The sequence below is a fragment of the Melospiza melodia genome, chromosome 20 (assembly GCF_035770615.1).
Source record: "Melospiza melodia melodia isolate bMelMel2 chromosome 20, bMelMel2.pri, whole genome shotgun sequence".
NCBI lineage: Eukaryota > Metazoa > Chordata > Aves > Passeriformes > Passerellidae > Melospiza > Melospiza melodia.
In genome coordinates, this window is record NC_086213.1 from 3,886,976 (window position 1) to 4,008,465 (window position 121,490).

At 43.6% G+C, this 121,490-nt stretch overlaps 2 protein-coding genes across 7 annotated transcripts; both read right to left on the reverse strand.

The window, feature by feature from the left end:
* Nucleotides 1–19,853: 19,853 nt before the first annotated feature.
* On the reverse strand, nt 19,854–47,507 carry ADORA2A (adenosine A2a receptor). 5 transcript variants are annotated; one of them, XM_063172820.1, is made up of 4 exons: nt 47,226–47,507; nt 39,626–39,744; nt 32,647–33,518; nt 19,854–25,468 (listed from the first exon to the last, which is right to left on the reverse strand). In XM_063172820.1, the coding sequence occupies exons 3-4, from the start codon at nt 32,994–32,996 to the stop codon at nt 24,508–24,510; spliced, it is 1,311 nt and encodes a 436-aa protein (XP_063028890.1). In that variant the 5' UTR covers nt 32,997–33,518; nt 39,626–39,744; nt 47,226–47,507; the 3' UTR covers nt 19,854–24,507. The 5 variants fall into 5 exon arrangements, with proteins under 5 accessions (XP_063028890.1, XP_063028892.1, XP_063028893.1 ...); XM_063172822.1 differs by lacking the exon at nt 47,226–47,507 and adding an exon at nt 46,986–47,058; XM_063172823.1 differs by lacking the exon at nt 47,226–47,507 and adding an exon at nt 42,587–42,698.
* A 7,098-nt stretch (nt 47,508–54,605) lies between these two features.
* On the reverse strand, nt 54,606–120,084 carry SPECC1L (sperm antigen with calponin homology and coiled-coil domains 1 like). Of its 2 annotated transcripts, XM_063173370.1 has the most exons (16): nt 120,009–120,084; nt 105,634–105,823; nt 100,213–100,375; nt 97,839–99,472; nt 96,138–96,345; nt 90,433–90,506; nt 89,171–89,346; nt 87,515–87,681; nt 85,831–85,922; nt 80,695–80,785; nt 78,434–78,517; nt 77,104–77,260; nt 73,558–73,660; nt 63,934–64,050; nt 63,343–63,402; nt 54,606–61,634 (listed from the first exon to the last, which is right to left on the reverse strand). In XM_063173370.1, the coding sequence occupies exons 2-16, from the start codon at nt 105,784–105,786 to the stop codon at nt 61,545–61,547; spliced, it is 3,369 nt and encodes a 1,122-aa protein (XP_063029440.1). In that variant the 5' UTR covers nt 105,787–105,823; nt 120,009–120,084; the 3' UTR covers nt 54,606–61,544. The 2 variants fall into 2 exon arrangements, with proteins under 2 accessions (XP_063029440.1, XP_063029441.1); XM_063173371.1 differs by lacking the exon at nt 120,009–120,084 and having other exon boundaries at nt 100,213–100,347; nt 105,634–105,767.
* Between the last annotated feature and the right edge of the window lie 1,406 nt (nt 120,085–121,490).

The following is a 121,490-nucleotide window of genomic DNA, read 5'->3' on the forward strand; positions in this document are numbered from 1 at the left end:
GAAAGCAGATTTTCCGACTGAAGCACTGGCCATGCCTTCTGCTTCAAAACACACACAAGTTCACAACATAGCAACCAGATTTCTCATTCGAGTGGAACACGAAGTCCAGGGATGGCTTCACTTCTCTAAATATATCCCACTGAGTTTAAGCACTGCTTTATGGATCTGCTGGAGGATGTAACAACTTTCAGCACTTAGCATTTGCAGTTGTTAGGTATTTTGAGTTAAATATTAAGCCTTTTAGACTAAATAAAAAAAAAAAAAAGAATGTCAGGGAGAGAGTGTCTAATATTTAACTTTAGGCAGAAAGTGTCCAGAGGTAGTATGGTTTCATCAAGGCGTTTGGAGACATGTGATTCTTTCTCTCTAATTCACCCTTTTTAACCAAAAAAACTTTCAGTGAAATTACTTTTCGTTCCCAAACATGTTTCTGAATGACAATAATAAGCAGTGACTGATACGTACATTAGATTTTTCATCTGATTATCCTAATTTTCTTTAAAAGGCAATTTTAAAGGTACCTGTCTGTAACATTTTGTTCTGTCCATGGCTGGCAAATCTTTAAACATTGCAGGGAGGGAGATCAATGACAAAGTCAGCTGACAATGTAGGGGTGAAATGAGGAGGCCAAGTAAGTTCATTTCCGTATCAGCATAGCCAGGATGTCAACAGATAAAGCATTTCTGGAGGATTCATAGAAACAAACAGAAGGGCCTGGGTTTCTCTGGGAACTGTTCAAGTTCTTTTCTGCCTGGACTGGAAATTAAAGGGAAAAACAGCAGGTCTATTTTGTATCCAGCTCCTGAAGAAGGTCACATAACTGAACTTTTCTCTTTAAGTTCTATTCTTAGTGTGAACTTTCACTGACTTCTCTATTGGTGCCTTGTTTATTTGTAATTTAGTAAATTGTACTACATGTAGGAAATGGACTTCATGGCAATAAAACTGAAGCCCCTGAAAAGAATACTTAGGAACAGTGGAGACCTGAAAAAACAGAACATTTCCTGTGCACCGTATCAACCATCCTGCAACAACGTGGTGAGGTCCAGACTGCATGGATAGGAAATGACAAGCCTAGAATTACTAATAATGATGAAAGGAGACCAGGCTATTCCATAGGGACTGTGTGTATATAAAGGTATAACTCCAGCCAACACAATAAACCTTCAAAGCATGCAATGTTAATGTTGAGCAGGAAGGTAACCTAATAAAGGAAGATGCCTTCCATATCCCAGACAAAGCATATTAGAGGGCTTGGATTTAAGTCTGAATGTTCTACCTCAGTCATTGCAATTATCTGTTAAGTAGGATGCTCGAATCCAGATCCCAGTGCTGATTCTGACTTCTTCAAACCTCTGTATTTAAACTTCTTCTCAGTTCTGCGTTACCTGGACCAAGTAATTGTTTTGGGAAACAGCTGAAGCTTTTGGTATGAACCCAAACTGTAATAACTGATTTAGAGGAAAATAAGTATTTTATGGAACAAAAGCACTTCAAAACGAGGGGAAATTCCTGCAAAGCAGTTCTGAAGTGCACATGCTTTTCATCTCCATTGCCCTCAGGCAGGGTGGTCCATAAAGTCGAGAAGTCAAGACCACACAGTGCAGTCCGTACAGAAAGAGTTTTCATGTGTTTCTGTGCTGAAACCCTGCATTGCACAGACACCATCACAGAGCTAAACCTGGGCTATGGTAGTGCTAGTCCACAACTCTGTGCTGCAACTGTTCCCAAGAGTTCCTGTAAAAGCCCACAATAGCACCCTGGCATTAGTCAGAAGCACCCTGGAGAATTCATTTAAGAGCCAAATATCTGGAGTTCAGGCTAAAATTGGGAAAGACCCAAGAAAAGATTTAAACAAACAAACAAAGTCTTTCTGCTGTAGCCCAAGATAGGAGGAAAGGCTGAACAGCATCACAAACCAGTGCTCATAGGGAGGGTTAGAGACAGAATTTCTGTCTGTCCTTCCTGAGGCAGTAGCAGTATATGTGCTCCCTCTTAAACACCCAGCTTCTTACAAACCCTGCTACTATCATCATGTGAATCACATTTCTGACACTTTCTTTGTATGTCAATCCTTGAAATTGGTCACACAGAGTTCCCCAGAGCAGCTAAATCAATTAATAACTCATGTCCCTGATCCAGTACCTGCCTCAGATACCCCCAGTATCGTGCTGCTGGTCACCGACCCCTATCAAGGGATTTGGGTGGACAAAGATGTGTCCTGCAAGGGCACATGAAGTTGGTGCTCTGGCTAAGCTTGCTTTTCTAATGCTGCAATACCCTTTAAAATTATCTTCTGCAATGTCCTCTTCCAGTGGCCACAAAATAAAGTACTGAATTCCACTGCAATCAGGTCTTTACATTGCTTCACCTCCAATACAAATTCCCTTGCTTCATGTGGAAATATAACACAATTATCTCGAAACACACCTGATTCAAAACATTTCAAGTTTAAGAGACAGGCAGTGAAGGGGAATTAGCATAATAGAAGTGTAGGAGAGGAGAAGTTCTAAAATATAGAGGGAAGATAAAACACAAGCTTCAGGCTCCTTAATACTCAGCTAAAAGAAGGGAGTTGGTAACCTTCCTGTCTCTCTGCTTTGGTTTAAGGGTGCCGTGGTGAAGGAAAACCAAAATTCTCCATTTTAAAGTCACTCCTTTGTACCATGACCTCTTGCTAATAACACTTAACTCTGGTGGGGCTTTTGGGGTTTGGGTTTTTACAGACAAAGCTCTCTTCCTAATTCTACTTAAATCCTTACAAGCACTGTTACCAGTTTTAGAAATGGGTCTGTATGTGAACTTAAGCCAAAGTGAATTTGAGGATTTTGATATGGATGGAGAATTCCAGCCTACATTTAGATTACCTGTCTTAACTGTGAACTCTGCAACAGCCATAGGTACAATCACCTAGAGAGCAGCAGAGCCAAATTACAAACCTCATCCAGTTGGCTTTGTGTCCTCTGCTTTGGCTTCCTGCTGTTCTGAAGGCTGGGTGAGGGGAAGTGGCTGAAAACTGAGGAAGTTTATTGTTGACAATACATTTTGTCTGCTCTCAGGCATGCCTGGGACCAAAGCAGTCCCCAGGCAGCCCCAAATCCGGGCAGTGAAATCTAAGTTTTTAGCACTCTCCCCTCCCTCCCACAGGAAAAGCCCAGCTCACAGTCTTCAGAGTTAATATCTCTTTGGAAGATCCCTTCTGTTGTTGTCTTTCTAGCTAGAAACATTTTCCTTGATTGCTTTGACTGAATCACACCTGAAAATGTATCCTTAAAGCAGAGGAGATTTGCAAATTGGCTACTTTACCAATTAAAAACTTCATCTTCCCCTGGAACATGGCTGTCTCCCTGGTGCACAGGAAGTGCATTAAAGAAGTAATAAAGACTCATAAAACACATTTAGTGATCTAACATTTAAGAGCAGAGTTCTTGTTCATTACTGTAACTTTCTGCTAAATTACCACCAACACGATTGCTCACGGGCTCAAAAGGTCAGTGTTATTTTTGCTGTCCACATCATGGAGTCTGGGAAACAACTGTGTGTAAATTGCTGATAAACTGGAACAAAGACAGAAGAGCAAAACACTGAACATATAAGAATGCAAGTAAACCAGCAGGAAAGGAGGGGAGGGGAAGAATCTCACGGACAGTTTATTAAAAGAACAAAAGAATAAAATCTGGCGCATTTGTTTTCCACGGGTTCAGGAAGCTCGGTTTTAAGCACCTACTATAAATAGTGTTTTAATCCTTCATCAAAGTGAGTAGTAGTCTATACCAAAATGAATGAATTCTAGGTATAATCTGGGAAGAGGAAGATGTCCCTCCCCTCACAGGAGGAGAAAGATCTTTTGTTTCAATCTTTGCAGAAATTAGGAATTTCAAAATATAAGAGCTGGAGAGATGAGGAAGGGTCTGGAAGGTGACATTTCTATACTGCCCAATTCCTGTCAAGAATATTGTTAGATAATGGAATTAGCAAACATCTAATTTGGAACTGAGTGATCTGATTTTGAGAAAGATGGGCTTGAATTTAGCACAGGCCTAACTTCAGAATCCTCAAGGAGTTCCCCTCTGAGTGGAAGCTCTGTGTGAATTGTATGAACTTTGGAAAAGCTTTTGATAGAGAGATTATACGGAAAGGAATGGCAGTTTGTTTGAAATTCTGAAAAGGACAATTTTCAGTCATTTAACCTTGCATAAAGGATCTGATTGTAATGCAATCCCAAACAGCTACCTCAGAGCTACCCAAGTTAAAACCAAAAGCAGATTAAGGGAGCCTTACATTGCCCTTAGAGCAAAAAAGTAATTGAAAAATTATTTAATGCAAAAAAACTGCAAATTGTTCTGGGTGAGCCTGTTAGATGGCCCCAAGACCCATTATCTTCAAGGTGAGAGCTTTGGTTAATAGCTTGGCCAGTGGCAAAGTGTTATTAAATGATTCCATGCACTGCCCTGGCTCTCAATTGTACAGTTTGGGGTTTGGTGCTATTCAAAGCAACTCAACAAGGACCTTGAAGAGGTTTGTTTTCAGAGCTTGCCCACTGAGCTGGACACCAAATGGGTAACTTTTAGGATAGGCACTGAATATTTTTCAGGCAGGTCAAAACCTGCACACAGAAGTCAATAGAGTGCTGCTCTATTGACTACTATTAATCTTTAGTTTCACACTTGACAGCACAAAAGGAACAGCAACATCCACTACCAGTCAACACCTTGCTTTTCTGGGAAAATCTCATGCTGAGACTGAGGAAATTGCAGTAAGGGTCTGTCTCATAGAGGATGAGACCCTTCCCACCACTAGAATTATTAGGGAAAACGTGTTAGATCTCTCATACAGAGAGATCTTTATGCTCTTCATAAAAGGCCCTCCAGTGCAGGTTGCACAGGCTGGCCCAAAGACAGAACATTCTCCATATTAAATACTTCCTCATTAGTCTCTCACCAAAGCCATTGAACTCACAGCTCCCACTGACCAGAAGGAACTAGACCTGCAGAATGATTTCAGTGGCAGGAAAGGCAAGAAAAACGGGAGCATCTGTGGGATCCATCTGCTGCACCCTGATGTGGGAGCACATTTTGTGCTAAGGAGTGGCAAAGGGGCTGCAACCCTTCAACTGAATTTACCCAATGAGCTGATCCATACCCTGACACCCAGACACATTCTCTCAGGATTTCAGGGGTTTTATACACAGGGACTGACACTGACACCCAGCCTGGACCTTCTGCTTGAGAACAACCTGATCTGCTGTAGGATTTATTTCTGAGTAACATACTTTATTCCACAGTGAGAATACCTATGATATTACTGAGAATACAGGGCACAAACCAGAAGTAATATCTCATTTGGACTGCATATTTCACTGCAACCCAAATCAGTTGTTCAGTGTAAACAAGCCCTTTTTTCAGAGAAGCGGGAGGACAACAAAACTTGCCATCTTTTAAGGACAACTCATGGAAGAGATGTTGGGAGGCCTCAGTGGCATATTTGTGTAGTGAAGGCCAATAACTCTGGCTCACAGGAACATGTGAAATTGGGCAGACAGCTGCAGCTGCACTTGGCAAACCAACAGCAGGAACATAAGCTTGACACTCTAAATGATGGTTATTGAACTGGTGTCTTCATGAACAGCCTAGATGCTGGCAAAAGGGCATGACAAAGACAAAACAGAAGTTTAATTAACTTAACAGGAAAGGAAAAATCTCCTAGATAAAAGGAAAAGAGCCATTTCTGAGCCAAGTGTTTAAAGGGTTCTCAGACCTTCCCAGGCCAAAGAGTGTCTGTGTGTAATGCTGACTTCCTTCCAGTTCTGTCTGTGCCAGAAATAACTCCTCAATGGACTATATCTTATTAGTGTACCTTTTATCAAAGCCATTCCTGCACAGGAAAGTTATACTTGCTGCTGACGTGCTGCTGGCACATGAGGAAGGAGGAAGGTGCATTTAGGAAGAGTGTAACACATTCTGCTGTCCTTCCTGAGCCCACACAAATGTCTGTGGACTTGTAATGGCACAAACCAAAAACTTCCAAATGAGAGACACCAAGGGAAGAGGACTTCTGCAAGGATTGATTTGCCTCTGTGAGATTTTGGGTATTTTCAGCATCTTTTAAATGCTTGTTAGCAGTTTATGTCACTGACAGTGTCATTGGTAACACATTCCCAGGTGTTGTCATTATAGTGCAAGAGCTCTATTATCATTACATTGCAAGGGTTCCATATTGCTAGAGTTTCATACCTCCTTGATGTTTCTTGTAGGCAGCTCCTCTAGGCACTGACTCTTCCTCATCCTCACAGCAACCAACTGACTCCAGTTCCCCTCAACCAACCAATCCACTCCTTTATAACACTCTTCTGTTGGCTACAGCTGTGGCCTGTTAACATCAGGCCTGCTCCTAATCCTTAATGATTGGCTCAGCTGTAACGCTTTAGGGGGTGAGATTATTTTCTACACTCCCTTTATTTACTTATGTTCTATCCCCCTACGCCCAGGCACAGCAGAGGGAGCCCAGAGTGCTGGGGGTGATGTCTCTGGGGGTGATGTCTCTGGGGGTCATGTCTCTGGGGGTCACACAGCAGCTGCAGCGTGGGGCTGGGCTGTGCACACAGAGCAGGCTCACATCTGCCTCAAGACACAACACATCACTTGACACGAGCGACACGCAGGTCACTGGAATTTAAACTGGTTGGACAGAGATAAGGAGACAGGATGTGCTAGAAACACAAAGGCAGTAGAAAGAGAGAAGGGAAGAGATTGTAGATGACCTACTGGTGGAGATAATTTCCCTGCTGAGCAATAGTTACCATACCAACAATTTCTGAGCAAATTTCCAACAGTAACTGTAGGAAGATTCTTTGTTTGGCTTTGGGGATTTTTCTGTTTACCAGCTAGAGTCCACATGAGACCTTTGGTCCAACCTCACAGTGCAGAGTTCTGTGGGTCCTGAGGAGATGTCAGCGCTAAATTTATAGCCCAGATATCATTAAGGATGGAATGTAGTCCTTTCCAGGAACGACTGAGACACTCTTCCCACAGCCAGAGAGAGGGGCTTTTATCTCTTTCCTTCTACACACAGGCACCCTCCTGCCCCCCCACTGTGCTGCATGCATATAGCCATTTCCTGAAACATTTCAAATTTGTTTTCCTTAGGTTATTTGTGTCTACAGCCACCAGATGGTCTGTGTCAAAGCTGATATGTTCAACATATTATTCCATTATCCTATTAGGTTGAACATGTCCTTCCTCCCATGAGAGCTGTTAAGATATCACCCTTACAGAAAAGAGGCAGCTTTAGTCCCACTGTCACCTCCTTTCTCCTTGTAACATAGAATCCTCAGTGATCCTATAGCACATAGCTAACATTTTAGACCATCTTGACTTTCAAGAAATAATATCTGGCCATTTAATATCCAGCTCCCTCAATGAACAAGCTGCACACATGTCTCCAGTGTGATAAAAAAAGCTCTGAAGACTTGAAAAAGACAGTAATAATGCTTTCTTATTTTCAAATAAAAATTTCCTATATTGTTTTATAGGACTCTATAATTTGAAATGATCCTCCATCAAGATACCAGTTATATTTCCAAAACTACTCTCTTGATCTTAAAAAGCCTTGGAAAACATCTGCAATTCAGGTCAATGACATTTAAACTGAGGAAATGGTCACCTTTGGTTTTCCTCTGTGGGCTCCTCATGCCCCTGGGAATGGGAGAGCAGAAATTCCTGGCTGGTTTCCACGACCCCAAGGACTGAACTTTGCTTGAGGAGCCTTCCCAACCTCTGCAGCATCTACAACTAAGACAGCTTCTGTCAACAAAGATTATTCAAAAGATGCTGTTTCAAGTTGGTAGGGGCAGAAGGCAATGGGAGAAGAGAGAGAGAGGCAGAGAAAGGCTCACTGGTGGGGATGGAGGCAGCCAGCACACAAAGGAACGAGCGTATGTCAAAGATACACTGGGGCTCCTGTGGGAATTCTTAATCACTAACAACAGCATGAGCACCAGCTCTTGCTTTTCTCCAAGATGCAAGTCTGGGTGAGAAATACCCTGAACAAAGGACCCTTCTTTTTACATACCAAAAATAAATGGTTTTGGAAAAAATGCATACCCCCCCTTTATTTGCATGCCTGGAGATTTTTGCTATCTGTTCACTCACCCTTTACATCCTCTGTTCCATGATGGGAAGCAGTCACAAGCGTGTCACTCACAAATACATTGACACAGTTCAGTTCCTCCTGGCCTGGCGTAATGACAGTCACCAGCATCAGCTCAGTTCCAGGAACTGAACAAAATTAGATATTTTTAAAAGCCTCCATCAAAGCTGTGCCCTGGGAAGCCCCTCCAGCACAGCCTCCTCCTGTGTTAACCAGAAGGAGCAGTGAAGAACACGTATCTGCCTATCTGCACATCCACACTCCCCACCCTGACTGCACAGATCATCAGCAGGAACTTCAGGCAGAGGTGAAGATGTGTGAGTAGGGTCCATACAGCTCCTTCAAGAGGCACCAGAATTCCTAATTGTCCCAGGAGGAGACAGTGGTCACCTCAATTACTGCTGCATCCCCTTCAGCTATAGAGTTTTTATGATCTTGTAACACACAGGTTGTATGTTCTCCCCAGAGAGGTGAGCAGGTGAAAATTAACCAACATGCACCTAAAACACAGAATGGTAATTAATAAATTGATATTAGGGCAAAATGGTGGAGGTTGTTATCAGTAGATCCTATGGAAATGGGCTGATGTGGCACCATTTAGGTGATGGCAGAAAGCTCTGAGATGTTTTGGCTGAGGAGCCATCCCTGTGAGCAGCAGTTCCCAACAGAGGGGAGCAGCAGTGGAACTGTTACTGAGGGATGGGACAACTGGGGAATGCCAGAGAGTCTTACATGTGCTGTAACTCAGATCATATCTGGTATCTCTTCTAATCCACAGGGGTACCACTTCTCATGCTCTTTCTTGCTGGATTGCTTTTGTCACCATAAATCCAGATGTTCAGGCTCTGGGAGGGAAGAGGCAATCACACTGAAGGGCTGCTCAGCATTGCAAAACAACATCCAGTTAGGCTGTGATCCTGAGGGATTGCAACACTTCAGAGATTCACTTGGACCTTGCATTCAGCGTACAAAAAAATGATACACTGACTATCACATCTGCTGGTCTGTGCTTCTCTGGTCACCTTTCTTGCCTAATTTCATGTAAGCTATTACAGGTCTTCTAAGCTTCCTTCTAGAATTGTGTAATTTTCCACTGCAAGCAAGATCTCTTCAGAAACCAAACCACTGGGAAGCTCTGTATGTACAAAGCTGCAGTTTTCAGTGGAAGCCTTCCCCAAGGATAGAAGCATCTGAGTGGAAAGATTCCTCACTTCCTACAGGTACAAACAATCACGCTCTAGTCATGTTGAATCACCAGATCTTGAATTACCAGTCCTAGAGGAATGCTTACTTACAAAGCAACGATTTAGCAGAATAATAGAATATAAAGGTGAGAGGAGTAGCTGCATACAAATACTTTCTGTCTCACCACAGTTTCAAAATGTGCCCAGCCCCTGGAGCCACAGATTACTGGACAGAGGCTGGGAGCAGCAGTAAGAGCTGCCTGCAAATGATATTCCTAAAGATTGTGCAATTTAAGCCAGCTATTATGAAGATGGATGGATGCAGCATGCTCACATATTGCTGCCTGCTCCACACAATGGCTGAAAATGGGCAGGGGGAGGGAAGGCATAGTGCAATTTACAAATAACTAATGTGCCTGTGGCCTTTCTTCACCTTTCCATCTCCTTATGCATTAGACAAAATATTCATATCCCAGGCAACAACCCTTCCCAGTCCTGACCTCTGCATCCACCTCTTTCTTCCTGCCTCTCATTTGCCAGTGATTCAGCTTCCCTCATCCACATACTTGGCCTATAAGTATGTTCTCACTTACTTTCATAAACTCAAACAAAACTCCTAAAATTACTACAGTTTTGTCTTTCAGCTGCCTGCTTACAATTCAAAGCTTCCATATGGTCTGGATGAGCTCAGATATATGATCAGATTGCTGCTTGTTTCTCTTATTCCTTTGTCTTATTTTTGTTTCTCATTTTTTATGCTATATTTTATTTTAGCTTGTTTAATGTGTACAGCTGCTAACAAAGCAAGGGCCAAACTTAACAACAACAAGAAAGATACTTAAGGTAATTTCCTTTTTTAAATGTGGAAAACCATGTAATGCCCAGCCTCTCAGGATGATTTACCTTGCTTAACAATGAGCCCTTTGGGTTTATTGAACCTCCACATCTTGTGCGTGCAGGGACATGTTTGCAGTTTAACCAAGGTGAAGAAAAATAGCACTTTTATTAGTTGCCAGGCCAGTGAGCAATCACAGCCAGAAAACCTTGTTGCTTCTGACCACAGTTGCTCATCCTTCAGAGCACCTGAACTAAATGAAATACCATAACAAAGGATCAATTATGTTACAGTTGAGAAACACAGGAATGTCTTCCTGAGCACAATTCCAGAATGTGGTCTGCAAACAGAGTCCTGAGGGGACAAAAAACCCCAGAAAACAAGCAAACAAAGGGGGAGACCCTCCAAAAGCAAAAAGAGGCCTCATAAACATGAAGTGGGAAGCCACACAAGTCCAAGGCAAAAGGAAGGGCTGCCCCCCAACTTGCTGCTGCTGTCTGGCAAGGCACTGCCCAGTTCAAACAGCCAGAATGTTTTCTATCGTCACCCAAACAAATAATGACCAGGGTTAATAAGCTTAATAATCACAACAGAGTAATTTAGAGGCACTTTTGCTCTTAAATTGCTTAATTGCTTTTAAAAATCCTTTGTGGTTGCCCCATTCCCCCTTGACTTCTTGGCACCTCCCTAAGGGCCTTAGCATTGATGCTGAGTCAAGTCATGTGTCCTGGTCTGAGCCTCCATCATTTCTCTCCTTTAAGAGTAAAGAAACCTGCCTGAAATAAACCCTCAGAGAAGCCCATGGCAGAAGCTGCTTTACAGACCTGAGATTTGTACTGCAAATTGTGTCACAGTTGTGAGAGCCACAATGGACAGAGTATCACCATACAATTTCAGAAGGCTTCAACGCATACAGAGCAACACCACATCACTTCAGAAGGCTGCAGGTATGTGCCCATCTGGGTCTTTATCCCAGCCTTTTCTGCCCCTCATTATTCATGCACTGCCCCTGCGTGCCCTCTGTTCCCTGTGGTGGTTGCTCAGTGCACTGGGCACTCCATGGCTCGTTGCTGTCAGTGCTGTTCACCTGCTGCTCACAGCAGTGCCCATTGGGGATGAGGCTCAGCCACAACCCCATTCCTGATTACCACAAACTGTGCGCCTACAAATTGAATTTTGGGTTTTATTTCCTCTTCTCTGACACAGAATGGCACATCACAGGTGTCACCTCCTCAGGAAAGACCACTTGCATGAGTGTCCCTCAGTCCATCCTCAGCTGAATACAAAACTGATACATCCATCCCTTCTCATTGGGGTATTACACTCAGTCCAAAGCTGAATTCACAGTCACACACAGGCTGTGAGTCCAGACCTGAATTCACAGTCACACGCAGGCTGTGAGTCACGCTGGGCCTTGCACATAAACAGCAATAAATGTATTTGATGGGTTCTTTACAGAGCCATCTGCAGACCAAACAGCTTCCAGTGTCATCTCCAGCCCGGCAAATCATTCAATCTGAGCAGGGAGCAGCTTGGCCAGGAACCTGGAGGAGCACAGACAGCAGAGGGAGCACTCACTGCTCCGGTCCCCAGCTCGAGCATCCTGTCCGAGCCCAACAATGCAAAACAAAAGTAAAAATGACCCCCGGTGGCCACCTGGGAAAATGGAGGTGCCGATATACTCATGCTGCACTTGTGGTTCGAATGCTGCTGAATTATTAGACCAAGTTATTGCCCAAATCAGGTGCTTAAGGAGGGCGGTGTTTTAGAGGATGTTTCCCCTGCTGTGCTGCACCAAGCACACAGTGATCACAGCACACATTTAGTTCTGATTCTGGTTTGTATCTAGGGTTTCACTGCACATGTGGAGACGGAAATGTGCTCTGGACTGGACTGCTGGAGCCCCCAGGTTTAATCCCACCTTTCCTGCAGTGCTCCTGGAATTTCCTGTGAAGCTCCATCCCACAGATCCCAGCCTCTGGCTGTCCAAAGTGGAGGCAGCACTGAGCTCCCCTGTGAAGTGTGGAGACCTCTCATGGCTGTCACTAGAGATGAAACATCTTGTGAGCTGAATCCCATCACTTTAGGGGCTGAAAGCATTCCTGTAAGTAGCAAACATGAAGCAGCTAAAAAAAGAAACAGTCAGGGGCTAAATGTCAGATTTACACCATTGAAATGCAGGGCAGGTGCTTCCTGGTTCTGTTTACTGGCATGTTACTGGTGGGTTCTTGTCAGCAGTTCTGTCAGTCCAGGCTTTCTAGATGTGTGAGGAAAAACCCCAGTCCTGGGCTCCAGAAATCACCTTGCCCCCACCATGTGCTTCCCAAGGTATAGAAACAGCAATTGCCTCTAATTGACAAATCAGACTTATTCAGACAAGCCCTTCTGCCCCCAGCAAGCAAAAGGAAATGCTGTAAATAAGTGGAAAGGCTCAATGCTGCCACTATTTCCTGACTCCCAGCACCAAATGAGAGCACAGGGGTCTGTGATCCAGGAGAATATTCCTGATGAGAAAAATCTCTGCAGCCTTTTGGAAATTTCTTATCAAAAGGGCCCCGTTTGTACACCCACCTCAGCCTCTGACCTGGTTTCTCCCAGTGATGTTATTCTTTGCTCCCTCTTCCCTTCTTGCTGCTATTTGGCACACACAAATATCAGGGAATCAGTATATCAGTACATCCTTGGATGCCTGTGTGGAGAGGAATGGCCAGCCTCAGGGCCTCTGCCTCACACACCATAGCATACAGCTTCTCAGGAAGCAGGAGAGCATGAGGCAGAGGAGAAGAAACCAGCAAAGGAACAAAAGCTAAAAATAAAAAAAGTGCAGAACAGATTCACAAGATTAAATGAAAAAGAAAAAAGTGAGGAGGAGAGGAAGAGTGCAACCACCTTCAAAACAAACAGCACAGGTAGAAGTTGGGGAGCATAAAGAGAGACAACACATTTGAATTCATTGGAACAATAAATTTTTTGCTATTCATCCCATGATCTCTGCCAGCCATGCAGACTCAGCTTTAATTACTTACCTCAGGAATATTCATTACAGGAAGATGCCCCTATGTGCATCAAATTAGTGCCTCTAAAAAGCCCCTTCAGGAAACATCTACATGCCCCTTATTCAGTTAGTAGGGAGGGATGGAGTGGGGGTGCCCAGCTGAGAAAGGAATTTTATGCAAACATAGGACTGATGGACTGACAGGGACATGTTCTGCCTGTACTGAATATTGGTGCAGCCTCTCAATTGCTTTAGTGCACAAGAACCATCATATTTTAGAGTTGAAAAATTCCAATCTTCAATGGAAAGTACTGGGATGAACATCTGGGCCTGGAGGTGCCCACCGGGCACATCCCCTTTTAATCTACATAAGAGACCAAGGTTGATGAGCATCAGATGCCTTTGGAAGGTGTTTAAACCTCAGAGTTTGGATATGAACTTATGGCATTGAAACAGGCAGCCAAGTCACTTGGAGCAACAACAAAGACAATCCCAGTCCAAAATGTTCCCCCTGGGACTGGGGAAAGGTGAGATTTCCATGGGAAATACACAAAGGCCTCGGATGCTGCAAAAATCTACCAGCCAGCTATCGAAACAGCCCCTGACACTGGTGCAAGTCTTCAGCACATTTCCTAAAGTGCTGAACAGAGATCTCAGAGGACATAGCCGCAGACTAATACCTCTTTCAGGGACATGGTGTCTCACAGAAATGCCCCATTCTCCTGCTTTTGTTGCCCCAGGGAAATGGGATGTAACATGCTGCCAACAGCTGCGAGCAAACAAGATTGTCCACATGGCAGCTGTAAGGCAATGGGACTGAGAAGAGATAAATTTCTGTCTCTGACAATAGCTAATGGGCTCCAGGCAGACTGGCAGCTGCAAAGCACCCAGTTCCCTGCTCTGGTTCTGCTGACCAGGCACCTCTGGGGCTGTACTTTGTGCTGGTGAAGAAAAGAGGCAGAACAAGTCTGCTCCCGTCTATTTTTATACTGCAGATCCATCTGCTTCTCTCCACAGCTGGCAAGGCCTGGAGCTCAGTTTAGATCCTCCCAACAAAAGGCTCTTTATGAGGCATGGGAATCCCCCAGCACTATCAACACCATTTGGATTGGATTGCCCAGGCCTGGGCTATTTTGGGCACCACAGGTGGTTTCTCCATCTCGCTGAGCACAGGGATGGAGGCAGCAGATGCCTCACCACAATACTGCTCTGCCATTCCACCAGGGATACACTGAGCAGTGAGAAGGCTCTGATAAGCCCACTGGATCTGGGGGGATGGGACACAAAGGGAAGAGTTCAGGGAATGGGTTTCACAGGTGAGACAGAGCAGAATTTCCATCAACACCGAGACTGAGAACTGCTTTTGAGACAGAAAAACAGAGCAGAGCTGATCAGTCTCTGCCTTGGAGCAAAGCCCTAACTCACCCCACATCTAGACCCGAGATCTTCATTCCACCGACCCCATACCCTAGAGAGCAACCCCTGCTCTGTCTGGGCAAAGCAGAAAACTCCTTTTCTCTGCTCTCCCCTCGTCCAGGCAGTAACCCCTTCCTTTGTGCTGAGGTTCAACATCTGCTTGCTCCTGCTGGAGAGAGCTCCAAGCTCTGGGTTTCCCCTCAGCACACAAGCATCACAAAGCTCTCCCAGCCTCTCCTTTCTCTGTTATCTTATTGCATGGATGATATTTCCTGTGTTTATTTTTCTTGTCTGCTTAGCTGGCCTGGAGGGTCTCACCTGCTGGAAAACTGCCATTACTTCTCTATCTGCAACACTGGCCAAGGGTTAGCAAAAAAAAAGGGTTTTAGGTCACTTGTAGTTTTCTTGGGATGCCTGAGTACCAGCAGAGGCCAAAGGCCACAAATGCTGAGGGGGAGCAGGTTCCTGTGTCCTTACCTGGAAGTTGACATCAGCAGATGAATCTCTTTAGGAGGAAGAGCAGGGACACATTTCACAGTGCTGGGATTCATCTGGCACAGAGAACACAGCCACCTGGAAAACACTGAATTCACGGTTCTGTCCTCAAGGAGCTCCCTTTGGAGACCATGGACGTGTCTGTGCAGCAGACAGAGCACAGCTCTTCCAAGCCCTGACTGACACTCAGGCTTCAGTGCTCAGTGTCAGCCACATGTCACTGACACCCCGGCCCCAGGACGCAGCCTCGTGCTTTGGACGGGAAGAAGGCATCAAACCCTCCCAGGGAGGACTGCATGTCCCACACAGTGTTTCCAAATCAAATGCTGATGGAAAGGTCCTCCTGCAAGGGAATCAGACTTCTGTTAGCATAGAGAGCATGTCTCCTCCAGCCACACATGGAAAATCTACAGGAACACAGATGCTGCAGACCTTGAAAGTGCAGGTAGCTCTGAACCATGGTAGCCCCTGCATCTTGGATAAACTCCTTGTGCATTAGGTGTGGTGTGTGGCAGGAAAGGAGGGATTATCTGCAAACACAGAATTTGGGATGAGAGAGAAATTTCTTGGGGAGCAAATGCTCAGAGAAAGCAAGCTGGAAGTGTTTCTGATCAAAAGACTTGATTCCTATGCATTGGCTCAATCCATAAGGAAAGGGGATCTTGGGTTTAATTTTGTGTAGATGAATGCTATCTGGGTTAGTTCAGCAGACTGGAAGGCCTCAGTGCAAGTTAGGGATATTATTGTGTATTTCCTCTGGAAGGAAACCAAAATGCTGTTTCTCATGACTTCAGAAAGGACACAGCTGTAGAACAAGCGGCTGAGTCTCAGCTTTACTCGTGGCACTGAGTTACTGATGGTGGGAGAAAAGACTATTTCTGTTTTTCCAATGCAACCTTTAGCATTTTGATCCTTCTGGAATTAGAGGAGGATCTTGAGGAGGGTCTGAGATTTTTTTTTTTTTTTGTCTCCACCCTATTCTGTTAGTGCTTTTGGCATGGATATAAAGAAAGGCAGGAAACACTTGGAATACTGGACTGCTCCCAAATGGCAGGCACCTCAGAACCGAGGCAGTCAGCTGTCCTTTAAGGTGCTGGGTGCCACATAGCCCTGCACCCCTGTGCTGGGGCTGAGTGCTCTCCTCTTGAGGCTCTGCCTTTCAATCAGCCACAATCCTTGTGAATTAACTGCAGCTGTCCCCCAGTAGCCTCTCTGGGACTGGGAATGCAAACATTAGCCCTCTTCTCCCCAAAGTCTTTTGTATCTGCAGAATAACTTCACAATTGGATGTGTCACCAGCACAGAACAGCTTCAAGTCAGCAGCACAATGTTCAGTTGCCAGCAAGGAGCCTTGTGTATCTCAGGGCTGGATCAGGAAACCTGTGATTGCTCACAATCACATTAACAGAGAAGACAGGATGTCAGGGAGTCACTCAGCAAGTCTCAGAGCTACCATTGCTGTCACCTGTGAAACCAGTCAGATTCTCTGCATGATGGAATGGTTTAATATCACAGGATCCAGTGTGTGTGGCAGGGCTGCTCAAGACATTAACACAAGAAGCAATATTGTTCAATGTTGACTTAACTGCCTGGCAGGTTATTCAGTGATGTGGAAGGATGGGAGCCTGTCTGGGCCCAGGACTCACAGCCCTGCAAGCAGCATTTCTGATTGGCAGGACTGTGTTTTCTAGAGCTCAGTGGGAAAAGCTGTATGAGCACGGAGTGAAAACGGCCTTCACCCAGCCCAGCTGGGCCCTGCACACCTGTCCACAGGAGGCTTCAGCATCCGCCCCTGCTCAGCCCTTCAGCACCTCCAAAATAGGAACTTGGCAAACGGAGCCAACGGAGTGCATTGCTAAGCAGAACGTTCTGCCGAGTCCCAGCACCAGGACTGCGTGTTATAGGGCACTTGCCAATTCCTGAGTCAACTTTATTTATTATACACAAGAAAGGTCATGACGAATCTCAAAAGATAAAATCTGTGTCTGTCAAGTCACCTTCCTTATTTTCATTGGCCCAGACCCTGACGTTCCACACCAACAATAACAGGACATGGGTTCAGGAGGCACCGTGAGTGCAGCTTACCCTGAGATGGCCCAGCCTTGTTTTGCATTCTTCATAGAACTGATCCAGGCTGCTCCATTCTCTTTATTAGGAGGTGGGTTTTTTCCTGGATGCAATCACCACACTGCCCAAGAGCCCTGCATCCATGGAAATCCCAAAGAACAGGCACAAGCTTTCACAGCCCAGATGATGCCAAAAACCCAAATGATGCAGCTGTGAGTTCTCCAGCAACATGAAGTACCCAAGATATGCTTAAGTCCCAATTAGAAGAAATATCTTGGACCAATATCAGCCCAAAAAACATCCCCATGATCTCATCAACAGCTGAGGCAGCAAGATACCCCCCACACATAGATTTCTTCTTTGTCATCATGAGCTGTTACCTCGGAGAGACAAAAGATGGGAGCTGCCTCAGGTTCTGGGTAAATCCTTGGCTAAACCCATTCAATTGCAGCTCCACTGCTGTCAGTGTCCAAGCTAGCAGGTTTAAAGGCTTCCCTGGGATCTGTAGAAGTTGCAGTCACCTCTCTGGATTGCAGAACACTCCCAGAAACCACAGTCTTTGCTTTGGAGTTCAGGGTAACAGTCTTGGACCACACATTATGGGTCTGCACTCCACATAACCTCATCTTTGTACAGCTCACTCTGAACTTGCAGATGGAAACTTCTTTTCCCACTCCTTGCCTTTCACCTGCTGAGAAATCACCACGCTGCTCTCAGATCCAAACTTGGTTTACTTTACCTTCTTTGATGTGTTGCAAGGACTCTAATTCTTGAAATGAAATTCTGATTTTCTGAGATCTAGACAGCACCTTCCTGACACTGCAGGATCTTAGCAGTGACTGCTGCAGTCCCAAAGCAGAGAAATTACTGCATCTGACAGCCAAAACTCCTCCAACAACTCCACCCACTGGGTCATTTCTGAGGAAACATCTCCAATATCCAGAGATGCCCCTCTCTGTTGTCTGAATAGCACTGAAGAGGAGATTGGGAAGTCATGGAGGAGCACAGGTCCACTTCCTATTCAGGGAGACTCCAACCTGATGTGAGTCCCATCATCTCACCCGAGGTGCTCATTTGTGGGATCAGAGGAGTGGATTCCTCTCAGGGTCACTCAGAGCAGGCAAAAGTCTGTCTCCTTCCCACGAATGAACACACAGAGAATCTATTTTCTCCGTAGTCACAGTCAAATGTAAGACTGGAGGAATCTTTCCTGTGAAAGTAAATTGTGAGGTCCACAGGGCCTCAGAGGAGGTGCTCAGAGCTTTTTAACTACCTAAAACTTCTTGAAACACATGCAGACACTTGTGTGCATTATGCTTAGCAGCAAAGCCTTCCAGTTTGGGGGCAAAAGTGACAAGGAACATTCTGCTACTTTAAATACTGTGAAAAGCTCTTTAGAGCCAAAATCATTATTTCCCATTTGTAGAAAAACCTACTAATCCTCCACAGTCCCATCCTACTTCATCACTCAGAAATGTCAGCAGTTCCCCAGTGCTGCAGCCAGCTCATGTCTGCATCAAAAGCCCTGCAGAGTCTGATTGCCCAGGGGGACTGAGCCAAGGTGTGGATCCCTGAGCAGAGATTTCTGATCGGGCCAATTGTGCTGTTGAGCTGGGAGCTCTCTCTGTTCTTCCAAGTTCTCTTTCTTAGGCACAGCATTGTTCCCTGAGCTCCTGCAGGCGCCCATTGTTCTGAAGGCCTTTGATGCTGCGGAGCAAAACGCTCAGTGTTTGTGAAAGGAGGGAAAATCAAAAACTGCTCCGTTCCACACTTGGTTGAACAGCTCAGGCTGCAGAACACCAGGGCTGCAGAGCACCAGGGTGCCACAAACTGGGGCCTCCTATGAGGAGACCTTGAGCAAAGTGACCCAGAAGAGGGAATGACCAGTGGTTGATGGATATCTGGTGAACTTTCAGTTCAGAATCTCCCAATTCCAAGTGCTCCTGGACTGAACAGACTTCTAACCTCCTTAGACACACATTTAGTAGCTGCCAGGTGGAAAAAGCTGGAAATTACTTCTGCTTCAGCATTGCTCAGATTTGACAGGAGAAACACCACAGCAGCATCTCGATTTCCTGCCTCCACTTCCAGACTAATTTGGCTGGCAAGAACTGGGCAGAAGCCTGAAAGGGTGATGGTGTGAGGTGCACCAGCAGGGTGGGATGGCCCAGTCACAGCTGGCAAAGCTGTTGCATGGTGCAGGTATGGACACTCAGGTCCTGCTGTGGAACACCCCCTTCCTGCCAGGGCAGTGGTTTGGGTGAAAACAGCTCTATTTGTGTTCCATACACAGCTGTGAGGGATCTCTACTGCCACGATGGGAGAAGTCTCCCAGTCCATTTGAGTCTGTCACTTTAGTCCATGCTAATCTCTGCTGTGAAAGCATCACCAGGGAGAGAGCTCTCCAGAAGGATCAATCAATGGAGAAAGGTAACAACATAATTAAAAAATACTTGCACACAAGATCCAGCCAGCCGGATCTTCCTGGGACAAAGGCACTCACACTCTCTTTTACAAATATATTTTATTATTTTAATGCTTATTAAGAAATGTAACCAAGACAGACTCCGCAGCACCGGCGGCTCCTCACTGCCCAGCAGTCTGATGACTTCACAGATAAGAAAACTTCACAGATTCAAAAAAACCTTTGGTCAATGCACTTTAAATACATTTGCATGCACAGATTCTCCCACCCCCTTCCCACCCCCCCAATGGTAACTGACAAAGGGAAAACAACACCTATATCATAAAACATTTAAATTAAAAGAGTAATTGTTTCATACTGACAGCATGTGCAGCGGGGTGTTCATAGTGTCTTGGTTTGCAGACCACAGAGAACCTCTCCACAGGACAGGGCAGGAACTCCAGCTCCTGAGACAGTGAGGGGAGGGATGGATGTTCTCAGATCAACAGGTTCCAGTCTTGATTTCAACACATCCTTGTGTGAACAGCCCCAGCAGGCAAGCCAGGGGGGGAGTAATACACAGCACTGCCTGATAGATTCTCATCTATCAGGGTTAGTCACCTCTCATGCAAATGAGGAACTGTGATTTTTGCTACTCTTTATGTGTTTTGCCATAAAGACAGCCAGAAGCTGAGGGCTGGAAAGAAAAAAAAAAAACCGCTGAAATGACTCAGTGCAATTTGATGCCCAAAACAACTTGGGAGAGAAGTGATTTTTAGGCAGCTGAACTTAGCAAACACCACCAGAGAGTATTGCATGCAGGTTTAATGCATTGTGGCACCACTGCAGCCTGTTTGTCCTTCCACAGAATTGGCTGGAAGGGTTTGGTTTAGGTAGGGCCCATGCTCATGAAGCAGAAGGGCATTTGTTATACCTGGAGGTGCTCGTGAAATGGGACAATGTATCTGAAAAGAACATAACCCATAACAACCATCCCTGTCAATACAGACCCCACAAAGTCAACCCTGTGCACGCCCCAGGAAGGGCTGATCCTTGCAGTGACCCAGGAGAGCTCAGGATAAGGCTGTACATCCCTTCCAGAGTCCTTCCTCAGCAAGTCCCACCTTGGTCTCAAGCCAGCATCACCTCTGCACCCCTCAGCACCTCCCAGCACATTCCTGCTCCCCTGAAAGCCTCCCAAACACCTGCTCTGCAAATGCTCCTTCACTACCAGGAATTCCTGTGCATCCTGACCCTCCAGTCTCCCACACCTTAGAGACTTCTCTATTTCCACCAGCATCCCTTGAGGCATCATCAAAAAATGACCAAAGGCTCAGACTATTCTATGTCACTCCAAGTCCACCTGCACCAACTGGGACCAGTGAGAAACTCTTTGTGTCCCACCATGCCACATTGCTTCTTGGTTCAAAAGCTGCAGCTCAAACTTGCACAGAGCTTTGAAATATCACTGATCCAAAGGGACTCTGCAGGATACAGCTGTGAGTGCATTTATTTGCACACACAAAAAGCAGTGCCCTGTTGAGGAGAGAGCACCAAGAACTCTTGGTAAAATTACTCCTGGCGACTGATCAAACGTTGCTTTCTCCAAAACTCTTATAAAGCAAATAAACTCTGGAGCCTAAGAGTCTTCAGGGAATGGTGAAATTCATGGAATGCCCTCACACCAAATGAGGCACCACATCTCTCTATGCATCTTCAGACTTTTTTAGCAAGAAGTTCTGATTCAATTAAATTACTCTCTGCTGACTCCAGCTCCTACTCTACTGCACCTGGGATTCCCAGGAAGGTCTTCTCCAGCCTCTCCTGAGATCACCTCATTCTTCCCTTTGTCTTGGCACCATCTTTGTTTATCCAGAACAGCTGCATCAGCTAAACATTCTCCAGCTGGAAGAAAAATGGAGATTTGAGTGGTCCTAGGAAGTTTGGAAAGCAGGTACTTCTCTCAGGAGTGGAGAGCTGCCAGAGAAGGAAAGAGCACACTTCATTGGTGGGACCTATTCTTTTTTTTTTTTTTTTTAATGGAAAGCAAACCAAAAAGCAGGAAGCCCTGAAATTATGATCCCTAGGAAACAAGAAATATGAAGGCTAAAATTCTGTTCAAAAGGCTCCTGCTCTCCCCAACAACTGCTTCAGAAACATCCTCTGAGGGTCCATCTCAGCCATGTGCTTGCCAGAAGGCCCAGCCTGTGGTGCAGCTGCCATCCCTTCCTTCCTGTGGCTGCAGAGAACTCCACAAAGCACCCTGTCCATTCCCTGCCCTTCCCTTCACACACCCTTTTCACTTCAAGTTTGATCACTGATATTGAAAGGGACTGGACACTCTTGGGGGCAGCTCAAGCAGCACCACAAAAGTTCAGTTCAAGACATGTGGAAAGTCACTAAGCTCAGGTGGTGATCTAGTTGGGCAGGAAAGTTTCCCAGAGCAATCTGGAAAGCAAAGCAATCCTAAGCTTGTCCATCAACATAGATCAGCTTGATTCTTGGGGAAACCAAGCAAGAAACAGCCACAAGTAGGTGTGGAGATGCTCAGGAAATATAGAAAGCAACCAATCCACACCAACTGTGCAAACCATCCCTTTGCCAATGGCAGCTAGAGCTCAGCAGGCAACACTTCTGCACTGGTGTGTGCTCCAGCACATGAGCAATGCTGGTATTTTCCCACACTTCCTCCCCTGCTCTGGCTCTTTGTGGACCTAATTGTTATTGACGTGAGTGCCGGATGTAATCTTGTGTTATTCTTAGAAACATTTCAGCTCCAGCTGAGGCCTGAAGAGAACAGCCCCCCATTTTCCTGAGTTCTCTGCTGCTGTTACAGGAGGTCAGAGAAGGCAGCACACAAATAACCCACAGAAATATTCCATGCAGGAGGATCAGGAGTGACGAGATCCCGAGTCCCCCTTCGCAGGAGCTGCCTGTGACATCAGGGACAGGGAATGGCTCAGAGCTCCTTCAGGGATAATCCTCTCCTCTGACATCAGACCACGGGCAAGAGCCCTGCCAAGAAAGCAGCAGTTCAATTAAACCACCAAGTCCATTGTTTTACAACTGGCCTGTCTTTCTGCTAAGGACTGTGGTGGCAGCCACATCATTTTATCCATCTCACAGCAAGCTTTGTGCTAGCCCACAGCAGCTACATGCTCAAACACATTCAGCATCACAAACTTCTCCCCACATGCATGTAGGGAAACTGGCAAAAAGAAAATTCTCCTCAAAATAAAACTGATTTTTCATTTTAATAGTTCACAATATATAAAATAAACATGGAATAAGAACACACAGACCTAACCTTCTCTTACTCAAGTATGAAAATCCCCCTTGGCTTCTGAAATGTTCGTGGACAGACACGAGGAGGAACCTGATTGAGGGAGGATATTTCTGATGTTTTCAGCTAGGGAATGAGCTTCAGATCCCTGGAATTACCAGACTTTTCACTTCCCAGCAGGACCTGGGACTACTGCCTGTGTCTCCAGAAGGCTGGTAGTACTGGACATGGATTATTTGTCTGAAAAACACAACCCAGAAAATCTTCAGGTAGAATTCAAGCTGATGTGGTTTTCTGCTGTTCTTGAGCTGCCAGACTTCCTTAATTTTCCTTCCAGAAAATTACCAAACTGCAGTGAAACACCTCTGCAACAAACCACAGCAACGTGTACACTTGCTGCAGCACAAATTTGCCTGTTCCCTTCCACAGAAAGTAGAAACTGCAGTTTCTAAGCTGAGTTCCAATACCACTGACACCTTTCAGCTTCTCAGAGCAGGAGCATCTTCTAACCAGACAGAGCCCAGAGCTTCCTCTGTTGGCCTCTGCACCACAGGGACACATCAGGCTTCACAGGAAAAAAACTGAAATGCAGGAGAAAAGGTTTTTTAAATAGAGCTCATTGGAATTCCAAAATTAGGTCAAGGTATGTGTGTGGGTTGTTCTCTATCCCAAGAAAGAAGTAAAAAAAAAGTCCCTCAGCCTGTTGAGTGAGGATGAAGATGACTGAAATATGGAATATTACCTCCCCTCACACACATCTGGGGCCATGGAAAGAATTTGCATCCTAGGAGCTCAGGAGGAGAAGCACAGAGGCAGGGGGAGAGCTCTACAAAGAGCTCCCACACCCACAGCCCTTGACAGCCCTGCCCTGAGGACACAGCCCACAGCACCACAGCCCTTTTGCCAAGGGAAATCCTTGGCAAGGCTCAGCTTTGGTGATTTGTTGGACAAAAGGGAGTGCTAAGAGGTTATATTTGCCATGTGCATCTGCAACACTGAGCACTCAGGGAACAGACATGAGCTCTTGCCCATCTTTTATAAGTTAACATAAAGTAACCTTATCATCATGTGGAAAAAAACCATTTGAGCAACCTGTTGCAGTAAAAGCTTCAAGAACACAAACTGAAAGACAAAGTGCCATGGTTGAAAATATCCAGAGTTCCAATCAGGTAAATTCCTTCCCTCTCAAGCAGTTCCTGGCATCCTTCCTGACAACAGATTTTGCTATCCCCCTTCTGCTTGTTGCAGGGCCACAGAACTCAGAGGCCCTTCCTTCCCAGTTGCTCTTTGTTATTCAGGGAATACTTCCAGCCATTCCATTGGTAAAGACAGTGAAACCAACTCTCAACCACAGGCACAGTACAGCAAAGTGTCCCAAAATCCCTGCATCAGCAGTCTCCCAGTGCTCAACTTGGAATGCCATCCTGGACCTTGGCACTGCCCTTGGTGACAGGTCAGTGATGGGTAACGTGTCCTCCTTCCTTAGTCCACTTCAGTGATCTCTTGGCTCTTCTCCAGCCTGGTATTTAGGATCATCCAACAGTCCTGGATATGGACCCCTTTCTCCACAGTGATCTGAATACACTGCTCTCCCCCCGCCCCCCAGCCTCCCTTTCTGCCATGGCAGAGGTCACCAATGGAAAAAAAAATAATTCTACCAGGAAAACTTTGAAAGTCTCATCAGGAAACATCAGCTGCAGCAAAGGCTGCTCTTTCCAGGTCTGCGTAAGACACCTGGGCATCAATTAGCTCTTCACTGTGAAGCTCCCTGTTCAGGCATGCGTCTGAGAGAATCCCATTTTTACAGGAATGCGGGAGATGTCCGTTTGTCTCCAAGTCCAGAGCGTTTCCGTTCTGGTGCCATTCCAAGGCAGCTTTGCATTTGTTCAAGTCCTGCTTCTCGGGGTCCCTGTGGATGTCTCCGTTGCCGTAGAGCTCCAGCGCGTACTCACCGATCCGTATGCTGGCGTTCTCCGCGTCCCCGCCGTGCGTGGAAGTCCTGGAGCTGGCGGCTCCCGCCTTGAACGGCTCCTTGCGGCCCAGGATGTGCTGGCTGATGATCTTGCGGAAGGTGTGGCGGAACTCCCTGATGCGGTAGGCATAAATGAGGGGGTTCACCACCGAGTTAGCGTGAGACAGGATGATGGCCAGGTACATCAGCCACAGGGGAGCGTGGGCGCAGTCCGGGCAGAAAAGGGTGAAGCAGTTAATGATGTGCAGCGGGAGCCAGCAGACTGCAAACAGCCCCACAATGATGGCCAAGGACTTGGCTGCATGGACCTCCTTCTGCAGCGTGGAGCGGGAACGTTCCCCATGTACCATCTTGTTCTCCATCTGCTTGAGCTGGCGCCGCGCTGCCATGAAGATTTTCAAGTAGATACCAAACATGAGAAGGAGGGGCAGGAGCACACAGGCAAAGAAGTTGTAGTAGACCATGTACTCCATGGTGACCACGGCCTCGAAGAGACACGCCACCATGCTGTTGCTGCAGTTGATGGGAGAGGACCAGTTGGAATGGGGCTCTTGGATCTGGGCTCCGTTGTGCCAGCCCAGCATTGGGGTCAGGCCGATGATGAAGGACAACACCCAGCAGATGGCAATGACGCCTTTGGCTCGAGAGCCGGTCACCAAGCCATTGTACCTGTAAAGCAGAGGAGATGGGAGCTGTGTCAGTGTCATTCAACAAGCTGCTGGCACCCACACAACCTCACAGTGGCCCCATGGCCCAGAAGACACTGATAAAGGCACCTCCTTCATCAGAGGGGCCTTTGCACTGATGTGCAGAACCCATGCAGCACACCAAGGACATGCTAACACTGTCTGCCACCTACTTCCCTCCCCTTTCCTTTAAGCGGTGAATAGTTGACAGAAAAGCAGGGAAATAATTCAGTTTTCATCTGTGCTCCTTCACTGCACCAGTCCACTTGGGTGTGCACATAGATCTTGCAGCCTGGATAATCAAGAGCGCTGCTCTGACCCTTGTGATGAAGAGATGAAGACCACTGTGGATCTCTTGCCAAAGCCTAAGGCAGCGTCTCCTTCCTGGCAAAGGAGCAGCCTTTTAGCATGGAATTGTTCGGTCTGTCTTGCAGTAGAGCTGTAAACCAAACAGCACAAAAGAGCCTGGAGGCACAGTGCCACCAGCCCTGCATCCACGTTCTGGTGTGCTCCAGGGAGATCCTGCTGGCTCCGTTGCAGCAGCCAGGCTGGCATTGCCTGCATGGCACCTCACTCTGCTCCTCAGTGGCACTTTCAGGAAAAGCAGCACCACCAACCTTCTTGAAATAACCGAGGCAAGTTTTCCTCACCAGCCCAGCTAAGCCGACCCCATGTCTTTCTCAGAAAAGAGGAATTAAGCTGGGGACAATTCTCTGACTGCAGGTGTGCCATGGCCTGCACTGCACACACCAAAGGGACCTCAGTGGTGGAGGTATTGATGCCTGGCTGAAGCCAGTGCTCTTAAAAGTAAACTTTCCAAAATCTGTTGAAAGAAACAATAAGCAACATGGTAAGGATCTGTCAGTGCAGCAGAGACCTTAGTTTGTTTGTTATCAGCCAGTTTCCAGGGCCTCACAGGTTACTGCGAATCCTGAGCTGACTCCACCAGTTCTCCCCTCTGAAAATGTAAATTAGGGCAGCAGTTTAACGTTTCAGTGCAATTTGCTTCCCTGGGTAAGGCTCAGCATGGAAAGTAGATGGCTGGGTTCCCACATGGCAGCGTGGGTCCCACACTGTGTTTGACCCAACAGTAGCTCCCAGTGTTTACCCTTCTGCCTCTGTCCCCAGAATTCTTTCCAAAAACAAACATTACAAGAAATAATACAACAAACCACAGAAATCTTTCCATCTTCCAGTGAAATAATTGCTCCCACAGGTTCATGCTCCTATCCCAGCACGAGTTCAAGACAGGGGAGAAGAGTGGCTGCTTTTGCACAGTACAGAATGGAGATCCTGCACATGCTTTAAATCCCTGACCATGGGCCTTGGAAAAAAACAAGACCCATCAGGCTTCAATTTCCCTTTCTCAGTTGCATTTCAAAACCAGAAAAGAGTAAGTGGGTAAGGGAGCCAAGCACACAATTCCCAGCACGAAAAACACACCTAAATTGCCCTTCCAGAAATGAGGAAAGACTTCAGCTGATTCTGAGGGAGAAAAAGGTTTTTTCCAGCAATTAGCAGATCCTGCTCAGTGCTTAAAGGATGCAAAGGGCGCAGCATGAATGGTAGTGGAGAGCTGCTCCATTCAGACCTCATCAACACATCAAAACAGCATCTGTGCTTTGAAATGTACACTCAGGGAGCAAGAGAGTGGCTGGGGGCCCTTGAAGCTTGAAAAAACAACAAAACAAAACAAACAAAAGAAAACAAACAAAAACAAGCAAACAAAAAAAAGACAAAACAACCCAACAACTACCAAAAAAAATCCCAAAAACATCCCACAACCACCAAAACCCTGCAGCCCTGGAATTAGCTACATCTTGTCAGAGGAATTTTGAAACTGTGCAGCTGTTATCCCACGACTAGAGATGTCCCTTCCTTCCACTAAAAATACATTCACCGCTGCTCCAGACAAACACCCCGCCGCGTTTCCCCCTCCCTGCTGTCCTCTGGGGATTCCCATGCAAGGAGCTGTGCAAGGCTTCAGAGCAGCACCGGGCCCCAGCAGCTGCAGAGCACTGTCCTGCGTGTCCATAGCACCTTGCTCAGGATCTGCCAGGGTCAGGACAGAGGGCTCACAGCAACTGGTGACAAAGCCAACAGCCTTGTGCTGGCCAGGTACCCACTGAGAAGTGTGGATTTGTTTAGGAGAGCTTAATTTCTGGGATCCACACGAGGCACCTCTGACTGACTTGGCTGAGGCAGCGTTACAGTCCAGATGGGCTTTCCTGGGCTCTTTCCTCTCATCCACTTGGAGATATCACTGAAGACTTTGTGTACATCTTTGTGTGCTTTGTCTCAGTATCTTTCCAGGCTCACAGCAGCCAGGCCAAAGCCATTCCATTCCACAGGGTGACTTCAGGGCTCCCCAGACACATCCCCTGCCCCGGGGGCTGCTGGCACCATGCAGGAGACACAGCCTGCTGGAAGGAGCTGCTCACACCTGCAGCCCCTGCTCTGCAGAGCTGGCAGGTGACTTTGCAGCGTGCCTGGTGTGTCCAGGCTGCACTGGATTGTCTGTGCAGCAGCAGTTCTGCTTCCTGGAAATAACACACTTGCTACACCACCAACCACTTGCTACACAACCAACCACTTCTGCTTGTGAAACTCCAGACACAAAGGATGTGAGCATAGGGATGCTCATGGTGGGGACAGAGTCACGTCTCCTCTAAAAAGCAAACCCAGCTTTTGCAAACACATGGAAGTGTGAAAGTTTTCCCCAAAATAGTTTCAACCTGCTCTGCTGCTCTCCCAAATATCCAGCTGGCAAAGTGGAGCAGGAGAACAGGTACCCTTGGTGAATGTACAGCTCCTCCGGGCTGCCTAGAGTAATCCAGCTGTGGATGTGCCACTTCTGGGCCCTTGGACTGAGTTCTGTGCCATGAAGACAAAGAATCCTCTGAGACTGGGTGGAAGACAGAGCTGGTAGTCTGCCCAGAGTGTCTTCAGGGAGAAATCAAACTCTTTCACTACATTGAGTGATGTGTAGCTGGCCTAACTCACCCTCACATGTCCAGCCATCCTGCTGCTTGTCTTCCAAGCCCTCCTTTGTGGACAGCACTGCACATCCTCTGGCAGGTGTGGAGCTGAGGGCTTTGATCTGAATTCAGCACTGCTCAAAGGTGTTTAACAAATCACTACAAAACACTGCTCACCAAGCACCCACAGCCACACCTCAGCAGAGGGCTGCAGCATCAGGGACAGGACCAAGCAGGAGATTCAGTCCCTATTACATGTAGGTGGAAATGAGAGACCCTGGCAATCCCAGATCATCCAGGAAATCTGTCACAGGGCAAGAAATCAAACTGAGACCTTCACATGTACCCATTAAACAACCTTTCCCAAACCACCCATCTGGAACCCTCCTCCTCTATTGCCAGGTACCAACAGATCCTGGTGTTTATCCATTGCTATGGAGAGGGGCAGGTGGGGTCCCACAGGTGGGCACAGGTGCCCAGCATTATCTCTTTGATCAGCAGGAGCAGGAATGATGGGCAGACACGTTCTGCTTGTGGTGTGATCAGCTTCCTGAGCAAAACCTTGGTAACAGCAAGTTCTGTGCAGGCCATGAGGGCACTGCTCTCAAAGCTGTGCTCGTTCAAAAGAAGGAGGAGGATTACTCTGTTCTCACAATAGGCTGAACTTGCCCTAAATCTATTTAACAGATGAACATACGTAGGAAATGCCTGCCATAAAGTCAAAAGGTTTATGGTGAGCAGGGAAAGAAATTAATCCACATATGGCTCAAAGTGGCAATAAAACATTAAAACCCTGATTCACTGGTTTAGATGCTCACATATGAGCATTAAAGAAAGGAAATCTAGGGAATTAAAGCAACTACTGAAACAGACTGTTCCCAGCAGAAAGGTCCCTTGCACATCCTATACTTTATTCAGGGTTGGTGTTCATTTCTCCTATGTTTCCTAGATTTTGGGAAGCCAGAGCACCAATCCTCATTTAGCTTTTCCTTCCTTGATTCTTCATGTCCTCTGGCACAAAAACATCCCCATGCCACCTCAGAACTGCAGTTTAAATCACCACCACATGGGATAAATCAGCCCCAAAGCTCCAAACACCAGGGAGCTGCACCTTACTAATGTTTCCCCAGAGAAGCCTGGCAGCAGCAGAAGCAGCTTTCACCAGAGGCAAAGGCTGCAGTGGCACGGTGTGACCCACGTGTTTCAGCACAGACAGCAAGCAGCAGCCTCAGCAGCCTCAGCAAACTTCTCTGTTTGGCTGCAGGAAGGAAAATCTCCCCTCTGTGTGCTGTGCTGTGAGTTGGAGGCACCTGTCCTTCCTGGGAATGAACATCCCTCCACAGATCCCTGCCCGGGCTCACACGGCCGGGCACACTGCCCACGCTGGCACCACAGAGCCTGGAAAGCAGCAATTGCTCCTGGCCCAGGGCTCCATCCCGGGGCCCACACTCACAGCCAGGTTTGTGCACAGCACCTGGGGGTTGGATATTAGTGCAGGTTTTCAGGTACCTGCCATGTGAGAGACCTCTCATTGTCCTAGAGTGAACAATGGGCTCGGGCTCCCTTCCCTGGCAGCGCCTTACTGTGGTACATTTGTATAAAACCTGGCAGAATTCAGCAAAGTGCTTGAGAACTTGTGGAAAATAGACCAAATTCTACAAAATGTTTTCGTTGTTTGAAAGGCAGAACACATAAGATATTCACAAATTGGTATTTGTCTATTTTAAAATTTCACCTATAAATATTTTTTTCATTGCTGTTTTTCAGAGGAGGGTATCTTCTCCACAAAAAAATAATTTCAAAGGTAACTAATAATGTACTGAGGGGTTCAAAACCAAGCAATATCAGAAAACCCATTCTTCTGCCTTCTTAATACTGACAGTTTATTTCTGTGGGAATACACATCCACATATGGAGTTATCTTCATTAGGACAGATCAGACATAAAATATTTAAAGAGAAACAGAAAAATAAAGCACAGGTTTGGCCCTTTTTGGTTTCCCTGGAGTGAAGGAAGTCTGGCTTATTAATTATTCAGCTAATGAATATTAGGAATACCTGCTGGTACCTTTCATGTCCTGTGAGAAGGAGAAGGGGCCTTCCCAGGTATTAAAGGATGAGGTGAAAACAACACCCTGTTAGTGGCAGAACTTTCCATCAAATTGTTTGACCCCTTTTTGAGACAAACAGCTATTAGAGAAAAGAAAACACACGAGGATGTGGGCAATCTAAATTATACCACATTTCCCTCTTCAGATAATCAGCTTTCACTTTCTCACCATGTCTGAGGCTATAAATGCTTATTCATCCATAAATTCTAAAGGCAAAACCCAACTGACAAGTCCATCACTCCTGCTGTGAAAGGACAAAGAGCAGAGGACAGAGAGGAGAGGAACCCATGGATTTACCTGTGGATTTCTGCATCCAATCAGTCCCTCTGTTCCTGGGGAGGAAGAGGGTGTGCTCTGTTTTTTCCAAAACAAGATAGTGAAACCGGTGTCCTGCCCAGCCCTGATGTACTCTGTTTTTTTTTGAAAAGACTCTTTACCTTGGCTGTTCCAGGAAATTACATTTTCAAGACAATATAGTTACAGTGATAGCCCAAAACGTGGGCAGAAATCCAGATTTTAAAAATCCCTTTCCTGGCAAGTCATGCTCTAGCAATAAGGGAGCTTAAACTGTCAGCAGACATCCTCAGAGTTACCTTGTGAGAGATGAAATCAAGACATCAGCCCTTTTCAAAACCATTCCAGAGGCAGCTCCCAGGGGCTACTCAACGTATTTCCTTGTACCATTTATCATTATTTTGGTTTATAAACTGAAATCATCTATAGCAGAACTGCGGAAAAGCATAGACAGTCCAGTTCATAGGTAACCATTATAACAGAGTTTTCTCTGCAATGGAATGGAATTCCTTACACCTACATCAAAACCAGAGGCTGTGACAGGTATGACCAATAGGGTTTGGAGTCAGTGTTAGAGCAGCACAAAGCTGCTGAGGTGAGGCTTCAGAAGGACTTGGCTGCACTGGTCCTTCCACATGGAAAGGCAATTTCCGCTCTCCAGGGCTCCCATTCTGGTTTGGAACAGGAGGTTTGTGTTAATTGACATAAGTGCTGCATGACCAAAGTATTCAGAAGAGACAGAACTAAATTGTACAGATCAGCAGAAGTGATTTAAGCTCAAGAAGAGTGAGGATGTCCAAAAACTCAAACTCAAGAGCATAAAAACCAGGAATTGGTTTCCATTTTTGCAGCCACGTTGGTTGTTCAGGAGACGAGGGCGGTCTCTCCTTTCCTGAGAGCGTGCTGCATCCTCCCAAGGACAAGACAGGAAGGAAGGAGACTCCTACAGTCCTTCTGCAGCCTCTCCAGAGCTTCCTCTCCATCTCTGGAGCTCAGTGAGTGCCTCAGAGCAGTCACAGCAGTGCGGGGCACCCACGGGCACACAGAGCCCATTGCAGCAACTGAATGTGCTCCTGCCAAACTGAATGAGCAGCAGCCCCTGTGTGTGTGATAAACCTGCCCTTGTCCCATGCCAGCCTCCCTGGTCACACACCACACAGCAGCCAGTCTCAGTCATTAAAATGTCCTTTCCTTTCCTTCAGCTGCAGAGACCACAAAATCCCCACCTGCAGGTTGGGCTGGGACAAGGCTCCACCTTGACCCAGCCTGTGCTGTGCTTCCAGAGGCAGTGCCTGAGCCACTCCAAACCTTCCTGAGGCCCATTCCTTGGTAGCCTGCTGCTTCCTCTCCCTCCACATTTACCAGAGCCCTGAGAGAAACCCCAGCTCCCTGCCCCAGCCCTGCTGCTCCAGCTTCAGGCAGAAACCCCCTGCTCCTCATGGGGATGGACAAGGTGACCTCACCCCCTTTCTCACCATCTCTCTGGTGCCACTGGCTGCAGCTCGGGGCACAGCTTGCCTGGGTATGGAGAGGCAGCTCCCAGGCAGCACCTCTGAGATGCCATGGACACCCACCACAGGAGAGCAGGGAAGAACAGGAAAAAGTAGAAACCAGAAAATTCACCAGTCAAGGCAGACTTCAGGACCTGGAAAAGTTGCTTTCAAAATACAGGAGAAAAAAGCACCAATCCTCATTTAGCTATTCCCTCCTTGATTCATCTCCAGACCTGTGTTTTTAGGGATGTTGAGCCCCCACCACCGCAGCCCAGCCCCTGCTCACCTGAGGGGAATTCGGATGGCGATGATCCTGTCGATGGCGATGGCCAGGAGGCTGAAGATGGAGCTCTGGGTCAAGACCAGGACAAAGCAGGCAATGAAAAGGCAGCCATAGAAGAAGGCACAGAAGCCAGTGCTGATGGTGATGGCAAAGGGGATTGCCAGCACCCCCACAGCAATGTCAGCAGCAGCCAGGGACACCACAAAGTAGTTGGTGACGTTCTGCAGGTTGCTGTTGAGATAGACGGCCCAGCAGACGAGGATGTTGCCCAGGATGGCCAGCACAGCGATGATCAGCTCCAGGATGATGTAGGCTATGTCTGAGGGGAAGTCGTCCTTCCCATGTTCTAGCATGGTGAGAACAACCAGCCCCAGAGCTCAGCGTTCATATCTGCAGAGCCCTGAACAGCCAGCACCCCTCAGGCTGCCTGGGCTCCCTGCAGGGCTCAGCCAGCCCAGGAAAGCTGCTCACACACACGTCTTCCCCCCCATGGCTGCTCAAGGACTTTACAGTGGATGGTGTCGAGAAAAGAAGCCCAGGGTCTGCCAGCTCCGGCACAGTGGATTAACCAGGTGCAGAACAATTCAGGCTCCAGCAGACAAACGGACAGGAGAATCTCTCTTGGGGACAGGCAGTGCTGGCCAGGCCTCAGGGTCCAGCAGGCAGCGCAGCACAGCAGCTGTGCTGAACAGCAGAGCCACATTGGCTGCGGTGCTTTGTTTCCTGTTGACAATCCTCCTTCTAGTCATGGCTTCCTGTCATCTCCATGCCATAGCAACATCCTCTGGTCCTCTTTTTCACCTTTTCCCACCAGGACTTGGGAAATATTCTCTTCAGCCGAAGCAAACATTAAACTTCTTCACTTGCAGCTTCCTCTGAAAAAAAAAAAAAAAGAAAACACCAACCACATAGACTAAGTAATCAGCTCTACGGAGGAGATGGAGAAAGCAAAATCTCATTAAAGTGGCACATTAAATTGATAACGGATATTACACAGACCTAGAAGAATACATTATTGGCAAAATTCTCACATTTTGTCTATCCTTAAAGCTGCAGGGCCAAACCCAAGTTCAGGAAGGCAGCGTTTCACAGCGGTGATGGGAAACAAGGGACGTTTTGTGTTCGAGGCTACCAACTGAGCTGGCACTTGAGCAGCTGCTCCACAGCCCGCCCTGAAACACGAGAGCCCCACTAATTATGTGCTGGCAAGTGCTGAGGCTGCACAGAGGAAAGGTGCAGGAGCCTTTCCCACACACCTGTCTCCCTCTGAGGGCAAACACCGCGCTGGAGCCATCACGCGCGGCCCACCCTCACGTGCTCGGCCACACAACTGCTGCACCAGGGCCCTGCTCTGCAGGGACAGGAGCCCTCTGCCACAGGACACTGCTGGCACCCCTGTGTGCGGGCACCCCTCTGTGCCCTCCATGGATCCACGGTGCAAGACCCAGGGCAGGGAGAAGTGTCCAAGGAGCTCAGACAGGGACATCTCTAGGGCACTCCTGCTGACCACGCTCACTCTTTGCAAGGCTCTCTGCAGGCTCCCCTCCTGCAACCCCGTTATTTTTGTTCATGTAAATCCTATTCTATCCTACAAGCAAACCACGGGTTCATGATACCTGCACTGTCCATAGTGTTGGTGGCATCCAGGACAGCATCATCCTTCTCCTAGAGCCAGCCAGAACCAGGCCCACCCAAACTCACCTCCCCCAAAATATACACACCCAGGCACAGGGCCATGCTCAGGGCTGCACTCCAGCTCCTGCAGTTCCTGCACACAGCTCTGGGCTAAAGCTGCTGCTGCTTGTGAGGAAACAACCCTGCAGCTGCATTTCATATGAAATGCACATCACCTGCACGGCCCTGCAGGTCACCTCGTACCTCTGTTCAGATATGGGGGCATTTCACCACAGCTAAAAATGCAGAAGGGAGAACACAATTCCCTGAGCTTTGTGCCACAGTCAAGAGATAATTGCTTGCTGTCCTCGCCTGTCATTTCCAGAGTGGGTTGCAAACCTTATTTAGCAAGCTTTAGCAATAATATTTTCTCATTAATTTAAGAAACAGCTTGATACATCAGAGGGTTAGGAGAGAGAGAATCACAGCACTAACTGATAAATCACTGAGCTCAGTTTTGGCTGCAACAAGGACCTCCAAAACACAAGATTTTTGAGCTCCATCCACAGGTGATCTGGCGTGGTCTCACCCATCAGGGTTTGATGCCTTCACAGTTCACTCTGTTTTCAAGTCAGAAACCTAATTTCTCAGGATAAAATAAAAGGGTAAAGACAGTGATAATAAAAGAAAATATGATTAACTTGTGATTCACATCTGATCTCAGGAATATAATCTAATTTTAGACCTTTCATTGATTTAGAGCTCTATTGCTAATGCTGCATTTGAAAGGAAAGTGAATGATTCTTGGTGGTTTGGACATGCTTCAAACCCCTTGCTTTTCTCTACCTTCAGCTATCTTGTTTCTGTGTTTTGTTTGGTTTTAGCAGAAGAGATCAACAGAAGAGATCAGTGTGTGATTTAGCTATTAGGAGGAAGATAAAGATCATCCATTTAATCTTTTTTAAAGAAGAAAAACCCCAAGAAGTCTCTATATATTGTCTGTGCTCCTACAGCAAAACCTTCGGTTTTTCAGTGGCTTCCTAAGGATGGCTTTTACTTTCTAGGATTTTAGGGATGTCAGTGATATGCCCCTGCAAGGATCTGCCTGTCCATTACAAATCCCAACAGGTTTGTTCCAAAGCAGCAACACTGAAACCTCACCCTCCAGCCCAGCTTCTGGGGAAGAGGATTAGAATGAATATAAGACAGAAATAAAGAAGATCTGGAGGCAGAGAGAACAGAAGGGGCAGGATGAGAAATAAACAAAGCTTTGTGCATGTGTGTGAGCAAGAAGGGAGGAAAAAAAGACAGGAAAAAGCTGGTAGGAGGAAAAAAACAACCTAACAAAGGAAGCAGTGGGCAAAACAGGCTCCTCAGAGGAAGGGGGTGCAGGACATGGCTGAGACTGAGACTGAGGTGGGTGTGAGCCCCTGGCTCCTCAGCAGGACAGAGTGGGAGCACACGCCTCCCACAGCCTCACCCCTCGCCATGCAGGACAAGAGCACCGCAAACTCCAGTGCCAGCCCAAGGTCAGAAACATTTAACAAATTACTCTGACATACTTGGGCCCACACCGCTGCTAGAGCCACTGTGATTCCCCCACAAGCTCCTCTGAGAGAGTCAGAACTGAGGGAAGCCCTGAGGACTGGGCACCTTCATTTACCTACAGCCCTGCTGCTGCTCTTGCCCATCGAGTTCACAGCTCAAACACCTCAGTGAAGAGGATCAAAGCAAAATTACTGCATATTCTTCCCCATCGAGAGCTCCCTTCAGTAGGATCACAAATCCATACTAATCCTAGATGCATTTTTGTTTATCCTGACTCTGGCTCATCTCAGACTCCAGCAGGACATGGAGGAAAGTTCCAAACGTCGCTGTGGAGCTCCTGCACATACCAAAGGCTCAGCACAGAGCTGAAATTCCCTACACCTCTGCCTGAACCTGAAAAAGAACAGGAACCTGCAGTTCAGTGGCTGCACACACACTGTCCTCTGACACAACAGAGCTTTTAACCTTTCACTTTGACTCTTTCGTGGCCTCGTGTTGAATTTGAATTTTTTATCTCTGAGTTTGTTTGTGTCTTGCTTCCATCTCTCTACACAAACAGTGAGTGGCCTGATTCCTCGTCCCAAGCCCCAGCCATTTATTCTGAAGCAATTGGAATGTTATGTCCAGAAAAGGACAGCACGTCCTTCCACCCTCTGCTCTCAGATGGGCCGGAAAACACTCGGAGTTCTGCAGAGCCAGCACATCTCAGGGGAGACACGGCTGCAGCTGAGCAGGTGTCCCAGCCACCACAAAACAACATTCTGCCTCTGCTTCAGTGCTGCTGAGCAGCCCCTGACATCAGAAAAGCCAATTACAATTACTGACCACACCAGCCTCACCTGCTGCTGACAGGATGTGCAGGAGGGTTCGCGCTCAAGCTGAGCTCACCCAGCCCTGCTCATTCCTCTCTCACAGTGCCAGCTGCTGAACTGCTCACCTGGCACAACAAATCTCCATTTCAGGAGTAGGTGCAACTTGCTTTACAACGAGAACAGGCTCAGCCTTTCTGCTTATACAGCTAGAAATTCACTGCATAGGGACAAAATTAAATAGAGACCACCCAGAGATCATGACGTAGATCCAGAGGCAAATTAAATTTATTGCAGAATTGTCTACTTCATGCAAGACCCAAAGGCTCAGCAATCAGGTCTAATAAGAAAAAATTAATTAACAATCTGCTTTACTCACTGGGGAAGTGTATATTTAACATCTCAAGCCCTTGAGGGATCAGCATGGCAAGCTTCTTGAAACTTAAGAAAAAATAACCTGTATCACTCAACAGGCTGGACAGCTACAATTAGTATTTCTTCATCAGCCCTTGTTTTATTTTGTTAATTCCTTCTTGATACCCCGGGCTATGTTCCGGCCTTTCCCCCATTATTAAATAAACCTTTTTTTCTCATTCACAAACCTGAAAACCTGCTGCTCTGTTCGTTTGTAGTGACTTGGAACACTCTGTTCTCTCTCATATTTCAGTCCCAATGCGAAACTCCTCCTTGAAAATCCAATAAAGCATCTGCACAGCATGTTCCCATGAAGCAATTCACCAGCAGAGCCCAGGCAAGCTTTAGCTTTGCATCTCCAGTTGACTTTGGACCAAGGCGCTGCCCCTGCTCTGAGTGCCAGAACGCTGAGCTGAGCCCTTGGCCAGGGCTTGGCTCAAACCACCCAGCTCAGAGCAGCTCCTGTGCTGAGCCCACGCTGCTCTGGGGGTTTGGGCAGCCCAGGCTCTGCCACTGCTGCAGAGCAGATGCCCCTCAGTGCCTGGGACACCTCAGCCTGACAGCTCCTCTCGCCCATCAGCAAAGCTGCAGATGCTCCTGGGCCCTCGGGGCACCAGGACAGTCTGTGGTGACAGAGTGCAGCCTCCCCTGGCCCCAGCGGGGTCTGTGCCTGCTCTGGGATGGGGCAGGAGATCAGCAGGCAGCTCAAGGGGGCCAGGGGGGTGTTCATTCCACAGATCAAATCTTGCATCTCCTTCTACATGACCCTTCCCAGGTACCAGCCACGTGCAGATTACCTAATTCCCCTAGGGGGAATCCTTGGATTCACACATGGCCCTAAGCAGAAAAATTGGTGCTGCTAAATCATTTGTTTCCTACTTTCCGAAGCCTGGAGGGGGAGATGCTTGTCAGTTTTTATCCTCTCTTTGAAATCCCTTCGGCTCAAAGAGAATCTCCCTATCTTTTAAATCAAAGACTCCAAGAAATCTTGTCTCTCCCCACCACTTCAGAGGATCAAGTCAATAAACCAGCCAATGTGCTCACAGGCAGAACACAAATTTGCAAAACAACCGGGGCTGTAAAACATGCTGAAAACAGGTGTCCTTTGGGGAGCATGACAGGGAAGGAGCAGGAGCACTTCTCTGTGCTGCCCAGGGGTTTCCTTTCTGTAGTTCAGTGTTTTATGAGTGCTTCACACAGAGCAGCTTCCCAGGTCCCTGAGTGCTCACACAGAGCTGTGGGGAGCATCCCCAGCCCTGCCTCCCATGGGAGGATGAGGAGCTGTGGCTGGGTGGGGCAGGAAAGAGGAGGAAGGAGGCATCACCCACCTAACCAAGACATACATTTTCTGATTCCTCTCTTTGCTTTATTATTGGCTGCTGCCTAAATGATCTTTTAGGTCATCTGCTTACAGTAATAGGAGGAAATTAAATATTAATAATAGACTATTTCCCTCTAGACTGCTCTTTGTTAACAAAGGATGCAAGTGAAACAAAGCAGGCAAAATTATCAGCACACCATGGTCTTGGTTTTCAGGTACCTGGAGCACTTGCATGCCTGCCTGCATGGACACCATTGAAAGAGCAGGACATGGGCAGGTGTGGAAATTTTTGTTCTATCAAGGGGCTCCACGTGCCAGTCTGACCCTTCCAGGCACTGTTTCAGATTTTATCCAAAATACCATCTGAGCCACTGATGCTCTGACTGCAAAAATGCAAGGCCAGGGATTTTTGGAAGCACAGGCTTTGTCTCCTCTTGGGAAGTGCAGTCTGCTGTAATATAAACCTACAGAGGGGTAATGAGCTTTCTGGATAGGCTTTGCAAGTTCTCCTGAAATACTAAGTAAAATGAGAGCTTCAGCTTTGCTAAATTTGGTGTAATCCCCTCTTACAGGAAAGCAACAGCCCTCCAAGACTTAAAACCTTCCCTTCACATACTGGTGAAAGGCAGAAGGAATGGCTCTTCAGAGACCTGTACTGTGCCTGAACTTTGTCTATCAGTCTAAACATGGCAAAGAGGGGCAGCAATGCTGTTGTACATTTCCATCCCTGCTGCAGCCCAGGCCAAGAAAGGAGGCTGTGCTCCAGCACGGTGAACCTGGGTGTAAAACCTTGGCTGATTTACCAGAGATACCCAGAGTGCTGCACCAGTGACAGCAGCGTGACAAACCCACCCCCTGCCAGCCTGCCCTGAGCCTCTCCTCTCCTCCTGTTTATGCCCATTAGCAAAAACCCTAAAAACCAAAACTGCCCCAAAAGTGAAATCCCACTGGACAACAAGCAAGATGGGCTGGCTGACAGGAATGGCAAATCCCAAACCAACATTGCAGCTTTGCCTCCTGCCCTCCAAGTGCTACAAGCGGATTAATCTTTATTGTGGCAGCGGAAGATTAGAACAAAACACATTTGACCATATTTTTTTTCCTAAGTGGATGTTATAAATGTTTAAAAAGCAAGGAAAAAAAACCTTACAGTAATTATCCCAATTCTAATGGTCACAAAAAGCCAAGGAGGGCAAAACTAAGTAAGGATGAATGACCAGCAGTTAAATAAGCCAGACCAAACAAAGAGAAGGGAAAACAGCTCCCCTGTGCTCACCAAAGTCTCGCTGGGCAGCAGGCATCATGAGGTATTGCCAAAAGACACCAAAACATTGGATTTTTTAGCAAATTTTTTGTACTCAGGACAGCTGATGTTCATTTATCTATGTGGTGTTTCTAAAAAAAAAAAAAAAAAAAAAATGAAGCATTTGGATAGGCTTTCATAAGGCAGACAAGTAAAAAAGCATAATTAAAACCATGTACCATGGCCAGAAACAAGTTACTACTGCCAATAGCATCCACAATGTCTCTGAGGAGCCAGTTTTCCTTTCCTGTGCGAGGGAAGAACTCAAAGGCAAACCCTGCCTCCTCACAGCCCTACTAAAGCCAGCTGTGTTCACACACGAGGAGCATTTCCTTCAAGGACAAAATAAGAGAAATGAGGAAACAGAATATAAAGAAGAGGTGACCCACGGAGGGATACAGGCAAGGGAAGAATTTACTCTAAAGATATTTATCATATTGCTAATGCATCCATTCTGGTCTATTTTAAAATAATGGAGCAGATGTGACTTTGCCTCTCATTTCTGTATGAAGTTTGCAGACAGGCAGCTGAGAATTGGGTACATCTGTTAGATTTCTTGCATTTTTACGCAGTTATTCCCAACCCCTGTTTGCCTTCTCTAAGTGCAGGTTATCTCTGCCCCGGGTGATGCCTGCTCCCTCCAGCACGGTCCTGCAGGCTGCCAGGAGTGTTTGCTTAAACCCCGATGGTGAAACAAAACCTCACCCCAGAGCAGGGAGAGCTGCTGTGGCAGGTCAGCCAGCATCCTCCCACAGCAGGGAGAATGTGACTCTTACTGTGTCTCTCCACGTAACTTTAAACTGTCCATCCCTATCCTGATGGAAGCATTGTCCTGCTCATCCCAAAAGCAGGCAAAAAGCCACAAGAGCAAATTTTCTGTGCCCTGAGTTTGTTTCCAGCAACTTTCCTTCATCCATTTTGTAAGGTGCTCTTACTGCTAACGCTGATTTGCTCAGGGTCAGCCTCACCATCCTCTCAGTGCTTCGGTCACAGCCTCAGAGCTATTGAGGACATGTCCAGGACTCTGCCACCCTCTGTGGATAAGGAGTGGATGCTCTGATGATGCCTGGAGGCCGCCTGGCCTCACTCCCTCTCCTTTGCTGTGACTCGCACCACGCTGCTGTCACCCTGTGAGTGACTCGCATTTCCACTGTCCCAGCCACACCGACACCGCACGCACTCACAGGGACTGGGTTTTCCCCAAATCCTTGATAATAACCTGATTAATTAAGAATTTCCAGCGTTCCTGTTGCTGCTGCAGAGTGTCAGGAGAGGAGAGGAGAGGAGAGGAGAGGAGAGGAGAGGAGAGGAGAGGAGAGGAGAGGAGAGGAGAGGAGAGGAGAGGAGAGGAGAGGAGAGGAGAGGAGAGGAGAGGAGAGGAGAGGAGAGGAGAGGAGAGGAGAGGAGAGGAGAGGAGAGGAGAGGAGAGGAGAGGAGAGGAGAGGAGAGGAGAGGAGAGGAGAGGAGAGGAGAGGAGAGGAGAGGAGAGGAGAGGAGAGGAGAGGAGAGGAGAGGAGAGGAGAGGAGAGGAGAGGAGCTGTCAGGACCCCACTACAGCAGAGATCCCTCCACCAGCCTTGGGAAGTGGCCCTTCTGTCCTGTGAAAACTTCAGATAATTTAGATATTTAGATATCAAAAGGTCCATCTGTAAAGAAACCTGCGATCGATCGTTTCTCAAATGCACGACAACCGTGATGCTCACACCTTGCCAAACAAGGATAAACCAAAAAAGACCCCCAAGGCAAATTCCTTAGGGACTGTGGCATTTGACTCCAAACACAGAAGATGTTAATCAGACAGAGGTGGATCCCGGGGAGCTCTCAGAACAGACTGCCCAAGCCTTCAGGATGGTTTCTCCCAGGTGCACTGTGTCCATCTCATCCTGCTGGGCAATAGGGTGGCCACAGGGAGGAAAAGGAAGGCTTCCCTTTAGGAATGGGTTAGGAAAGTTAACAAGAGCCCTAAATGAATCATAATGGTCAAGCAAAGTTTGCATCAACATTTTGTAAGACACAGGATGACATAAAACAAAGCCTTAATGTTTTTCAGGTGTTTGACAGAGTTAGGTACCGCAGTTTTAAAAGGTCTGCTAAAAGCCTGCATTTTGGGATTATCAGGAACAGTCCCAGATCATCTCTGGATATCCCTAGGCAGCCATCAGCAAGAGTCTTTTTTTTTTTTTTTTTTTTTTTTTTTGCCAAAATCCGGGCTGCAGAACATTTTACAAACTTTTTAAATGTCAATGTGCTTCCTCACACATGCTGCAGGAGCTGTGATGGTGCTGGTGCCAGCCCAGGTCAGTCTGATGTGATTTTCCACCATCCCATTGAACCTGGGCACTGATCTGTGGATTGGACGTATGTGGAAACTGCAATTACTCAAATCTATTTCAATCACGTGCCTCTCTTCTGAAGATTTTAGTAAAAAGCTGCCCACCTCTTAGCTAGCTTTTATCCAGGGGAATGTTTCCTATGGAAAATCCCAGCCTGTGCCCAAGTATATGGATCCTATACTGAAACCAAAGTTGTTACTATCAGAGAATATGACATTTAACCACCTACTTCCCTTAAATCCTTAAGCTCAGCAGCTGATTCATACCAGGATCTGACAATGCTGTTCTGTTGGGGAAAACTCAAAAATCAAAACGATAGGGCTGTTTGTGGAGGACTTTCCCAGAACAAGAAGGGGAATTTGCACAAGAGGCCAGCATTAGAGAACAGCAGAGAGAGCAGAAACATTTTTGCTGTCCTGGTTAGAAAAAATGAGAGGGTGGGGAGGGAGAAAGGGGAGACAAGGAGCAAGATGAGAACACAACAGTGCGACCCCAAACCAAAACATTTCCAACAAAGCAAAGCCGGGAGAAAAACAGAGGAGACCCTGAGGTCTGAACACTAAATGAGGAAACTTGTAACGGGGAGAACTGCAAAGCTCACCATTCCCGAAGGATGCGCTGGAAGCTCGCACCGGGCTCCGCTTCCAGAGGCTCCGCCAGACACAGAGGGATCGGGAGCTGCGGGGCACGGCGGGAGCACCGGCGGGGACACGGGGACACGGGGAATGCAGATGGAGCAGCCCCAGGCTCGGGGACAGCGCGGCGCTGCCTTGCCCCGGAGCCGGGAGCAATCACAAACGCTGATCGGCACACGGACGGGAGCCCCGCATGTCCCCCGTCACGTCTCCACAGCTCCAGGAAAACCCCCCTTTCCTCTCCTTGTGTCGCGGCGGCACAGGAAGATTCCCTCAGCCTTTCCCTCCCTCCCCCTGGCTCAAGTCAGCCCTGAAAGAAGTTTCTTTCCCTCCCTGCTAACTCCTCCATTGTCTCAGATGCATTGTTTGCAAATGTTCCCTAAAAATGCTTTGTAAAGTATCCTTTATTCCTGTTTCAAGTCTTTCAAGTCTTTCCACATCCCCGTGTAACACCTGGACTTTATCTTGTCACCTGTCAGATAGTGATAAACCCACTGCAGGCAACCCCTGCCTTACCATCTAAGATAAATACAATTTGTCTTGTAGCTGTCATTTCTCTTCAAACCCTTCTTCCACAGCTGCCTTTGTGGTGGTCATAAAATTACTTTATTTGGGTTTGAAATCTGTAACTTTTAAAGAAATAAAAATGTAAAAATCCCCATCAGCAAGAGCCCCAGGACCCGGGTTGAGGAATGAAAGGGATCACACCTTTACCCACTCACATTTGCCAAATTCCTGCATTTGGTGAAGTGCTTTCAAATACTCTTTGCTGATTGCCTGTGGGTTGCCCACTGTGATCAGGATGAAGAATGAGTTGGAGCAAAGGAGGTTTAAGCTGGAATCAGGGTATTTCCTGCACACAGGGAAAGTGAGGAGTCTCCACTGCTGCTCTTTAGGAGCAGGATGGGGAAAGATGTCAGGAATGGCAGATCCATAGCTGATCCTGCCTTTGGACAGAGGACAGGATTAGATGACCTCCAAGAGCCTCCTAAGGATATTTTCCATAATTGAGAATTGTATGTGCCATCTGTCCATTCTGATCTACTGCAAGGGAAAAAAAGTGCAATACAACCAATGATTATCCCTGATAGAGATGCAACCTTTGTGAAGGGAGAGGCATCTTCTGACTGCAGAAGGAACTGAAGCCTCCAGAGGTTAAATCACCTTCTGTGCATCTGCCAGACCCTCCTGCCCTCCCAAGAGAGAGTGCTGCCAGTTCTTCACCCCTAACAGCCCAACCCTCAATATTCAGCCACAAAAGCATCTCATTAATGGGGCAGCTTCCTCAGCATTTCTGAAATGAGCAGAGAGGCAAGGAACTGGTGCTGCTTTGCTCAAGTAGCTTTACCAAGGCTGTTCAGGTGCACTGTGCAAAACCTGAAGATGGGCCATGAAGCAACCAAACCTTCTGGTCCTAAATACCAGATATCCTGATAAAAGGGAACAACCCTTCACTGACTTGTGAGGATCTTCTCTGATTCCTTGACACACAGCTCAAGATCTCTTTCCTGGTTTTGATTTAGAGTCCAACCAAAAAAATGTTTAACAGCCCATCTCCATTTACAGATGGAAATCACACAATAAAGAACAACCTCGAGATTTAATCACCATCCGGATCAAATGAGAAGATGAACAAGCAGAGGCAGAATCTGTTTGAGCTGAAGACAAGGACAAACTTTGCAGGACACCAAGAGAGATGCTGGCACCAGCCTTTGGGTGGAGAACAGCTCACTGCCAGCTGTGCAGAGCTCAGAGACTTTCCCCACTCTGTGCCTTGTCCCACCTGGTGTGGGCAGAAATGTCAAACCCCAGCGAAGAGCTGAAGCACAGTGAAAATGGTGAGAAATCTGTGAAACCTTAAACATCCTGTGCAGACATCAAGAAATCATGCAGCCATCAGTCAGCCAGGCAGAAAGGAAGTGGTGAAGGGAGAGGCTTTCCCTCAGCACAAGATGGAAAAGCAGCCAGGTTCAAAAACAAGGGGGGACCAGACCCTTCTGAGAGACAGCACTGAAAGGAAGAGTAAAGATTCCCCCAAACCTTCTGCAGGGCTGAGCTTTCCCCAGTGCTTCTCAGGAGAAATTAAGCACACAGATCTACATGAAATCTGTCATTGAAGATTAAACAAAAAAGATGAAGAGCTTTCAAAAGTTGATTCTATTCAAATGCAATAGCAGCAGCAGCCCTTATGGAAACACCCTATTAAAAAATCAGCAAAAACAGAAATGCAAATATGGGAGACCTGCAGAGGTTTTGCAGCTCAGACCTTTAGTGCCTTTTGCACCCACTGATAGAAGGACAGAAGCTAAAAACATCAGCACTGGGCCAACATCCCCTGACCTGGCACAGGGTCATGCTGATTCTCTTTTTTATGTATAAAATATATACAGAAAGACACAGATTATATACACATGAAAATTACAGGTGTACCACATGGCCACCATTAAAAAGGAGACCTGCTTGCCTTTGTTGGTTTTTTTTTTTTTTCACACCCTGCAATAGGTCATTTTTATTTAAGGTACACACATACATGTTTGCAGTTTGTACCCACATGTTTTCTCTACAAATTCAGAGGTTCACAGCTTTCCTGGTTAATTCAGAATTTAATCCGCTTGCTACATTAGACAGGATTTTGTTTCCATAGGTTTTTGTGGTACATGATTACGTTTATATTGACGTTTTTATTGAGATTCAGAATAAGGCATTTCCTCAACAGACCTAATCCAATTGAAATATCTCTCACATCCTTGCTGGTCACTTTATCTAATGTTTTTCTACCTCACTTGGGCAATATGCTCCAGGGGTGTCTCTAACTGCAGGGGCTGACCATGCTTTCTCTCTGCTAGTTTCCCTCATGCACAAGAATGAATTTATCAATTACTCCAGTTCTTGAGTTACATGTGCCTGAGACTTGCAAGCCTGATAAGAAACCTGAAAACAAATACATCCAAAGACAGAGTTATCTAATAGTTGGCCATCTGCTTAGGAAAATCATTTTAAGTAGTTACAGCAATTCTATTAACTATTTACCAAGTGAGTCATGTTGTTCTCTTTAAGTTAACCCTTCCTGTCTCTCTGTGGGCTCAGTGCCCCAGGCAGTTTTGAAGAAGGCGCTCAACCACCTTCCCTCCTTTCAGGCCATGGCAAAACCCGCACTCGAGACCCCCAAACTCACAATGTCCAGGGCACAAAAGAGCAATAAAGCAACCAAAGAGCAATAAAGCAGCCGTGACTGTCGGTCCATGCAGAAATCTGCTCCCGGAGCGTCCCCGAACAGGGCACCGCGTACCAGCCCCGACGGGGTTGGGAGCGCGCCTGGGGCACCGCGGGCGGGCAGGGCCGGGCCGGGCCGGGCCGGGCAGGGCAGGGCAGGGCAGGGCCGGGCCGGGCAGGGCAGGGCAGGGCCGGGCAGGGCAGGGCAGGGCAGGGCAGGGCAGGGCAGGGCCGGGCAGGGCAGGACAGGGCAGGGCCGGGCAGGGCAGGGCAGGGCAGGGCAGGGCAGGGCAGGGCCGGGCCGGGCAGGGCAGGGCCGGGCAGGGCAGGGCAGATCCGTGCCCCGCATCCCGCAGCCCGCAGCCCGCAGCCCGTCCGGCAGCCGCCTCTCCCCGCACAGGGCACCGCGTACAGGGCACGGGGCCCTCGGGCAGCGCCGGCTCCATCGCGGGTGCCGAGGCTGAGCGCTCCAGGGCAAAGGGGCTCTGCTGAGGAACTTTCAGCTGCTGGGCAGGGATAAGGCAGAGATGATGGAGCCTTTGGGACAAGACCGCACAGGTTTGGAGCCATCTATTCAGTCCCCGCCCTTTTCCCTTTAACACTATGAAGCGGATAGAAATCTCCTTGAAAGCGCTACAGAGAAGTTTGCAGGATGAAGGGTGCTCCCCCGGAATCGCTGTTTTGTCATTAAGCACAAATATCTGCGGAAGGCCGAGGAAGGGTGGGTGCAGGGAAGCAAAGTCCGGCGCCTGATGTTTGAGGGAAGATCCGCGGAGCAAACACCTTGGAGCGCGGGGGTGTGTCGAGGGACTGACAGTCGGGAACCAGCGCGGGGTGAAACGCACCGGCTCCACGGGGAAACGCCGTCCGAGCCGGGTCGGCGGAAAGCGACAGCCGGGCAAAAGCGCCCCGTCCTGCGGCTGGGGGCTCGCTGCACCGAGAGGGCAGCGGGCGGCCACTTTTCAAATTCGCGGGACGGGCAGGAGAGGAACCGCGGCTGCCGTGAGGGAACCCGAGCCCCGGCCGCGGGGCGGCACCGAGCCGCGCTCGGGATGCTCCGGCGGGACGAGCCCCGCAGCCCGCCCCGCTCCGCCCCGGGCGCTGCTCCCCGGGCCCCGCCGCCCCCCCCGCGGCCCCGCCGGCCTCACCCACCTGGGCTGGGGGCTCCGCTCCGGCCGCGCCCGGAGCCGCGCGTTGCTGCCGGCGCTGCCCCGCTCCGCTCCCGCCTCCGCGCAGGACGCGGCGGCCGCGGCTCCCCCTGCAGGGCGGCGCGGGGCGGGCCCGGCACCGGCACCGGCACCGCGGGACGGGCCCGGCAGCGCCGCGGCTTTACCCGGCACCCACGCGGAGAGCCCGCAGAGCAGCCCGGGCTGCGGGAGGGACGGAACTTACTTGGGAGTCCTGGCTCGCCGTGAGGGACCCGCGAGTGACAGCGGCGCGCTTTGACCGGCCTCGATCTGCATACAATGAAGGAGGAAAGAAAGGAGAGGAGAGGGAAAAGGGAAGGGAGAAGGAGAGGGGAGAGGGCAGAGGGGAGGGGAGGAGAGGAGGGATTTCTCACTACATTATTTTAAGCATCTACTTCTTTCCAGGCTGGAAAACCCACCCAGCGAGTGAAGCTGCAGCTGCAGCACCCAGGGCTGAGGGGACACCGGGCCAGGCTGCACGCACGGAGCAGCTTCGCTCCCCTCTGCCCGGCTGCCACCTCTACCCGCGGACAGGAGCCCCGTGCATTGCCGCTCTCAACGTTTAGGAGCTCTCTGCAGCGATGCTGCCTCTCCGACAGCAGCTCCACGTTCCCAGCGGGCAGGCGGCTGTGGATGCCCCAGCACACCCCACATTTCCTGCCCGCCGTGCCCCTGGGGCCGCGCCGGTCCCCAGGCAGCTCCGAAGCACTGGGGACAGCCGTGACTCATCTGGCAGCAATTTCGAAACAGGGGGAGAACCTCTCCAGAACTTGATCCCACTGGTCTTTGTGGGTATCTCCTAAGTTTTTTAAGTTCTGTTTTTCAAGTTTACCTCTTAGCAAATAAGTAATCTATGTGTTCCTATTGGGGGGACATTGCAAATAGGAAAAAGCACCAGCGTGACTCCACACTTCCCACCAGCTCCATGGCAGGTCCCAGGCTGGGACAGACTGATCCACCTCGGTGACAGCAGGCCAGGGCCCTCTTGCAGGGCCTGCTTGTGTCATGCAGTGAGGTTTTATTCCAGGATTCCCAACTCCAAAAGCATTCCCACATCACTGACACCCAGCACTGCCCACCCTGCCTTCCCTGGCAGCAGGGATGCTTTGCATCTCCTTGGTGTAGGGAAAAAGGAGCAGAACTGGCACCAGCCTCTCCAGTGCCAACCTCAAAATCCATGAGCATCTAAACACTAAAAATCCAGCACTGGCAGCAGCAGCCAGCCGCTGAGCTGCCCTCCCCTCCACTCTTACCCTGTCAGGAAGGCAGGCTGGTTCATGGGCTGGCTCAGCCAGGCAGCTGAGAAATACAGAGCATAGTGAGGGCTGCTCCAAACACAATGGGAATCCTCTGGGGAGAAAGAAAAAAAAAAGTATTTTTTCCCAGGAAGTTACAGAAAAAGCTGGAGTAATTTACCACACAGCAACATGAAGTGATTTTAAGGAACACATACACTGACTAGCCAAGTCAAGAGGAAAAACAAAAGTGGGAGATGAGAAAATTAGGAGCCTCATCAAAACATGCTGCATAGATGATAGATTTAGAAATGCCACCTGCCTACATGATGTTTACCAGAGCTTTTTAAAAAGTGCTGACACTAGGAATGGAATACTATTCATGTAAGGGCCTCACATCTGCCCTGTACAAGAGGTGGCATTTTCCCACTCCTAGCTGATATTCCATGAAATCTTATGCAGTGCAATTGTCTTTGAACTGGAGGAGCGAGTCAGAATCAGCTGCCTGCCATGCTCTGCTGCATCTGCTCCGAGCTGCTCCTTTCCAGGGCAGTGTTTGCTGTGTTTGTGTTTGCTGTGTTGCAGAGGTTGCCTCACTCTTTGGCCCAGATCCTCAAAGCCATCCAAATTACTCTCTCCCACTGAAATCAATGAAAGCTGGAAATCAAAATACTTTTATGGAGCAGGGATGCAGTTTCTAAATATGATTTTGTTCCAGAATACATTAAACATAGCTGCTGCAGTCAACCCTCTTCACTGAGCTGCCAGACTGGTTTATTCCAACCATCCCATCCTCAATATATCACCTTACAAGTTGCCCAAGTCACAAACATTGATGACCATTCCTTTGAGGGACCCCAGAAAGGCATCATTGGGTGCTTCTTTTCCCAGCTGCAAGTCTTTGACTTTTTGCAGCTAACCAATTTTAAGAGTATTTGATGCAGACTACATAGATTTTCTTTTAAATTAGCAAGTCAGAAGATCCAAAACAAATGTCCAAGAACTTTCCCAGGACTGGCTGATAATGACTCCCTGACCAGCTTCTGGAGCTTCTTAGGAATTACTTTCCTTCTATAAAAGTGTTCTGATTGCAGAAGCACTGGTTCCTTCCCTCACTGGCCATTCCAGTTTGGATGGTATATCAGATCCCCATTGTCACCTATTGATTTTATCTGTGCAGCTGGGAACTCTGCAGGGATCCAAGATGTTAAAATTGATATTAACACCTCCCAGGGCAACGGGGCCAGACCCCTATGGCTTCTGCATGCTCATTTCTCACTTCTGCACAAGTAACTGTGTTTATAATGAGCAGCTGCTGTTTTATGTCCTATTCAGCAGTTGGATAGGACAACTTCCATTACTATAATAAGATCTGAATAGATCTGTTATGTTACCTTTCTTTTGAAATAAAAAATGAATTGGTTTTCTAGTGGTTCTATGCCATTGTTCCTGTCAGGTACCAGACCATAATTCTTGTGCATATTCCATGTGCGCTGCCCTTACCTCTGGGTAATCCCACTTATGCCCTCCCTTACCAGTGGCCAGTGACAGCAAATTGACAGTAAGGAATACAAACAGCTTTTTTTATCTTTTTTTTGTTTTTTATAATAAATGCAGGGGTGGCAGCACCACAGAGTGCAACTTCCCAGAGTGCAAACAGCCCCACAGCCGTGGTGGGGCTGCCACACGTGCAGAGCCAGCTCTGAGCTCAAAGCAGTCCAGGACTGCAAGGACAGGAATTAAATTTTCTGATTCTCCCGTGTGCAGGCAAGACAGGCTCTCTCATTCCTGGAAAGCAGAGATCAGTGACATCCTGTTCACTGTCTCACTGAACAAGCCAAACTCCTGAGCTCCGGGCAGCTGAAAAGTGGTGATAAGAATGTTTGCACTCCTCAGATTTAGCAACTCAGCTCAAGCAGTAAACTCTAGAAACCTGTGTAGAACAACCCTTGAAATGCTCACTCCAAAAAGGTGAGAGCAAAGTAAATAAAACCCTCATGCCTATTGAGAAACTCACCCTCCTGTGCTGGCACTGCCCGAGTGACACCTTGGGCACATCAGGGATCCCCTGGAACACAAAACAGACTCACAACCAAACACAGCCTGCCACCCCGGGAGGCAGAAAATTGTACCCAGGTACTGAGGCTTCCATGTGGAGGACTGAAAATGATCAGTTTGCCTAGGACAGAATCTGGAAGAATCAATCTTATTTCGAACAGAAAAATTATTTCTGTCTTTACAAAGAGATTAATGATTTATCAGTTTTGAGGCTCTTCTCTATCATGAAACTTTTCTTTCTAACCAGACTGAATGATTTAATATGTGCAAAATTACATTTAAGGGATGTATATTTTGCCAAGAACATCAAACTGAGTGTTGCATTAGCACACGTGTTCAATGTTGTTAAACAGGACATTTAAAATAGTGTGTTCTTACTTGTACACATCCCACTGCCACAAATACTGCCTGAATCTCCTCAAAAGCAATGAGAGACACCTGTGTTAGTCTAAAGGCAGGGATGAGGGCACAGTTACTCGAGGTCCTTTGGATACAACAGCAAATCCTTCAACATTAAAGACAGATACATACATATATAAATACAAACCTGTATGTGTGTTTGTATATATGTGATTATTTCACACACACCATTCAACATTAAATATTTGACAGCATCTTAAAAATCAACATTGGGAAAAGCTCGATTTTTCTGAAGAGTGCCTCCTTTAACAAAGTTACACACGCAGAGCTGTGCTGGCAATGCCCACAGCTAAAATCATAGTGAAGGACGCTCCCATGTCAGAGACTGAAGCCTTTGGCACCAACTGTTCAATTCCAGTTCAGCTTTTACCAAAGGCTGAAGGAAAAGAAGCTGAAGTCAAGGTAAGATCTGCCTTCACCATGTCCCCAACACAATCTGAGTCCAGTCTGGGTCAGGAACAAAGGAAGGATTTTCAGTAATTTCATGTCAGGAGTTGACTACTCTCCATAAAAGACACTGCCCAAACAGACTGTGGCTTTATTCCTCTCAACGCTATCCAGCATGACAGACTATGAGATGGAATTCAATCTAAATTTAAGCACTCTCTGTAAACTATTAATAGAAGAAAAACTGGTAGCATGAATCATCATGTGGGAGCTGCAGAGCAACAGCTAAAATATAACTTACCTTTACACAATAAATGAACTGTTGAATTGAAAGGCCCAGCAGAAGTCACTTGATTCTTCTTCACTTGAACTATTCTCATTTTATTCTGAGGAGCAATGAGAGGGCAGCCCTTACTCAACTCCACAAAACACACATTGTGTACAACCCCATTTTGTCACAACGCAAACTGGACACAAAAAGTGGCTGCTGACCCTGCTCCCCACCACTCCCTGCCAGGGATGAGCGTGTGCTGGAGATGCTGGTGCAAAATGACACAACCTCAGAGGTTTATAGAGCTGGGCTCGTGTTTTAGCTCCCATTCCAACGCCAGCTGCTCCTCTGGCCAGGAGCAGAAGGGCACCAAACCTCCTTTGACGTTTTGTCCCTGCCCAGACCAAAGTCCAGCTGCATTAATTTCCCAGAGCAGCCGTTCTGGGGGGATTTTTTGGCAGCTCCTGAACTGCAAAGCTGACCATGCAAAGCTGGGATTTTGCAGAGCCAGCCCCAGCTATGCCCAGGGCAGGCTGTGCCCTGGTGCAGCCCATGCACTCTGAGTGTGGCCCCACGGAGACTCGGCCTTAACTCAACACAGTGGCATTTTGGTGCTCTGTGGGATATTTATTTTTGAAAAATATGATATTGTCAACAGCTCAGTGAAGTTGTCTCCAGACTGTTATGTCTCCTTCTCAAGTTTCTTTCATTTTTAAGAGCTTAACTTTTAGGCTTCTGGCGTGAGGAAAGAGCCTAAAATGGTTTAAGAAAAGGACATAAACAAGGGAGTGAGCTATGCACAGCACTGGAGAGCAGCACAAATACTGCCCCACACTATAGAATCAATGCAGATGTCCAAGAGCAAAAATACTGTGGTGAGACACTACTGTGCCCAACCCCATTCTCACAATGAGATTAAGAAGGTTCCAAAGAATTGAAAATCCTGAAGGACAAGGACCATTTAAGGAAAATCGACATCATATTTTTCAAATAGGGCATTAAATATACAGAAATCCAGTCCTACAAAAAGGACTAAACAATGGTGACACAGAGGAAATTGCAGATAAAGGCTAATAAAAGCCTTAACCTGGATTAGAATTGGTGGCACCACTCCCTCATCTGCTTCTTTAAAAATTCATAGACAATGTCTTTTTCTGAACAAAGACTTGCATGGGAGAAGTTTCAACTCAACCCTTCTAATAGAAATGAAACTAATAAAAATATTTAATTAGACATAAATGCTGTTTTGATCTTGAGCTGCCAGGACCAGAGACACTAATTATCCAACCTGCCCATTGAAGGGGCTGGGCTGCAGCACCAAGCAGGAGCTCCCAGGGAAGGCACTGGGGCTTCCTCAATGCCAACACAAATTCCTGAGCAAATTCAAGGAGAATTCACTCAACCTTTAGTAGTGAGGATGAAAAAGAAAACCAGCTTGAGATAGGAGAACACGTCACCATGAAAGCCAGTGCTGAACAAACACCACAGACAAAGCACTGAGGGGGGGAGCTGAGAGGGCACAGAATCCAACTCCCTTTTTCTTGGGTTTAAAGTTCTTCCAGGAGCTACTGGCTGTAAATTGCTCCCTAAAAGTTTAGAAAGGAGTTAACTTTCAATGATAAGGGTCTCCTCTAAAATAATTGTGTGGTAACAATGCACATCTTGTGAGCTGCTCTGATCTCTGCCCTTTGTAGAACTTTCTAACAGACATGATTTAATCCAAGTCTCCTCTATCAAAGCAATTGTGAAACCCTTTAGCACAATCCCAGTAGAAGATCTGTATTTCTATCCACAGAATTTAACAATTTCAGCAGAAAGTCTCTATTGCTAACCTAGTTCCTCCACAGAATTTAACTGCAGAAAAACCATGACTCCAATACCAGATTCTGTGATTTAACACAATGGAATATTATATTGCTTCTGATGTATTTATTTCACTATTCCATATAGTTGCAGCTTTTCATTACAGTTAAGATCTTAAACATTAATGAATCAATTTTACTATATTAAACTTAGACACTTACGGAGCTGGTTTCATATTTTTAACACAATTTTTTAGTGACAGCTTGGAAGGCAATCCATGAAAATACTCTGGTGAGGGAATATTATTTCAGTGGATATTGGAAAGGAAAGTTGCAGCCCTAGAGACTGTGCAGACCCTGCAGTTTCAGCACCCCTCAGGCCTGGCCCAGTCCTGCCCCCCAGATGCCCACTGCACGTGGACCAGTCCCTCCCATGGAGCTGCTATGTGCTTGCTACACAAAAGAACAACATCTATTTTCTGACATTGTACTGCAATGCACTTCTGAGACATTTATTTGCAAGAAAAGTATTAAAAACAGGATATAAATCCATTTTAAGAACGTTTTCTTAAATCAGGCATGTTCTTAAACCACACCCCTCCAGCAGCTGCAGGCACTGCAGGCAGGACTGCAAGGAGTTCTCAGGGAGAATTTCACCTCAAGAAAGGAGAAACAAGGCACTTTCTTGCAGCATAACATCACTGAGACAAAGACTTTTCTGGATTGCTTAACAGTCAGAAAACACCATACAAAGTCTCAAAAAAAAAAAAAAAAGTAAAATTATAATACCTACACTAGCCAGTGCCTTTCAGAACAATATTTACAATAATTAGGAGCTCAATCCAAACCTCTGGATCCAATTTGTTCCAGAACACTTGAAACTAAACCAGCAGTTGTTAACAGTTACCATCCAGGACAATTTGAGACCAAACCAGGTTTAAGGTGTTCCAAGCTTTATTTTCACCTGGAAAAAATTGTGTTTAGGCTTCTGCTTTAAATAGTCAGAATTGTTCTAGAGATTAAGCCCCCAACTCCTTTGGACACAGAGAGGGGGTGAGCACACAATTGCCTTACTTGGGTTGGGCTAAGTAACATTTAAGTAATTCTAAACCTGCAATGTGTTACAGAAGTTGCCCAAACTGAACATATTCTCTGCAATTTCCTTCTCTGGAACAATACAGGCTAAGCAGATGCCTTTAACATGTCTCTCTTATCTGGGGCATTCACTGTCTTATCACTTAAAACTCTTTGGGGGTAGAAGCTGCTGGTATCATCCCAAGAGAGATATGATTTCCAAAAATATCCTGAGGTTGTGTGCACACACTGCTCACCTCCAGCCCTGCTTCCAGCAACACCCCTGAGCAAACAGTGCAGAGGCAGCCTGAGAACAGCCCCAAGAAAACAAACACACATTCTCCTATTTGCAACCTTTATTTCATGAATAATTAAGAAGAAAACATGGCAACATTGGCAAATTGAAGGCATACATACTAAATACTCGTACAGAATACATCATGGAGAAAGTAAAATGCCCAGGTCTCTAGTGGTCCTTGCAAACTGAAAGCATATTGGGTCCTCCAAAAGGTTTAGCTTAACACAGGCTTGCTGACTTCTCATGTTCCAATCATGGCCAACTTGTGTCTTTCAAACCACAAATACAATTGGAACACTCAGATTTTCCTCAGAGCTGCATTTCTCAGCTCTAACCAGAAGCAAACAACATGTTTTTTCCTCCTTGTCATTTAAATATCTACACTAATACACCAGCCTAAGTATTCAAGACATAAGCACTCGTTGAAACACGTTCTGTGTTATCAGAACCTGCAGGAGCACCTATCTGCACACACATTTACACATGTGGGTACATCTGTACATTGATGCAAAGCCTCTCTCTATGTAAGATATGTGTAAACTATTCAAAAGGGTTCTGGAAAAAAAAAAAAGCAAAGTACTTGCACTTGTCTGGAGGAATTTCTAAACCCATCCACAGACTGACACACAGCAGCTGCGTTCCAGGGAAGAGTAAAACCAATACAAATCAGAAAAGCTGGAAGGACGAGAAGAGGTTTTAGAATCACTGGGTTTTAGGTCATCTTTAAAGGCCATGGAAAGTGAGCTTTAAATTAGCTGTTTAGGAGATATCATTACTGGCTGCAGTGTCATCTCAAACAAGGTTAGTCCTTATCCAGTATAGTGCTGTGAAGTCAGACTGAGGCATCACTAAATTCTGTTCTTCCACCAAGTCCAAAATTCCTCACACTTGTGTCAGTTCTGCCTCACACCTGAACTGGAAGCACCCTCCAAGAGGAGGAGGGTACCAATTAATGCCCTTCTGGGTTTGATCAGGGGAGTTGTCCAGCAGTAAATGGGATCACTGACTTATTTCAGATACTCTGAACAACTCCTGATCATTACTGACCTAAAGTGAACTTACAGTCTGGAGGCAAACTACTCTATGCCTTGTTTAGCAGTGTTATACTTTCTTCCCATTAGATAATATACAAAAAAAACCACATTTCTGTTCAAAAAAACCCTTCAGATACATATAAAAGTGCTACTTATAGACAGAAAAATTAACCTTACAATACACATAAAACCAAAAGTTTCTATCAAACTGAAATGTTGTAAGTTACAAGGATTAATTACTTGAGAATGTTACATGTATTTGTGCCCTCCTAGATGAACTGATTTCCAAGTAATCATCCTAAAATGAACAAATGCAATAATTGGAAACCATTAAAAGCCTCCAGAGAAATTTCAACAATGGAATAAAAATTAAAAAAAAAAAAAAAAAGAAAAGAAAAAAAGGAGCCCCTTTTTCCTCATTTGTTGAAAGAGCTCAGAATCAAAAATGGACAATTCCATTATTGCAAGTGCAGTCCACAGCACAGGTCAGCTGATGAACTGTGGAACTGGGACTGCCAATGGCTCCTGTGCAGCAGGAAATGTCTGCTGGGCTCCCTCACTGCCACATAAATACATCAGCTACATGCAATTAAAATCATACATGGATCACTAGGTGAAAATGCACATCACACATTCCTGTGCTGGGGCAGAGCAGGTTCCAAGCCTTGACTTCCCCAAGCAACTTCCTCATCTTCTAGAACTATGCAAAATACAAAAGCCTTAGAAAAGTGCAACAAAACTAGCTTTATGACATTTTTCTTTCCATTTCCATAAATACAATCTCATAAAAATATTATTAAACAGAAGCATACTTCCCAGTGGAGAACTAACAGGCCACATTTCAGCTTTCAGTAAATGATTTTGTCTAAACTGAAAACCCCTGAAAATAGGGGATTAAAATGAAACCAGCTTAATTGCATCAGGCTGCTGTGATATTCTGCCAGAGTTTACCCTGCTGCTCTGCATCCCCAGGTCCTGCTGGGACTGATGGGAAGCTCACACGCAGCTCTGGGGCAGGCAGTGGCCTTGGGGTAAGGAATATTCCAAGCAAAAGCTAATGTCACTTGGAAGGAAGTCATCTGGGATCCATAGGTTTTACTAAAGCTTCATTGGGAGGGAATAATTCTAATATCCCAGAATGAATTAGCTCAGGAGATCAGGACAGTAGCTTTGTCAAACCAAGCTCAAGGGTGTTGCATCCAAACAAGTGTAGCAAAAACACAAAGAAAAAACATTTGTATCAATTAACAGAAATCAGATCTGTACAAAACTCAACCTTTAAAGTTATTTAGCATTAATCACCCACAGCATACTTGCTACATATTCCAGATGCTGAACATCTTGGGTTAGATAATTATAGAGCTTACTAAAAGGCTGACTGTGAAATCAGGGAACACAACAGAAGAACCTTAGATGAAGGAGGGACACAGCAAGCCACACAGTAATTTAAAACCCATCCAGCCACTCTCCTGTGAAAGCAGGAACACTATTAAAAATACCTTTCTAAATAGGGACAAATGAATGTATTAAGGGCTGTCTGTGTTTTGCCAGTCCACACACACTAACTTGGGAAAGCACAGTGCCATGTCCAGCACTCCTGGCTGACAAAGAAATTAAATAGCCCTTCTCACCAAATAATGCCTCAAACTGGTGAACATCAGCCTAAAGAAAGGGATACACTAATGGCAGCTTAAAGGAAGGAGTTGCAGAAATAGAGCTCATAGAACATAAAAAGCAAACAGAAATAAATATTTACCAAGTCTAGGGAAGGACCACAAACAAAGCATACAGTTAACTCAGTCCATCCATGAACATGGCTATTTTAAGGTTCTCTTTCTACACCACCCCAGCATAACTCACAGCAGGCAGAAAGCAGCATGAAGATGCACAGCTGGATTCCTTGCAGAAGAGTTTTGCCCCTTAGGAGCTCCTGCTTGGGGCTGTGTTAGTGGCAAGAGGCAAACAAGAAGTGAAGTCCCCACAGGAGTCACAGTTTAAGGGTGCAACTTTCACTTCAGCCTGTGGAAGGAACTGTCACACACCACCTGAAGCCCAGGCAGTGTCCCCAGAGCAGGCACAGGCAGGAAGAAAAACACCCACAAGTTCTCCAAATCTCCAGCTTCCCAAATAACCTGGGTTAAAACTAGGCTGGAATAAAAACTGTGCCCTGGGCCAAATCTGTACAGAAACACAACTGAGTGAAAGTAATCTGGTGATGAAAAAGAACCCAAATGTCTGGAGTGTTCAGACTGAAAAAAAGCTAAAATTTAACAGTGAAATCAGGAAGAGAAATGAGACCCCAATGTCACAGCTCCACCATTCCCAGGGCAGAGCCTCAGCTCACAGCACTGCACCATGGCAGGAGGGCTGCTGCTCATTTCTCCTCATGCACCAAAAACCAGAGCATCCCCTCTGCCAGGACATGGACAGGAGTCTCCACCAATAAATTAAAGCAGAGCTCATTTAGCTCTGGCAAATTAAGGGCCTTCTAAGACACAATGATGAACATTAGAGAACAACTCAAACAGTGGAAATATTTCATAAAATTGGAGGCAAAAAATTATCAGAATCACTACGTGGAACTCAATATATTCTATGCAAAATAGACAAAAACCTACCTTTAAATTGGAACATGTCACAATTATATACTATATTCTGGAGAAACTATCCACAAACACAAATTTAAAAGTGGAAATTTCATTTTGTCAGTTTTTCAGAGGCATGGGAATAAGGGCCAGAGATTCACACTGGAGAAACTAAACAGTGTTTCTATTGAAACAAACAGCCAAAATCAAGCTGGATTAAACAAAACCAACTGAAACCCAAACCCAGTGTAACACCCATGGAAGTGTTTCCATCCCCAGGATCCAGAGGATGACACAGCTGTACCTGCACCAGGGTGTCCCACAGCTCCATCCTGCTGCCCACCCTGGCCAGGAGTAACCCTGATGTTCCACAGCACAGGCTTTTGCAAGGCACATAGAAAATATAAATGGATGACAATATATTTTCAGTACATTCAGCAATACCTTCTGGGTTAAAAGGGAAATAAGTCAGCATAAACTTGCACTTGACATGAACAGAAAACCAGGCTGTTTCAGGATTAACTATGAACAGAAACAAAACACAACAGTGTATTTATTCCACATCCAGAAGGGCTACTGCTATTTTTCCTCTTGAGCAACTGAATGTGGTTTGAACCTTCAGGAAGAGCCACACTGTGGAGTGCAGCAGGGCTTTGTGTTTGCTTTGCTCTCCCACTGCTTCATTCCTTCCATGGGCAGCACCTGACACAAAGGCTCAGACACATCAGGACACAGAAGCCTCTTCCTGAAGCCCAGGGCTCCTGGGCTGGATTCACAGAGTTTTATCACACAGATCACAGCAAGAAGAAGTTCACAGAGCTCTGAAGTTCATTACAAGATCCCTATTACAATTACTGCTAGCTTTTCTCTCTCTTCCTTTCTGAAGACCAGCAGTTCATGTTTCAACAGAAGGGATCTGGCAAACATGATTTCTCCTTTCACAAGTGGTGACACTCTCAGGGTTATTGCAGTTAAGGACTCTGACAACACTCCAGGTAAATGAAGGTGACCATTGGACAGAAAAAAAATCAGCTCAAAGCTTGAATTACCTCACCAAAACAGGTGATGAGTGAATTTAGATCAAGAAATGCTATCCTTTTCATTAGAAAAATATTATTTTTTAACTCTAAGGCAATGAATAAGACAATCATAGATAAGGATATCAGTTCAGAGGATAAACAGAAGGGTTTTTAAACACTGATTGGCAAAATCTGGAATTTAATAATAGGAGATAGAAAGCAAGACAGAACTAAGTTGTATTTCCACTAAGACTATTCTTATTAAAACTAATGAAGTAAAAAAAAAATTGAAGAAATATAGAGGAGAGGAAAATGCATTTCAGACTTTTATTAAAATGTATTAATGAAGATCTTTCACTTGAAACCTCGTTTGTAACAACTGTCTTTAGATTACGCTGGCTCTTCAAATGCACCAGTTAATAATCTGAGGGTCTCTACTTCTAGTTCTAAAGAGCTGCAAGAATGTTTGAGACACCACTGCTCTGCAAACTTCTCCAAAGGCCCTCAGCACAGGTTAAATAGTTATTTTGCAAAGTTCCATAATTCTCACAGGCACGTATCAGTGTAAGTGTGTACTGTTATGCAATGCTAGAGACATGCTGCATTATTACTCTTCACATGGGCTATGTTCTTCAGATGATGGGGTTTTGGATTTGGCAATACTTTTGAGTTAAATCTGTGCTTTTTTACCATGAAGAAGTTTCACAGATGCCAAGCACAGTTGCATTCACTGGGTTAACATCTATGACATTCAAACTGTCCTTAACAGTCGTAAGAGCACCATAGAACAGATTTATTTTCTTTACAATGGGGTTACTGCTGAAAGAGCCTGTGCTTATAAATAGCAGCTGTTACAGAACTCACTGCTCAAGTTGGCTTCTGCTTAATATTAATGAGATGTTCCATGGCTGAACTGCTGGTAAGTGCTCAGAAAAGCAAGAGGCAGAAGCAATGACAGAGTGAAGTCTCCCCAGGATTTGACAAACAAGATTACAACAAACAGCTCATGACAAAGGGAGCCACGAAGCCATTGGGAGCCATTAACATTCCACAGCAGGCTCTGAAGTGCCAGCACCTATCAACTCAATGATAGCTAAGGCACTTAAACTCTTTTGCCCAAGAGCTGCTAAATGAATTCAGGTACATTTTCAGAAAGAAAAAGAAGTTGAGCAGACTAAAGTTTCTCAATTCCTTCCTTGTGACAGTGAGTCATTTCCACGCAGTATTTGAGACGGCTGGGTGGACACACATTACATCAGTTCCTCCACAGTCCTTCCCAGAGAACATCTCACCTCCTGTCACTCAGATGAGCATGTGCAAGACCGAGGAAAAACACAGAGAAAACATGGCAAAGTTGGATTTTGAGACAAACTACTTCATTATGACATCTTATGGAGAGTATCTTCTCTGCAGAGGAAATGCTGTCCCAGTTGCACAGTTCCAGCACAGCCATCCATGATCTGTGCTCGTATTGCTGCAGGGGAAAGCAGCACAGGCAGAGCAGGGAGAGAGCAAGGAACAAGCCAGACAAGGGGTGATCATTGATTCATTGCTGTTAGAGTGGAAGCACAGGGACTTTGCACAGATTCCTTGAAGTGTAGTGTACCCTGAAAGCCAGGAGCTGCATTGTGCTAGTCTCTACAATCCATAAGATAAAGATGAAAGCCACATCACTGTGACAGAGGTAGGCTTATAATGAAGCTTTAGGATGAAGACTTCTTCTGTGCCAGATTTTTCGAGGTATCAAGAGCACTTTCCCCCTCAATTTGTCATTATGGAATCAAAGCTTGTTTTCCTAGAATATTGTGCACATTTTAAAGGATGGAAAATAGCTGTATAGGCAGTAACTAAGTTACCATTAAGAACTCTACTGTATGGGGCTGCCATATGCTGTGGGCAGAATATTCAGAGTCTGTGAAATCAGGATGCTACAGATAGTTCAGTGATATGATGCCATGTTATCCTTTTCCTTCTCAAAGCTTTATCTGTACATTCAGTCTCCTATATGCCAGAGGAAGCATTCATCTCTCTCCCAGCAAAGAAAGTTTCAGGAAGTCTGACTGGAAAGGCAGCACAGAAGTAGTTCAGGCTCTTTAGGCTACATAATTAATCTGAATAGCTTAATAACTTGGGTTATTCCAAGCACTGTGGCAACAAGTTCTTACTTTTAAACAGTTGTTCCCATGCTTAGTAGCTGAAGCAATCCATGATAGTGTCACTGAAGTCTGAGGGGACTCAAATGTTGCCAGTTTTGAGTGAAATGGGGATTAGCATTTCAGTAAGATTTCCATCTGGTAGCTCACGTTGGTTGTATCCCATGGATGTGCTGAACGATTGGGGTTCAGGTTTCAAAGTATTTGTAAATTGCTGTAACATACAGCATGACATTCTGCCAGTCGGGACGCTCCGTTCGCACCATTTCATTGATGTCCTGTCACACAAAACACATCGGTCAAAAGCAGCAGTGGAAACCCTGAGAGCAATGTGGCAGTGCTTTCACACATTCCTGGCAATGGGAAATCTGTCAAGTTTCCACAGTTTAAAGCACTGATGAAGAAAGCTCTGTTTTCTTCCATATATCTTGGTATTACTTACAAACTGTATTGAATAGCATATCTGTAAGGCAACTCTTTTGTTGACTTAAGATTGAAATGCCTGATGCTGTGCATGCTCAAGCTGTGCCCCACTGAGCACAGCTGGTACAGCAGTCAGACTTTAGTGTTCACAGAACCCTGCACCAGCCTTGCAAATCAACACAACCCACCCAGGAGCTGTGAGCCACGGAATCAAGGGCCAGATATTAATTAAAGTTCAAAATTGCCATCAGGTTAAGCACCAATAAATAAGTGACTCTCATCTACCCTCTTAAGCACATGGCACAAAGCAAAGCAGAGTGATGCAGTTCCTAGTAATTTCTGTTTACTCTGTCTGAAAGCTTTGGATGCAGGAATCTCCAGAACTCAAAAAAGAAGTTGGGAGTTCTTTTAGCTGAACATCTTCAGAGAATGAGTAACTTCTACTTGCATTCCTCCTGTTTACATACAGCAGGTTTCACACCCTTCTTAGCCCCTCACTCATGTAACATGGATGAGAAAAAATGCACAACCTCCACATCACACAAAGTGCAGGTATGCAAATAGCTACTAACTTCTTCAGATGGATGTAATTTGCACTTACACTGAATTCCATTCAATTTGCCTGTTTGGAGTCTCTCTAATGAAGTACATCACAAAAAGGAAGGGCAGACAGCAACCATTTGGACTAAGGCTGAGTTATGCAAGAATTTCTGTAGTTATTTTCCACTATCTCATTCTTACATCAGCACTTGGTAAAAAACTTCCACATCTCAAGTCAGTGCCAAAGTCAAAGTAGGAAAGCCCAGGAGCTGCACTGCCATTGTCAGCAAACACAATGCTGGGGGGTAAAAGCACTGATAAGGATCAAGGAAAGTGTTATTTTTAAAAACTCTGTTGTACTGGTAGTTGCTAACTATGGCAGCTTTGTTAGAACTTAGGTTGCAGAAGTATCACTTAAATCTCATTTCTGATAGTGGCCATTTCAGCTGAGTTTTTGTGATCACTCACAAGGGTTTGGATACTCCCAACTCCACACCTTCAGAAATACTCCTGCTCTACTCTACTGCTGAAAACTAATTCTTTTATTGTGACATTTGTGTAAGACAACTTTTAAACCATCACTGAAAAAACCTTACAACTATTTGCAATGATGACAAAAGTCTAACCTTAAGAGGCAAATCTCAACTCACACTACACAAAAAGGAACAAATTACATTGCTTGATTTGTAGCTCCAGAGTTCAAAAATCCTGAATAATTTAGAAGTAGGTCAGAGACAGGACAGATTTAATGGATTATTGAAATCTTATTCTCAAATTATTCTCAAAAAAATCCACTGCTGTCATTAATATTTATTTTCACATTGGGAGATAAGTGTTGGTGAACCTTCCTTTTAAAGCTTAACCAGTCTGCAGGTCAGTCATTATTTAGTGCAATAACCTCTAGCTGAGCTCATCTGCTGCTATTTTTAAGTATAAACATCCAGATCTTCTGAAACTACAAAATGGAGTTATTTGGATTTTATAAGTGGGTCATAATTAATTCAATATACATTTAAATCTTACCAGAGTAGATTTGATGCCAACACTTTCAGCTGCCTGAAAAGCCAAAGTGAAATTTCTTCTCTGCATGAGATATAAAAACATGTTAGAAAACAAGGAAATACTATTTCAAACACAACAAAATGGTCTTAATGTTCATAATAATGCTACTACTTAAACTTCAAATGGAGTATATAATTAGACTACAGTAATTTTAAAGAGCCATAGGAATGAACGCGTTTTAATATCATCCAAAAATTTATAAAAAAATTATCAATTGCCTGTTCAGAAGATAATGCTGAATATCATTGTCAGTGAAGAACAGCTGAGTTATAAAATGCTAACGAAGAGATTATTTATTCTCTGAAAAGAATAAATAAATAAAATCTCTTCATGCATTAATGAAATAATATTTTGTTTTTAGGATCTATTATCATTGATTGTACACCCTGGGCTAATCAGTAGGTAGGAACTGTGGCAGACCAGAATACAAAGAGATTTATGGAAATCCTAGTAACACTGGGGGTTTTAGAACTCAGATTAGTTCACTGGCCTTTATTAACTCATGTCAACCAAAGCAGTGCAGTCCTGGGAATGGGATTTTTAATGTCTTACCTTGTCCTGGCTGTTCAGCTCTTGATAGGGAATATGGGCTGGGAGGTAAGTGTGGAGGACTGCACAGAAAGCCAGGCCATCATTCCAGCTGCTGCTGAAGTTTGTGATGTCAATATTCTTGAAGGAAAACAAAAATAGAAGCAATATTACAATTGTAATCTAACAATTATTACATGCTACCAATTGATCAATACTTCTTTTTAATACCTTCAAAGAAATTGGCAGAGAAAGTGGACAGCCCAGTATCAAAGTTCTGTGGTAAGAACTGCACTACTACCAGAGGAAAACAAAATAATGTAGTGGTAAGAAAGTCAGTTATTTTATATATTAATTTCTGCTAATCTTAAATCCTCCTTCAAAAAAAGTGCAAAATGTGTGCTTGAGTGTGTGTTAAAAGCTGCAAAATGTTGTGCTAGAAAAAGTAATGGATTTGGTACAACTGTACCACAAACACAAATTTAAAAGTGGAAGTTTCACTCAGTACTTCAAAGGCATGGCAATAAGACATTTTTGTGAGGGCCAGAGATTCACTAAATACTAAATTGGTGTTTCTATGAAACAAACAGCCAAATCAAACTGGATTAAAGAAAACCAACTGAAACCCAAACCCAGTGTAACACCCATGGAAGTGTTTCCATCCCCAGGATCCAGAGGATGAACAGCTGTACCTGCACCAGGTGTCCCACAGCTCCGTCCTGCTGCCCACCCTGATGTTACAGCACATCCCCAAGACAGAAAAGCAAATGAGTCAAAGACTTGTACCCCAAATCCCTGATCAGACAATGTGCTCCTATCTCTGCTCATGTTCATTCTATTTTCTCCTTCTATGACATTCATATCCAGACAAAATTTCTAATTGATGAGGGAAAGTATTTTCTCTTTTAAACAAACCATTTCTCTATAGAAATTGATGAGAACAAGAAGACAAGCAAAAGTTAACTTTCATTTGGAAATAAAGATGTTCTAGCAGATTTAGTGCTGACAGTAGCAGAGAATCTTTGGGATTGAAACTGAAATTGAAAACTGCTGTCTTGCACTCTTGATCTTTTAGTTCCCATAGGAAACTCAGTGGCACTGGTAAATGCATCTCCTGAGACTGTATAAATTATTGGAGAGTCAGCCCAGTCCAAAAGAGTTATGAACAAGATGCCTCAGTGACCTTTTAAATGAGTGTATATTTGGCTGTTGGCAGTCAAACAATGTTAGAGAGGCTAAGTGGATAGCAGTCAGTTTAAACTTTAATTAGGAAACAACCAGTAACAACAATATATCATATCTCTTTTACACTCTCAGGGAGAAATATAAATATGCTTTAATATCTAACCCACTTAACTGGGCTCAAGCAGAAGTATTGTATTTGCAGGGAAATGCCCCAATGAAGGCAGGAATGATGCATCTGACTCCATGTTCACAGAAGTCTAATTTATTACTTTATGATACTATATTATATTAAAGAATACTATACTAAACTATGCTAAAGAATACAGAAAAGATATTTACTCAATGTTAAAAAGATAATAATAAGAACTTGTAACTCTTTTTAGAGTCTCAAAACAGGTCGGCCAATGAGTCAAAGCAACTCACACCAGAATTTAATGAAACAATCACCTTTGGGTAAAAAAATCTCTAAACACATTTCAAAGGAGCAAAATACAAGAGGAGCAAATGATATGAGAATTGTTTTCCTTTTCTCTGAGGCTTCTCAGCTTCCCAGGAAAAAAATCCTAAGTGAAAGAATTTTTTCAAAAATGTAAATGCTACACAGAACTTTACTTAGTTTTCAAAGTTTTAACAGCAGAAACTAAAACCTCCAGTGACAGAAGTGCAGGATCACAATCACCTGAGCCAGCCTTTCACCTGACAGTAATTTAGTTATCATCATCATCATCAGCTGTTTTGGACAGGACACCGAAAGTGGTTATTGCTAAGGCAGGGAACTCCACCCTGAGCCAGCGCTCTGTGCCAGGCAGCCCAGGCCACTTGGACTTCAAATGAACAACGGCCACAACCTCCTCTGACAGAGGAAAAAAACAAAACTCTGGGCAATTTCTAGAAGAATGTGAGGGAAATCTGTGTTTCCTGCCCAGCTCCAGCCCCTGTGCTGTGCAGTGGCCCCGGGCTGGGGCTCAGTGTACGTGCTGGGGCTCACAGCGGAGCCCCCCGGGCTGTGGGAACCGCTCTGCTCACAGCTTCCTCCAGCCACAGGCTGGGAAAACTCAACACCAAAAGGGAAAAAATAAAGGGAGGAAAAAAAAAAAGCACTCTCTTTTTTTCCTCAAGAGAGACAGGAAATTGGATTTAAATTAATGCATGGTTAAAGCTTTCTAAATGTTACTTAAATTAAGGAAGCATATGCAACACATAGGATGAGGTTTTAAGGAAAAAAAAAGGGGGAAATGTCAGATTGTTAAAGCAAATAAATTTCTACATGTGTCAATTTACAGAAGTCACTATTTGGGAAGTTCTCTTCTCCTGCCCTGTACCCAATAAGGCCTGAGGCTCACATCTGTGTCAGTAAGATATAGATAAAGGCAGGAGAGGGGCTTTTTCTGTCACAGACTTGTGTGGCAAGCTGGCTGTAAAAATCAGGTGTGAATGATCCTGTGTGCTTTGCTATACAATCCACTGAGGGAGAAAAACTCAAACCTGGTTTTCCCCTCTTGGCTGAAATGTTCTCCCCCTTTCCCTGAGATGAGCAAGTGATGTGGGAAGGGGAGGAGAAAGATGTACACTGGCATTGCCACAATGAAATTACAACAAGCCAAAGTCTTCTCTTCAACATTACAATTGTACAAACTAAAAACTTCACTTTAATATTAGTAAGTATCCATAGAATGCTGAATTTTTAATATAAACACTGGAATGAAAAAGGCCACTCAAAGTACACCTACACATTTGGTTGGTTCTCAAACAAAACCAAACTCAAAATACCCCATTTTTCTAAATCATCTTGTAGGGTCCAGCTTTTATATTAAGACAACAAGCAGAAAGCAAGCCTATCATCCAAGAATTTTAATGTATCCAGAGAAGCTGAATTAAATACAACGGAAGGAAACAATTAAAAGGGACTGGTTTCTGTTTCCAATTGCTCTAAGCATTATGAATTATTATTACCTCTCAGACTAAAAGAAGTATAATATTGGTCAGACAGTAAAAACAAATCTAGAAAGGGGACAGATTGTCATTTAAACTGAAAATTTAATTTTTCATGTAGGGCTTTGAGCACATAACTGGCACATTTAAATACGGCAAATTTTATTTCCTAAATGCTTTTAACTACTTGTGGTTTTTTTGAAAAAGCTTGGTCAGTATAATGAAATCAATCTTGCATTAAGCCCTTATTTCTCAAAGAATTGATGGTAAACAGAACATCAATCTAAAATCTCTGCCATAATTTCTTCTTTGTTACTGCTTTTATTAAGTAATTGGCTCTATTAAGAGAATTCTGCTGGAATCTAATCTAGAATTATTCTTCAAGACATTTCAGACCACAAAGTATAAAGCAACTCAAGGACATACTTTCAGATAAATTGTCAAATGAGGAAAAAGCTTTTCTGGAGATAAATGAACTAGAAGGGCATTTATCATTCTTTGTCTATTAATGATTAATGGGTAGGATGGCAGCGAAGCCACCTCTGTGTTTGGGGTAGATGGTTTTTAAATAGGTGATTTTTACAAAAGTTAAGCAGCAGACCATTGTCATAAAAAGATCTGTGGAAGACACTTTCCAACCAGGAGTAAACAACAGAGTTACAAATTTGTAAGACTTTCTGGAGACAGAACATAAAAATATCAAGTGAAAAATAGATGGTACTAGAACAACCTGGTAGATCCACAACCAAGCAGCATTTCAAGCAGGACTCCTGAACTGGAAACTGCAGAGCAGGAGCAGCCACCACAAAATGAGGATTCCCTTGAGCTCACATAGAAAAGACTAAAACCAGTATTCCCCATGAAACTTTCTATACTGCTTAACAGACTGAACTTTGTAGAACATCAATCTCTGCAAACCTATGGCTTTTCTAAAACTCACCATTTTCAAGTGGTTTTACCCATCATACTGCTAATTTTAAAATTTTCTCCTATTGATTTTTGCAATAATTCTAAATTAATAGAGGATCTAAAGTCAGTGAAAATACTTTTTCTTAAAAAACCAAGAAACAGATGTTAACTATTATAACCCAGTAACTCTTTAATTTTTTTATCCTCCCAGAAAACTTCCACAGCTAAAAACCCCACAAACATCAAGAAACCCAACTACAGAAAGCATGGTTTCTAACTTGCAGCTACAAATTAAGAACAAAGGAATTTTGATCACTTTTTTAGACATATCCCCAGCTTCAATCTCCTTGAACTGTGGACATCAGAACTCCAGCAGAGCAGCATCCTGCACAGCAGCCATTTCTCCACCCTTGTTGAGCACAAGGAGAAGAGATGCCCCTATGCAAACTTGGTTTGGCTCTCAAAAGAGTCAGGACATGAAGAAAATAAAAGCACGTGTCTATGTCTCTGTTGTATTAGTAATTAAATAAGTGGGTTGAGAAAACAAAGCCATTAATATGATTCTGTGCTATAATATATTAAAGCCTTAAAACAAGATTTGAAGTTTAAGTGTGCAGAGCTTGGCAGACTTCTTCCCATGGCAGAAAATTACTAGTAAAATGCTTTTAAAAGCTTTTAAAGCTATATCCACAAAAGAAAAGAGTATCCATTACAGAAGATTACAAAGGTTAACTACAACTCCATTGAATCAGGATTCACTGACTCTCAAATCATGGAATAAAGCTGTGCCTATCTGCTCCTGGCAGTGGGTGAGAACATGAAAATATTTCTGGAATAGACTTAGCAGCAGTCCCAGCTACTGCCTCTTCAATGCCAGCTTCTGGAAAGGCAGTAAATGGCAAATATAGACCATCAAAACTCTTAAACACTGACTGGTAATGTTTCTTTCCATACCAAACACATGTTATTTTTCACTTTGGGCATAAAGAAGAACCATAAAAAAATCAGTCATTCTCACAAAATCCAGTAATAGCTTCAGACATTAATGTCTGAAACACTTAGAGGTACAGACAGCTTCATAATTTATTCTAAATGTTGTCATAATTAAGTCTAACAAGTTGACATTTCCCTTGTATCACAATCCAATCCAAACAAAAAAAGGAAGCATGTCTTTCCATAACTCAATGATTTTTGGCTAAAGCATCAGCCTAAACCAAGGAGAGAAGTGTTTTGGCATCCTGACTGCTCTGATGAATCAACCAGACAGCACAGAATGCACACCCTGGAGTCAGTATTTGAACACAGGCTTACATAAGCACACTCATGTCCTTTTCTTGTGCATTTTTAAAATCAATATAGCACTTTGAATAGAATATGGCCTAGCTCAGTGTTGATAAATTAAAAAAAAAAAGGAATCTGAACCATTTTTTACTTCAAATTTTGTTATTCTACACTTATGGCCCAAGCACAAAAAAAAGCATTGCTTGATTCCAAGGTGCATTGAGCACAGCATTCAATTTCTTGTAAGACATGTAGCTTTGATCTGTACAGGAGGTAAAAATTAGGTCCTTGCAGCAAAAGTCTTTCCAGAAATCAGCACTGCATGAAATAGAGGACACAAGTACTACATGGCTACACTAAGTGTATCTGTACCTAGAAAGTGTGTAAATCTTAAAGAAAGTTTTTTTTTAAAAATTAGTCTATTCTTACAGCAATTTTGTTAATTGCTTTTTTGGTGCCAGACTTCTGGAAGTGAATTATCTTTCAGAATGCTGACAAAAATGGAAAATAAATGGAAATACTGGTGGAGATAAGAATGGGTAAGGATGTGTGTGTGTATCCTGTTTGTTAGTCCTCTTTTAACATGAAACATGCATGCTCACATCCTTTTGGGGACTTTTATTAGCTGTGTACTCAAAATGAAAGTAGCTGTGCTCCAGCCAGGGTAAATGCTCCCTAACAGCTGGATGGGATTACTTTATGCTTTGAACATATCTGGAATTTATGACAGTTTTATGACAGTGCACATATTTCAGAGGAGCCAGGAGGATTCTTTCCTCTGAAAAATGCAGCACTTGGCTCTGTGCTGTGCAGCAGTGTCAGACCCTGAGCACAGCTAACACACAATGAAATTTCAACTATTTTCTGCCTGTGGATCTGAAAACTAAAGGTGATTTGCTCCTCTTTTATCTAAAAGCTTATCTTGAGAGCAGCTCTCCTCTCTGAAGGCTCAGAGATCTGCTCAGGCCAGAGCACAATGCAGCTCAGTAACCTGGGTGTGCAATTGTGCCAGGACTGAACAGGCTCAGGGTGGAATTAATTCAGAACCTGCCTCTGCTAGTCCTGCACTGACCTTCTGCAGATCACCATCCTCCAAACTGAGCTCCAAGGAGAAATCCTGCCTGCAAACAGCATTCAGGCAGCATGGCAAAAGCTACAATATTGTAAGAGATGTACTCATTCAGGTTTTTACACCAGTAAATTCTCTTCTTTTCTTTGGCTGTATCAACCTGATTTTTTTTACTGAGGTTTTGAAAAAACATTTGGAACACAGTTAAATATTAACAACTACATTTAAAGGTGACTATTCATTTATTCCCCTCCAAATTTGCTTGAATAAATCAAGAAAAGTGTACTATGAAGTAATTTACAAGGTTTTTTAACAGGGTTTATTCCACTATAATGGACTGAAATTAAGAGCTTCACCACACTATCATATTTGAATTATTTAGCATTTACAAAGTTTCAAGTTTCTAAAGCAGAAATAAGGACTTAAAACTTTTAATCAAAAGCTTGAAAGCAATTTTCTAGAAGGGATTGGAAAGCAGGAGTTATTGCTCTTCCATTTTACTTAAGCTGACAAGAAACTCATACCAGTTGTACCAGACAATTCTGTAGGGCTGTATTCTCCCCAAGTATCTTGTGAGTAAAGGAAACCTTCTGTCTTTGAAACAGGACAGAATTTGGTGTGGTTTTTTTTTTTTCTCTTTAAAGAAGAGAAATTAATTTTATTAAATAAAATAAGTATCAGCAGTATTTTCCCCTGCTGATAAGGATTAATCAACTCCACCACACCAGGTGTTTAACAGGCTAAACCACTGGCAGCTCACCTAGAACTCTGTACACCTTCAAAAAAATTCTAGAAATTAAGAAGTATCTGGTTACTTGTGTGATTACTATTTTTTAGTATTCATTATCTACTTTCTACTATCCAATGTGAAATATAACACCAGAGATAAAAAGCAAAACAATGCCAGAAGCAAACATGTCTCTGTTAGAAAAGGAGCTTTAACTCAAGGTGCATGGCTCCATCTTCCCTGTGAAACACCAACAGCTGAAATAATTTTCTATAAATACCTTACATACATTAATGCATAAAGACCTACACCTCCAGGTGAGAGGGAGGAAACAAGACCAAAAAAGTGATTATTGTTGGCAGTGCATGAATCAGTTGTGATTTAAACACATCTTGAAAAATACTGGCTAACAGGGCTTTACCTAAGGATTGGTAGTTTAATATGAATAGGACAAAAGTAAGAAAAGAATTATTCTGAAACAAAAGGTTTCTAATCCTTTCTTTTCCTTTGCTTGTTTCCAATGATGGTTACAATCTCCCAGGTCATTTTAGAACTGGTTACAGACTCCATCTAGGAGTATCCTTCCTTTAGCCTGCCACATTTACAGCTGATATTGGATAGAAATTGGTGACTGGATAGAAGGGATCTACTGCTCTTCCTAGAGGAGAAGGTTGGGATATTTGGGACTTGTGTTCTGTGAGGCTCCTGCAGCAGCTCAGAGACAGAGGAGCATGTCCCTGCAGCTCAGAAAGCTCGTGCTGGCTCTCACCCAGGTGCTAAAGCAATAAAACAACAGTGGGACAGAGGAAAAGTAGAAGTTCTGATGGTAGGAAATGCTGGGGAGAAAAGGGAGCTGTGGCAGAGTGTGAGATACCAGGAAGAGCTGGAGGGAAAGAGGATGTCCATGCTTGCAGGACAGGGAAGGAAGAAGAGCTGAGTACCTTCAGCAGGACTGAATGAGGAAGGGAGACGTTCATTACCCTGATGCTTGTCTCCTGTTTGGCAGTTTTGAACGCATATAGTTTTAAAATAAAATTAAATGAAGCAGAGATTCATTGAAAATAAAAAAAGAAAAAGATCCTTATCTATTATTGATAACATTGAGATGCCAGAAATCTGGATAAGCACTGTTCACAATGAATACACTGCTGGGTATGTTTAAAACATTAGAATACCACCAACACAGTGTTCAAGCAGAACTGAATTTCAGGGGATGCTGAAAATAATCAAACTCTGTACAACAAAGAAATGAAAAATGAGTGTGCCTAAAGCAAAAGCCATTCTTGTCCCAGAACTACTTAATATAACCTCCTGATACTATCTCACAATTTCAATGAAGGCATTGCAGTGGCTCTGCAGATGCACTGTGCATTCTCAGCACCATGCTGCAGGTTCTGAAGCAAGTACAGAAAGTCTCAAAAGTTATCCTTTGAGCAGTGTTTATGAAACTCCAGGAATTAGAAGCAGCAATCTGTAGAATCAGAAGTGTATTCTTCAATGTGCACACAACTAGAGAGTGAAAAGTTTGGAATAATTTCTATCACTTTTCCTAACCAGATTAACGAAGCTGTCACATTCATCTTTCATTTCAAGACAATATGGGAAAATATTTTTGCACTTAGTTTGAGGATTTATAAAGCAATGTAACATCCTGCCTTTTTTAAAACGTGGGGAAGGAGAAAGGCTCTTTCCACAAAGCTGCTTCTCCTCAGAAATAGCACAGCTGAGTATCAGACGTGCACAGGAAGAGGGGGAGGGTTATATCCCAGCCTGCCCATTGTGCTGGAGGAGCACTTTTCCTATGGATGGGCCACCATCCTGTTATGTGGCTCTCAACTTCCTCCTGCATTGTGAGCCTCAAGTCATGGAAAGAGTAAAGTTCTTAAACTGAGGATTGTGTTGGGAACTCCAAACACTTTCAATACAAGTTAACCAAACAAATACATCACGGTCAGACTATTAACATCCTGGTTTGGTTTGCTGAAGCCACTATTCTTTTGAAAAAATAATGTAATCAGGAGAACTCTGGACAGTTATCTTGTTAGTTCTTTTGGCTTCTGATAACATTTGGACCAAGTGAAAAAAGAAAAAAAGAAATCTGCAACCACAGTGGAAAGCCAAGTTCAAAATGCAAGACAATGGCACCTTCACAAAACAAACTCCCTAAGGGGCCAAATGGGAGTCAAAGATCCAAAGAAAACCCTATGATAATTACCTATAAAAAATAAATCTCTGAAATCTGAGAAATGGTACTCTAGCTGCATTTGGGAAACAGTCACTTAAACATTCAGTTGATAAAGTTTCAGCTCCAATTTCACAAGGGCAAGGCTGATTTCAAGCGCCTCAGAGGGAGGGCAGCTGTCCCTTCAGACCAAGCTGTGGAGCAGTGACTGAGGAGCTGCTGCTGCTGGAGCCCCCGTTCCCAGGGGAGGGTACAGGACATGCCAGGGCACTCAGCCCATGCAGTCAGGTGTGGAGCAGCCTGGTTTGTGCCACGGGCAGGCTCCGCTGCCTGCAGCCACTGCACACCCAGCTCTGCAGGTACCTGGTAGCCCTCTGTTTTCTTCTGGCACCACTTCAGCAGGGCGTTCCTCTTGGAGCCTCCATATTCTCTTGCCAGGGCAGACAAGGGATCTTTCCTCTCTTCCCTAGGAACAAGGCCAGAAGAGCTTGTAACACAACAGAAATAGGTATTTATAAAGGCTCAAATAGAAGAACAAATTCTTGGCACACTGGAAGAAGCAGGATACAGCACTTATGACTGAAAAACAGAACACACAGGAACACCTGCAAAAGACTTTTGAGTTAGTTAGGAGTAATTCTTTAATTAGCAAATCATCCTTCTTTGTCCTTTAAGCTTTTTTTATTAGATCTTTCCACCTCAATGATATTTCTTTCTAAGAGCTTGAAAAATTAAACTCACAACATATTAAGTTGCAGCCTGAACCATTAAGCTAACTCAAGTGACTTTATTTCTTATTTAGAAAGGATATAAACTGATGCTATCTCTTTTGCATCTCATGGCTGATTACAAATGTCACCTTGAAACAACAAGTTTGCATTTGAGCAGCACGGTGTTATTAACAGAACACTTGCCTGAGACCTGGAGTTCTCAAAAAAGAAGGGGGAGATCTATGTAGGCTGATCTGCCATTTGATGTATTAGCACAATAAAAGCAGTCAATTAATTTCAATTCCAGTTTGTCAAGCTATCTTAAGTAATTTTTTCCTTAAGAAAAGTTTGAGAAAGAAAAGAACAACCTAACTAAGTTGGCCACTTTTTCATGAGCCTTACATTACAAGCATCTCTTTACCAGGGTTCAGAAAAGAATTCTTAGATTAAAAAAGTATATATTATAAAGGCTAAAACTTTAGTGGCCTGGCTACATGACTCAGTATTTCTATAGATATTATAATGAACAGTCTTTGACAAAAAGAGCAAGTACAACACCATTGTGGATATTAGGTACCACACAGGAAGTGTGACAGCAATTGTTCTTGTTTTTAATAATCTCCATTTGGAAAATTAAAATAAGATAGATGTCAGTGAACTGCAAAGACTTCCCCATCTGCCATTTTTAAAGAGTTTTATCAGTGTCCTGGTTTGAAAAGGAAGTAAATTTTTTGGGATGCTGTGGTCAAACCAATAGGTGCTCAGATTTGAATAAGCAAAGTTTTCACAAAATAGACAGAAATTATACCGTAAGCTACTGTTTCTGAATATTTCCCAAAAGACACAGGGATTGTATACATTCACTCTCAAATCTTCAACTCTTTGTTCTTTACAGCCCATATGGTGACTGGAGAGAGGGGTGGAATGTGGAAGTAAATAATAGCACCAGTGGATTCTCTGCTGCAGATTTCAGGTAGCAACTCTCCAGCTCCTGCTAAGGGAAAGAAAGCATCCATGGAATGTGAATATCTTCCTGTGTGCCTGCTAAAAACAGAACACCAGAGACTATTCCATGCATCAACATCTCTTGGTCAATGCACAAAAGAGAACATGGCCCAACAGACAAGGAAATGTTTTAAGGCACTAATCTCAAATACATGTATTGCAGTTTTCTTGGCCAGTCTTCACTGACATATGGATGGGCAGGATCTCCAAGTTACTTAGAGATAACAGCTGAAATATCCATGAAAATTTATGCCCAACAGGACAGTAAACACAAAACAGTAACTGCTATCTTTGATGCTGAGCCTTCAAACCTAACTGCTTATCTTGATTTAACACGAAAAGGAAGTCAATAATTGCATATTTAAAATGTGAAATAAATTATCTGAACAGGTCACTGTACTTAAACTTCATAGGCACCACACAGCCAGAACGATGCTTCAAGAAATTCTGTACTTAAATCAGTACAAATATCAACAACTTACACTGGTGATTTTTTCCTTTGGTGATTGAAACAAGTAACAATGGGATCGCATATTCAATCTATAATGAGAGTTATGCAACACTTTGAGAACTGAAGAACAGAGATCTGGGGCAACAATAGAACTCAAATAAAAATATCCCTCTCTCTTTATGCTAAACATACTGTTTAGCCACGAGGGAGCTGTACAGCCTGTTCTCAAATTCCAGCAAGAGCACATGGTTTATATCAGGTTCTCACAGCTATGAAAACACTGCTGAAGAAAATAAATTAGCTTTAAGTCGTATGGAGACAATGAGAAATGGTTTGACATACAAATCTTACATGTTCACATATTAGGTCAACTGCATTTCAAATCAAGGAGCCAATGAAGTTTCACCTAGAACAGGGAACAGCAAACTGCAGGTATTTGTTCTAGTGAACTACACCAATAATTTTATCTACCAATAACTTTCAGAAAATGGTGGGGGAAAACAGAAAAATCTGCTCATGTAACAAACCAGAGTGTCTGCAAAGGCCACACTCATCACCACACACCCACTGCTCACAGCCCATTAAGTCTCTTGTAGCACTGAGCACTGCAGGCAATGGTTGGGAGCACAGTAATGATTTCATAATTACAACTGTCCAGTTTCACCCTGGAATGCCACACTGCTTGCTCCAGTCTGCAGACTGACACCAACACAACTCAATGTTACCAGTTCAAAGTTCATACACAGGTGTTTCAAACTTATTACTGGATGTACTCAGTTTAAATTTAGGTGCTAACATACACATTAATTGCTAGTAGTAAAGTTCCCACAATTAAACTCAGTTTAATTTGTGCACAATAAAAGGAAGGTGGCACTGAGGCCTGTCTCAGCTGATTTCAGAAAAATCACTTTCAAAAGCACCCACAGCTGTAAATATCTTAGAATTTTATATATATTACAAGTGTCTCTGAACATTAAGAGTTTAATACTTCTGCTGTACAAAAGCTTTGTCAGGAAGCTCTGTGAGAAATGGTCTTGACAGAATTATTTAACCTTTGTCTGCAAATTTCCCAATCTATGAAGCAGAGCTGAGGACATACTTCACTTGGATAACGTGAGGATTAAATACTTTGAAGTCCTCTGACTGATAACACACCAGAGAGGAAAAGTTTTAAATTTACCACAGACTTATCTTTTCTCTTACTAATCAAAGGAGGTTGTCTGGCCATTTGTTGCTCAGACTTGCACTATGACTCCATCTGTGGGACCAAAAAACCCAGGCCCACTCACTCATGGTCATTAAAAAGACCTGTCAGTGTCTGGGATTAAGATCTGGGCATGCTGCTTTTTGTCTTCAGCTGGGATTACAGAAGTTAAGGTTTATCATGGTCTCCCTGGGTCCAAGGCAGTCTGCATGATCTGCTCCATGTGCTGCAAGCTCCCTTCCTGAATTTGGCTCTGTGCTATTTTGAACTGCTATTATTATTTAGTGACATGACTTAGCTTGTTTTTCTAGTAGAGTATAGAGTCTGCTATTAACTTATAAGCTTTAAAAAGCTTAACTTTTAGTCTCACTTTTAAAACAAATACTGAGCTGTAGAAAAACCTTTCTGAAGCTCTTACAGATTACTGAAGATCATTATTGTGTGGGGTCTGCAGTCTCAGTACCAATATCATATACTAGAGGTATGCAGGCAGACAGCTGTGAAATTACACCCAATAAAGGGGTTAATTAATTAATTACCTTATTCTGCTTCTGGTTGTAGGGGTGACTGATGCTGTAGGAGAAGATGAGAGGGACAGCTGTGGGGAGGTGGTGCCCATTGCCATGAGAGATGCTGGGGATGCTCCATCAGGTGCACTGATGTCCCTCTTGATTTCCTCACTGCTTCTTCGAGACACTGAGGGGGGAATTGCCCAGGCATTTATCATTTGGAAACACAAAACCTTCCCAACTTGCTCTCAGACAAGCATTTGTTCAGAAACCAAGCACAGAAACCTGTACCTAATAGTAGGTGTCAATATTCTTCTTGATGCTTTCCACTCTGGGAATATGAAGGATTTAGACTGCACTAGAAACATTCATGATCAAGCCTTTATTTTGAAGCAAAGACAGTTTGATGGATGTATCTTAATGGAATATGACTACTCCCATTTGAAGGATTTAATGAGTAAGAAGGAATTTTAACATCAAAACATTTATTTTCCTCTAGTCCATATAATTACACTGTGAAGCTTCAAGTAGTTAAGGAAAAAGAAAACCAAATCAGTTTAGAGATGACAGCTGTTTTATTTCCATTTAATTTTAATGAAGAATTGGCATGTATGTGATGCTCTGGACATTAATTAAATATCATCAACAAGAATATCAAGTGTTGACCTGAGATCAGTCAGCCACATTCCAGAGAGCTTGCTTCATTTTATCAAAGGAAATAGTTTTTGTTTCAAATGAAAGCACAAGCATTGTACTCTGTAAAACCAAATTTGGAATTGTTACATGTTCTATACATGGAAGAGTTTCCAGTTAAAAGTATGAGGCTTGTCTTTATACTTAAATAATCACCATTGTTCATGTTTGTGCAAATCAAAGATTCAACTCTCTACATAAACCAGGGACTTATTTTCTAATGACCTGGGGGCAAGTATATTAATTTATAAATACCAGACACAAGAAGTTTGGGTTCTTATACAAACAAAAACTATCTAAAACTTGTAAGCACTTACTCAAATATAAAGGTTTTAAAAAATATTGATTTAAAATCAATTCTGCTGGGATTTTACAGAGCATCCTTTTCATAGTATTACACTATTTGTGCTATAATTCATAAAGATTTGGTTTCAGAAGCCCCTGCTGATACTGAAACATCAGTATTACAGCTTGATAGTAAACTAACACTCTGCATAAATTTGTATTTATAGCAAGTCTGGCTTTTTTAAAATCCAAACTTAACATCAAATGTCCAGCAGTGCTGAAGAGTATTTGTGGGTTATGGCAGTCACAAAGCAGACCTGTAAGTACATGACTGAAATGAGAGTTCCCCATTTTCCTGAACACCTGAAAGCTGTGGTGTTACCTGAAATGGATTTGGCACTTTCCATGGCAGGGACCCTGGGCAGAGACGCCGGGCGGCTGGTGGAGGATGTTCTCAGCAAATGCTCTGCACAGAGAGAAAGGAAAAGGAGGGAGTCATCCTCACTACAGGTTCCAAATGTAAATATTCAGGTCTGAGTCACCAATATTGCCCACCAGTGCCCGAGTCTGGCTGTTTTAGGGAGGGCAGGTGGGAGATGGAAGAGCCCTAAAGTTGTCCATTTCCAGGAATGGGCAATGGCACCAGGAATCCACCATGACTCCCTGAATCCTTTTGCCCTAAAGCAAAAAGGAGATGTTCTCAGCAAATGGCGGAGGATGTTCTCAGCAATGCTCTGCACAAGGAGAAAGGAAAAGGAGGGAGTCATCCTTACTACAGGTTCCAAATGTAACATTCAGGTCTGAGTCACCAATATTGCCCACCAGTGCCTGAGTTTGGCTGTTTTAGGGAGGGCAGGTGATTCTATCTGGGAGATAGAAAAGCCCTGAAATTGCCCATTGCCAATGAAGTGCACCAGGAATGCACCATGAACACCTGAATCCTTCTGCCCTAAAGCCTCTTGCTAATCCACTTGCCCTGGTCATAAACAATCCTTACACCAAAAGGCTGGGAAAGGAACCCCCATTCAGCACATGGCCAAAAATATTCAATATGTCCTTCATAATGTTCAATGGTAAAGCAGATTTTGCTTTATCCCTAAGGTGATTTATTTTTTCCTCCTCTCTGGTTTGTTGGATTGACGGTTTTTGGGCTTTGGGGGTTTTTTCATTTTATTATTAAATAAAATTACACATTTTTTCCTTCCTTCCTCCATGCAGTAGGGTCTAAAATGTGCCTTTACATATTGCATTGCAAGATCAGTTCTGACTAACACCAATGAGTAAAAAAAAAAAAAAAAAAACTACAATAAAATTAATTTTCTATAGCAACAAATCAAAGCTATTTGAAATATTCCTTCAAGTAAAAACTGCAAACAAAAGGTTTACATACTCCTACGTAGAAACACTTAGATGACAGTAATTTGAATATAAAACCTCATGGAAACGAGGATTAAGAAACCCCATTTATTAATTGAAAATGTGACATTTTCATACATTGCTGGAAAGATATATTTTTAATGTATCTGTATGGCTGCAAACAAGAATTCTGTCTGGCACCCTCACTCCTGGAACACAGTCCTGCTCCTGCATTCACTGATTTGAAAAAAACCACAAAAGCCATGTAAAACATACCATTCATTTTGTGTTTAAGCTTATGCCTAACCCTTATGTCTTACCCTGAACTCTGTAACAATTAAAGAATCCTGTATTATCTTCTTGGAAAGGCATTTCAATATTCCTAAAAATATCAAAGTTTCTAAAATTAAAACTGCAGCTGCATTGTACAAACAGCCTCAATATGGATTCAACAAAAGCAAGAAGGAAATCTGGCACATACAGACTATTATGAAGTGCTACAGAAAAAAAAAAAAAAAAAAAAAAAAAAAAAAAAAAAAAAAAAAAAGCCCAACCCTTTAGAAAACATCAGACCTCAGGAATACCAAATGGAGAGGAAATATTCAGCCTGGAGTCATATGGGGATTATCTTGAGAAACATCTACACACAAAAAGCCCCTAAAGCAGGCATAAATCAGAGAACTACACCCAACACATGATAGCCATTCATTCTCACAGGAAGAGCACATTGTGAACAGTGTTTTGAGAGACAAAACAAAGTTCACAGAACAGGGGAATATTGGGAAATAGATAAATCAACACTCAATTCCATTCAATTTTTCATCTGGCTGCTGAAGGTTCAATGCTTAATTAGTTTATTTTATTATTCACATGCAATACAATGCCAACCATCATTTTTGTTGCATTTTGGGGGGTTAAAATACCTTTAACTCCAGAGGTTGGGTTTTTTAATAACTGGGACAGCTGCAACATATGTCCCTGAAATTATCTTATCTTGATTTTACAAGTGATCTTAGTTTATGCACACACTAAAACTTGTCAGAATAGTACCAAGTTATCAGCATGCAATTGTGGTTCTGCTGGAAATTCAAAAAAGCATCTTTGCTACACCACCACATGTGATGAAGCACAAGTAGAAAGAACTTAAACATGAGATAGACTATGACTCTATTAAGATATTTGGATAATAAAAAGTATCTAACATGATAATGCTTTGGATACTAAATTTTTTAAAAAACTATCAATAGCAATGCTAAAACCAAAAATTAAATGAACTTGAACCAGTACCTTGAACAGGAATTTCTGCATAGCTTGGTCTTTTGTCTGTCAGTGTAGCAAGGGGTTTTGAAGCTGAGATTGGCCCACTTATGGAATGCCTCTGAAATGGAAAAATATTTCTGTCAGACATAACTAGAAGGTAAAAAAAAACAAATATGGAATTGCAGAATTAGCTTTAGAAATTCAGATATGACATTATTACTAATTTTAAAGAATTACAACAATAAAGGAACCTTTGAATTTTTTTCCTTCCTTACATAAAACCTTTACTTTTGCCAATCTGACTATGCCTTGAACCTGTAACATTTACTTTAAGCTGAGTCCTGTTCCTCAGACCAATGTTAAAAATTAAGGCTGTGAATGCTCCTGCAGTTTTTGTATTAATTCTCACCTTCATTTCTATTTTGTTTGAACAAACCTGTTCTGGTTAAACTCGATGTGTTTATTTAAACCCACAGAACCCCCTATACAAAGCCAAGGTTTCAGTGCATGATCTGTGTTATTAACAGAAGCTTTCACAGCTTTGTGCCTCTTCCTGGAAATCTGGGAGAATGGTGCAATGGGTACAGTGACCCAAAGCACTCTTTGATAAGAAAAACACTACTGAAAAAAATGGGGTTTATTCAGAATGTCACGAGCTTTTGTTCCCACATATTTAACTGAGATGCTCTGGGAACAAATGGAGAAATCCATTTTATTATTTGTCAAAGATGTGATAATACACAACATTTTTTTTGCCTTCTCAAGTCACTTCAATTTTTGTTCTCCTCTAAAGAGCTATGAATTGAGCATTTAGTTTTCAAGTTTTATATAAATATTTAGCAATATATGGCTTTTAGCAAGCACAAGATCACAGCTGTGTTCAGGCTTGTACACACAATTCAGCAAGCACTAAAAAGGACTAAAATAAGCATTTTAGTCTCACACAGTGAATTGTACAAAGCAATAATTACCCTCAGAGTTACTGAAACAGATTCAGTTGCTGAAGACTCATGGAGGATCGCCCACAATTCTTTCAAATTAATCATTTCAAAGAGCCTATTGCAAATTACAGTTCATTCTTTATTCACCCTGTCCTTTCTATTAGATTCCAATATTTAATCATAATCAGTCCATTAATGTGTTTATCCTGAAAACTCTTTCAGGTCTCCATCTGGCCCAAGGTTAAATGAGTCTTATCTTCACAAAATACTAAAGGTCAGATGTTTCTCACACCAAATTATGCAGGCAAGACAGACAAATCCAGAACTGTGATTAAAATGAGTTAACAGTATATATTTTACAGCACCCCACAGCACAGGCAGGATTACAGGGCTGCTAATTCATCAGTTAAGAGTCAAACTGGAGTTATGCTTTTGTGCTAGAAACCAAATGGAGAGAACAACTGCCAAAATACAGCATGAAGAATTTCATCACTTCATACATCCAATGTCCTGCACACACACACACAAAGATTGTACCTTAAAATGTGCAGGTGTGTGACTGTGAGCCTTGCACAGAAATGCCCACAACAGCTTCCCCTCAGAGCTGCCATTTCACATTTGCATCACCTACTTAAAAAAACCCCAAACATTTCCTTACTAAAGGATATGAACTGTACCAAAGTGAACCATTTCAATGCATTCCCCACCCCAGGAAACAGCTGAAATATGAGGCTAAAATAAAAATATTTCATTTTGGTTAGCTTTGGGACTGGCACTACAGAGACTGGGGAGTGCAGAGCTTCAGCCAAGACACAGAGGTATGTACAGAGCTGGATAACCATATCCATTTATCCCTTAAAACCAAACATCCTTTATGGAAATTGTCAGAAAGTGGCTGTATCACTCAGCTGACAACTTGCTGTACATTGTTCTTGTCTCTGCAATAAAACAAAGTGGTTGTCTCTGTTCCTGTTGGCACAGCAGACAGGGCTCCCTTGCACTGTTTAGTTCCTAATTCCAAATCTCACAGCTACCAGCACTAACACAGGGACTGATGCACTGCAAACCAGAGGAACATGGACCAAGTGATGTTTATCTATCTTCACCTGTCTTCATCCATGTAGCAGTGCACAGGTGTCTGGGAGAGGCTTTAAATTTGAAACAGAACTATGGCAGGATGAACTAATCACTTCAAATATTTGGCTTCTGACTTCTCATCCTTGTGTCTGTTGTCAGCTATGGAAGGAAACGCAACCATCACCACTATCCAGGTACCTCCTCCTGATCACTTTGCACTTCATGCCAGTGCACCTGCACGTGGCCACTGCAGAACAAACAGTTCTTCACATATTGACCAGTTCAGATATAGGAAGGCTTTGACACTAAACTGGTTGGACCCTGGAAGTTCATATGCTCAAATCAAAACAGGGCATTCAATGGTAACCTGTAAATCTGAAACCATGTTTGTAGCAGGACATTCAATGGTAACCTGTAAATCTGAAACCATGTTTGTAACAGGGCATTCAATGGTAACCTGTAAATCTGAAACCATGTGTGTTTCAGGGCATTCAATGGTAACCTGTAAATCTGAAACCATGTGTGTTTCAGGGCATTCAATGGTAACCTGTAAATCTGAAACCATGTGTGTTTCAGGGCATTCAATGGTAACCTGTAAATCTGAAACCATGTTTGTAACAGGGCATTCAGTGGTAACCTGTAAATCTGAAACCATGTGTGCTTCAGGGCATTCAATGGTGACCTGTAAATCTGAAACCATTTTTGTAGCAGGACATTCAATGGTAACCTGTAAGTCTGAAACCATGTGTGTTTCAGGACATTCAATGGTAACCTGTAAATCTGAACCACATCTGCTTCAGAGAGTCCTCCAGCTACAAAACAGAAAATGGAAGTACCCAGGGGAAGCAGCAGACATGCTCCCTTGTCCTCATATTCCTCCCTAGGCATGTGCTTTGGTCACTCCCAGTGGCATTCCAGACCAGCTAAGCTCTGGGCTAACCCAGCAGGGCTGTTTTCACATTCTGAAGAGCATTCTCTTCATACCTCCCTTCCTAAATTGCTTTGCAGTGCTGCTAAGAGCCATAGTAAAACACAGCTATGTTCCACTGCAGGCTTGGACCTGAAGCCACAAAGGGTTTTGTTTGTTTGTTTTGAGTTGCAAAATATATTCAAGAATCTATCTCATTATACATACACACAGCTGTAAAGAAAAACAAACCAAGCAAACAAAAACTCTTCAAGACTGAGGAAATTCATTTCACAGTCCAAAGACAAAGCACATGGTTGATGCCTCTGTACTTGGACAATGTTTTTTACAACCAATCCATCTTGTAACACAGTGCCAGTTTCTCAGCAGGTGCCCATGTAAATATTTCCACTGGGACAGCATTTAAGAGGAACTGAAATGAATGATAATAAACACTGCAACACCCATACAAAGATCCACCTTTCCTCAAAGACCTTAAACCATAGATGACTTCTATAAGTTGGGAGCCAATAGTTCAGCTCACATAGTGATTACTTATTAAAATCTTGCTTTTCAATTGTAAGAGAACAAACAAAAAATGTTTTAAAAAAATTACATAGAATGCAACAGTAGAAAATGAGGCAGCAATTGACAATAAAGAAAGCTCAACCCCCTTCTCTCTTGAGCAGAAAATATTCACATAACTGAGGTCATGAAACCCAACTGCCTTCTGGATAATTACAAGCACTTTGAAGAAACCACCTATCTTCAGAAAGACAATAGAAGCTGTTTTTATTTACACACCCTTCCCTTTGTTTTTCAGGCAATGTTTCCCACTAATGAGCATCCAGCTCTTAATGACTTGGGTCTATACCAGAAGTTGAATTCAAAATTCAAGTAATTCTGGCACATCAAGAACATCAAACAAGAGCTGTAAACCTGAGCAGCTTTGCAGTATTCTAAGAGATTACTTTGGTTCATGGTTAATTTACAGGTAAATAAAGTGAGATAAGCCTTAGGCTTCACCAAAAAGTCTTCTGTCTGCCAAAGGTCTGGTTCAGCCCTTTGGAACACAAGATTAAGTCTTCCTCCTCCTCCAAGAGTGCAGAAATAAACAGAAATATAAAGCCAGATCAATAGGAACAAAGCATCTGTCAGCAAACTCATCACATTTAACTAATTTAGAGAACTGCTGTCAAGAGTGACTGAACCACAAGAAGAAGCAGAAGCTCTCCCAAGAAACCATTTAATTCTTTCTCTTTGCTTTAAGGCTATCTATTTGTTTCATGAAATTCACTCTTAAGTGAATAAAAGCTGCACTAGTCTGAGAACAGAACAGTCAGTCTGTTCCAGGTATTGTTCCTTGGGGACTAAAAGCTGATATGGCCACAGAGTCCTCAGTTCAGGCAGAGAGAATGTATTACCAAATCATTACACTGACCTACAGTGAAAATCAAGTTTTGGAACTTTGGGATAGCAATATCTTGATGGCAATAGGAGAATTATGGATATTAAAGGAGTAAAACAACATACATTCTTTGACTTTTCTTTATGAACCTGGTCCCACCTGCTTGGTCCTTAAACTTGTTGGCTTCTGCCAAAATCTCACTTCACACAATAAGTGAGGTAATAAAGCCAGCAAAGATCTACAAAGCTGAACATCAGAGTCCTGCCAATGCCATCTCAGTGCACCCAGGCTGCTGCAGAGCTGAGCAAAAGCACAAAGCTTCAGAGGGGACAGCACAAAACACACAGCACCATCACCCACTGGCCAAACTCTGCCAGTGCAAAATGAACAAAGAGCAGAAATCTGCAATTATTTCCATCCTACCTGTAAGGCCTGCATTGAAAGATACATTTACACTGATGATTGCTGACAGATTCTGCACAGTCCTCAGTCCACTGCCAAAGGGATCACTGCTGTTTCCCTGCCAGGCACAGGACTAAGAACTGACAAAATGAACTCTAAAACTAAGGAATGCAAATAAAGTCTTCCTCTCACGCTTTTTAACAGCACAGGAATAGCAATGGTTGCAAATATTTAACAAGAACTTCCAAGTTCCCAACGTGGTTCTCAGTGAAACACTTGTTAGACTGAACAGTTTAGTAATTACTTACTTAAGGCAACATTTTATCTTTATTTCCCCAGCAAGTCAGCCAATATTTGTATGTCACCACCTGTAGTTTCACACAATCTTCTTCACACAGAAGGATTAAGTGCAGTCATGAAACACCCACCTGCATGGGGGATACAGCAGCAGCTGGGGGAGTTTTCATGGGGCTTGGGCTCAGGGGAGTGCGAGGAATTGTGGCAGCAGCAGGGCTTGGAACTAGGAGGAACACGGAAAAGAAGCCATGGTGAGCACAACACTGTTCTGCAGTGCAACAGGAGACTGCTAAAGCCAACCCTCACCTTGTTCTTCACATTACCAGTTCTACCAGATCACACTCTCAGAATTTCAATTAGCAATTGACTGAAAAGTCATTTGAAAGTATGCCTACACATTTACTCCCCTGCAATTACCTTCATTTGCTGTCTTTCTATCATCCTTGGTAAAAGCCTGAGCTGGCTGGGGGTGGACAAGGCTAAGGTGCAGGATACTATTACCTTGGCAGATATAAATCATGGCATTACTCTCTGATCTTCAGACAATTAAAGAGATAGCAGCAGTTCCTGGCTCTGCTGGTAATACAAGAAAGATAAACTCTATCACCTGCTTCTCCTTTCTAGCTTCTAATCAAAGTCCACGAGCACTAGATTATGATATACTTTAAATTTTGGGATTAAACAAGTAACATTTTTAGAAATGTATGAAAACAAAAAAATTCTAAATTGGTGAATCAGTGATCTGATGATTTAACAACATGATCAGACAGGAATGCTGAGGAAGAAGGCAGATATTAGCTTGAAATAGAAGATTCCAAAGAAGGGAGAGGGGATTTATCATTTAACTAAAGTAACTTGGGCAAGAAAGCACCTTCCTCCAGTGATACATTAAAAAAAAAACTTGCTAAATTAACAGTAGAAAAGTAAAAAACTGTAAATACCTGTGAAGAAATCAAGCAAGCATGGAAACGGAAGCCTTTAGAGAATGATTAAATAACAGAGATGATTTTGTATCTGAAACTTCCTGGTTCTAGGCAGTGGAAAGCAGCTTTGCTGTGCACAGTACTGGACTGGCTCTGCTAACTTAGTCTGCTTCAGACCAAGCATTTTTACATTAAACTTATGGTGACTTTGTTGGACATGAAAGTCAAAACCCAAAGACCCGGCAAGGGAAATACTTTAATCATCACAAGGTTTCATATGCAGCTAAAGGTGAAACCCAAGTGTTTCTCATTTCAGAATAATTACTTGGACTCCTTATTCTGATCACCTATGGAGAAGAGCACCACTTGCTGCCACAAACAGAATAATAGTAAAGTCCATTGCCTCAAGAGTGAGACTCCTTTCATTTTAGAAAATATCTCCTATATCTTTCAATAGGTGATATTGGCTGGATCTTACTTTTAACTGTCATCAGAGCTCTGAGTATAAGACATAAGTTATTAAAAGAAATAAACTCAGCTCTAGCTATTACATGGCTTTTAAAATGCTTAATTTGGAACATTAAGTTCACATTTTAATAATCAGGCTGAAATCAGCTGTGCTCCCAGCTATAATTATGTGTGTCATATGTGTTTATGTATTTCTAATATACAGGAGCACTGAATCAAAGCATCCAGCATATGAGTCACTGGCAATGCGACAGCAAAGAGAAAAATAAAGCCAAGACAAAAAAGGATGCTTGCACTGAAGTGCAGTGAGCAATCTGTGCTGCAGCCCAGTTTGGGTGGGTTTGGTTCAGCCAGGACAGGGTGAAGCAGTTTGCCTGCGAGCCAGGAGAGGAGCAGAGGCAGCCTGGGGCACTGCGGGACCCACCTTGGGAGGAGGCACTGTCGAAGGACTTGATGAGCGTTTTCACGGTGGGCGTGGGCTCCGAGGAGGTGGAGGATCGGCGGCTCAGGCCCATGCCTTGTCTCAGGGCTGCCAGATCTCTCTCTACAGCGTTCATGTAATTGTACACTCGGCCACGCTCTTCCTCCTGCCTGGAGTACACGTGCTGCTCATTTAGGGCATTCAAAACACATTTTAACATGCAAAGGCTTAAAAAAAATCGACACAAATTGAAGCTGAATGAAAATCTATGGTCCAAATGGGTCATTACATTAGCCTTTCTTTCCACTGTAATTCAGAAATGGGTTATCAACTCAAATTTTCACTGTAATTTCTTACTACTTGTAACAGAGCTCAGCATCTGGTAAAAAAAGTCTATCAAATCAATATTTGATATAAAGCTTAATTCCTACTCCTACTCAGACACATGGATGGAAAAAAATGAGACTTAAGGATTTCATCATTCTAAATGAAAATAATCATCTCAGAGGGGAGAATTTTTTTCCACCTGAATAAGTGGAATACAATTTAATACTAATGAGGTAAGAATATGTTCCTGGTGTACATTTTTAGGTAGCATTAGCTTTTCTCAAAGTTTCACAGCCTGTGAAAGGATCTCCTATCCTCCTAGATGCTGGGCTAAATGTAATGTGAATCTCACCAAATTCCCATCCATGCAGAAAAAAATTGTTTTATATATCCACATCACAAGCATCATTACTGTAAACCATATACAGATCTGACCCCTAGAGACAACGCAGTCAGGATTCAAATGGTGCTGTCCAAGATGTTCCTATTTGAGGACTTTATTACTTCTGAAAGACATATAACTCAGCTTCTAAATACCTGGAGCACCTAATTCAAACCACAATTTGGATTATTTTTGTTTTTATATAGAAAGCACCTCTAATTATCAGTGGAAAGAAAACAGAATAAGTAACATGCAGAACTAGATGAAGGTTTCTTCTCAGGTAAAACCCAGCTGTGTTTTTAACCACACCAAAAGCCTTGACTGCTAATAAAGAAATTATGTACCATTAATGATGGTACAGGAAAGCTAACACTGCTTGTTTTTCACACTATGGGAAGCCAAATAATTTAAAACCGTTAAAGTGGAAAAATCCTCCACTCCAACCTGGTTTTGTAAAACCCTGGGTGGGTTAAGTATACAGTATAAAGAAATAAATATTGCTGTTGTAAAATGCTGAAAGCTGTAGGGGGATAGAAGATAATAAAGATAGTGTAGAAAGTAAGGAGTTGCAGCTGGGTCAATTATCAAAGATTAGGAAAAGACTTTACCAGGTCTGTAAGCAATGAGAAGAAGAGTGCTATAACAGAGTGAGGTGGCTGGGTGAGAAGGGAACTGGAGTCAGTTGGCTGCTTTGTGAAGAAGAGAGAGTCAGTGCTCTGAGGAGATGCCCACGAGAAACACCAAGAAGGTGTAAAACTTTTGTGATAAGGAGACAACAGTGTGGAACCCCCGTGATACAATGATAACCGAAAGCAGCATAAAGCAGCTGAAATACAGATCCTCAGCGAGAGGATTTACAAACTTCTGGAGCCTCAATAAATAAGAAACTGGATTCCAAAGTGCCCTTTCCCTGCAGAAGAGAGCACCTATCCCTGTTGTAATTTGCATACTTGCGAGACTTGATCTCCTCCAGCTCCTTGGTGAGTTTCTCGTTCTTCTCCTGCGCCTCGTGCAATCGGCGCTTCAGGTCCCCGATCTCCTCCTGCGCCTCGGACTTGATGTCGTTGGCAATGACCACTGCAGTCTGCAGGTCTGCCTGGAACTGGCGCCATTCCGCCGACTCCTCCTGCAAACACCAAGGTGGAAGTTAAAAATAAAAGTTATCCTTATTATTCATTGTTGTGGTGTGCTGTGATGTCCCATTTTGGCCTTCCAGGTCATTTCCCCAGGTGTGCCTGTGCCTCTCTCCCTTCCCCCTTGCCCCCATGCTGAGTGAGTCCTGTCACTCAGGCTGAACATTCCAGCAAGGCGTGGTGTGGTTGGTCAAGTTCAAAGGATGCCCCTATGCCCAGAGGTCATTGGCCTGTCTGGGTGTCATCTTCCCCTGAGACCCTGCCCCTCTCACCTGGTTGGTGGCTCACCTGTCCCTCCCCTCCCCGTCCCGGAGCTTAAAAGGTGATCAGACCATGTGGTCAGTGTTCTGTTGGAGCAGTTGCTCACGTTCAGACCTCTGTAACCATGGAATAAACCTCTGGACATTAAACCCTCCAGCAGAATCCATCATTTTTCTCTTCACCATCGCCTGAAGCCATTCCTCCTGAGGTAAACGGGGTTCCTAACAAGCCTGGACTTGTTCAGTGCCCAGCTGCAACCACCAGCAAGCCAAGGTATCTCTGGGGTGATACACCGCAGTTGCTGCCTTTGGCCCAGCAGCGAGGGTCAGACTGGCCCAGGCACAATCTAACTGGTAATTTTGGGAGCCTTTTTCCAATAATTCATAGTCTTCCTATGCTGTTAAAGGAAATTATTTACAGGAACGACACAGGCACTCGTTCGGTGTTAGGCACAACCTAACTCATAAGATAGATTGAAGAGGTTTTGCTGGAAATAACTAGACTTTGGAAGTCAGGAATTTCTTTTCTGGAGACAAAACGTTCAAAGTGGAGGAGAAAAATATTTAATATTACACTCCACATTAAAATACATAGGAACATTTTCTCCTAAGCCCAACATCATATCTTTGTGACACTGAGAAATTTTTAACATTATTTAGTGTTTGTAGGTTAGTAAATATATTCCCGTGATGCCTGTCTTTCAGAAATAATTATTCTATTGGCATTGTATCTAATGATACTATCTTTTCACAATTTCATAAGCTGGTCTGAAGACATTCTAAGCTGACAATTTATTGACTTTTTTGGTTTTTACCTACCCGGAGTCTCCTGTGAAGATTCTTGATCTCTCTTTCCATGTCATGCTTTTGATCCTGAAGTTTTTTAACTGTATCTGGAAAAAAAGTTAAATTCCCTGTAAGACCTTAGTCAGGGATTTATTTACTTGAAAATGAATAACTGAAAAGACCTGCAAATGTTTTTGAAGATTTACTCAGACATGTTTATAACCAAAGACATCTGAAGAAACATAGCATGAGAGGGAATAATTTGCCAGAGGGTGTTAATAGGTACACACTCCTCTGTGACTGGTAAGGGCAGCAGCAAAAGCAAACTCACTTCTTATACAAATCCCAAATCACAATACTAAAATGACAAAGCAATAGCAAAGAGCAAGTAAACAAGGTAGGCAATTTAACATGAAAGGATCCTAAAAACATGAATGTCTGGGGGTTTCCCCTCCTCAAACATCAGCTGCAGCCACAGGAAGCCTTTTGATTCACAGTTTAATTCCTGCCACCAAGCAGCTGACACAACACTCACAGCCCTGCCTTCCACAGGGATAAAACTGAGCCCGTGTCCCCAAGAATCTGACATTCTTGTCTATCAAGCTACTGTTTGAGGTCAAAGCAAACTATATTTACAGCAAAAAGGCCAAACAGTCTGTGAGGTTGTGTTATGAGAGAGAGGGTCCCTAAATCTGTCAGCAGCCACACAGCAGGGTGCCCAGCCTGGCCAGCAGCAGAGTGTGGCGTCTGACAGACTGGCTACTGCAATTATTCTTCATTTGTGACTTTATTCAATACACAAGCACCATGTGATTGATTACTCCATTCTTAAAACCAAACAACTAATGAAGCAGCATAAATTTCTAATCAGTGTGTCACTTCACTGATCCTTGCATTCTAGGATGTTTTATTTCTGTAGCATTGTGTGACTGTAAAAATTGTTAAAATGATGGAGAAACTGACTAAATACTTTTTTTTGTTCAGGTTCATTATCCCAACAAGTATTTTTCCTGTATATTAGCAATGCTCTTTCCACAACATGACTGAAGGTGCCTAATACATTTAGGCTGTTCAATACACAAAACCTTCCTCAACAGCCCCAAGTACAGGGACTTTTAAAGTCACAGTAATTTCTTTACAAGAATTGTAAAAATGAAACCACAATAACCTTTCAAACTTGGAAAAGTTGGAACATAAAAAATAGGCAGATACTTCTGTATTTATCTCCTCCTTGTAAAACTGCCCATTTTAAGCTGCACCCAGCTGATCTTTAAGCTTTGAAGATAAGCCTACACAGGGTGGGCCACTCAAATCTCATGCTACCATGACACTTAAGCAAAGCCCTCCAATTTTTAGCTTGTCTCTTGACACACAATTTGTTTGAGCTAAATTCAGAACTAGGAGGCCAGCTTTAGGCCAAATTATAAAACTTGCTCCCCCCACCTTTTCCTTTAAATACATTTTGGAACAAATCAAGTCGATATTCATTTTCATTTTTAAAACAGTTCAAAGAAAAAATGTTTTTAAAAACAAAATTTGCAGTACTACTAAAAGCAAGCTATCTAAAAATAACCACAAACCAGAAACCACAAATGCACCCAGTTAAAGCTTGTGTAGTGCCATTGTTCTGAGCTCCTGTGAGTTATGAAACGCACCATTAAATTTTAGTGCATTTATGCTTTGAAGTAAAACACAATGGTCTGGATATTCTGCAGGTACATAAATAATACAGAGCAGTTTAGAGCAGTTGTTGGAAACAGTGCTCTCCCTCCTCCCCAGTCAACCAAGGAGACTAAAAATACCCCCCACCAAACTGCAACTGAATTTGAAATGCAGTGAGAAATTATGACTAATGAAAGTGATTTCACCTCTTCCACCAACAATAGCCTGAAAATTCAAGTAGTCAAAACAGGTAGAGGCTGCCATGTGGCACCTTTCCTTTCTGCATCCCTGCAAACTCCACATTCTTCTCTAACACACACAAACCCTTTCCACCTCCACTGCCTGGATTTTCAGTATGGTAAGACAGGTACTTCCACCTTTACCCAGTCTCATTCTTCAATGATCACAGACAACAAAGAAGATTGAGATAAAAGAAAAAGTAACTACATGTTAGGGTAAATGAAGAACAAGGAGACTCTTCTGATGAATGAACAGGATAATTAAAAATGGCAAATCAGCAAGCTTGTGTTTGACTGGAGGATGCAATTACATCTACATTTCAGAAAATTATATTGATTTAAGCCACAGTTTGACAAGGCCTTGCCTCTGCCTAAGAGGCAGAAAAAAAAAAGTTTATGGGACATGCAGATACAAATGGTAAAGAAAACCTTAACAGCTGGGGGTGGGAAGAAGAGTTTTGTAAGGCTACCAGAGAAAAGGTATCACAATGTTCTGTATCTGCAATTTTTACTAATTATAATATAACTGGCTGTTAGAATTTATCACGATGAAATAAAAATGAGTACTAACATTCAATTGTATAATTTCAATCGTTTCTGGGGAAAAAATATTAACAATATTCATGTGCAGTAGTTTCAGGAAAAATGACATGACAATTCCTGGGAAGGGACACTAAATTAAGTAATTCTGACACAGGCAGTTCCACAATGGACACTCTCACAGTTTTTGTACTGGTTTCACAGGCATGCCTTACACTGGGACAGCATTTTGGTTCTTTAGCACAGAAATGGCTATCCCAACACAACCACAAATACACAGAGTAGTGTAAGAACTACAGTTTCCTTCTGTGAGGAACAGGCACTGGGCACAAATACCAACGCTCAGGCAGTTTGTAGACCAATCTTGCTTTTGAGCTCAACGCGTCAGACAGTACATCTATACAGCAAGAAAGGTGACTTTTTAAGGGTCTGCCATTAGTCACAAAACTAAAAATGTTAAAAAAGGGCACAAAAAATGAACATCCTATTGACTTTTCCAGCACTTTGTTAGAAAAGGCCTAAATATGGTAAAGCAAACATTTCATTTCATAACTGCTGTCAAGATCCTTTTCAAATAAAATATAGCAGAATTAAAACTAACACTGTCAGCTCCATAAAAGAACTATTCATTGAACATTAAAAATATCCACCTTCTAGCTCACCTACACTTGTCCTAAAAATTTACTGACTTTTAGTTACAGACTAGGAGAACCTATGTGCACCTGTGCTAAGAGAACAAGCAATGATTATTTTTGTGCTTCAGAAGAAACCTTTGAGAAGTGGTAAGCTAACCTACAAATATACATTTTCTGCACATCAGGAGTCAAACTCTTCTGGAAAAAAATTCCCCAAAAACTCTTATTAACTGCTTGGGAAAATAACAGGTTTCTGTTTCCCACTTAGTTACTGCAGATGACTCATGTGACAGCTGGGCTACCTGAGTGCTGCAAGTTTTTGGGAGTCAGGAGTGAAACCCAGAGGGAACACGCCATCTAGTGCAGTGTCAGCCTTCCCCACTGTCCTTCCTGCCTTCCCCACTGACGTTTCAGCTCAGCACAGCATGGGGGATATTAAACACTGAATATTTTAGTATTTCTAAGATTTTTTTACATACAAGAGAATCATAGAATAGCCTCAGTTTGAATATCCTCTATCAGGATCATCGAGTCAATCACAATCCTGGCTCTGCACAGGTCACCCCAACAATCCCACCCTGTGCCTGAGAGCATTGTCCAAACACTCCTTGAGCTCTGCCAGCCTTGGGGTCATCCTGGGGATCCCGTTCCAGTGCCCAACCACCCTCAGGGTGAAGAACTTTCTGCTATCCTACCCAAACCTCCCCTGATTTAGCTGCAGCCATTTCCTCAAGTCCTGTCACCAGTCACAGAGCAGGGACTGAAGACCACAGTGAGGTCTCCCTGCAGTCTCCTCCAGGCTGAACAAACCAGGTGCCCTCAGCTGCTCCTCCCTAGGCTTCCCCTCCAGGCCCTTTAAGCACTGTGCTTAAAACTCCTCATGCCAGCAGTAAGAGCTCAGCTGCAGTGACTGCAACATCTGGATGCATGGCAGGAACATCCTGTGTGCTTTTCATCAATGCAACTTGCATCCTGCTGCACATATCAGAGAGATCCTTGTTTCTGCAGGCAGACATATTAACAGCTCCAATGTGACAGTTCAATACCCAGATTAATGTGAAAAATGTTCCATTGGAGGTTCCTTGTGGCTCTTCTTGGTGTTTGAAAAGCCCACAGTGAAGCATGCACTAAGTGCTTGGAGTGTTTCCCATTTCTACATTACTATTTGTGTTGATTAATCATTAAATGGAATGAACACTCACTCCCTCATCTATGAGGCACCTTTCTCCTAAGTGTTAAGTCTGTCTTTAGCAAAATTTTTAAATTATAATTTTCCATTTTGTATTTAGAATTCTATCTTTTAAATGTTGCATGCACTACCTCTAAGTCCCAGATTTTTCATGAAGTTTTCTGCTGTCAGTACTTAGAGACTTTCACGAAAAAACTCCTCTAAGAGGTTGAACTATGCACCCAAAATCAACAGAGTTTTCAAGTAGTCAGAAAAAAAGCACTTTTCAAAGTTTATAGAATTCCTCGTGTGCCATCCTCTCTTACTGCCACTAGATGCCACTCTCCTTCCAGCACAGAACAAAAACAACAGCTTGCTTCATCCTAAGGATCACGTCAGGACATTGGCTGGTCCACATGAATTTTCCAAGACCAATGAATAACAAAGACTTTTGCAATTTTTGTTGAGAATTTTTCCCCTGGCAGAGGTTTGCCTGCCCGAATTTTCACCAGTCGAAATTAAATATCTGAGAGCTGGTTTGTACTCACAAAGCAGAAGCATCTAAAAATCAGAGCTGCCTTGTAATGAGGTATTGCTAGGCAGATTCCCAAATATCTACTTGACTATAGTGCTGCTCCCTCCATGAGAGTATTTCAGTCAATGGACAAAACAAAACAAGTAGAAAACTGTTCAAACTTTTTGAGTTTTTGCTCAAAAATGACTGTCTTTTTGCACAGAAAGGGAAAAAAATTCAGAATAAAAACTTACAACTATTTTGTAAAGAGAAACAGTGATTGCCTTTCAAGATAAAAAAGGATTGCTTAGGGAAACAACTCTCACAGCCATGTCTGAAGATACTGAGCTTGAATAAACAATTTAGTTTGCTTAAGACACCAACTTTTCTTGATAGCAGAGCAATTAAAAACCCTTTCTATGAATATTTCCCTTGTTGTTAGAAGGAATCATGCTTTGGTTTTTTTTGCTATCTTGTTTCATCTTTGAATGACATGGAAGACTAACAGATATTTAAATCCTCTAAGCAGCACTGTGCAAATGCAGCTTGCCAGGGTAGAGTTGCCCGTGTTCTTAATTAGATGGTGACTAATTGCAGAATTCCAGCCCGTGGTAGGAATGTCTGAGCAGGTCTCCAAGATCAGAGAGGGAATAAGGCACAGAGAGCTAGACAGGTACACAGTAAACATGTTTTCTACCACATGTTTTCTACTTTGAAGAACAACCTGAAAACAGTATTAGCAGATTTCCCATTTGTTCTCTATTCATAGGTTTTATTCCCACACCAACTACTAAGTGGGTCTGGAAAAGCTAAGCCAACTTGATTTTTTTCTTCCCCTAGTGTGTAAGGATTCTGCAAAACCCAGTCTGACTTGAATTCAGACCTACAAAAGACAAGTGAAAATATTTTCAATATTCCAATGTTCTACTTGAGCTTTCCTTAAATTATCCTTTCTCTCAAGAGAAATGCATAATACTTACTCTCCAAATCAGATATGATGAGATTGTCATGAAGCTTCACAGCACGGTGCTGCTCCACTTCATCCTCCAGCTCAAAGATGGTTTCTTTCATGTCACTCCTCTCAGTCTCCTTTTCATCCAGCTCTGTCCGAAGCTTTTCTAGAGTCACATTGAGATCCTCAATTTGCTTCTTGGCTTCTTCTTGGAACACTCTGTATTCATCTTCAACCTAAGGAAGAATAAATCTCAGTTGCATATTAAACATACTTTTTGTTTTGTAACTACCACACTTACAATCTATTTCTGCAAAGAGAAAAATACAGGAGAAATTTAGGCCTTTGCCTATACATTGTTCTAGTGCAACTCTTTTCTGGGCCAAAGTTAAACTTTTTTATATTCCCAGGCTGGATAAATGAGCATTCCCAGCTACTCTCAGAGCAGTGCCCTGCATGCAAGTGAAGCAAGACCACCATTGTACCAAGGCTGAAGTTTCATGAGCAGCTGATCCAATTTTACATCCACCTGCCATGGAAAATGGACAAGGTGGAAGGGAAATGTTAAAACTCTTTACTTTTCCTTTCTCTTGCCAAGAGAGAAAAAGCCTGGGCTCTTGTGCATCAGTTTTAGTGCTTGCTGGACCTGTGTGATGAGTGATGTCCTTAAGCAAGTGTGACATTTGTGTGTGAGGTGTTTTAGTGAGCTGAAGCAGTTCTCAGAGGAGTCTGGCAAACAATTAATTAGAAAAAAAACCAAAATAGGGAAGGGAAGAAGTGGTTGACTTCTCTCATTCAGGAGCAGGGGAAGAGGCTTTTTTATCCTGCCTCACAAAAATGTAACATAAGTAACAGGCTGGGATCAGTGGCACAGGAACATTAACCCAACAGGGTTAAAATATAAATATATAAAAATATATATAACTTTATATATGTATGTATGTATGTATGTATGTATAGGGTGTCAGAAAAACAAGAGAAAAGAGAAAATAGGTTGTGGCTTAGGGTGAGCAATGCTGGCAGGCACCAAGTTTAACAGACAAAATACCCTGCCCTTAAGTCATCTGCTTCAGTGGTTTTTATTTTAATAGCACTCTCCAACTTTAATTATTAAAATCATCTTAGTATGTTTTTCACCTCAAATTAAGGTTGATTCTAACAGGCTTGTGAGCATGACTAACATGTTGTTTTGCAGCTAATAGATAGTTCATACATTAAATTTGGTATAAATTGTCTCTTCAGGAAGATATACCTTTAAATGCATACGTAAAGTTATTAAATAAATTGTGTGATTCCTGCTTTTACATTAAATTATGGTAAATACTTTTACTAGACATAGCTACTGCATAAATTAGAAATATTTGGGTCAAAACAGAACTGGGAATAAACATTTTGATCCAAAACCTAGTCAGCACATGAAGTCTTGCAGGTGTGCAATTTAAGCACTAAATTAGTAGAGTATCTTAAATACTGTTTAAGTTTGGACACTGAAGTAAGTTGTGGAGTTTAAAAAGTAACACTAGAGTCACCCTGTAGCTCAGTGTATCTATATAATTTTCTCAAATGCTGACTTCATTTTCATAACAAAAGTCAAGAGAAAGTACTCAGTCCTAACACTACTGCAATCCAATTAAGCTCATAATTAATCTTTTACTTCTGAAAGAACTACAGAGGCCAACAGGCCGTTGTGTGGTGGGATGTTAGGATGCAATGGCATTTTAGGCACTACCTTAGCAATGGCATCTTGCAGTCGATTGGCATCGTTACGGGTGTGTGCCAGCTCCTCCTGCAGACCACTGGCCAAGCTCTCTGCTTTCTCCTTATCCAGCCTGACACTCTCCAGCAGGTCTTGTATATCTGATTTATCTCCAGAGTTGTGTATGGAATACAGCTCGGCCACTCTCTGCTTTTCGTGCTCCAGCTGAGCTTTCAGCCTGTTCATCTCAATCTGGTCACTGGCTACCGTGGCTTTGTACTCCTCCAAGGTGGATGCCAGAGCCGTTTTGCTTTTCTGCTCTGACTCAATGATCCGTTCCATGTGGTGGTTCCTCTCTTTTAACGCCCCTATCATCTCTTGGGCCTCCTTGTTGTCTTGCTCTGCCATCTTCAGCGTGTTGCTCAGGTGCTGCTGGACGCCCAGCAGCTGCTCCCGCTCGAAGCGCGCGTTCTCCGCCAGCTCCATGTAGCGCTGCTCCAGCTCCATGTAGCGCCCGCTCTTCATGTCCTCATCAATCACGTAGGAGATGTGGTGCTCGTCCAGGAGGGAGCGGAAATACTCGATCTGACGGCTGAAGTGCTCCAGCTTGTCACTCTGCTGGCACAAGGACTCCATCAGGATTACCTTCTCCTCTCCAAGTCTTTCATTCTCGCTGTTCAGCTCTTGTGTTATTTGTTGCAGATCTGCAAGCTCTTGAAGCGTGGCTTGGAGCTCCTCAGCTGTACTGTGCTGGTTCTCTTCCATCTGATGTATCCGTTCTGTCAGACAGGCTACGGACACCTCACTTGCATTGCCACTGCTTCCCTTCCTAGACCTTTCTATGCTTGGTACTCCTTCAGATTCTGAGGATGATGGAGCATCTAAGGCATCATCGCTTGATGTCAGTGGCTGATAAACTTCACTGCACTCACTGTCTAAATTATCCATGGAATTACTGTGTTGGTTATCCATGAGAGTGTTTTCATCCTGACTTAACAAGTCTTCCATCGATCCAGGAGCAGACCCTTCCACTGAAGATGTCAGAGTGCCCCCACCATCGCTGTGGTTGCCAGCTGTAATCTCTGGACTCAAAGACTGATAGCCAAAGAGCTTTTCAGAGTTGTCCAGCCTTTGTTCCAAAGAAAAGCCCAAAGCATTTAGTCTGTCTTTTAGCATTCGATTCTCATTCTTCAGCTGGTTGAGCTCTTCTCTGATGGCAGTGTTTTGTTCCTGTAACTGGAGCAGTGTAGACTCTACATCAGTTGGCTGATGGACAACAATGGCTTCTTTCTCTTCAGATTTCTCATCCCCCTCAAGATGATCTTCGTTGAGTCCCAGCTGAGCACGCATGTCCCTCAATTCATTTCTCAGATGCAAGATCTCCACATCTTTAGTTTTTGCCAACGTCAGGAGATCATTCACCTTTGCTTCCAGCGCAGCTCTGTCGCTGATCTGATTGTCTGACTTGGACTTGCTCATGCGGACGTCGCAGTCGGCGTTGGCGCGGCTGCGGGAGCGCTTGGCCAGCCCCGCGTCGCCGGGGCCCTGCCCTGCCAGGGGCAGCTTCTTGCTCTGGCTCAGCCGGGAACGCTCCCGGATCCTCTCCCTGGAGGAGCTGGACTCTTTGTTTCCAGAGGAAGTGCTACGTTTAGCTGTGGAACTTGTACCTGTGTGTTGGTTGAAAGTTAGGAGATTAATTTAAAATATTGTATCTGTCACAGCAGGCTGCGTGCTTTGTATCAGCAACACAGTGGCTGATGTTCTGAAACACACATTTATTATGAGCACACAAGTTAAATACATTCCATAGAAAATATTGGAAGTAAGCATTAACCCAACATTCAGCGCTTTCTGTTTTCTCTATTTTCATCTTATTGCATAAAAATAAAGATAAATCATTACTCCTTTATTTCCAGATGGTTTACAGCTTTGCAAGCATTACTGAATCCAAAACACAGCAATGGAAGAAGGCAAGACCTATTTCAATCCATATCAATAACACACTAAATGATTTCATTTTTCTCAACAGTTTCTGAAAGCTCTCCTACTTAATTTCTGTAAAGCAATACAAAACGTCCAAAATGTTCATTGTAACAACTCATCTTAGAGATTTAGTGCTTCTGTCATGGATTTTTTACACAGACAATTTTAGAAAAACATCTATGATTCTCTGAATTAATTATATTATTTCATCTTATATAATAGTTGCATAGTCAGTACTGAAAAAACTAAAAGGAACACCCTCCAAAAAAGCAATTACATTATTAAAAACAGGAAAATAGTTTAGAAGGTGTTATTTGATCATGGTATTACTGAGCATTTCAGTAAGCAGCCTGGATCCTCACTACATTAAATGAAAATAAAAAGCCCCCAACTTCCACCTTTAAGAATCAATATATCCATTTACCTGCAATAGTTTTGGGTTTGTTTTCTAGAGTGTTCATGGTTGTCCCTGGAGCTGAAGGCGCTGTTGATGATACACAAGAGTTCTTCTTGGCCTTGACACCGTTGGTCATGGTCACTCCGCCGCCACCAGCCATCCCTGCTAAGAGGTCATCGTTACTCTTAGTCTGAAAGAAAGGGAAGAAGCAGCTTTAAAACAGCTGGCCCAGAACTCTGCACAGCCAACATTTCTACTGCTAAAGATTCCTTCAGCTTAAAAAGTACATATTTGACAGGTCATGTGTCTATGCAAGAATGCTGAAAAGTGTAAGTGTGCTGCACTGTGCAGAGTCAGTAAACTGAAATGGAACTTTAACTCCTCACATATGAGTGAATATTGAAACTGAGTCTTCTCTTTTCCCCCAGAAATTCTTAATCTTTCAGTAACAAGGAGAAAAATTTAAAAAAAAATCAATTAAAGCAGAGTAAAACATCATAGTGTAAAACTTCTCAATTTTGTCTAGAACGTTGCTTATGCATAAGAATGAAGGCAATTCTTAGATAATGAAACCACCAAATACCAGGAAGTTAGTACAATATCCTTCAATTGAGTATGATCAAGTATTTTCTGGTGGACAAATTCACAACAAAAAGCTCAAATCAAAGGAGAACAAAAATCAATCCAACATTAGCAAAATACAGTTTCTAGCTAGAAATACTGAGCTACAGACCACTAGAAACTAGGACAGAGGCAGGGGAAAAGCCACTCTCACCACATATCCTTGCCTTGCTCTCAAGCTCTTTTCTAGGGAATTTTAAGAGATGGGGTATCTGTTTGATGGACTTTTTGTCTAACCTCATATGATTGTTCCTGAAACTACTGTTGGCCACAAAGCTGCCTGGAATGTGACAAGGCAGCAAGCACAGGATTCCCAACAACCAGCCTCCCAAACAGAGAATACATCTTTCAGAATAAAGCAAAGTCTAGAAATACCAAACTCTTAAGCATTAATTGGCAGGCTTTATACTCTTTAAAATACATTTTTTGAAATGGTGAAAATCAAAATGTGCTCAACATTTTCCCCATTATATGAGGATAAAAAAAATTAAAAGGAAGCAGCTGTGCTAGCAGCATTCTTGAGCAACTGTATTATTCAGCTGGATAACACATTTGAACTCTCCTCCAACATCCCAGCTAAAGGTACTGCTGAGGAGTTAACCAGTTGTTTTCCATCATGTCTGCAAGTTTGTAACTTCCAGCTCCCACACACATCCATGTTAAAAACCATATTGCACACATTAAAATTCTATATATTTAGAATGAAGGTACATTTGCTTAATTAAAAAAATAGTTGCATGTCACTCTCTTCTCTAGAGTCTATTTTTGCAAATGCCAATTCCAGAACAGCTAGGAACACTGAGCACAGCACTGTGGAAATGGATGGGATCTGAGCCATTTACAGACAGCAGCTACAAAACAAAAGGGAGCTTTGGGAGGAGAACATATTTACTCTGCATGAACTGATAGAAATATAGAAAATTTACAGAGAGAAAAAACTATTTGTAAGGGTAAAATCCTCTAGGACAAGGATGTTTTTATTGAAATCATGTCAGAAATGGTGTAGCCTTCTGAGAAGGTTTATAAAAGGCTGGAAGAAAACACATCACTCCAAGGATCCAGTCTGATGTGCACCTAAAGCTGGCTTTTCTGCTATGGAAATGCCATTGCTGTTTGCTGTGCAAACAAAGCTCTTCCAAGGGCTCCTTCCTCCCAGGGCTCAGAGCAGCTCCCTGGTCTGCCATGTCACACAGCCATGCAAACAGGGACAGGCAATGGAAATACAAATAGGAAAGCAAAACTGTCAGAGGGCTACAAAAGCCATAAAGCCCACCCAACTCATGGGTGAGGATGGGCTGAGCACAAACTACTGATGAACAACAATCCTGGTTTGCCTGTGATTAGATTTTGTATCTAATTGAAGCTCATTTTGTGGGCATGGGGGCACAGGGGGAGGGAAACAACCCCGTGCAACTATTGCCTAAACCCAGGTATCACAAAAAGGCACTGAACTGATTTTCTGTTTGCTGCTGGATCTGCCCACCCTCCTGCAAACGTGATGGTTCAAACAGACTATGAGCTGTCAGCATCTTTACCCTGCTGAAAGACTGGGGAAATGAGATTAAACTTTCAGACACTAACAGTACAAGTACATGTTATCAAGCCAAATAGGTCAAGATGTGACTCAGCTTGAAGAAGAAACTCAAAGTGAACTACACAGGTTCAGACATTACTCATCTGCAGTCCTTGCTGAACAAAGGAATTTAAGACAGCCATTCTTCTTCTGACTTACCCATAAACTATTTCTGGTCTAGGTTGGAAGGCACTGCCTCCTCTGCAGCCAATTAGTAAACAGCTTCTCAAAGCTGTAACATTATACTCTTGGCAAAGAAAACTATTTAGCAAAGCTTTGGAAAAATTACAAACCAGCAGCTCTCTTCTTAATGTTCCACAATGGCAACCATTCAGAACCTTTAAAATCAAAGTATTTTTGTAGCATATCTTTTTAATTGAAGTAAAAGCAATGCTGCATATTTATTAAACAACTTTTCCCATTTACTAAGAACTGTGCCATCCTGCTTAGCATAAAAACTCCTACATTAAAATATGAAAAATTAGAAACTCTCATAATTAGAAATGCTCATCCAGACCTATTTTGCTTTTCTGTATTAAAAAACCACTTTATAATTATACAATTCATATTCTGTTTTCCTCTCACCACTTTCTTTCAGTGCAACGAAACTTGAATAATGACCTATACAATTCATTTCATCTCAGTTTCTCAACAGGTATATCCCATTTACTGCATCTCATTCAAATCCCTTTATATATATCTATAATTATTCCTGCCTAAGATTTTCTTTGATGGTTGTTGTTGCTGCATTTGAGTTTTTCAAACATCAAACTTCACAACAATCTGTAATTAAGTGACTGCATTTTGCAAACAGAATAGAAGCCTAGACACATGAATACTGAAAACACACTCTAATTTTTAATATTCAAATATTGGTCTCCAAGTCCTGGCTTTTCAGGGACACTGGATTTTGCAATTTGTCTGAAGTACAGCTGCTGTCTAATTACAGCTGGGAATGGTAGCAGGATCACAAGCTCATTAGCTGAAGAAGTCAAAAAATAATGATCTTAAAAATAAGAATATATTATTTGTAGAGTATTTTTTTTTTTTAATTACAAATTAAAAGTGGCTGGCAGTTAAATTTCTGTACTAATAAAGTGTGTGGGGTGCTGAACATTTACCCAAGTGCTGGGCAAAGTGGGAGACAAAAACTGCAGAGAAGGAACCAACCAAGGGCATTGGGAACCAGACCCTGGGACAGGCTCAGCTCTGCCCAAGGGTGGGCCCAAGTTTCTTCCTGTGCTCATTGTCCATACATTTGAAAACTCCACAAGAAAGGACAAATGTATGGAACAATGCAGTTAAAGAAGCCCACCCAAAGCTGAATGTTGGCCTGTAGTTGTATCATAAAGGGGATGCTATAATTACACAATAATGTTCTGTTCTGCAACATTATTACTGACTGAACCAAGACTGCTGTAGTACTGTATTTCTAATCTTTAATAGGAGCCTTTCACTCAATATCCACCTCAAAGGACTGAATAAATTAGTAAGCACTGCAATAAAGTTATTTAAGGCCAGCTTTTATTTTTGTCAAAGAATATGAAATTTTAATTTAATAACACACAGCAATTCATCAACTCTAAGAGAATATCCTACAGCCTCTATGAGGAAAACAATATGCCAAATGTTTCATCAACAATATCAAATACAAAATCATATTTAAAAACGTATTTTTAAAAATGCAACTTCTATTGATACTTCTTTCAAGCCAGAAATTATGTGATTTGTCAGTACCAGTAAATAAAAAGCCCCACAAACAACTTTGTTATATAAGTACAGAACACTCAAAGAAGATTCATCACTATCATTAAGTCACACAGCTGGCACAACAGCACCATAACAAGTAAAAGACATCCAAGTGTGTGAGTAAGCCTGGTTGAACATAAACCTGAGATAAGCCCCAGTAATCAAAAGAAAATTTTCATTGTGCCTAAACTCATAAATTGTCATGAATTCCAATCCCACACCAAAACATAGCCAGAAGTGTTACTAATATAAGTAAAACTGTGAAAGCATACTGGGTCAAATCTGTTCAGTGTCACATCATCCTCCTCCTTTATCTCCCTGAGAGGAATGACATCAGAAACTTGATAAGTGAACTACAAAGGGCTTTAGTTGCTTTGAGAGGTTTCTAGAAATACAAAGTATGTAATGTCAACAAGCATCAAAAGATTATTTAAAGCTAAGAAAACTGCAAGATGCATTGGGTGATGGAAGAAAGGAGGGGCACTGGGAGAAAACCTCCCTGAAACTTGGCTTGCAAGTTCATCAGCAAAAGTATTAACCATTCTTCCATAGAGGAAAAGGAAGAAGAGAAAGGGAACACAGCTTCTGACTTCTGAATCCTGCAGGGCTCTGACAGAGAGACCTCAATTCCTACACTTCTTTAATTCTGGATCTTTATTTGCCAGTTGCTCCAATGGCCTTTGTGGCTCCCTGTGGGTCAGTGACAGTGGCTCAGGCCCTGCTCCTTGCCCTGTTCCTCTGTTGCAGGGCAGCACAGCACAGCACTGCACCCTGGGTGCAGAGAGCAGCAGGAGCTGCATCCAGCCACGTCTCCATGCCAGGAAAAGGAGCAGAGCAGGAGCAGGCAGGCTCATTCCATCCATCCAGCCCAGATGTGGCTGTTCCCAGGTGAAAACTCCTCAGTGTGTCTGACTGTTTGTTGGAAGCCATTTGCTCCTCCATACACTGCCCTGTTTTCCTACTGTAAGAGAAAACCTCCACCTTTGAACTTGTTCTGGGAGCAAGAATCAACTTGCGAAAATTCAGCTCAAGCAGTACTTGAACACAAAGCAAAGGCCAAAACAGCCAGAAGAACTCAGCTGCACTGACCCAACTCAGATCACTGATATATAAAGAAGTTCTCATGTTAGATACTTCATTAGTTCTTTTTTCAGAATTAGTAAATAACTCCTATCAAATCCTATTAGTCACTGACACCATCCAAGCATAACAGCAAACAAATAACATTGGTCAGAGCACAACTTCCCCTCTGCTCCTCCTGCACAGCAGCCAAGGGCTGCACAGCACTCTGCTCTCCATCTCCTGCTGCAGAATGAAAGTTCAGCATGAATGACACACCAGATCCTGTCACCCTGCCCAGCCCTCTGGAACACCCACATTCCCTCCAGCTACCCATGCAAACCTCCAGTCTAAGCTGCATTAAAGACAAGCCTGGAAATTCTACCCTTTCTAAAGCTTTATTTAAAAAAAAATACAAATAATCAGAATGTTCTACTGGTTATTACCTTCAAAAGAGATGCTGATGTCCCAGTTTTGGAGAGTTTTGTTACTGCAGACACTGAGGAGCCGTTTTCTGGTTTGGCTTTTTCACTTGTTTGAGCTTTATTTACTCCAGGCACTTTGGGCACTGAGCCAACACTCCTGCTTGCTTTCTTCATTCTGGGCTGTCTGTTTATGATGCATTTACAAACAAATCTACAAACAGAAAGAAAGAGACTTTAAACATAAAATACAGATGAAAAGCAATGTCTTTTTTTATAATGTTCTATTTAAGACCAGACATCCAGAAGAGCAGCAAAGACCACAAATTAGAGCCAAACAAAATGCATGTGACTGACCAATGGTTTTTGCCTTTTTTTTAAGGAGATTTTGGCTAAGGACTAAGCTCCACTCCAAATTATAATAATTTCTTTTTTTTAAGTTCTTGTTCCACAAATGGCATTGAACTGAGGATATTTTCTAAGTGACCCATGTAGCTGAGCTCACTCGTTAGCCAGCAAAAGAAAGGCTTAGTAGGGAGCAATGTCCTTTATTCCTGACTGTGGGAAGGAAAACACTGTGGGAGTACTCAGGCAACAGCTTAACTACCAACAACACTGGATCTGAGAGAAGATTACCAGTTCAGTGAAACAGCAGTCGTGGAGAAAAAATTACTGTACAAAAAATCCAAACAAGTTGAAAAATTCAGGTTCCCTCCAGCCAGTTATTAAAAATCACAATAATAAACACAAGGAACTTTACAAATTTAACATGAGTGGTGTGATTCTGAGGATTACCTGCAGGAAGGAGCCAGAAGCAGCTCCCTGGGCTCCATGGCCTGCAGTGGGGACACTCCTGCAGCCTGGCCCTGCTGTCTCTGAACTGCCAGCACTGCCATTCCACCCACAGGCACTGATCAACACCCAGAAAACAAAGCTGGCTTTGTCCAAACCGGGAGCAGCCACAGCAGAAAACTGCAGGTATTACAGCAACAGCAGCTGATTCCAAGGAAGCACAGACTGACAGGAGAGCAGCCACAGGAAGAACCTGAAGCAGGGGCTACCAGAAAGACCAGACACAGCAGGATCTTCTCCTCCTGCAAGAGGGAGAGCTGGCAGCTGTTTTCCTCATCACCCTGAGTCAGATGTCATGGGATGCAAGATTAAAAGGACAACATCCCCACTCCACTTTCAGTCTGAGGGATTCCAGGTGGAAGTGAGTGATCAGGTTTATGTCAGCCCAGCATCTCACAGCTGACTGGAAATATGTTCAGTCATTTCCATCTCTTAAAAACTGAAGCATTTCAAAGGCACAAAAAGCAGACTGATGGCTGTGTGCATGAGACATCTGACATAACACAGTGGTCAGAAGTACTAAATAATTTCAGCTAACAAAATTAACACCGTACCTTTACACACACTCCTTCCTTCTGAGCACCACCTCAGCTGCACACAAGTACATTTCAATTCTGACTTTGATCAAAGTCAGTAAAACTGCAGGAGTTTTGCCTCCTCAGATCCCTAAGCACTGTTAACAGAAGCAACAGGAAGCTTCATCTTAAAACACTGAGAAAATTTGTTTATAGCCTCCAGATTCCTTTAGTTCTGAAAGCTGCCCTGAACAGACACAGAGAACTTTGTTTGCTGTTGCAGTTTCATCATCACAATGTCAAAAATGCACCAGTCCTGCCATATAGCCACAAGTAATCAGAACACTTTCACAGAAGACTAAATAACTGAGAGATAATTTGAAATGAGAGGGTCCTTAGAAAACCAGAACCCAAACCAGAAAAGCCCCATGAAGGCAATATGTTTGTTATACACAACTAATATTAAGTGGCACAACTGCCTACTAGATTCCAGAAGCAGATGGTAACACTGGCTACCATCTAAGTCACCACACTTCTATTTCTTGCCTTTTTCATGTTTATGAGTCACTTACTTGTGCTTTTGATCTTATTCGACTGAAAACTAAAACTGAAAAATACTAAAGAGGATAGAGTTCTTTAGTAGAACTGGCATCTTTACCATTGAGTGGTTATTTCTGATGTTTTACAGACATAAATAAATTGCACACTTGAGGAATAACCAAATGAATTTTCACGGTTTCTAGTGAAGCTGACTGCATTTTAAAAATCATCCCAAAGAAAAACTACACAGTTGTGATAAATCAGTCAGTCAGAACCATCCCTTTTTGATGGTCAGAGCTCCCAGGAGGGTTGGGTCCCTGGCAATGCCATGACTGTGCCACCCTTGCCTGGCAATGCAGATCAAGCAGGGGCCCTGGCTGGCATGGGGACAGCCAGCACTGCTTGCAGTGCACATTTCCACGCCTGCAGAGCACAGTCAGCAGCCCTGCCACACCTTGCACAGCCAGACACAGCACACACGAGTTTGCATGCACAGTAAACACAGTTGGATCTGTTTACCACAGCAAGGAAGAACAACATAACCCACTGGGTGATGGCCTCAGAGAGATGCAGGCTAACACTGCCTTTTACAGAACAAACCATTTCTACTGGAATCAAGATATCTCAGGGGGCAGCAGTGACAAGACTCCGTGAACTCAAATGTTTCACTGTCACTATAGGGCACAACATGAGCACACACACCACTGCTCTCAAGGGGAAGAAAAGGGGAGTTTATTTTCTGATTCTAACATTTAGAGTTTTCTAAAAGAGACAGTGGATTGGAGGGTGACAGTGCCACCTCTCCAATGACACTGGACAACTTAAGAGTCTACCAAATTTCTTCTATAAAGAATGTAAAACACTAAATTATTTACAGAAAGTGTGTGAAAAAGTTTACTGCAAAAATGTAAACATCAGAAGGCTTAAAAAACCTTAAAAAATCAAAGTAGCATTTTTTATCCATGAGAAGTGTTCCTGAAAACATGCCACAGTGTTTGCTTCAGGAACAGCGACTGCAAAGCAGTGATGGAAGAAAGCAAAACTCAGCAATGTCAGCTAAGTATAAATCCTCATGTTTCATCACAGCATTACTTTAAAATATCCAGAAATTTGACACTCAAGACCAGTATTTTTGATTCACTGAAACTCAAAGTTAGAACCACATTTCCAGAAATAAAAGATTTAAAGATACACAGAGGACAAGAAGGCTTAGAGACCACTGTTCCTGTTTTAACTCCACAGAAACAAAGCCTTAGTAGTTAATTCCTAATGAAAGAAGTTTACACCATTAGAGTTTAAAAACTGAGAAAAATATACAAATGGGTGACACAAAACAAGAACAAGACATCAATTTGCATTACAGGTTCTAAAAGCAGCTGCTTACTAAGAGCCCTAAAGTGAATTTATGGCCTCTGTGCCAATTTCTCCCCTCCTGCCTTCTCCAGGAAGGAAAAAGAAGATGGGGTTTCAGCACTGAATACAGGAGACATTAATATTGTGTGACTGGAAGCAGAAAAGGCCCTGCTTCACCCAGTTCCTCAAAAGGCAGATATGGCAGATAAAACTACTTTTGTAGTAGTTGTTTCTGAAGAACACAACCACATTCCTTAGGAAGAAAGAGTATTAAGAATCAGCAATAATCTTGTCTCTGCCCAACAAGAAAATTTAACAATAAATTTTAAAATAAGAAATAAAACTCTCTCCAACCAAAGGAAGCTTTCTGAAGAGTAACGTACAGCATTAACAATTCAAACGAGAACAAAAAATATTATTTCACTATTGTTTTAAAAAGAAAATATTGCATATAAAACTGTATTTTATCTTTTGCCCTAGGGAGAAAGAAAGAATTACTGAAGACTTCCTTTCCCTTTATACACACTTCCTTCTCAAAAAAAAAAAGGAAAAAAAGGCACTGCTAAAGAAAATAGTCATCAACAGGCAGAAGACGTTAGTGGAAAACATTTGATTAATGATAGCACAAACAGTATCAATTAATCAAAATGGAAAAAAGCCAAAACAACCAAAGTATCAGATAGAAGGACTGCATTCCTGAAGTGCACTGTAAGTGCTCCCTCTAACCTGTATCCCTTCCCAGGCGTCTCTCTCTCCACAGCACACATAGTCCAGCACACAGCAAGCTCAGGAGGGCTCTCCCTGCTGCTGTGGAACCAGCCTGGCCTTTATAGCAGCTGCACACACAACTGCATAAATAATAATTCCCAACTGCTCTGCCCAATAGCATGGCTCTGCTGCTGCCTGCAAGCTGATACGATGCACGCAGGCAGCCAACATGCAATGCTCTCAGCATTACACTTCACAGCCCTGAGCAGGGCAGGGAGGGGATGATTCCTCACTGTGATTATTTTAATCTCATCCTTAATTTAATCTGCTTGTTTATGCTAATATTGTTGTCACAAAAGTAAAGAGTAGTAGTTACAGGAGTACAGAATATAGTTTCCTGTGCCTGGAAGACAATAGAGGGTTGAGCAACAAAAGTGTTTTTGAGAGGCATCAAGCAACACTACCTACTAAAAATAGTGAATTATTAAGAAAATTATAAATTATCTTAGAATTATCTTTTAAGGGAAAATAAAAGAAGAAAGCAATCCCTCAAATGTGAGGCTACTGAGCACTTTTGGAAAATCAAATACCCAAGTTACAGAAGAAATTGCTCACATCTAAGAGCAACAGAGTCAGTACACTTTCACTCTGTATGTGTGCAAATTCTTTGGTTTTGATATATTCAGGCTGACAACTTTGCCCAAATAATTAGGGAATGACGTTTTCAGGTCACTTATACAGTCCCAAAAGGCAGAAAAGCAAAGAGATTATAAAATACAGCCTCATCAACCCCCTGTAAAACACAGACACAGAACTTTCCCGAGTCTCTGCAGACAAGACAGCACAGACAGCATTTCATATCTGGAATATGAAATAAGTTATCTAGAAAGAGACACAGGTCTCCACATCTATAATTTCAGCCTGCAAGCTGTACAAGCACTCTACAACAATGTCTCTTGCTCAATAATTCCAAAAACATGATATATAAGCCACTGGATTCCAGCAGCCCAGAGCAAATAGTGCATTTCTTTTATTGCTTAAGATCAAGACATCAGTTTTAGTGACTTGCAAGTTTGCTGATGCTAGTGGGTAATTTAAGATACCAAGGATAACAGAGAGTCCATGGAATCACAAAAACCCTTATGAGACTAAGTGGACAATAAAAACAGCAAACAAAATTAAATAGAGGTAAACACAAACACATCTATCTCTCACAGGAAAGCAACCTCAGCTTCAAATATAAATGTGCTCTCAGTGTGTCATTACTGCTCAGCAAAACTCCAGCATTCTGATTCACAGCTTCATTAAACCATCAGTGCAGTGTGTGAAATAGGAAAAGGAAAAAAGCAAAGCAATTCCAAAAATTATTAAAGAAAGGAATAGAGAATGGACCATAAAACACAAATATCACACTCAATAAATCAATTTTTCGCCCATCTACCAACCCTTTATTGCTATGTGCAGTTCTTCTCTCAACCTCAAAAAAAAAATTCTTACAGATCTTAAAATGATCAAGCAAGAGGCAAAAATAAGATCAAAGGTATATAATAGCTCCCATGAGATATCTCACAGGGATCATGACAAAAGCCTATCAAATCTGGAATGGCATCAAGAAGGCAGGCTGGGAGTGGCTGTTAAACATCTCTTCCAGTAAAAAAGTATAACTACTAACCAGCAAATTAATTTAGAGCCAGATTATAAGTTTAAAAAAAAAAAGTGAGCTGTATGTTTAATGTATGTTGTGTGAGGAGATGGGGAGACTGGCCATGCACAAGGCACAGAAATTTCCTGATGGCTGTTCAACATCTGAGCACAAAGGGCTCAGAAACCCCCCTGAGCCAAAACTAATTACAAGCTGGGAGAGCAGTCAGGGTAGGAGGGAAGATTTTGGGTTTGGGTTTTTTCCTGAGGCATCTGCCCCCAGCTGCAGGTGGGCTGGAGCTCCAGGTGGGCAGATCCCTGTGCCAGCATGGGCAGGGCCTGCTCTGCTCCTGTGCTGAGGGGAAAACGCACAACTGGGGGGAAAATACACAACTGGGGGGAAAATAATGCACAACTGGGAGGAAAATAATGCACAACTGGGAGGAAAATAATGCACAACTGGGAGGAAAATAATGCACAACTGGGGGGAAAATAATGCACAACTGGGGGGAAAATAATGCACAACTGGGGGGAAAATAATGCACAACTGGGGGGAAAATAATGCACAACTGGGGGGAAAATAATGCACAACTGGGGGGAAAATAATGCACAACTGGGAGGAAAATAATGCACAACTGGGAGGAAAATAATGCACAACTGGGAGGAAAATAATGCACAACTGGGAGGAAAATAATGCACAACTGGGAGGAAAATAATGCACAACTGTGCACTGCACTGCAATACAGACAGAGCACACAGGGCTGCAGGGAGTCTTTTAGAGAGAAAAGACTTTTCTACTACTTTCTGTCTTAAAAATTCTGAACACCCTTTACCAGTTTTCCATTACAAGTTGTGGAATTAAAAAAATAGGAATTCTGCATTTAAGTTATGCTATCCATCCACTGTTTTTAAGCTGCGTTTGCTATTGCTACTTCTCTTTCAAACAGAAGGGAGGAAAGAGAAGAGCTTTGGGCAAGAATTGGCTGTTGCACACCTCAATTCCTCTACTCCTTCTTTGGAGAAAACTTCAGAGCTGTAGCTGCTGCAAGCAATGTGGAACCGTTGCAATACTTAACATTCCAGACAAGTGACAGGAACATTTACAGAACTCCTGAACTCACAAACTGTGCTCTAAAGGCCTTTTCATAACAAAATTAAATTATGTAGCCTTGTTTTCAAGCTCCTATTTCAAACAACTGCTATTTCAACCCACTGCCAAGGAAAGAAAAAACAACTGTTCATCAGCTAGCATGGAGAAACTACAGGGAAGGGCAACACTGCCCACGACTTGGTATCAGCAAGAGATTCTACACTGATGGCAGCTTCAGAAGACTTTTTTAATTAAAAAACTTTGAGAAACAGAATAACAGACCAGGTAAATCCATATCTAACTGGTATCCATCATTAAAATGATTACAAAACATTCTATGTCAATCCATTAACTACAGCTGCTCACAGTGCAGATCAAAACACCAGCCACATCTCTATAAAGTAGGGTTTGTTTCCTTGGTGTTGAAAATACAGGTAATTTAGTTACACTGCCATTTTTCACTACTTTTGGTAAATTTCACAGTTTCATCCCAATGTTAAGCCACACATTAAGAGAGGCAGCACATACCTATTTCCTGGGTAGCAATTGCACTTCTATGTCAGATTTTACAGGCTTGAGCAAGCAGCAGACATGTCAGCCTTCCCTGTAAAACCCTTGGGTTAGTTGTCTGATGAAACAGAGCTAACTCCTACAGTGACACTTGCTTTCCAGGAAAATAAAAAAATTAACACACAGACTTTCCCAGCCAGAGGACTGGCCAGCTTTAAGCATAAACCCCAGTAATCTAAAAAGTGATACTTGATCAGTTAACTCCATTAATTGGAAGTGCTCTTACCTGTTATTCCAAGTAGGGTCTAAAGCAAGTGTTACTCCAAAAATCAACAACCTTCCAGTTCCAAAGGTGTATTTAGTGTCCTATAACCTTAAGCATATACTGTATTGCTCACACAACAACCAAAGTCCACTGGTAGAATGCTTGCAGTGTTAATTGCTGTGATTCCTCCAGCCACGAGTCCTACTGACAAACTCATACGTGGAAATTCCCCTGGCACTGCCTGGCAGCACTTCCAAAACCAGCCCTGGCAATTTTAGAACCAGGGGAGTTGGTAGAACAGCACAACAAAAGGTGCAGGACCGACACTACAGCTTCCTTCCCTTTCAAAGTCACTGGCTCAGCACACAACATTTCACTGCCATGTTCTCTCTGCCTCTGCCCTGAGCAGGTGGCCAGTGGTGACCTCCTCCTTCCCTTTGGTGCACTGTAAATGTTGTCAGCTGAACTCAGGTAGCAGCAGCTGCAGCAAAGGTTTCTGCTGCACCAAGTTCCCAGGGAGGAGCAAGGCAGGCAGCAGGCAGTGCCCAGCACAGGAGGGGGACAGAGAAGGGACATGCAAAATGCCATTTCAGAGGCAGACCAGTGGCTCCCAGCACACTGTGTGACAGGTAAAACCTGTAAGAGAAGTGATTCACTTTGACTGGGTCTCATGCTCATCCAAAACACTCCACCAGATCTTCAGTTCATGCAAAATCCAAACACTCCCAGTCCTGACAGCAGGATGGTTATGGTGACAGATCTGTTCTTACCAGCAGTTGATTAATTCTGAGCTTGAGGACTTTCTATTGCCTGGACATCTGGAGCTGGGAGGTGACTGAGTGCTCACCATGTCCACTTCACCCCCAACCTGGTCTGACAACATTCTTGAAGGCATTGCAACAAGAAAATCCCAGAGGACAGAGAAGCAATAAAGAGATGCATGACCTGAGGAGCTTCCCAGGCCCCAGGTGCTCACAGCTCTGGGATTCCCAAGCCCAGGAGGACCATCCTGGGCTCAGATGCACAAAGCAAATGGCCTGAATGGGAATGGCTCATGCACAAGTCAATCTTGCTAAGGCTGGGGGAGAGAAGTGCCTGCTGTGGATTGCTTAAGTTAGTCATGAAAATAACTTAATTGTACCTTGCCACCTAAAGAGGCAGTCCCACCCCTTGCTCAGTCCTCTCCCTTCTCTCCACTCTAGAGATCACAGCTCATTTTTGATGAGTTGGTCTTTCAGACAGATGAGGACTGATGTGACTCACCTTGTAATTGCTAGATACTATGCAAAGGAAGCAGCGGGACTGGGAACAAGAAGGAAGTCTCATCCTTTCAGAGATGGTGTAGCCCCAAATTTGTTTTAATTCAGTTTCAGGCAATTGGCCTCTCAGCAACAGCCCTGCTTTAAATGAACCTCTTACTGTCCCCTACCAAGCCACCAACACTTTCCAAGCCAGGGCACAGATGAACTGTGTTATTTTTATGCTATCACCACGTCACTAAACAGGCACTGAGGGGTCTGAAGCCTGGCTGGCTACAGATTTCAATCCTGTGCAGTGGCCCACATCTTTCCTCACCTCCAAGACCTGTCAACAGCACACTCATTACACAGTTTAAAGGCTTCAGGCTTGGCAGACAGAGCCACATGCAAATCCTTCCTAAACACTCTGGTGTCACTAAGGGAGGAGCAGTTACTGGCCCCAGTGTGGAAGCTCAAGGACACAAATTTGAGTCATATGGAAGAAAAGTCCTTGTGACAGCATGGAGAGGTTCCCATCTACTGGTAATTTTTTTATTTCCCCAGGGAAAAAGGGTAGGACTATTTCTCTTCCAAATTTTATTCCAAGCCTTCTGGAAAAGGGTGAATCACCAGGCAGTTTATGGAGCTGCTGTTCCCTGGGACAGTTTGGTTCAATGCAGGAGCAATGCAGGATTCTACATGGGACAAAGCCTGGGAAAGCACCAAAATCCCAGTACAGCATCCCTAGCTGATGTAGCTGCTGATATCCTCATGGAATGCAAAGTGCACTTTCAACTCTGAAACACTTTTAAGGTATTTCTTTGAAAAGCTCCTGGATCTCCAGGTTTCCTGGCAAACCTTTGATGCATGACTGAAGACCTCAGAATAATTTTTCCTCCAGCAAAATGCAGTCTTACTATTAAAAAAGGCTATACTGAAGTATTTTCCTTTAAATATCCTTTGTATTACAATGCTAATGTCCACAACTGATAGACTTAATTTTCTTCTGTAGATAGACACTACTTATTTCTTACAGGTGTGTACATCAGAAAGATTTTGAGAAAACTGTCAATAAGTTTTTCTAACAAGAATTTGTATGATTTCACATTTTTAACACAGCAAATGTAGTTCTGAATATGAAAAAGTGGACTGAAATTTTTATCTGCACACTTGAATCTATACCCTTTAAAATGTCTTTACCATTTTTCCTGAGTTTTCACAAACAGAATTTGCATCTTTTACAGCAATATCTATCCCAGCAAACTATCAAAACCTTTGGAGAACAGCATGATGGCACCTTTAAACTTCTCCAAAGTCCCAGGCACACCCATGCTGCAGGCTGAGGAAACTTCCTCCTGAAGTTTTGTATAAAACTAGAAAGAAGAGCAACAGTAACGGGGGAAAAGTTTATGTCACAAAGTTTTCATATTAACATGACATTTCTTTATGACCTCAGCATAGTTCAATCCAATGCTATTGCCACATTCAAGGACGCATCTCATATTTACAAATCCTAAATCAAGAATAATTTGATGACAACAACTGTATGTATTTAAGAAGTTCATCATTTCCAAAATTGTCCATCTCATGTAAGCAGGTGTAGATACAAAGTAGCTTTGCATGATTCTGTCATTGAAAGGAAAGGTTCTGGTTTTTTTGTCACAGAAAGAAATAAAAACAAAACTAAAACTTCAAGTGTACACAGTTACTCAGATTTGTGGAAGGAATCATGCCTATAAAAGTAGCTTTGGTTTTCCTTTTCTCTTCCAGAATAGCCTATATTCCTTCAGGGACTTGAAGGAAATATTTGCCATTAACCATTTAAAGTGCTGGTCACTTGTTAGGGAAGAGCAAATTGAAACATTCAAGACCATTGTCTGAAAAGACACTGCACAGCAGATGCTACTTTAAATGCACACCCATTATCAACCCTCAATAAAAGAAATTTTTTGTTTTGCTAAATAAAAGAAAAATTTTAGCTCAGTATAATCCAGCAACTCAGGAAAAGGAGAAAAAAAAATTAAAAATCTACGGCTAAAAAGAGAAAGTCAAACTTGCCCACGTCACTTAAGACTTGTCCATACAAAGCCAATATTCTAGCAGAGAAATACATTGAATTATTTCAATGCTGGAACACTCTCCAGCACCAACCCTCCCACAGCAAAGAAATTCTGCAGCCGAAGCTTCACGAAGGCTCCATCTGCCAAAACCACTGTGTGCTTCTAATTAAGAACATCCACAGACATGCACTGAGAAGAACACACAAAGTTTCAGGGAGCAGCGAGAATGGCAGCACCCTGGTCATGCCTCCCAGCCACCTCCCCAAAGGCAGATCCCACAGAAAGCCTTTACTCACTGCAGGTGCCTGTGCAGAGCATGAGCCCCACGCTGGCCAAATGACCAAAGCCAAGGAAATGCTTTCAGCATCCAAAATACACAAATACTTCCAGGCTGATGTCATCAAATACATCACTCAGTACTTCAACTCTACCTTAACTCTTTTTTACTGTTATTTAAATACTACATGTTAGGTGCTCAGTTCATTTTCCTGAATAAAACTGCATATCTAACAGTTAGTTGCAGCCAGTCATTACCTTGGCTCTGTTCTGGCACACAGTGATGGAAAATAAAATTCATGCAAGATTTAGCTGTCAAAAATGTCAAACTAAGTTTTGAAGTAAGTAAAAACTTGTTATTTACTCTTCTGAAATTTTGCTTTAGTGGCTTTATAAACATTTAATATGCAATAAGTGACTTGTTCTAAATTTTTTTTTTTTTTTTGTATTGAAACCTTGTGGATTGACACCCTCCATAAAGTCTCCTTTCACCTAACTTCAGAATTTATCCTTGTATTATTCTTCCCTGCAATTTGGGAAGCTACTAGCTTTGCCACTGATTTACAACACAGTATCAGTTCTTTGCAAAACTGAAGCACCCTGAGAAGACGAAGATCAAAAGTCTGTATGTTTGATGAAGATCAAAAGTTGTAGTGCCTTGTAGGTGTAGGACAGTAAAGTCTTCTTTCCCAAAGAAAATCATGCACATATGTGTGAAAACTCTACTAATGAATTATTTATGTTTAAAGATAGAATCCTGTGATTATTTCCAGGCTGCACTAGTGCTAAGTGCTCCAAATGGTGCCTTCTCTGATCATTTCAGCTGGAATAAGCTCAAAAGAAACAAGTAATGGGTTCCTTGTAGCTAGTCATGTAAGGCTACCATTATGTGCATAAATCAGCTTCCAACACTGCTCTTTCTCCCTTTTTCAGTAGAAAGACCAAAAATAAGACTAAATGGGGTGATTTTTAAGGCAGGAAGTACAAGCCTCACATTTCTTATGCTGTTTTCCCAATGAGCAATACTGATTCAGTCCCATTAATAGCATTACACACTGCTAGGACTGGATCCTTGTTGGCAACACAGGCTCCGACACCACAAGGTCCAAGAAGAGCTTCTGAATTACATTAGTGAAAAATCTCCTAAGGAGTTTCCATAGCCTCCACCTACTGAGAATCTATTTTCCTCCCTCATACCAACAGTAAAGCAAAAATGGCACAAATTTGACTGCAAAATGTTACTTTTAAGTACATAGCTATCAATACATAAAATGTCGACTGCATATCAGATTTATTTTGTACAAGCAAATCTTTGCAGCATAAAAATATCCATCCCAACATGTGCTAAAGGCAGAAACTTCTAAAGCTCAGGAAGTTTTAGCCCTGGCAATTGCCACCTTTAAATGATGTCCAGGTACAGCTCAGGAAAATTCCAGCTGGCCCAAGCAAGCCATGCCAGTGCCCATGCTGACAGTGCCGTGGCCAAACACCTACCAGACCTCAGCCTAATGCCCAAGTTTGATTTGCTGTGTCCATACACACTCTCCATTGATGAAAATCTTAGCTCTGGGTTCATCCTGATGCAGAAAATACCTTTGGGAGACACCTGGAAGGCCACAGAGATCACACCAGCCTGAAGCACAAAGAGAAATGAAAAATACCACAGAGCTGCAAATCACAATAGAAGGTAACAGTCCATGACACCTGGAAATCCCTGCACTGAGGTTTTCCCACTGTGATGTTCCACCATCATCAGACTTTAATACAACAAACCCTCAAACAATCAGAGAGAGAAGACAGATCTTTACTGATGATCACACTAAAACACATGCCAGCAATTAGCTTGAGCAGATAAAGTAACTGGGAAAATGTGGGCTGCATTATCTAATTAGATGGCCCTTTATTTGACAGGAATAGGAAAATATGTTAAAAATATCTGAGAGGTTTTATTCCCAATTATGTATCATTTTCAAAAAATAAAGAAAAAGAGATGTATCTTCAGCCATACAAAAACATCTGAGAAATCAAGGGTTTTTTTTCCTTACTTCATGTAGTTTACCAGCCTGGAATCTGGTTTTTCCATTAGCTGAAAGCGAAGTGGCAGTGTTACAAGAAACATGAGACTACTCCCGTCTCAGTTTCCCAGTTTTAATCTCAGACTATTTACAATGACCTTCTCTTTTCATTTTGTTAGCAACTACCTAACAACACTCAACCAGGCTGGAGACAGAGAAGAAACTGCTTCTCTTCTTCTGAGCTACTACAGCCCTACATTGTGATCCACAGTGTTAAAAGCAGCCAGGGGCTTTAGTTTGCCTATCTTTCAGCAGCCAAAGTCCACACCATTAATGAAGCAGGAAGCAGCTCCAGAAGGTTTATGTTTGCTCTTGGGGTGAGCAGAGCTTGCACAGACGATGCCCTTCAACAGAGCCCACGGCTCCTTGGAGCTTTTTTCACCCAGCAGAGCCACTTACATGACACATTTTCGGCTACAAGAGAACTCTGTTCTCCAGATCCCAGCACAGACAGACACTTCACGCGATCACAGATGGTGTTGTGGAGAGGAGGGTGCAGTTTGCGGAGCATCAGCACAGCACCGCATTGTTTTTCTCTCTCAAGACACAGCGTACAGAACCCTCAGAGCAGGCTGGTGACCGGATTTGGCCCTGCTATAGGAACCTGCCTTCCTACATCCCGAGTTATACCAGGTCATGACAGACTTGGAAGTGAGGCACAGGATAGCAGACAGCAGGCACAAAACTGGAACTTAGAGGCTCCTTCAGCCCTACAAAGGCAGAAAAGCCGCGCTCCAGAGAAGCATGACACCAGAATGCAGACAAAGGTGCTCCCGAACACACCAAACCCAGCCGGAAGGCTGCTGAACGCGGGCACTCCGCGTTCCTCCTCAGGGAGCTGCACACGCACCCACCATCCCTCTCCCAGCCCGCAGCGTGAAGCGAACGATTCCCCCAGGGATGCGGACGCGGGCCAGGCTGCGCCTCCCCGCCAGCCGGCACCGGCGGCCGCTCCGCCGCTCCCCGCCAGCCCCGCGGGTCCCCGCGCCGCGGCTGACAGCGCCAGGCCGGCCGGAGGGTGCCGCGGGCGGCCCCTGGGGCGCGGGGGACCCGAGCGGGCGCGGGGCGGTGTCACCGCCGCGGTGACAGCGCGGCCCCTCGGGGGAGGCGGTGCGGAGGGGCCGCGCCCGGGGCTTCCCGCGGCCGCGAGGCGCTGCGGCCGGGGCGCGGGACACAGGCCCTGCCGGAGCCCGCGCGGCCGCGGGCGACCCCCCGGCGGGCGGGCGGGCGGGCGGGGGTCGGGGCCGGGCTGTGCCCGCCGGCGCTCGGCGCTTACCGGGGCAGCCGCCGCCTCCTTCCCGCTGTTCCGCAGCCCCGGCTCCGGGGGCGCCGCGCGGGCCGGGCCGGCGGGAGCGGGGGGGGCGCGGAGGGGCGCGCGCACGGCAGGGACCCCTCCGCCCGCCTCCGCCCCGCCCCCTGGCGGCACCGCGCACGCGCCCCCCGCCAGCCCGGGGGCCGTGAGGGGAAAGGGCGGGGCCGCCCCGCGCACGCGCCGCCCGTGAGCGCGCCCCGCCCTCAGGGCGGCCCCGCTCCGCACCTGAGCCTCGGAACCGCGGGGTAGCGGCTTCAGGTAGGGAGGAAAAACTCTCAGGTGGCAGAGCCCGGCCTGTGTCCCAACACATCGGGTCATCTAGAACGTGGCCGTGAAGTGAGCGCCACGTTCAGTCTGTCCTCAAACACCTCCCGGCACGGTGATTCCATCACCCCCCAGAGCAGCCCGTTCCGATGTGTGATTAACCCTTCTGTGGAGAAATTACTCCTCGTGTCCAACCTGAACCTCCCCTGGCGCAGCCTGAGGCCGGTTCCTCTCATCCTGTCCCTCGTTGCCGGGAGCAGATCCCGACACCTCACGGCCTCATCTCCTGTCAGGGAGCTGTGAGGGACAGAGGGTCCCCCCTGAGCCTCCTTTTCTTCAGGTTGAGCCCCCCCAGCTCCCTCATCACACTTGTGCTCCACACCCTTCCCTAGCTCCGTTGCTGAGGGGTGGGAGGGCAGCAATGGCCCCAGCCCAGTACCCACATCTGGGACTGGTGAAAAAATAAATTATTTTGTGGGTTTTTTTGGGGCGAGGGAATAAGCATGCATATTTTAAGCTCCAGCACCAAGTGTGCACAGTGCAGGAAACGTGTGAGTGAGGGAGCTGTGGGTCTTGTAAACCTTACTGTCCAGATCTGTAATTGTAGCTTTTCATTCGAGTGAGATGTTCAAATGTGTGTCATGGCTTAAATGGGCTAGAGTTTTCTTCACTGTTCAGCACAAACCCAAAATATAGCCCGTACTAGCCACCTTGAAGAAAATTAACTCTACCCCAGCCAAAACCAGCACATTGTGGTAGGAAATAGCTCTCCCTTCTTAGGTGACAAGAACTCCTGCACACAAGCTTTTAGAGTCTGAGCTCCCTTCAAACACACTAAACTGAGCTCAGCTGGGTAGCCTATCATGTGCAGGATGTTTGACTTGTCACGAACAGCCAGCAACTGAAGTTAATAACCCCAAATTGCAGCGTGGGTGCTTTGGTGGGAGGTAGAGCAGAGTTTGTGTTTACAGACACTGCCTGGGAAATGCTATGAACACACTAATGAAGACAATGTGCTGATTTGACACATTCCTGTAAAAGTTTCCCTCTATTTAGGCTAAAGCTTTCCCAACTCAGCTGTTTTAGCAAAAGAAACATTTCAGTGTAAGACTGAGTTGCGTGTTCTCCCTTGAGGTACATTCCTTCCTAGAATTCACAGGAATACAGAATTTGTACGTTGCA

What these genes read in the sequence shown, in the direction of transcription:
- ADORA2A (XM_063172825.1), bottom strand. Translation starts at nt 32,996, where the DNA reads ATGCTAGAACATGGGAAGGACGACTTCCCCTCAGACATAGCCTACATC. An exon ending in GCCATCCGAATTCCCCTCAG is followed by an intron (nt 25,469 to 32,646) that starts GTGAGCAGGGGC and finishes TCTGCTTTACAG; the next exon opens with GTACAATGGCTTGGTGACCG.
- SPECC1L (XM_063173370.1), bottom strand. Translation starts at nt 105,786, where the DNA reads ATGAAGAAAGCAAGCAGGAGTGTTGGCTCAGTGCCCAAAGTGCCTGGA. An exon ending in ACAACCAGAAGCAGAATAAG is followed by an intron (nt 73,661 to 77,103) that starts GTAATTAATTAA and finishes CCTTGTTCCTAG; the next exon opens with GGAAGAGAGGAAAGATCCCT. An exon ending in AGAAAACAGAGGGCTACCAG is followed by an intron (nt 64,051 to 73,557) that starts GTACCTGCAGAG and finishes TTTTCCTTCAAG; the next exon opens with AATATTGACATCACAAACTT.